A 144,179-nucleotide genomic window follows, 5' to 3' on the forward strand; every position below is an offset into this window, starting at 1 on the left:
GTTGCGGCAAAATAAATCTTGGCTCCCCTGGAAACGCATGGGCAAGGTAGGGCAGAGCTGCTACTGCTGCTGTTGCCGCCACCCTGGGCTTCCTGCTGACTCCGGGCTCCTCCCCGGGGACAAGAGATTTGCATTGACGTCCCAGGCTGTCCAGAGCTGAGCCCATTATGGGAAGGACCTGCCTTCTGGAAGCTGCTGCTCCCCGGTGCTTGGAAAGGTGAGGACGGGAACCGACCCCAGGACGCTGCTCAGAAACTGCGTATTTGGTGGGATTTCCGGAAAGCCACGGGGCCACAAGAGGCTTGAAGGTCCCAGGTTAGAAGGGTTTGTCATCCTGGGGAGTGAGGAGAGTAAGAGCAAAACTAGGGCAGCAGGCTGCTCGTCTCTGGTTGGGGGAGGAGGACTTGGAAAAATCAGGGTCCCAGCTCCCCGTCTGGTCCTTGTTGCAGTCTCCGTGTCTGTGGGGAGGGGGTTTCCGAGCCCTGCACCTTGCGCAGTGGCCCCCGCCCATGACTGCGCATCTGGGAGCGCAATGCGCCCTGGGTCTCTGGCCTAGGACAGCACCGCCCTTCTTATTACATAACGGAGGGCACGGCTGTGCCTTCTCGGCCCTTTCTTGCAACCCTATCTCCTGGCTCCCCAGGGCCCACAGAGCTGGGGAGGGTCTGGTGGGTGAGCGGTGAAAGACTTCACTCCCTTGGAGGGCTAGCTCTTGTCCAGTCAGCGATAGGGGCTGGGTTTGAAGACAGAAATGGACTGCTGACCCCCATCTTGGGGTATGAAACGCAGAATGTTCTGAATGCCCTATGTCACCTATGGCCCCCAAGACCTCTCAGGAGGATGGGATGATGCACTTCTTTCTCTCTTATGCTTTCTGCTTTTTGAGAGGAAGTTTCTGAAGGGAAAGATGTGACAATTGTGAGAGTCAGGGTTGGGGGGGGTGGCCAGTTGGGAGGTGGTTGACAGTTCCCTCCCCTTGTCTCTGGCTTCCCTTTCCCTGGGTGGGTTGATAATATTTTTGGACTCCTTTTTATCATAAGGCTGCCATTTTGGAGGCATTTCTGCTCGTCTCCGACATGGTGGCGTTGGTTTTTCTGGTCCTGCTGTGCCAGTTCCGCAGAGTGGGCGGGGGGCGGGGGCTATGACGGAGGCGGCGGCGGCGAGGGGGGTGCAGGGGGGGCAGAAGCGCAGCAGAGGCGGGCACAGCGGTGGCTGCCGCAGTGACGGTGGCCCCAGGGGCAGGACCGCCCAGTCCCACCCTCGGACACAGCCCTGGCTTTGCCAGAGCGTGGGCATTGCTCACCGAAGGCCTGGGTCTCCCATGCCTTCTTCGGCCTGAGGCTTAGAGCAGTCCGGGGAAAAGCCGAGTTTGGGGCGGGAGGGTGGAGGCAGAGATACGGCAGCTCATCGCAGACATGTCGGACCTGTGGTTTGTGTTCCCCAAATAGGTTCTGTCTCTGGCAGTCTCCCCATGGAGACAGGGGGTGGGGTCCATGGCAGCTTTGAGGATTTGTTTGGATGGCCCTGCCTTTTTCCCGTTTTTTCCTTCGCACGCCCCCTGCCAGTGCCATGGTTCCAGCTGTAGTCCTCCAGTGAGGCTCCCTGCTGCCCGTCCCTCTCCTCTCCAGGCCCTTCTGCGTGCAGTGGCCATCTTGTCTTTCTTGCTCAGAAATTTAAAATGGTTTCTCATCGTTTCCAGAAGGAGATTCCTTCCCTTCAGCAGTATGCTGGAGGCTGTCTGTAACTAGTCTTGTCTTAGCTTTCCTAAACTCAGTCTCACCTCTCTGAGTTTCCCTAGGTGGACCACGTATTCCAGAAAAACCAGGCGACTTACTTCTTCTTGCTTTTTCTATCTCTCTGTTCTCACTAGTGATCTTCTCCACGCCTCCTCTCCACTGCACCCACCTGCGGCAGTCCCGCCAGCTTCCGTGGACCTCTCCTGATTACCTTCACAAGAAGCAGTCCTCCTCCCATCCGGCCAGACTCCCATACGCTTCATGCCTCTTTTGTGCTACTGTAGATGTGCTGTGGTTCTTCGTGTATAACTCTTATGTCACCTATTAGATTGTGAGCCCCAGGAAGCTAGGGAAAAGAAGGGAAACATGTACCCGTGTGGTGCTTTCTGTTTGCCAGGTACCACATCCATCTGGTTCACGGCGGTTATTTCATTTATTTCTCACCTCAACCCTGCGAGGAGAGTCCCATGGCCGGTAAGTGTTCTGATCGTGATTAGAACCCTGGTCTGTCAAAGCCTTTGCATTTTTCTTCTCTCAGTCTTCAGTGTCTGCAAAATGCCGCATACGAGGTAGATCCCCAAAATGTGTCTATTTGAGGAGTTTTGTGAGTCCCTGATGTTCTGTGAGAGTTTGGGTGGCTCATCTTCCTGCGCCCAAGGTCTGGGTCACTTGGCTCTTCCATGCCACCCTCCTGCTGCCTCATTAACTTTCTCCTCTTTCTTTGAGGCTAGGTTCACCCAAGACAATGGGGATTTTTTGTAGCTGAAATTGATGGACTAACAAACCTCAGATTTCCTGGTCTCCTTCCTCTCGAAAGAGGAGGCAGAGGTGGGATAGGTTGTAGCCTCTTCAGAGCAGGATAAGCTCCGGAATCCAGAGATCAGTGGAGACCGTAGAAGCAGAGACATGGCACTTGGGCAGACCTAGGTTTGCATCTTGACTCTGCCTCATCTTAGCTGGGTGGTTTTAGACACGTTACTTGATTTTTCTAAGTCTCAGTGTCCTCGGTCAGTGAGATAGGGCCTCTATACCTACTACACAGAAATGCCTAATATATTACCAAGCAAATAGGTTCCCAAGAGAAAGTGATGCAGCTCCATTCCCCCTGCCCAGTTGTCTAGTGGGGACTTAAGAAAGGAACATAGCAGGTGGCTTGAGAAGAACTGGGGGAGAAGGAAGCTTATGTGCGTTCATAAGCAGGGGCAGGGGAGGAGGTAACCAGGCAGTATGCACCTGAAGCCTGTGAGGTAGTGCCTTTCCCCCACCTGGAGTAAATACCCTCTTGTGCATTAGGAACTCTTGCATCAGGAAAACACCATGGAAACGCCATGAGCATTGGTGGTGGCGGAGTGAGGGTTAAACAGTGAGCCTCTCTGGGATCCTTTTGATGCCAGGTTGGTTTCCCTTCTTTCCGAACGCAGCAGTGACTGCCTGCTTCCTGATGCTGTTGCATCCCATGGGAGGGGAGTTGGGCACCCTGAAGCCCCCGGTCACCAGTTCCGGGGCTGCAGAGCAGAGAGTGACGACAGCCCGTGAGTCGTCAGCCGACGGCAGCGGGGACCCTGGTGACGGCTGCTTTGTTGTTTTTTTCCTCTTCGGATGATGACTCAGTGTGTCGGGAGCCTGGAGATGGAGCACTCAGCCGAGTGGCCAGGACGTTCTGTCAACATGAAAGCAGCAAAAACAGTTTGTCGGGGCTCAGCGCTGGTCCTGGGCTGGGGTCATTTTCAGGAAGGGCTTGGCACAGGAAAGACCGCCGCCAGGCACGGGATTGGGAGCGACGTCGAATAACTCAATAGGACCCTGTAGACCCTTGAATTTTAGAATCTGAAAAGAAAATCAGCTGTTCGTGTTTTATTAGGTGAGCTTGGCAAACAGGATCACTCCTTGAACTCCTCTCACCGGTCCCCAGCAAGAGACATCTTCCCAGGTTCAGAAAACCCTTTGGGATTTCTCAGTTGTGGCTTATGGCCTTGGATGGAGGGCAGGTCCCTTCTAGGGGGCAGGGGTGGGCCTGGCAGTCCTAGTGCCCGTTATGGGGATATGGAGTCGTAGGTTTCCCCTGCTGGCATCACGTGAAGATGGTGGGTCCACATCACAGGCCTTGAGCTGAAGACCAGCTCTTGGGCAGCCCACTTCAGCCTCTCCTTTCCTTATTATCTCAAACCAAAGCCTTATCTTCTCCCCTTCATCTTCCTCATTTCCTTCTTAGGTGCAATAGTGGGCCTGAAGTCCTTGACCTTTGCATCTGTGTGTGTGTCATCATGGCGGCTCAGGGTTCTAGGCTTTTCTTGAATCTGCAGCATTGCGCTTTGTGCGCGTGACACCCCCCTGCTCCGCCCCGCCCGCCCGGCCCCGCCCCACCATGCCTTCTTCGGAGCAAGAGAGAACATGGGCCTCCATTGCCACTGAATCTCAGCCAAACCGTTATCCCCAGCATCTGGCCTCCCTTCTCTCCTCCCCCGCTTTCGGCCAGCGTCTGGGGTGGAGGAGCAAACAACTTGTGGGAGGGGATGGAGGGACAGCCTGGCCTGGAGCTCTCTGCCTCCTCTCCTCGTGTGCCATTTTTCAGCCTCACGCTTTCCTGCGGATGGATGATACCAGCACTGACATTTGTCACCGAGCACCTCCTCTCCCCAAGGACTTCCCTGCGCAACTCTTTTGGGATCTGGGAAGAGTGGCTCTGGGGCCTTGGGAGCCAGAGGGGACAGGGAGACCTGGCCCAGGTCACAGCAGACTGTGAGACGGGCGAGGGGTGGGCGCTGGCCGACCCCACCCAAGCGCAAAGGCAGCCCCGGCCCCTTTGCGTCATGTCTTTTTCAGCCTGAGTAGAGAGCAACTTGACCTAAAAAAATTGTATATATGTGGGTGTTGGATCCTTTGTGTCTCTTTGTCCAGAAGCTGTGCATGTGATGAGAGCCCAGGTTCTATACTTCAGAGCACTGTTGTCCTTCAGGTTTGTTTTCAGAAAGATGTGATGGATGGGCCGTCCTTGATGAGACCGCGTGCCTGCTGGGACTGGCCTTTCTCCAGGATGTTGGGCCTGGCGTGGTGTTTCTTCTGTCAGTGGATGGTGAGCCGCAGCCGAGGGCCATGTCCGGGGGCCCGGAAGGGACCCTGATTGGGGCCTGCATGTGCATTGCTTGGTTGGCCTGGGGAACTGAGCCCACCTTTCGCTTCTTCCCCACAGAGAACTCAGAGGAGTTCAGCTCCATGAGTAGGTGACAAACTCCTGGAGACTCCGCTGACGATGGTGCTGGTGTGCAGGAGACAGTTGTCATCCTGTGGGATAAGTGTGTGCCCGTTTGCATTTATTTGGAACAAAAAAAGGAGCTGCCTGGCAGCCTGGCTCTCTGCAGTAAGTATTTTTTTGCATTCTTTTATCCCTTCAAACGTCGGAAGTGGATAGATGTTTATTGAACCTAGCCAGCTGCTGTGCCTTCTCCATTCTTTCCTGCACACTGCCGCCCTTGGTCCTCCAGAAGAGAGGACTGGATCGATTTCCTCATGCTGCTGGAGAGCTGCAGAGAGGCTAGAACTCAGTGTTCAGCCCCTGCGCATCCCCCTCACATTCAGGAGAAGTCTATTCTCCCTAAAACAGAGAGCCAAAAGGCCGGGTCCCTCAGAGCAGAGTGTTCATGGGCTGAATGGAAGGGCCCTGCCTGCGCTCATTGCCCCCAGCAGGGAGGTGAGGCTCTCAGTTGGCTGGCTGGAGGAGCTGGGGGAGGGGGGTGGGCCTTGCCAGCATCTAGCATGGTTCTCTGCCAAGTTCTAGCTTCAGATCTCTAGGCCGCGAGGAACCTAGACTATATATAGCATTGTGCTAAGCAATTCTTATCAAATGTGTCTGCCCTCCCCTGCGGGAGAGGAGCGCTTCTATCAGAGAACCAGAACCTGGAGAGTATGAGCCATCTCCATGGGGCCTTTTATACTGGGGAGGGTGTGTGTGTGTGTGTGTGTGTGTGCGCGCACGCGTGCACACACGCGTGCATATATGTATCTATGTAATGTGTCTGTGTCTGGTTCAGGGCTGCCAAGCTTTCTCTCCTTCCCCCTATTTCAGATGCTAGTAGATTCAGAATCTTGTGGAGGAGGGCGCTGATGTAGGCTGAGGGCCAGGAGGGGCTGGTGCTTCTCGAAGGATCCTGGATCCTGGGTTTGGAGGACAGACTGGGCACATGATGTGGCTGAAAGCACAGTGTGGCCTCCGGTGTGTCTTCCTGGTTTCCGGTTTGCCTTGCTTTGCCCGGGGATGTCTTTTGACCTCTCTCTTCCTTCTTTTGAACCTGCTGCCTTCCCTGCCTTCCTCCAGCCCTCCCTCGTCCTTTCTTTGATTTTCTTTGGGATATGTGAGGCAGACCCAGCTATGGGCATCCGGGAGCTTGTCTGCTCCCCACCCTCACCCTCGTTTGGGGCTTCCGGAAGTCTGGCTTGACCGGCACAAGGGGCCAGCTGTCCTCAGAGGAGCTGGTGGTGAATGAGCATGAGCATGTCATGCTGGGAGGTATAGGGCAGAGTGGGCTGGGTCTTTGCCTCCTCCCTTTCAGAGGTGCTGTTGAGCCCCCAGTTTGTGTGGTTCTGTGACCACAAGTGCTGATGGATGTGACGCCATCCCAGTCTTGTCGGTGAACCATCAGCAGGCTGCTTATTGGAAACCAGGTGCAGCAAGGAAGATAGGATTCAATGCCCTCCTTCCCTGCCTCCCAAGTAAGTCAGGTGTGGGCCACCCGTTCCGGGCCCTCCCCTACCCCCTGCTCTTCCCACGAGGGCGTTTTCCTTATTCAGTGGAGAAGCCTCAAACTTCTCCATTCAGAATCTCCCAGACAATTGCTCCCTTCTTTCCATTCTCCTCCTCCTGGCTTTTCTGTGAATGGGGTTAGTAACCAGCGAAGGCTCGGGGGCAGGGCGGCCAGCCTAAGCGATCAGGCACTGGCCATGTGGGAGATGGCGGGGTGTGGTAGTTGGCAAAACAGTTGGGCCTCCCGCAGTAACTGACCAGCTGCTCTCCCTGACCCCCTACGAATAGCACGAGATTCTGAGTGCTGATCCCTCAGAGGGGCTGCGAGCCTGCCTGGGAACTGGGCCTTCTCTTCCTGTGTCGTCTGGACACCTTTAGCCTCACTTAGTCTAGGGCTGTGGTCTGGAGCTTATAGACTGTGGGCTGGGCAGTGGACTTTGGGGCTCTTTCCCCCTACTTTGGGTTTTTCTTTTTGTTTGTTTGCTTGTTTGTTTTGTTTTCTTGAGTGAATAACTTCTTTCCTCTAGGCCCTCATTGCCTTTACTGTAAAAAAAAATGCTGGCTCAGTAAACCGTTGCAAAGATCTCCAGGCAGTTTGACGTAGAAATGTGTTTTTCTCTACGTCACCTGTTGCTGGTCACAGTAATAGCGATTGTGATTAAAAGCGATGAGGGCCTGCAGAACTGGGGAGATCCGTCACATTACAGAGATGGTTCAGAAGGCAGACTGGAGGCACTTGCCACATTACCAGGAAATCTTTCTCCTATCAAGTAGATTCCTGCCACATTCTGGGCCAATAGGCCCGGTTGGAATGAGCTGACAGCAGATTGTCTGGGGTCTAAAGATAAAAGGGATGGTGCTGGGTAATTTTATGACGCTCTCGGCTAATGTCAGGGGGCACCTGCGGGATGCCAGCTCTCTGCCGTTGCCTCGTGGACGTGGCTGTTGTTTCCTCCCCACTCCCCCCGCCCACCCCTACCCAGGGAAGTCTGATGTACCCTGCCTCCCAGTGTTTCATCTTCTCTTCTTCCCATCTGAGATGAGTCTCTGAGTTGGCTGTGAGCAGCCTGAGATCCTCGCTGAGTGAGGAATCCAGGGCTGTTTGGAAGAGTCCGGTGTCTCTTCCTTCAAGGAATTTGACAAGTCTCAGCCCCTCCAGCAGTAACGAAGGGAGGGATGGCTAGGGGTGTTGGACCTGGAACATGAATAAAGCAGACAGATCAGCCTTGGTGCAGCTGGGGAGATGAAGAGGAGCTGGCCAAGTCCCTCAAGATGTGTCAGCTAGAGCCTGGCCAGCACTGGCTGTCAGGCTGGAGCCAGATGGAACTGCTGGCCATGCTCGGGAGCCTTCGCTGTCCTGTGTGCAGTGCATCCCCGGGCCTGGCTCCGGGTGACCGCTGCCTCCAGTCACAGCCCTGCCCTCAGCTAGGTTGATATCACCAGGGTGGGGAAGTTGGTTTTGCTCCTTGAGATGTAGTAGCCTCTGTGGCCTCTGGTGTTCCCAGAATTGGGGTTGGTGCTCGCCGGCTGATTTTCCTACTTTTGTCCCTCACCTAGTTCTTTCCTTCCTGTTCACCAGCCTGGCTTCTCCAGACATGACATGGAACGTTATGTGTCAGAAGCCAGGCTAGCAGAATAGTTGGCATCCCCTGAGAGGGGGGCCAGGCGTAGCTGGCACTTCTTTTCGACCTTTGAATCCCTGCAGTCTGGGAGCCAGGAGGCAGCGTGGGGCCTTTCCAGCTGGGGTCCGGCAGCGGTTAACAGAGCTGGTGGCACTGGAGCCGTGATGGTGTGGCTTGGCCAGGAGGCATGGGGGAGGGGCCCTGCCAGGGGACCCAATTGGTCAGCACCTTCCTATTCCATTGAATCCTGGTCTGGTCAGGGCTGTGAATTGTTTAATGCATATCTTAGCTCTATCCCCTGGCACGAGTGCCCCTGAGGCTGCAGCTGCAGCTTTAGAGAGGATCTGTACCTCATGCTGGTCACTTTTTTGGGCTTGTTGCCTCCCTCTGAAATATGCGAGAGAGAGTGCCTTTTCCACTAGCCGGCTGTCTGTGGGAGGCCCTCATCTTGCGTTGCTTTTCTGGGACTTGGAGTGTCTGTGAGGAAAGCAGAGACTGGGTTTGGTTCCTTGGTAGCTCCTTCCGCAGGAGCTGCTCGTGGGCTGATAAGGCCAGAGAACGCCTCCAGGCCCCGGGCCTTTGCGGAGCCTGATGCAATAGTGTGGAGCCTGGGCAGGGGAGGAGCAGGGGGACAAGGATGGAGAGAGCCATGCGGGCAGATGGTTGTACAGCGTCTGACCACAGGATCAAGGCCAGGAGGGGGTTGGAGGAGGTGTCCAGCATTCAGCCAGGGCTGCCTGCTGTGGCCTGAGTGAACACGTGTGTGCAGGGAGCCCAGAGACAGGCATCAGAGTTCTTGGTCTCAGCATGCAGACCAGGGAAAGGGAAACTGACCTTTGTCAGGGCCCCCTTTTGCTTATTTAATTTCATGCTCAGAACAACCATATGCAGTAGGTGTTACTTCCCTTTTATGGTTAAAGAACTGTGATTGTTCAGTGACTTAACCAAGGTCACACACTTGGTAGGTGGCACTACTGAGATTTAAACTCGGGCACCTCTGAGTCCAAAGCCTGTACTTTTTCTTCACCCTCTTAGGCTGAAGCCAGACATTTTTGGGAGCTAAGACCTTCAGAGGATAGGCAAATGATGTGACCCATAGTGAAAGGCCAGATACCCAGGGGACTCTGCTGTCACAGGGAGGGCTGCATTACATCCCTTTTGAGGGAGGCAGGGCAGGGGCAGATACCCTTTGGTATCCGTGGACAGGCAGGCAAATACATTCCTTCTACAAATATGTCTTCAGCCTCTGCTGTATATATGCCAGGCACCGTGCTAGGTGCTAGGGATGCAGAATTCAATGAAACCAAGTTTATGCTCTTGTGGAGTGTGTATTCTAGCGTGGGGAGAGATCATTAATAAAAATAAATAGAATTTAAAAATAAAGTAGACATATATGGAAAAGAAGGACACTCCTACATAAGAAGAGGCATCCAGATGTTGGTCAAGGAGGGAATTTGAGAGATGGAAGGACCTCGGCCACCTGGGGAAGCCATATTGATTGAGCCTCCAAAGAGAACTGATACACAGACGAACCCCTCTCTTTTCCTAACAGCTGGGAAGACCCATCCAAGGTCCACAGAGCTCACAGGAACTTGGAGTGAGTTAGGAATCAAGGTGGCAGTAGCCTGTAGTTTCGTCACCAGCAGACTAGGGTTTTTTCCATTAGCCGTGGCTTCTCCTCACCTTCTGTCTCCCACCCTCACCAGGCGCCAGCTGGCATCTCCACCTCAGCCTGGTCACCGTGGCCACCGCTGGTCCACGCACCACAGGGGGACACTCGGGTTCAGTCTTTGCCGAGTCACTGGTAAAACATATGTCTGCAGGAGGCAGACTTCAGCTGAGCCTCTCCTGCCAGAACACGCGGTTGTGATTTCGCAGTAGGGAAGGGACAGGCAGAGGCTAAGGGAGGGGAGTCCCCTTGTATCAGATGCTTGGACGAGCTCTGTGTCTTGAGAGGTCAGTGGCTGGGGACGGGGGAGGGGACATTTCCTGTGTGCAACCTCTGGGCTCAGGACTTGTTTACATGGTAGGAGTGCAGTGGCTGCTGGGCCCGGGTGAGTCGGGCCACGAGATTCTCCCCCTTTGGTGCCATGGTCCTTGCCGCCTGGCCCGCCCTGACCATGGAGACTGCCACCTGCTGCCAGGGGGCCGTGTGGGTCTCGGTGGCGTGTGGTTGTGGGGGCTCAGGGAGCCTGTAGACGAGTCACCAGGCCTGGGTTCTGGCTCCCTTGGTAAAAAACTCACCCACCCGCTTCACCTCTTTGGGCCTCGGTTTCATTATCTGTAAAATGAGAGGGTTGAATCAGAATCTTTTTGGAGGTTCCTGCCAGCTCCCATATGGGGGCTCCCTGGATGTTCATGGAGGTATTTCTTAGTTCGAAACTCAGGATCTGCATCATAAGAGAGGGCTGGGACCTTGAAGACCCGTCTGAGAGCAGCTGTAATCGTGTTTTCTGAAGGGACACTGTCGGCATGAATTAGGGCGGGTGGGTGGAGACAGTTTTCGGAAGACCCCCGAAAGCAAGTGCGAAGGGTGAAGATGGCACGAAGGTGGCTGATGAGGACCCTTCAGGTGACCAAGGACGTGGACTCTGGCTCCCACCAAGAGGCTTGTCTGGAGATGGGTCGTGTGGGAGCTGCTGGGGGCTTGCTGTGCTGCAGGGGGTGACTTGACATGTTGTGCCCCAGGAAAGATGTGCCATCCTTTCTGGCCCTAAATCCTAGAGAGAAAATAGGACTTCAGGGCCCTTGTGTCCTGTGCATTCCCTGCGACTTATCCTCAGGGTCTGTGCCCCTTTGCTGTCAGGAAGTTTCCCTTTATATTTAGCCTTCTTTTCTCATGTGGTTGTTTAAGCTCTTCTATTTAAAAATAAATAAAGATAAAAAGACAAGAGAAAAGAAAACAAAAACAAATATCTCAGAGCTACCAGTTCCATTTTGGCTTTTTAGTCTTGAGTCATTCTTTAAAAGACAGCAAAAATGAAACACATACAGCAAAGCCCAGGGTCCCAGGCCCTTCTGGGCGTTTGTGCAAAGCCAGGCTGTGGCCAGGAGTGGCCGGGTCCTGGCCTCACTTCTCCATGGCAGCCTCAGCCCCTGGCGTCCACCATGTTTCCTGGGCTGCGTGGGTAGGAGCCCAGAGGCGGAGGCACACATTGTGCAACCCGCTAGACAGAATGCAGAGCTTTAAAAATAGCTACATTTCTCCAAGATGCTGTCTGCTTGCCACTCTGCAGGACACTTACCTGGGATTGGTAACTCTGAGCCGAGCCTCCCCAGCTCCCAGGAGGGTGGTGTGAAGAGGGATTCAGGCTAGGATGCAGGCAGGAGAGGGATTGAGTAGTAACCATTGTCTCACATGTGCCGTGCAATGTTTCACAGTTCTTTTCACGTTTGCGAGCTCTTTTGGCCTCACACAGCCCTGTGAGGGCAAGTGGGTGGTATTAGCCCTGTAGTTGATGACACTGAACCAGAGAGAATGCTGCCAGGGTCTAACTGCTTGTATCCGCTTAATTTGGGACACCCACCCAGGCCCCCTGACTCTGGTTGTCATTTCCTCGGGTTCTAGTTGTGGGACCCATGGAGCGGGGCAGGGATCGGGGTGGATCTTGGGCAGTTGACTTGATCTCTCTAGGTCTTGGGTCACTTCTCTATATATTGAAGGGGCATGAAACCTCAGAATATCTGGGTTCTCCCGTTCTCCGTTCTTTCAACTTCTTGGAGCTCTTGTGAAGACTGGCTTGCACTCCTTGGCTGGGAAGCCAGCCATGCGTCATGTGTTTCTGGTGAGGTTTCTTACATTTGGAAGCTTCTGGAATATGCAGTGCTTCAGACAGTTCTGACATGTCTGTGTGGCACTTCCTGTGTGTGCCTGTGGTCATGCTTCAGCTAAGTAGCTCTCTTAGAAATGAGGCCTCACTGTGGGGTCTTTGAGATTTTCCCATCGGATTTATAAGGTACACACGGAGCTTTGCCCAGGATGCACACTGTGTGTACGTTACCTGTTTGTTAGCTACTTAGTGTACAGCACCTGCTGGAAGAATTGGCTGATGTACAATGGTAAAGTAAGATACTGGAAACGCTGGCTTCAGCTCTGATTGTTTGAATCACTATTGACTTGAAGAAGTAGCCCTTTCCCACGGAGGAGAAGGTGGTCAGAGAATTCTTGGTGTCAGTGTTTTCTGAATATTGAGCACAACCCTCACCCTTTAGAAGGGTGCTGAGGCAGAGTGGGAGCTTCACATCTTCTTGGCCACGTGGCCCTCTGTGTGATCTTCATTCAAATAGGCCAGAACCTCTTTGAAGGGCAAAGAAGTGTTAATTTACAACACATTTAGCCACGGTGGCTTAGGCTTTGTCCCGGGGTATTCCTTGAAGGAGGATTGGGATTGGACGTTTGTCCATTTGTATCCCCTGAATATAGCCTCGACTTGTAGAGAAACCCCGTGATGGGGATGCTACTGGGGGATTGTTTTGGTGGAAGCAGGCTTCAGTAACTATACGTATGAAGATTTGTCATATCAGACCCTGTTTGCCTGGAGGTTGGGAAGGAGGATGGCTGAACCTGTAGCAGGGAGGGTGGCTTAGGCTAGACTTTGGGAAGGACTGTGGCATCCCCTTTGCTGAGGGTTCCCAAGGAAAGATGAGGCTTCTTTATCTGAGAGGAGGAGACTGGAGGTCCTGGACAGGGGCCTTTGGGCCTGAGTCTGTGAACTCTGAGGCCACCCCAGAACAGCGTGAGTGTGGGTGTCAGGATCCGGCGCAGGCTTCATCTTTCCTTTCTGCCTCTGAGGCACGCCTGAGCCTGGGGCGGGGTTGGGGGGTTGTGGGGGGACGGACACATGAGCATTGTTTCTCCTTGCAGAGAGAACTCCTGCCACTGACTGTATAGGACTGATAATATTTGAAAATAAAAAAAGGAGAAAGGCACATTGCCCCTTATCCCTGGCAGGAAAGAGCCCTGAGCTGCTCTAATCCTGATTTGTATCACACCCCCGGCCCCCCCACCAATTCCTCCTAGCGCTAGGGATCTTTGATAGGCATCAGAGATATGAAGGAGCACGCGCACGCGCGTGTGTGTGAAAGAGAGAGAGGGGTGCGTGGGGCAGGGCCATTCCTAGTTGTTGGAGAAAGGCAGGAGATGGAAGAGGAATATCTCAGGGCAGGTCCACAGCTCTGGGACCACCAGCATTGCCTGCTGTTCTAAAGGCACGGGTGTGTGTTGAAGTGAGCATACTACTTAAAGGTGACCAAAGTCCAAAGTCAACCAGTTAATGTCTAAATGAGGGTTGTATTAAATACGAAGAATCACATATCCTTTTGTATTGTTACTGCCTGCAGATTTAGCATCGAAAGGCCTGACAGGTCAGGAGCTTTTCACTGGTTGCCCCTCTTTATAAGATCATGCTTATTTTATATCAGCTTTTTATCTCCCTTCTTTGCTGTTTCTCACCCTCACTCACTCCTTAGGTATACGGGAATATTTGTCAATGCGTTAGTGTTACCACTTCCTTGGGGTCCAGTTCTTCCGGTGTCTCTGACATCATAGAATGTATTACTTTTATTTCACATGTGAACACGGCACAGGCTCACTGCAGAGATGAACCGTTTCTGAAATGGGGCAGCTCCCCATCTGGTCCTGGAGAAGGTCATCCAAAGCCCTGAGGAGATGGGAATCCAGGGTCTCCTTGCCAGGACCAGCTCGGACCCATGTCGTGCTTCCTATCTGGGGTGGGAGTTGCTCAGGCATGAATCCCCCCACCCCAGCCCTTTTAGCTGTTTCTTCTTTTCAGCTTGAACCCTGAGTAGTGGCCTGGAAAGTCTTGAGACCACATGTCACCTTGCTAGGTGAGGAGGGGGCAGAGAGAGAAGAGAGCGACAGGGACAGAGAGGAAGGGAACGTGGGCTCCTGGCCACTGGCCTCTTTCCAAGACAGGTGAACTCTGCGTTCAGAAAGGAACTCATTTAATCTTTTGGCCCTAATAGCAGTTATTTGTGTTTTCTCTCCCTCTCTCTTTTCCCTCCTCCCTCTCCCTAACCTCCCCGCACCACCCCCCCGCCCCCGCCAACCCGCCTCCAAAAGAATTTAATCTGCTGGACAACAAACAATACTGTTATAAAACTTTGAAAACAAGAGGGCGCGGCCTCCCTGACAAGGAGAAGGGCATGCCGGGTAATGGGCGAGGGAGCCTGCCAGGCCCGAGATGGAGCCAGGCAAGAGCCCAGTTGGCTGGCACCTGGGTGCCTGCCCCTGCCCAGCCCACCAGCCGTGCCATCCCCAGTCCAGAGGGGAAGGAACCGAAACGAAAGTGGGGGCAGCGGAGCTCTTGAAAAGGGGAAGTTGTACGTGTTCCCCTCTCCGATCTGATGGGAATGCACTAGACTGTGAAACTACCCCCTCCTCCTCCCTCCTCCCCCTCTTCCCCCTCCCTCCTCCCCCTCTTCCCCCTCCCTCCTCCCCCTCTTCCCCCTCCCTCCTCCCCCTCCTCCTCCTCCCTCCTCCCCCTCCTCCCCCTCCCTCCTCCCCCTCCTCCTCCTCCCTCCTCCCCCCTCCTCCTCCCTCCTCCCCTTCCTCCCCCTCCTCCTCCTCCCCTTCCCCCTCCTCCTCCCCTTCCCCCTCCTCCTCCTTCCCTCCTCCCCCTCCTCCTCCTCCTCCTTCCCTCCTCCCCCTCCTCCTCCTCCCTCCCTCCCCTCCCTCCTCTTCCTGCCTCCTCCCACTACTCACTGTTCCAGGTCCTGAGACTGGCAGACAGAGGTCCTGATAACAGAATGAGGCTGGCATAGCCGTGAAGGTACAGCCACCAGCCCGACCAGCTGCAGGGGAAGCAGGAGAGAAAGGTGCTCCACGCTGGCTTTGGACTCCAGACCTACCCTCTGTCTGCCCAGCCTCCTGCCCCCAACCTAGGGAAGTGGAACCAGGTCACGGGCATGACCCAGTCCATGTGCTCCACCAGGTGTGTGCCCAGGTACTGGGTAGAACCGCCACTCGGAGGTTAATGGGTACGCCCCGGGCTTCCTGGTGCCTTCCGGGGCTGTGCTCCTGGGAGGATGTCTGACTTGGGGAGATGCTCTGCTCTCCTTCCGGGAGGAGTGGGAGCAGCACTGCAGAGGCTGGGCACACCTCTGGAAAGGTTCCTGGGGACAGAAACATGCTTCACCCAGCAGGCAGGCATGCGGTCCTCTGAATGGGGCTCCTGGAGGCATACTGTGCCTACTAGTTACTCCTGGTGGCTGCAGGAGGGGATGACCCAGCTCCTCCTTGGGAGGTGGGGAAGCTGGGCTCTGGGTGTCTCTCCCCTAACCTCCAGAGTTAGAGTTCACCTGAGCCTGAAGTTTCACTTCTGAGTCCATCTTCACTGGGTCAAGTAGATGATTTGGGAGTGACAAGGGAGCAGTGTTGGTGGTTTTTCTTCGGATCTGCGTTGGCTTGGACCTGTGAACTGTGGTGGGCATTGCGTGTGTGTAATAGACCAAAGGCACACTCATTTTTCCTCTTGTGGAAAGCACCAGCTTCCCTGAAAGCAGTTCAGGGCTGTGCCCATCCTCTGCCCAGCCTAAGTCACTCTCTGGGAAACAGGGAGGCGTCCTTGATCCCGTCTTCACGTCACCCCTCCTCCTCCCCTTCGCTGCCCACTGTCTCCTGCTACCCCCCAGGCCCCATGGCATCCCCAGGGCAGGATAGCCATGTGCATCCTCCCGGCCAGCCAGTCATCCCGATTAGGGCCTCCATGCCCTGTCCTGAGTCTGGGAGGTTGGGAGATTTCCAGACCCAAGTGGTGTTGAGGAAGGGTCAGAGGCCTAGGAACACAGGCCTCCCTACCTCTGCCCCACGAGAAACCGGAACTGCTGATGCTGGGCCCACACAAGCGGAGAACGTGGTGAATTTTTTTACCTCAGGGGTCATCTGGGGGGGTTTAGTGGGTCTGGAGTGTGTCATCCCATCTTGGGATCTAGGGCCTGTGAAGTGTGGTGGTTCCTGGATGCTGAGCCCTCATGGGCCAAGCTGCCAGGGAGAGAGAGGAAGAGAGAGAGAGCCAGTTCCACGTTCCCCTCCTCCACGGCCCCCTGTATATATACCTTTCATTTTATCACCCTTTCCTCTGATTCATTAACCACAGCTAGTTGGCAACAGGTCCCACCCTGACAGCTTAAGACAAAATGTCCAGGACACTGGGCCAGGGCTAGAGCCGAGAGTGACAGGAAGCTGGGCTGGGCCTCTCTGTTCAGACGTACAATGGTCTGGGACTAACTCAAGGGCAGACTGTTCCCCTTTTTCAAAAGGGCCTTTTCGAGGCCCCTCTCTCACCAACATGACTCTTCCTCACTCCCAGGAGCCCTGAAACCAGCATTCCCAGCAGCAGGAAGATGGATGATCTGGGCTCCACTTCCGGCGCTCCTCCCCCACTCTGGCTGGAACTTGCGTCAGTCATGTAAGTAGCTGTGACTCAGCACCCAGCTGGGTCGGGAGGGAGGGAGAAGCTGCTGCCTCGCAGGAACCTTCCCAAGCGTTCTGGATTTGAACACGCTGTGGTAGCGCAGAACAAGCCAGCAGCATTCGGTTCCTGGAGGCAAATATCTGTTTGTTCCGTGGGTTTGCTTACGGATTTCGTAAACAAGGATTTCTCTCCTTCCTGTTTTCCTCCCGTATTATTTTTTGGGCACTGTGCTGGGCATAGGATTTTTAGGACTTTAAATGACACAGCATCATTTATAGAATGCAGTAGAAGCTCTCTTTGCAATCTCCAGGCTATTCTTTAAGCAACAGCCCATGAATTGTATTTAACACTCAGATGTTTTTGTTTGGCCTGTGCAGAGTTTCTGTTTCTTTCTTTTTTTTTTTTTTTTCCAGCTGTATCTGATTCTGCATACCTTTAGACTAAACACGGCCCTTCCGGGTCCCCACACTTCTGCTGCACACTGTCTCTGCTTCTCTGTCTGAAAGCTTCCTGCCTGACCCCTCCGTACATTTGAATGTGCAGTGACCAGTCTGCACCAGCCCCTCTCTTTTCAGATGAACATTCCGAGGCCTATTCCAGGAAAGTGCAGGCCCCAGTTCTCAGAGCCTGGCCGAGCAGGAATTAAAACCACTGTGTTCTGATTCACTGTATGGTGACCTTTCCTCCACCCTCGGGTCCCTGCCCAGGCAGAGGAGTTTCGTAGGCATGAGGGGGTGGAAAAACCTCCAAATAGAATGTGGGCACAGACTGGACTGGTGCGGCATTGTGGCCCCCAAACCCTCTTCCTGCGCTGTGGCACCTCCCAGGGCTGACATAGCCGCTCCTCAGGGGCTGATTCTCCTTCCCGGCAGCCCTCTAAGCCCTTCTCCACTGGTCAGCTTGCGTGGGGCCGCTAGGCTGAGGTGGGAGGATCCAGCGTCCCGCCTTTGACGACAGAGCCCTTAGCAGGCTGGGGTTTTACCAGGCTGCCTTCTTCCAGATCAAGGAGGCCCTCGGGTTGGGCCTCTTCCTTGCCAGGCAGAGCAAGCTGCTTCCAGCCGCATGAAATCACCTGGCTACATGCAACTAGGGGACAAAATCAGCAGCTGGTTTCAGGTGAGTCGTTCATTGCTCGGCTGGCTTCAAGAGAGAAGCCTGGTTCTGTTGGAGGTCTGAGACCTCAGCAGACCCTTTTATCTGGTGGGATTGGAAGGGTGAAAGGTTTGGATACTAAGATGACTTTTACCCCCTCTGCTCTTAGAGTGTTCACAGCAGTGCATTGCTAATGATTTCTTGTCTCTTCTTCCAGAGAACTGAGAGTACTTTAGAACTCAAGAGTTGGAGCCCAAACTCAGGTTCATGTCCCTTAGTTCCCTCGGTGACAGTTGCTCCTCTGCTATGTGCATCCCCTCCTCTGCACTCAGAGCTGACGCTTCCTGGGTAGCAGGAGAGACCTGGATTAATCACCCTCATGACTAGATGACCTGAGTGTGTTCTGAAGGACAAGAGCTTGATGGTGTGAGAGGGGAGCTTAACCCGAAGCCAGGCTAGACTGGGGAGCTTTCCTGCGGATGGGGTGGCCCAGCTGAGACCTGAAGGAGGACTTCAGACCACCAGGCTTACTTGGCGGGGAGGGCAATGATTGAGGGTTGGTAGTTACGGGAGAGTAGATGCAGATTGTTCCAGAAAGAAGGAACAGCCTGTGCAGAGGCCTTCTGGTGGAGAAAGAGGCAGTCTGAATCACCGAAGGACTCCTGTGACGACACCTTAGGAAAGGGTTTGTGGAGAGTGGCAGTTGGAAGTTACAAAGGAAGAAGAGTTTGGCTGAAGTACAGAGCAGCAAAGCTGAGAATTAGCGAATGTAGGTCTCCAAACCCCACGTTTTATAGGGTTCATATTCTACGGGAATGACTATCATTAACGCTCAGTCGTGACCTTAAAGCCTTAGATTCACCCCCCGCCCCCCACCCCCGCACACTGACCACCCCTCCGCTGTTGACTGCAGGTGTCCTTACTTAGAGCCCTTGCAGGCAGTGCTGATCCCCAGCCCTGGCTCTCCCACCTGTGGCCGAGGCCACGCGGAGCCCCACCGGCTGCAGAGCCTAGTGCTGCCTGCTGTCAGGATCGCTCGGGCTTCCAGCACAGGTACTGCAGGGCAGTTCATCCCCAGCGTCTTCCCCTCCCACAGCCGTGCAGTGGAGACCACAGAGGCACCAGGGTGCTGCAGAACAAAGCAAGTATCGAAGCACCGGCTCCTTGCAGAAGCAGGCGTGCTCTCATCTCCACCCAAGTTTAACATGTACAGTCAGTAATACCCCCCCATCTATGCAGAAATATTGCCTAGGACTACCCTCACCCTCAATCTTGCTCATAATTAAGTTCAAGAACAGAATGAGACGATAGTCCAGCTACAGAACAGGAGGCAGTGGGCAGAAGAGTAGGAGCACAGACGTTGGAGTCAGACCTGGAATCGACACCATTCACTAGTCATGTGACTGTGGACAAGTTTTTGAACCACACTGAGGATCAGTTTCTTCTCCTGCAAAAATGGGAATAATACCTACTCCGCAAGACTGTTGTGAGAATTCAAGAGCACAACTTGGTGTTCAAATTTTATTTCCTTCTCTTCTCTAGAGCAGCACATGATGTTATGTCCAGGAGGCATAAAAAATAAAAGGGTTTATCTAGAGTCCTGAAGAATTGGTAGGGAACCGGAGAGATACAGATTCTTCTCTCTCTTGGTTATGGCATCAGAGGAAATACAGACATATTTTCTCAGCTTCAAACAACCAAAAAAGATGGTGCAATTAGGAGGTGGGAAATCTAATTTGAACACCATTTGCAAACCTAATTTTCAGGCAGAATTTGAAAACAACACAAAACAAAACTCCATTCTTTTATTAGAGGATTATCTACTTAGTACAATTATAAGACACTAATCTTTTTGTGTCACAGTAGAGAATAAATAAGATTGGCAGTTAACGGGGTCATATTTGAATGTCCTGACCACTCACCTATGGCTGGGAAGGAGGAGCCCATGATCTATGTGACTAGGACACATGGAAGAGTTGCCCTGGCTCAGGTGAAACCCATCTTTGTGTAGTGGCTAGAGCCTCACAGGCAGAAAGGGTGCTTGTTTCCTGATGACGTGAGATAATATTGGAAGATGCTTTGCACACTGTGAAATAGTTTACAAAGCAGGGCAGTACTAATGTAAATATTAACCCAGTTTAGTAACAGCTTTGGTTATTTTATTTCGTCATATATATAATAATATGTAGGGACTGGTTATGGAATTAAATAACTTAGAATTCATGAGATTTGTATTGCGATTGTCTATGTAAATTATCAGCCTTGACTTTCATGTTCTTTGAGCGTCACTTTGTAACTCTTCTGTGTGCCTTTCTAATGGATCCATATATCATGTCCCGTCACTAGTGGAACTGCAAGAAGACACCTCTGCTCGGGGCAGAGGCTGGGTCTTCCGATCGCATCTCCCTTGTTTCTTCAGTGAGATCCTCTTCTTCTGGAAGCTGGTTTCACATGGTGGCTTAGATTTTTCCATCTTTGTATCTAGCACCATTTGAAATCAGTGTTTTAGGAGTAAGAATTGCAGCACAGCAAAAGGCCAACCGCAGAGGAGCTGCTGCTCGTGGGATCAGCTTCCCTCCTCCTGCCACCTGAGCCGGTTCAAGAAAGGAAGAACTTGAGAAGCAAAGTACACTCTTGAGTGTGTTGGGTTGTGGAGGGGGACAGTGCAGGGATGGGGCTGTGTTCAATAGGAACTCAGAGGCTTGAGCAGAGCCAGACGTTGTGAGAGTCTTTCTGTTGACAGGGAGCGGCAGCCCCTAGCAGTAGCCTGTTGGTAGGGCCTTTGAGCACATGCTTGGGCAATGCTGGGTTGGGTACTTGAATGCAATAGGCAAGGGGAGGGCTGTGTCCCAGAAGCACTATCTCATCACATCAGCACTGTCCACCTGCTCCTAGATGCCGTGGAACATTCAGCTGTAGTTGCCGAGCAGCTGAACTCAGACTTGCCACCTGCACTGTCAAGGTGCCGGACCCCACCGAGCACCACTGGACCCATCTCTTACACAGGCTGACCGATTTCTCCTGGTGTTCAGAGTCTGTTTTTGTCTAGCACCATTTGAAATCGGTTATGATGTAGGGGGAAAAGCAGCAGCCTCGAGGCCTCATGCCAAGTCTGGTCAGCAACAGCCTGGGGCTTCCTGGAAGATGGATGCGCAGAGAGAGGGAGAGGAAGGTTATGCTTTTTCCGACTAGCTTCTTTAACTACATCTACAATACTTTATGCACGGGTAATAGATCAGTTAATGGATTTTTAGAAGCAAATCACTATTATTTACCTAATGTCCTCGGTTTGCTGAAATGTGGTAGTGATGTAAACTATAAATTGGTTGCTGTTAAATTATCTTTCTGTCATGCATCCTGACCTTAATAAATGCTTTACTGTATACAATTTATCATGTCTTCGTTTTTCATAGATTATTTTCCATTCCTAATTGTATGATGATGATAAGTGGGGTCCTGAAAAGTTAATTTGCTGTGCAGATCTTACCTATTTCGTAAAGAAGTTGAAGTCGGTTACAGCAAACATATTAAAAATGTAGCCTATGAAGACAGGAATGAAATTCTATGAGCCAAGAAATAAAATGAGAAAAAAGGATTACAGAAGAGAGACACGTTGCAGACCTGGGCTGAAGGATGCTGCTTATTGAATGGGAAACTGACCTCGGTTCCCAGCGGGCTGCAGCCCTGTAGTCTCTGCAGTCAGTGTTCCCTCAGAAACATTGGCATAACTGAGCCTGTACTCACATGGCCCTTGGAGGAGCACTGATGAATTCAGCTGCATTATAAGAGATGCAGGAGTATTGCTACTTTTGGTTCTTAGTTTCTATCAACTCTTGAAGACAGAGTGCACCAGTTCTGTAAAAGTATTCAGCGATGAGCCAGACTTGATTTCACAGGGGATTCTTCAGGTAGGAGGGCTGTGTCCCCTTGATTGACCATTTTGCACAGGAGATGCAAGGCCAGCCCTGACCTACCTGCAGGACTTTTGTTTCACGCCAGTGGTTCTCCATAAGTGGTGGCATCTCAAGCACCTGGGAAGCCTTTCTAAGTCCACCTCCTGCCAGTCTTCCCCCAGCTGGCTGCCCCGCCCAATCGGGTGGGGGTAGGACAGGTGAAGCATCTGCTGGGAAAACTTCCAGGTGAATGGGATGCATTCTTTCACTGCAGCTGCAGTGCTGTTTCAGGCTGTTGACTGGAGAATTCATGTTTTAATCCCCAGGATGTGGTGGTGGGAACAGTTAAGACCCTGAATTGTTTTATTCACTTCTTTGCTGAGGTAGCTACAATAGACCTATGGGCATAACAGCTTTGGGTCAGTTGTAACAAACTGAACAACTTTTTTTTTTTGCGGTACGTGGACCTCTCACTGCAGTGGCTTCTCCCGTTGCGGAGCACAGGCTCCGGACGCGCAGGCTCAGCGGCCGTGGCTCAGGGGCCCAGCCGCTCCACGGCATGTGGGATCTTCCCAGACCAGGGCACGAACCCGTGTCCCCTGTATCGGCAGGCGGACTCCCAACCACTGCGCCACCAGGGAAGCCCCTGAACAACTTTTGATTCACCTACTGTGTCCCTAGCTCCAGCCTAGGTATCACCAGTAAAGCAAGTAACTCATGGATTCTGCCAGCAGGTTGCTGTGATTCCAGTCCCCAAATAAGAAAGTGCCAAAAGATGGAGTTTAGCATCAAAGCACAAAAACAATGACTTGAGACATCTTTTACATAAAAGTACTTTCTGGTGCTCCCATGAATACTTAAATAGTGCTTATGGCTGGGTCATGAGATGCACAGTGCACACCCCAAGTAATTAACATGCCCCTCATTTAGGATTATTTTGCTTTATTCATCTGGAGGCTGACAGGTCTTTACCTAAAGTTGGCATTCCAGGGTGGTCTTTCTTTATAAATTGCTAAGCAGAATGGTTCTTTTGGAGACATCTTGAGTCTGGTTTTTGAGGCCATGCTTTCCACCCAGATACAGAAAATGCTTTGTCAGGCATGGAGCTCGCTTCCCTGAGTTTTGCTACACACTTACTCACAGTGGAGAGTGGAGAGCGAGTTGGACTGAAGGCACCTCCAGCCTCATGCAAGTTGTACTGGCAAAGAATTCCCACCTGTGGAACTAAGTGCTGGTGAATCTTAATAACTATGAGACGAGTCAAGTCTTTTACCAGCTTAGGGTAAACAATGTGTTAAATCTCCAACCTGGCAAGTCTTCATGTAAGATGTTGGCTCAGCCCTGCACTTTGAGAAGCTGGTATATAGTTTCATGAAATTGCCTAGCAGACTGGTGTGTCTACATTTTAGGGCAGTTTAAGAGTTTTCCTTGAACACAAGGAAAGCTATGTTTTGGGTTTATTCTAATGTGATTCTGCTCCACCCACCTTCTGAATGCATTCACCCAAGGAGCCATTAGAATAGTGATTTTCAGATCCCACCCCTACAGGTTCTGGTTATACTGCTGTAGAAATGGGGTCTGGACATGTGTTTTCTGAAAGTTTCCCAGGGGATTCTACTGCACAGTCAGGGTTGAGAGCTCCTCCTCTGGGTCTCGCTTCTACACAAAATGTGACCTGAGGACTCGTGGTGTCGGTGTATTTGTTTCTTGTGGCCACTTTCACAAGTTACAACAAACTTGGTGTCTTAGTCTCTTCGGGCTGCTATAACAAAACTCTACAGACAAGGCAGCTTATAAACAACAGGTTTACTTCTCATGGTTTGGAGGCTGGGAAGGCCAAGATCAAGGTGCTGGCAGATTCAGTGCCTGGTGAGAGCCAGCTTTCTGGTTTGTAGACAGTGCCATGTAACTTCCTGGGGCAGAGGGGTGAAGGGATTTGGGGTCTCTTTTTATCAGGACACTAATCCCATTCATGAAGGCTCCACAAAAATGACCTAAGCACTTCACAGTGGCCCCACCTCCTAATACGGTCACCTTCGGGTTAGGATTTTAAGGTAGGAATTTTGGTGGGACACAAACATTTACACAATAACTTGTCTAAAACAACACATCTGTATTCTTTTAGTTCTAGAGGTCAGAATCCGAAATTAAGTTATAGGCAGGGCCACACTCCCTCCAGATGCACTGTCAGAGAATCAGTTTCCTGGCCTTTTCTAGCTTCCAGAGCTGCATTCTTTGTCTTGTGGCCCCTTCTTCCATTCTCAAAGCCAGCACCATAGCATGCTGCATCAGTGGTCACATTGCCTTCTGCTGTAGTCAAGACTTCCTCTGCCTTCTTCTCTTGAGGATTAAATGTGATTACATTTAGGGCCCTACCTGGGGGCGATAATCTCCCCACCCAAAATCTCATCTGCAAAGACCCTTTGCATACAAAGCCACATTCACAGGTTCCAGGTACTGCTTTCCCCTGGTATCTGAAAGTAGAATGTTCCTATGCAACCTTTCATAAGCAGATTTGGCCTAAAGCATCGAAGCAAATGCCTAAGGACATACCTTGCAAAGGGATGCACAAAATAAATGGAGATAAAGCACAGATACTTTTAGACCTATGGCAGCTTGATGCTGAGATGCTGAGTGTAGTTCCCAGGAAGGAGCGTGGGGGTGCCACTCTCACCTCCTGTGTGGGCTGCCTGTAAAACAGCTCGCTGCAAAATAAATGCTGAATGATATTTTCGCTTTTCACTTTTTTTTTCATAAAAGCAAAAATCCTCTTTGGATTTCTTTTGATTAATGAAAACAGGTACCAATGTAGGTCTTTTGTAAAAGCACTAAGTGGCATAAAGTGGATTTTAAAAAGTAAGGTGATACTTGTATTATGACTCCAGTATCTCTGGAGGCCCTTATACAGCCTCCACAAACAGCAGTATGTGGAACACATACAAGTGCAGTACCTCGGGCCCCAGCCGAGGCCTACTGCTTCAAGAATCTGCATTTTAGCAAGATCATCGTGTGATTCACCTGCACACAAAAATTTGAGAAGCGTCGTTGTATGGGATCCTACCCAAGGATTCTCCAATAATTGAGTCCACGTCAAAGACAGATTGAAAGGAATATTTTCCCTTGGATCCTTTTCAGGTGGCAGTGAGTGATCAGAAGACCAATCATTTTCCTGAACACCATGAACAGTGCTCATCTAAATGATAGTCGTCTCCAGAATTCTCAGTGAAGCCACAAACCCTAAGCACCAGGATGCCAGATGTCCTGATTCTTTCTGCTAGGTCTGCACAAGGCCTGCCATTGTGTCATACGTACGTACCATAGTTGTTTCTAAAAGCTTCATAAAGGTGGTGAACGATAGAAACTTAGGTGACTGCCTGGCAATTACGAGTTTTACTATCCCAAACAAGTTTTCTTGGGCCGATAAGTCAGGAATCAGGGTGGGTAGTTTTCTCAGTGTGATGCATACTTAAGGCAATTTTGGTCTCTTTCTGCTGTTATTTAAGCTAGAGGGAAGGAAAAATAGTTATTGACCGCAGACCCCAATATTACGCTCCTCCATATGTAAGCCATAAGGGACAGAGGTTAGCGCTTCTTCAAAAGTTAATTTCCTAGAAGGCAAGCAGAAAAGCGCTAGTTAATTAAAATGAAATTAAAAACGGTTTCTGGGACTCAGCAATGACTAAAATCTCTGAATAATGACAAAGTTTGAAAAACTAAGAAAGGCATGGTCAAATGCCCTAACAGTCCACAGGAGGGCAGCAGTGCTAATACTATAAAGGCGCACCACTTCATTCTAGGGTAACCTTTTCTGGATGGATGAGCCTGGAAATGATGAAAGCAATGCAGCTTAGAAAAAAAAAATATATGTGTACACTCTCTCAATTTTGCATTGTTTCTGAAAGTCAATAGACTATGTTAAATCCTGCTCTTGAGTACAAATATATAAAATTTTTAATATGCTAAAATATTCATTCTTGGTTACAATATTGTCAGCAATTACTAAGTTTTAGAATACCAGAGTTGCCTATTTTCCTTAAACCTAGAACATTCTTAAACAATTTAAATTCAAATTCCTGCCTACCTCGGCTCTCTTCAGAATTCTTGTAGAGGACTTTTATTGTTAGTCACCTTAAAAGCTCTCCCTGTTTATTTTATGCCAATTTCAAAAAAAAAAATATATATATATATATACTATAGTCTCAAGTTAAAGACAAAATTTGATAAAATGCATTCTTTAGTTATAGTCAAACTAATTTTCATCCAGTGTTGATATTAGAAAGATTGCTTTTTGTTTTTGTTTTGTTTTGAAACCACAGATAGCCTCTTTTGGTTAGGCAGGCAATAAGACCTTAATTCAAGTTTTAGATATTTTCTGATTTCTTTATAGGCTGAATTACAAAACCATGATTTTATTCTGTAAGTATAAGCATTCACCTTATGTCTTTATAAGTTCATGTGTCGAAGTAGACTCTGAGACTGGAGGACCACTAATGCAGAGGTTCTCACACTTAGCTGCATATTAGAATTACTTGCCCAGGCCACGCCCTAGGTCAATGACATGACAAATTTTGGGGGCGTGGGACCCAGGCATCAGTAAAAGTCTCCAGGGGATTCCAGTGTGCAGCCATGGTTCAGAAACATGTTATGCTTTCATGGTGGGGACTTGGGTTTTTAATTAGCCACACCCACGCATTAAAGTGATGTGGAAGATATGTCTTCTCCCACACACATAGATACAGATACCTGAATGTGGTGAACTCAAGGCCAGGAAATAATGAAGGCCGAGAGCTGGGCAGAAATCAGGAAGTGCTGCACAGCATGGGCTCTGTGAGCTGGGCCTTGGGAGAGGCCCAGGATCGGTCGGACAGGACCACAGGCGCTTCAGCCAATAGTGAACCAGGAATACAGCAGAGAGCACAGGACGGATGGTCTGGCTTGACTGACAGCAGGTTACCTGAAGTGTTGCAGAAAGAGAAGGCTTGGGAAGAAAAGTTGGGAATTAACTGTAGAAAGCTTTCAAGTATCTTTCATGAAATGGACTTTATGCTGTGGGTAACGGAGGTAGGACTGAGCACCTTTGAGCAGGGGAGGCATGTGACCCCTGGGGAGGGGAGAAGCCTGGACATGTTTAAGTTAAGGCTCTGAGATGGGAGGGGCAGATGTTGGAGGGGAATGCTTACAGAAGGTGGGCCCTGAATAGAAGCGTACTCCGATTTGAGATAAAACACACTGGAAATAAATGCATTATCACAAATGAAACTTCTCCATAACGACATTTTATTTTTTTAATAGATCTGAAGGTCCAATTCTCAAAATGCAGTTTTAAGAAACCCTTAAATTCAAATACGCTTTTCCCTCTCTCATTTAAATAAACATTTCTAGAGAAAAATGGTGTCCCCATATATTTGACAAATTATTTGACAAACAGAACATAATCTAGATGTACACACATATTTCAATCTTACATATAAATATATTAAATTAGAAAAACTAATTTTGAAGTGGAAACTATACTATGAAAGTCAATTTATTTTGGTAAGCGTAATAATCTTTGGTTGAAAACACTTGAGGATTTTAAAAATATGTACTATAGTCACCCCCTTGCTTCTAAGCAAGTGCTAGATTCTCAAAAATTATGTGGAAAAGGGTACAGCAAAACTTCAACTCTATATTTATCTCAGAATTCCTGAATTTATTCTCCTCAAATTTATCTCCCTAAAGTGCCTCACCAGAGACTACAAAGGGAAGGACCACTTACATGGCCTTACAAACATGTCCTTAGGGAGTAAAACAATATTTACTCCGGTTCACTCTTGATTCTTTATTCATATATTTCTAAGGCAACGTTTCTTTGGCCCAATTTGTGCTACTACTATAAAAGTGTGAAACAAAACATGTAAAAATGTAATTGGAGTTAGAGAGACAGTCCCTCCTCTTTGGCCACTGGCTCATTTGAAGGAGGCGCTGCCTGGTGTGAGGACAGAGAAGAGGGCTGGGATCTGTCCCACCTGAGCATCAAGAGCTACCTTTGCTGTTTCCTCTTCCTGTCCCTTTGCATGACCTACAGCAAATCCACAAAGTTAAGTTTGCTTTTCTGAAATGTGGGGCTTCATTTTTACTCTGCCCTTTACAGATGAGGTGAGACTCAGATTCTGATGCAACTTGAGGTTATCTGATGAATTTATTCCCTACAAAACTGCCTACATTCAGATGACATGTTTAAAGTAAGACATCTCTTTATTCAGGTGGGGAGAGAAAAACAGAATTTAGAGTGGATTCTAATTCTCTTAAAGAGTGGAATTCTTTTTAAGAAAACTACAAGCCCACAGTGTTCACTTTGTCCTGAGCTGGCATTCCTGCTATGGGTGTTAGAGCCCTCTAACTTTGTACAGAAGCATGCAACTGATGCTGAATTCTTCTTGATTTCTTAGACTGGTTTATTGTTATTAAAAGGGGCGAAGAACAAATGCCAGAAATAAACTTTATAGCACCTCTAAATCACCAAGAGGTTACAGATTTTTTAAAATAGTATTTTAACCTATTAACTGTAAGAGTACTTTCTGGTAATATTCTTAGTTAAGGAAACCAAACTTTTATAATAAACAATATATAATTCATATTTTGGGATTGTTGAAGAATGAATCGTAAGAGTTGGCAATCATCTTTGAACAGAAAAGATTTCAAAATCACTTTCTTTACAAATGAAATGTAATGTCATTTTGAATTATATTTCTCTGAGTTTGGAGATTTTATAGAAAAAATATTTCCCCACCTTAATACTAGTGGGGATACTGTGTTGACTTGCCCTATAAATACAAGCATTATTTAAGGAAAAACAAGCAAGATATTCAAACATAAATTCATACACATTTCAAAGCAGCATTAAACGATGGTGACTATACTTCAGCCACATTAAAATGTTAGCACCATAGCTTAACAGTTCCATTCCTGACAATGTAAGAATCTAGCAAATAATTTTTATAGATTTTTTTCTTTCAGTATTGAAATATAACTGACATATAACACTGCATAAGTTTAAGGTGTACAGCATGATTTGATCATGTATATATTGCAAAATGATTACACGATAAATTCAGTTAACATCACTTCATGTACCTACAAAAAATTTTTTTCTTCCATGTGATTAGAAGTTTTAAGATCCACTTTCTTAGCAACTTGCCAATATACAATACAGTGTTACTAACTGTAGTCACTAATCTGTACATTACATCCCAGTATGTTTTTATCTTATAATTGGAGGTTTACATTTTCTGACTGCCTTTACTCAACTGCCACCCCCAGCCCACCACCTCTGATGAAGGCAAATCTGATTTCTTTTTCTGTAAGCTTGGTTTTTTGGATTCCACATATAAGTGAGATCATACAGTATTTGTCTTTCTTTATATGACTTATTCATCCAGCATAATGCCCTCAAGGTCCATCTGTATTGTCTCAAATGGCAGGATTTCCTTCATTTTCATGGCTGAATGATACATGGGTTTGTGGAAACCATTTAGTTCATCTACTCTGCTGGAGTGGTTGCCTTATCCTGGTAAGCGCTGTATGTAGCAATACCTTCTTTCCTACGAAGCAAGGTTAGAAAATAGGGTCAGAGATGAACATAATTAAGTACATAAATTAAATTCCAGAAGCCCATTTAGAACATAGACAATTAAAAAAAAACTATATACTAGTAAGAGTCACTGAACTAGGAATTAAATGATTCTTTTAAAATAATTCCAATGTTCAACCAGTCTCACTCTAGAAACCCTTCTTCTATTGCTGTATTGTAGTTTTGATTCTCTCCAAGACAAGAAATAGAGCAGTTGCATATACTTAGTAAATATTCCCTTATCTTAATTTAGGGCTAATGGGGAAGACTACAGAGAAACACACATTTTCCTAATATTGCGATTTAAAATCTAACTCTGAGATGAAACCTTTAAACAGCTAATAATTCCAGCAGCGTTCAAGATCAGTGAGGAATGCCTCATTTACCCCTCACAGTCAAGGAAAATCATGTGTTCTGGTTGGAGAGTCTCCTAAGTAACTAAAACTCACATAACACTTTTTTTTTTTTTGTAACAACAGACATCTTTCTAAACTCTGTTATTCAAGTCCAGTGTTTTCCAAAGAAATATAATGCGAGTCACCCAGGTAATTTTGAATTTTCTAGAAGCCACATCAAAGAAAGGATAAGAAGCTGGAAAATTAGTTTTAACATATTTTACTTAACCCAATATCCATGGATTGTATATTTCTTTGCACTAAGTCTTTGAATCTGGTGTGTAGTGTGCACTGAAGCTCATCTTATGTAGGATGAGCCACTTCTGCCGTCCTCGGCAGCCACTCAGGGCTACTGACTCTGGAGCTGGAAAACGCAGTTCCAGTCCCTGCTTAGGAAACTGACTACAATAAACAGACTACAACCAAATATGGACCAGTTGGTTATTTACAGTATGCCTGCCCCAGCAAACACTTCAGGGTGCCGACCCCATGTAAGAGCTAACCGTGTTAATTCTGGAGACTTTCATATTTCTCTTGGTGGGGGAGGCATCACGATGAACCAGCACTGTCACAGCACAATACTTGTTATAAAGCAGTTTCCTCAGGACTATTCTGGAGAGTGATTCAATACTTAGGCCTATCCTGAATCCTCTAAGACCACTATATTTTACTATTTTTTGAGGTCAATACTTTTTTTTTTTCTGTAGTAGTGAAATGCTTTTCTCTAAGTAGAATTCTAAATAGAAATCCAATATATGAGAAGGATAAATAAGCATTAATATAAAATTCTTCTTTTTTTTTTCAGCAACACCCCTCAGGTTTCGGGATCTTGGTTACCCGACAAGGGACTGAACCCATGCCCCCTGCAATGGAAGCGCGGAGTCCTAACTACTGGACCACCAGGAAAGTCCCTGCATTAATATAAACTTAAAGAAACATTAATTTGATATAACAACAAAGCTATTTGAAGATGATTAAAATGTGAAAGTGAATTATTGTACTAATTACAGTTATGTCATATTACCTTCAGCATTCATTAAGTTCACTTCAAGTGTTTACAGACAACTTTAAGCTCACGGCCCATCTGAAAACTACTTTCCTGGTTGGCTTTAGCCTCAAAGGAATCCTAAGAGAACCAAGCAGATACATAGGGCTGGGTAGGCCCACAGTGCCATTCTAGTTGGTATGTTTTGCCTTCCCCTTTGCCCCTGTGATCAAAGTCACCACTTTGCTTTTACTAAGAAATTGCCCTTCTTATTGGCCGTTGTAGAATCTGCTCCCAAACTCATGACTGTAACCTAGGGTAGCGCCTCACATTATAAGTGGTGGGAAACATAACTCCTCTTTTCCTGGCCATGCAGACACACATTCTGGCACAAAAGGAGGAACATTCAGAGACAGAAGGTAGAGGGGGTTAAATGGCTTAAGGCAATGCATTTCATAATTTTCCAAAATCTGAGGATCTTTTGCTGGTGGTGGTTTCTCTCTTTTTTTTTTTTTTGCGGTACGCAGGCCTCTCACTGTTGTGGCCTCTCTCGTTGCGGAGCACAGGCTCCGGACGCGCAGGCTCAGGGGCCATGGCTCACGGGCCTACCCACTCCGCGGCATGTGGGATCTTCCCGGACCGGGGCACGAACCCGTCTCCCCTGCATCGGCAGGCAGACTCTCAACCACTGCGCCACCAGGGAAGCCCGGTGGTTTCTCTTTTATATGTTAAAAATATCCTGGCCAAGGGAAACAGATAAATGCCTTTAAATAATTAATATTTACAAGTGGAAATTGAATATCTTTACAAAATTAAGTGAAATGTATTTTGGTTTCTGTCAAAAAACCAAAATGAACTTAAAATGAACACATTCTGTGATTATTTCCCATTGGGCTAAAAAATTCCCCCAGCTTTGGATTCATAGCTGCTAGAAGGTAGAGGAGCTAGACAGTCTGATGAAAGGACATGGGGGACGTTACTCTGTTGGCGCCTATATCAAAGCAAGAGCCTGTCAATGCACATTATTTTACATTAAAACAGGGAAGGTAGGAGAAAACATCAATAATCTAGCAAAGGGAACAGGAATTCAAATGTCCTCTTGGATGTCTACTGCCCACTTATCTTAGTTCAGTTTATCAATATCTAAATATTATTGAATATTTTTCAGAAGAAAGGACATCTCTGAAAAGAAATGCAACAGAAAGCAGATACCTTTTAATGATAAAAGCAAACCTTTCTCTCACCTTTTCTCAGAGAGAAATAAAATTTACTTGTCTGTGGCTTTCACCAGTTAGGTATGTGCTGAACAAAGGAAGGGAACAGGGATGAATAAAATAGTGACGTCAAACCAAAAGGAAGGAAGAGTGGCATAAAAATGGGATAAAATCAATGATGGAGAAGGGAAGTAAAGCTGACAATTAGGTTCATAAATTATGGCTCTCCTGATTCTCATTAGGAACTTGAAACAGGAATTTGGTGCAAGAAGCTACTTTAAGTCTTACAGATCATCCAGCAGATAAACAGATTCTAAATTTGTGTGCAATCTGTTTACCTCTGAAACCTCTTAGCCTGAAGTGAATAATGTAAACTCTCTTTCACAGAATAAGATTGTATGAGGAGAAATGGTCCTGTCTCTAGCACCTTAGATTTTGAGGCAATACACAGAGCATGTATTAATTCCATGTAATACTGTCTCAGAAATCGATTTTATGACATCATACATTTTCAGATGGATCTTTTGCATCGAGGACAGTTTCTTCCTGTGGCACAATTGTTTTCACCTAAGGGAAGATCTCTGTAAAACTTATTATATGACTTCCCATTTTTCTAGGATGGACCTAAGTTTTGTAAATATGCTCTCTCAGCTGTTACAACATCGTTGTTATTTACTAGTTTTTGTCTAAAATTTTTTAAAGCTTTTGTTCAATGCTCAAGAATTTGAGAACCAGGTAGAAAAATGTTCAAGTTAATTTGACCATTCAAGTTTTTACCCATGTCATTATACTCCCCACCACCTGAACTGGATTCACCATTTATATTATATCCAAAAAAGCTTCAGTAATATTAATTTAAGCAGACAGCTTAAAAATTACAGTTACTGGATCAGCCATTATTAATATAACATTAAAATACTTTAAAATTACAACAAATAATAAATATCCTTAATGGAAAAAAAGAAAAAGTACTCAGTCACCGTTACTAAAATACATAAATTATTGCAATAATTCTAATGAACTTAAAAAAACTCTCACTTATCCAGTGATGATTTAACCCGAGTAGAGAAAATCATGCATTTATGAAAAAAATATTCACAACAAATAATTGAAAACATTAATGTAAACAAAAGGTATCTTTTTTGGAACCACACAGTCAGGACATGCAAGACAGGACTCAAGCAATAGCAAAGGAGAGGGCAAGGGCTGTGGATTCCAAGGCTGGAAAGTTTGGTGGAAGAGTTAGTTAAGAAAGGAAACTGCAAGGGAAAAGGAAGGAGGGTGTAGATGGAGCCCATCAGACCAACTGGGATCCTTATTCTATTCTTAGTTGAGAGCTAAGAAACAGGAAACTATAACAGAGTACTTTAACCCTGTGGTCATATTTCATCAAAATTTAATGGTCTTAAAAATGACTACTTATACTATTTTCATGCTTTGGTATAAATATTGTAGCAGGGTAATTGTGTTCCCAAATTATCATAAATTCAAGTTTATATCAAATCCATTTTGTATCAAGTTTTAACAGCAAATTTGTGTTCTTTTGTTTTTGTTTTGACCGCGCCACGAAGCTTGCAGGTTCTTAGCTCCCCAACCAGGGGTTGAACTCCAGCCCACGGCAGTGCAAGTGCTGAGTCCTATCCACTGGACCGCCAGGGAACTCCCATTAACAGCAATTCTGGATTATTGTGCCTGGTATCCTGCTTCCAGAGTTAACCCTAGGAATAGAGAAGCAACTGCCTACACTTTACAGTCTTGTAAAGGAGTTTCTAAAGCAACAAAAGCAATTTGGGGGGGGGGGAATATGGACATTAAGCAATGTAAAGAATATAATAAAAATATTTACCTTTTTAAAAGAAAGGCAAACTAAAGCTAGGTATTACTTCACATTCTTTTAAAAAAGCATACACATAAATGAGGAGTCTTTAAAAAAATCCAATAATCTTAAACAGGTAAAACATTTCCCAATAAGCTTGATGGTGTTTCTTCAAGTTAAAGAGCACAGGCATATCAGTAATGGTCTACACCCTGGTTTCTCAAAGTGTAGTCCAGGCCCAGCAGCATCATCACTTGGGAACACATTAGAAATGGGATCTCAGATCTGTAATGCTACTGAAACTTTAATCTGGGGGATATGATGCTCAGATAATTGTTTGGCTTTCATTAACTGGTAGCTAGAGAGAGTTTTTGGTTGAGACTTGTTAGGGAACCTGATTTTGGTGTAGTGATGTTTTAAGCAAAGAAGGGGAGTGAGGAGCACAGAGCTATTTTGTTTTGCTTTCTTGAGAGGTTATTTCTAGATAAACCTTTTAGACTTGTCAAATATTTCACTGATAGTACTTCCTTCTCAGATTGCTGTGTACATGTAATTTTAAAAATATACTGCTGGGGCTTCCCTGGTGGCGCAGTGGTTGAGAGTCCGCCTGCCGATGCAGGGGACACGGGTTCGTGCCCCGGTCTGGGAGGATCCCACATGCCGCGGAGCGGTTGGGCCCGTGAGCCATGGCCGTTGAGCCTGCGCGTCCGGAGCCTGTGCTCCGCAATGGGAGAGGCCACAACAGTGAGAGGCCCACGTACAGCAAAAAAAAATAAAATAAAAATATACTGCTGATAGAGAAATCAAATATGCATACTATGTGTTCTACAAGTATAAGATTTAAGATTCAAATGAAGGCACTGTGGATCTTTTTAAAAGATAACCAAGAAATATAAAAAAAGTTTGAGCTCTTTATGAGTGACGAACGTACTTTTATTATGTCGTCCAAACCCAGTGATTAATATAAAAGGAATATATATCATAAAGCCATGAATACCAATTGTTGTTAATTATTAGTTTGATTTCAAAGCTATTTCCAAAGCAATAGGGGGAAAAAATCACTAAAAGTCAGAAATATCAAAGCACCTAATCTTGGTCTATGCTCCAGTTTTATTCTAAGTCTTTCATTAGGTTTTAAATTATTTCATTAAAATTTAAGATGATGTTTAAAAATTCTATTCTCCTTAGAAGATATGTATTTGTACCTTTTCTTTTTCAATTTTAAGTCCCCCCTCCTTATTTCATTTTTATAGATAAAAAGACAGAGTTCATGAAGTGCCTTATAAATCTTACCCTCTCAGCAACTTTTAGTTTAACCCCATCAGTTTTACTGCGACCTAGTAAATTAAGAGGACATAAGAGGGAAATCAAATAGTGTTGCCTTAAATTCCCCAGTTTAACTTGTATGAATAACAAATCTAAGAGAAAGCAAAGCGGGTATCTGAATGAGCCATCTATGTAGCTCTTTACTACTACCTCAGTTATACAGACAACTGAAAATTTTCACCATAAAAATTACAGTGACTACAGCTGTCAAAGTCTCCACAGTGAACCTTTTTATAATATTTAATCTTGGCCATTAGTCCAATCTAGGACGTTAGGTACACCTAGGATAGAGAAAGCCCCAAAATGGTCCATGATTTACTACAGCACTTAAACCTCAAATCCCACAGAAATTTTTCTTACATCATAATTAGCTGAAGCAACCTGCACAGATTACTCTTGTTGCAATGATATTGAAAGCAGCTGAAAACGTTTTTAGTAAAGAAATGTAATTTAGACAACACACTCATGCAGGTGCATTTTTTGAAAAAACAACATGCAATACAGACTACAAACAAAAACTGCACAAAACTATGTCAACTGTGAGAAGGACCAATAAATTAAAAAACATGCTTTAATTTACCCTTTCTTCTTTTTGCCAAAACAGAAGCAGATGCTGCAGACAACTACTCCAACGCCAAAAACTACAAGAAATCAGGAAACAAATGATAGGTAACTGTGAAAAACCATTGCCAAGATTCAAAATCTAGCAGAAGAAATAAACGATGGTCAGATTTCCATGGCCAGAAAATGTTATCTTATCTAAGCACATATACATTTACATTCCATCTGGACTCTTCAGTATCAATGCAATTCTTTGCATTAAACAGTACAGAGTAAGTCAGAGAAGAGTCCTTGATTAATTGAGAAAATTACCCAAAGCATATTTCGGATGCAAGCTCATATGAGTAATGATCTTGAAATAACTTGTATTATTTAGGGTTTGTTAGTAACTGGACATGTAGAATACAAAGGAATAGACAAACAATAATACAAGGTAGTATATTATATAAAAGGTCAGGTTTTTCCTGTTTTACTTAATTTCAAGCTATAAAGCCACAGAAATAGAAAAATCTTTTAAAAAACTATTGCACTTCTTCAGAGTAATGTGTTGATTTAATTGGTATCAAAGTTTGGGATACGTACGTGCACCAATGACAATTGCAACAATGATTCCTGCACCTGAGAAAAAATGAAAACAATTTGGGAGATAATTAAGTACCTAGGGGTCTCCAGGTAGCAGCTGCATTTTAATTTGTTCAGATCATCTATAACTACAAAGAAAAAATTATCAATCTAGTTTTAGCATGACTGCTAGTGCTTCCAGGTTATTTTGATCACAGAACCCTTCTAATCACATTCCAGGGTTAGGACACACCTTGTGAAACACCTAACAGGAACCTCACTTTTCATTGTTGTATGCTGTAGCTACCACACCAGGTTATTTAGTAAAGGTAACTAAGACAATTAGAATTTACTAGTTTAGAGGAAAATCATTTTAGAAATGTAGTAGCCCACTATAGTTCGTTTAGTTCAACATTCAGTCTTTTATTACTTATGATTTTGTTAGAAATTTAACATATATTTTTTTCCCTAAGTGGGTCTGTAGAATAAGTCATAGAGTGCTATTAATCTATCATATAGATGTTATTTGCAGAGTCTTCACAAACAATACATCATTGTATCATCACAGCTCCTATTCCCCTTTCCCCCCAGATTAAGACATAGTCCTACAAGGAGATTTGCTCTAAGAATATAAAGGGAACACCAGGGCACATGGATAAAAACTATGCACAGAAACGTAAGCATGCATTTTTGACTATCCAGAGAGCAATAAATAATACTACCAAATCTAAATTCTTAGAAATGTTTGTCAGTAGTACCTCTGCTTCTAAACTGCCATTACTTTTATTATCTATAACTCATAGCATAAAATGCATGTTTGGCTCTGCTTTTTTTATTTCATAAATATTATCAAGTGTTAGCTTCTTGAGATGGCACTGGATTCACTTGACACAGTGGCAATTTGACCAGTTTTCAGAGGGAAAACATAACAAGCCTAAAGTACACTTTATAAAAAGATTAACTTTACTAGTCTAAAGTAAAGTAATAGCTATTTTTCTTCATTTCCTTATCAGTAAATCTTTATATTTCATTTAACTGTCATAACTATACTTCATCAAGCTCTTTAACACATATGTGTGAACTATGTAAGCCAACATTAAGTGTGCTACCCCAGCTTGATATAGAAAAACTAACCCAACTAGCAGTACTTTAAGGCTTGTATATACAAGGTACCAGTAGAAAGAAAATTTATCTAAAAATTGCCATTACAAAGTAACACTATCACATGGAAAACAAGCTATGTTTTATATATATTAAACTACATATAACCGTATTATTTAAGAAAGTAAACTTATCATGCTAGGAAGCCTAAATTGGGGAACCTCTTAAAAACTGTATTACCCACATGTGCCTATACATAGTACCACTTATATCTGTCATGGTATCTTCACCTTTAAAATTACTTAAAATGTACAATTTTACAATTACACATTGAACAATTATCACCAATTTGTGACATGTTGTCTCTTTTCTAACTACAGATAATGGTAATATTTCCATGTTGAAAACTAGGGCCTCATGATGCAGGGTTATTAACAACCAAAATAATACCTAAACTCTCAGCATCTTTAGGTGGTGTTTCATCACTGGGACTGGGATATCCTAGAAAAAAGGAAAAAAATGGAAGTTAAAAAAAAGAAGGAGAAAAAACAATAAAGCTTAAAGTCCTCTAAATTCATAGGTTTTGCTTTGTACAAAAACCCTTATAATTTCATTTTCCTTATATAAACTATATTAATGTTTCCAATTAAAAGAAGTATCAAAATATTATAAATTTATATTCAGTATCAAAGCATTCTTCTTCCTGTCCAGTAACATTTCCTGGGACAATATTCTGTGGTACAGCAAACAAATTTATCATTAGTGTATTGTCAGAATTATCCTATGGATTCAATGTGATTATACTTAAAACTAAAATTAAGAAAACAATCCCATTTACAATCAAATCAAAAAGAACAAAATACCAAGAAATAAGTAGGTAAAAGACCTATATTCAGAAAACTATAAGACACTGATGAAAGAAATTGAAGACAACACAGATGGAAAGATATACTGTGCTTGGATTGGAAGAATTAATATTGTTAAAATGACCATACACCCCAAGGTAATCTACAGATCCAATGCAATCCCTATCAAAATACTAGAAAAAAATAATTCTAAAATTTGTATGGAAACAAAAAGACCCCGAATAGCCAAAACAATCTTAAGAAAGAATAACAAAGCTAGAGGTATCACACATCCTGACTTAAAACTACGCTACAAAGCTAAAATAATCAAAACAGTATGGTTCTAACACAAAAACAGACACATAGAACAATGGAACAGAAGAGAGAGCACAGAAGTAAACCCACACCTATATGGAAAATTATCTACAACAAAGGAGACAAGAAAACATAATGGGGAAGAGACAGCCTCTTCAATAAATGGTGTTGGGAAAATTGTACAGCAACATGAAAAAGAATCAAACTGAACTACTTGCTCACAAAATATACAAAAATAAACTCAAAATGGATTAAAGACTTAAATGTAAGACCTGAAACCATAAAACTTGTAGAAGAAAACATAGCAAATACCCTTTTTTTTACTTTAGCCTTAGCAATACTTTTTTGGATGTCTCCTCAGGCAAGGGAAACAAAAGTAAAAAAACCAAATGGGACTACATCAAGCTAAAAAATGTTTGCACAGCAAAGAAAACTATCAACAAAACAAAAAGACCACCTATGAATAGGAGAAGATATTTGCAAACAATATATCTGACAAGGGGTTAATATCCAAAATATACAAAGAACACATACAACTCAACATCAAAACAAAACAAAGAACCCAATTTAAAAATAGGTAGAAGACCTGAATAGACATTTTTCCAAAGAAGTCATACAGATTGCCAACAGGCACATGAAAGATGCTCAACATCACTACTCATCAGGCAGTACAAATCAAAAGCACAATGATATATCACCTCACACCTGTCAGAATGGCTATCATCAAAAAGACAACAAATAACAAATACCGGTAGGGATGTAGAGAAAAGGGAGCCCCTGTGTACTGTTAGTGGGAATGTAAATTGGTGCAGCCACTATTGAAAACAGTATGGAGATTCCTCAAAAAATTAAAAATGGAACTACCATACAAGCCAACACCGGGTATTTATCCTAAGAAAATGAAAACACTTATTCGAAAAGTATATGCACCCCTATGTTCACTGGCACATTATTTACAATAGCCAAGATACGGAAGCAAACTAAGTGCCCATCCATAGATGAATGTTACTTTGTTAAAGTTTCCTTGTATTACAAATTGGATCCTAAATTGGTTTTAAGCCCTCCTGTACACACGCACTACATCTTCTTTATCCATATATATACATATATAAACACACACACACACACACACATTCACACATACAATGGAATAAAAAGAATGAAATCTTGCCAATTGCGACAACATGGATAGACCTAGAGGGTATTACGCTAAGTGAAGCAAGTCAGACAAAGACAAATATTATATGATTTCACTCATATGTGGAATCTAACAAAACAAATAAACATAACTAAACAGAAACATAGTCATACATAGAACAAACAGGTGGCTGCCGGGAGGAGAGAAATAGATGAGAGAGATTAGGAGGTAAAAACTTTCAGTTACTAAATAAATGAGTCATGGGTATGAAATGTAAGGTATGGGGAATATAGTCAATAGTTATGTAATATCTTTGTATGGTGACAGATGGTAACTAGACTTACCATGGTGATCATTTTGAAATGTATGAAAATATTAACTATGTTGTATACCAGGAACTAACATAGTGCTGTAGATCAATTATACTTCAAAAACAGACAAACAAACAAACTCATAGAAAGAGATCAGATTTGTGGTTAATAGAGTCAGAGGGTGGGAGGAAAGGGGAATTGCATGAAGGCAGTCAAAAGGTGCAATCTTCCAGTTATAAGATAAATAAGTACCAGGGATGTAATGTACAACATGATAAATATAACTAACACTGCTGTATGTTATGTAAGAAAGTTGTTAAGAGAGTAAACTCTACGAGTTCTCATCACAAGGAAAAAATTTTTTTTCTATTTCCTCAATTTTGTATTATATAAGATGACGGATGTTCACTGAACTTACTGTGGTAATCATTTAATGATGTATGTAAGCCAAATCATTATGATGTACAACGTAAACTTTATACAGTGCCATATGTCAATTATATCTCAACAGAACAAAAAAACTAAAAGGTACAAGAGGGCTTAAAAACAATTTAGAATCCGATTTGTAATAGAAGGAAACTTTAACATAATAAAGACAATTTATAAAAAAGCCATAGCTAACATCATATTTAATGGTGAAAAACTGAAAGTTTTTCCCTTAAGATAAGAAACAACCCAGGATTCCTGCATTTGCCATTTCTATTCAACATAACACTGGAAGTTCTAGACAGAGCAATTAGGCAAGTACAAGAAATAAAAAGCGTCCAAATTGGGTAAGAAGAAATAAATGATCTCTGTTCCAGATGATATGATCTTATAAAAGGACAACTCTAAAGATTACACACACACACACACACACACACACCTGACAGAACAAATAATTCAACAAAGGTGGATGCAGGCTACAAAATCAACAAACAAAAATCAGTTGCATTTCTATACATGAGCAATGAACAATCCAAAAAGGAAATTAAGGAAACAATTCCATTTACAATAGTATCAAAAAGAATAAAATACTTGGGAATAAACTAACCAAGGAAGTGCAACATTCATCGAGTGAAAACTACAAAACACTGCTGAAAAAAAATTAAAGACATAAATAAATGGAAAGACATCCTGTGTTCATGGGTTGGAAGACTTAATATTATTAAGATGCTAATACTACAGAAAGCAATCTACATATTAAATGCAACCCCTATCACCATCTTGAAAATCCATTTCGCAGAAATAGAAAAATCAAACCTATAATTCATATGGAATCAAGTGACTAGTAATAGCCAAGAAAAACCTTGAAAAAGAAGAGCAAAGTTGAGAGGGCTCATACTTCCTGGTTCCAAAACATACTAAAAAGCTACAATAATCAAAACAGAGTGGTACTGGCATAGAAACAAACACACAGACTAATGGAATAGAGTAGAAAGCCCAGAAATAAACCCTTGCTTATATGGTTAAATGACTATCAACAGGGTGCTAAGAACATTCAATGGGGAAAAATGGGGAAAGGACAATCTCTTCAACAAATGGTTCTTGGAAAACTGATATCCACATGCAAAATAGTGAAGTTGGACACTTACATCATATACAAAAATTAATTCAAAAAGGATCATAGAACTAAACTTAAGAGCTAAAACTATAAGACGCTTAGAAGAAAACATATAGGACAATATTCATGATATTGGATCTGGCAATGATTTCTTGGATGTCACACCAAAAACACAGGTAACAAAAGAACAAATAGATAAATTGGACTTTACCAAAATTAAAAACCTTTGTGCTTCAAATGACACTACCAACAGAGTGAAAAGGCAATACACAGAATGGGAGAAAACATCTTCAAATAATGTATCTGATAAGAGATTAATATCCAAAATACATAACGAACTCCTGAAACTCAACAACAACAAAAAACCAATTCAAAAATAGGCAATGGACTTGAGTAGACATTTCTCCAAAGAAGATCTATAAGAGACCAATAAGCACATGAAAAGATGATCAATTACTAATCATTAGGGAAATTAAAAAATAGAAAAGCACAATGAGATACTACTTTACATGTATAAGGATGGCTATTATCAAAAAACAGAAAAATAAGTGTTGACAAAGGGGTGGAGAAATTAGAACCTATGGGTATCACTGGTGAGGATGTAAAATGGTGCAGCCACTGAGGAAGACACTAAGTTTGTTCCTCAAAAAGGGAAACACAGAATTACCATATAACCCAATGTGTTATTCAGAATAGCCAAAAGGTGGAAACAACCCAAGTGGCTATCAACAAATGAATGGATAAACAAAATATGGTATATACAAATAATGCAATATTATTCAGCCATAAAAGGGAATACAGTTCTGCTACATGTTACAAGAGGGACAAACCTTGAAAACATCATGCTAAGTGAAATAAGTCAGAAGTGATTCTACTTCTTGACCTAGAATAGTCAAATTCATAGAGATAGAAAGTAGAATATTGGTTACCCGGGCTGAGGGGAGGGAGAATGGAGGGTTATTATTAAATGGATATAATCTTTCATTTTGAGATGATGAAAAAGTTGTGATGATAGCTAGTAGTGATGTACTTAATGCCACTGAAATGTACACTTAAAATGCTTGAAATAATCAAAAAAAATTTTATCTAGAAAAATTAACATAGAAAATAGCCTGAACATTTCTGAAAAGGATGTCTTCTGCCAGATATTAAAACATATCATAGTACTGCCGTCAAAAAACCGACTTAGTGGGGGCACAGGAATGGACAGAGATCAAGGGAATAGAGAGAAGATTAGAGCACCTATGACTTTATTTAATGTATGATAAAAATTGGCACTTCAAAACAGCTGTAGAGAAGACAACTTATTCAAAAAATAGTTCTACTTAGCCATTAGATGGGGTAGGTGGAATGGAGATGAACCTAATCTCATTCCACATACCATAATGAATTTCAGATAAAACAACAATTTAATGCAAATAATGCAATCAGGATGTATGGTTAAGATGTTTATATAATTTCAGCATGGGGAAGTCCTGAAGCTTTTATAAGAAGGATACACAGTCATAGCCATTAGGGAAAAGATCAATACACCCAGCTACCTATCAATGTAAAATGCACATGTAAATGGCCACTGATAGGAGAATAGTTAAATATGGTATATATTAAAGTCATCATTAAAAAGGATGGGAGTAAATCTAAAAACAACCCCAATTCAAGATATTAAATGGAAAAAGTGAAAGTTTCAGAAAAATATGAGCAGCATAATGCCATTTTTGGTTAAGAAAAAATGCCCAAATATGTATAAGTACACATATAAAGATGTTGATGTACAGAAATAAAAAGATACCCTAAACTATTAAGTGATGATTCAGGAAATGGACTAGAGAAGGAGAAGTAATCTTTTACTCTGTATGATTTCATAATGTTTGAAATTATACAAATTAATATTCATATACTATTTATGTAATTAAAAGTTATAAAAAGCAATATATATACCCAATAATATAAAATTTTAAAAGAAAACTGACTAGTAAACATAAGGCAAGAAAAAAAAAAAAAACCTAGAAAAAAAAGTTCATCTTAAATAGGCTTTGGTGAGTTCTGACAAATCAACAAGAAATATTTTAGAGGGCTTCCCTGGTGGCGCAGTGGTTGAGGGTCCGCCTGCCGATGCAGGGGACGCGGGTTCGTGCCCCGGTCCGGGAAGATCCCACGTGCCGTGGAGCGGCTGGGCCCGTGAGCCATGGCCGCTGGGCCTGTGCGTCCGGAGCCTGTGCTCCGCAAGGGGAGAGGCCACAGCAGTGAGAGGCCCGCGTAACAAAAAAAAAAAAAAAAAAAAAAGAAATATTTTAGAAACCAAACAGAAAAATGAAAATAGGACATGAATAAATACCTGTAGATGAAAAAAGCTCAGCTTCACTGATAATTAAATAAATGCAAATTAATATGTGACATCATTTTTCACTCATCACCCTAAAAAGTTCTAAGCAATATATGTAGAATAAAGAACTCCTGAACCTGGACGACTTGATCCCAGAGTCGTAGTTGGATGAGTAGTAGGCTTGGAATCTGGAAAAATAAATTTGATTCAATTCTCCAGACTTATCAATACAAAATTATGGATTTACTTTTGATTTTTTAAAAAGATTATTTCTCAAAATGAAAAATACACATACTTCCTAAACTTTGCAATTCTACTTCTGTGAAGTTAACCTAAAATATATATTTACACAAGTACATACGAATGTATCCATAAGAATGTTCACTATGGGATGTTCACTATGGCTTTGTATTATATAATGGAAATCCTAGAAGTTAACTAATAATAAACCATAAAAATATGTGTTCAGAATAAAGACATGAATCTTTAAAAAAATACCATCCACATAGTACCCTAGTACATAATTTGTATCCTTTTCTTTTCCACTTAGTATTTTGCCCACATTTTTTCATATTTGCATAATCATATCCACCTTATCACCAGTATATGTCACTAATGATCCTTTTCATACTCTCTAACTGATGATAAAAAATGACTGACAGTCTCATGAGGAATTTTGATTTTTGATATTTAAAAAAAAATCCCTGTAGTTTACCTTCTTTATAAATTTGTCCTCACAATTCTCTCTTCTTCAAACACTAAACTGTATCAGTGTTTTATAAATCCTTTATAAAATGCTTATGGTCAACTCTTTCAAAAGAGCCTATCAACAAACACAGTATACCACAGTGCATAGTCCCGATAACCATGTGAGTAAACATGGATGGGTCAATATCATCCACCAAAAAAACACATTTTCCCCCCCAAAACTTCACAGCCCTCACCAAGGTACTCAAGGAGGTTACTGGATACCAGGTTTACAGGAATTATAAAAAAGGTGTTCTAATTACCATGTTAACATGAAAAATTCCCCTCAGCCCTTAAAATATTAGGACAATAGGAAGTAAACAAATTAAAAGCCAGTAGATGACATTTGTTTGAGTCATTAAACAATGGGACACTGGAACCTATAGAAATGATGTTACTTTAGTGAGCAGAGCCACACTGGGACCCTGAGTGCAGTCTGCCCAGGCTAATGCTCTTCCTCTCTTCCTCTTGTCTCTTGCTTCTGCTGCAACCAAAGAGAAGAAGCCAGAGATAGCAGCCCTGAAATCAGGAAGATAATTCCTTCCACCATAACAAAATAGTCTCTCAAGTCTTAGGCAGAGCAGCTAATCAGTAGTCCCTGCAGAACCAAACTGGTCACCGTCTGGGAAAAGAAACATAGTCCTAGACCCAGAAGATACCCTGTAAAGGTGTCAACAGATCACTTTTAAAATGAATAAATTATCAATGTCGATGACACAGAAAACATACATGTTAAAAAACAGACGCCATGGACCTTCCTCTGCATTAATATTACTTTGAGTTATGCTGTAATGCATACAAGCTACCTTTAAGAGCTTTCTAGATACCAGGCACTGTGCTAAGTGCTTTAAATGGATCCCATTTTAAATTTACTATCACTCAGTAAGGAAGGTTTTAAATCATCCACCAAAAAACCCATCTTTTAATCATTTTACATGTAAGTAAACATGTTTAAAGTTTACTTAACTTGCCACCTGCTTATATCTGCAGACTACTGCAAATAATTTTAAAGTCACTAAATGTAACAACTAAAATGGCTGTTAATATGTTCTTCTTCCTTTCATTCCTAAAATTGATGAATGAGTGTAAATCATAGGAATTTAAAAGATTTTGAAAAAAATCACAAGGAATGTAAAGGATTTTGAAATATATAAGCAGGAAGTTACTAGACCTGAGACACTGGGAACTGGAGGTTGGGAACTGGGAGGAGTTGACACTAGAAAACAAAAAAAAATGTAGATTGGATCAAACACTTGGGAGTTACTGATGGCATTTTCACCAGGAATTTAAAAGACTTCTGAAAAAATATATGTAGGTAGTTAATAAACCTGAGGCACTGGAAATTGGAGGCTGGGTACTAGGAATAGTTGACTCTGGAAGACAAAATAATGTAGACTGAATAAAAAACTCGGGCATTATTATTTTCTTTTCATTAATATGAATTATGCCTTTCACTCTTATTTAGGTAAAACTTCCTATGCTTCAATTTACTCTGAAAAATGATTGCTATTCATTTTTACATGTAAAAAATGCCAAACAAGAGAAAGTTATACACATGTGTGATGTACAGGAAATGCTAAGACCCTATAAAGACATCCAAAATTGCAACAGCAGATTTCTTTGTGAATTTGAAGTCATACAACTATCACAGAAATGAATACAAGACAGTTAAATATGAAAATTGTTTCTTTTCTATTATTCTGTATCATTCATATTTAATGTCAAAGAAAAAAAAAAAACAAAGGAAAACGACAATGTTTATACCTTTAATACATGTTGGTATCTCAGGCTCCCAAGTACTGTTCGCACTACAGACAATTTTGTTGCTGCCATTAAGCTTAAAACCCTCGTTGCATCTATATACAACCGTTGCTTTGTAGTAAAATTTTGGTCCACGTCCTGAGACTATCATTCCATTTTCAACATATGGATATACACATTTGACCACTGAAAAATGGAGAAATTCCAGAATTAATGGAAAGCTGCTTTCACATAGGACCAGAAAAACTAGTGCAAAGTAATAATTTCCAGTGGAAAGAAAGAGGAAAGGAATGAAAAGATGTTAATTGAAAAAAAAAAAAAAAAGACTTTGTGCATTTGAATTCCAGGGAACAGATCTGGAGAAGTCTAATAACCTTTTCCCACCTAAAACAGACTGTCATTATAGTTTATTTGCTTTCCTACATTTTCTTTCCATTATTGACAAGTTTTGAGAAAGGTCTGAGTACCAGACAAAAATTCAGGGTAAGTTCAAAAGAAACTTTCAATGCTCTTTAGCTCTAGGATTTTTTTAAGATCATGCTGACACTAATTGCAGTACCCTGCTCTTTTAGAAAGGTAGCAAAAACTTTTCTTAGAAGGTAATATTTGAGTTCAAATTTAAAAGCTGAAAAGAAGTTAGCCATGCCAAGATATGAAAAAGAAGCAACAACAGCACACAGGAACTGGGATGTTCAAGAAGTACAAAGGCCAGCGGAGTTAGGGTAGTGTTTTCCAAACATTCTGGACTGTAACCCAGAGATCAAGAAATACATTTTACATTGTAAACCAGTATATAAACAAACGGGCCTGAGATAATGTTAAAAGTTAATACTTAGCCCTCACAACAGTGTACTCTGGTATTTCCCATTCTACTCTACTTCTTAAAAAGTAAAATATCCTGACCTTCTAGGATTCACGATCCATTAATGGGTTTGGCAGAATTTGGGAAAAAACAAAATCAAGAAACACTGGGCTGGGCAGTGAGTTCAAGAGAACATCTTGTGAGATTAAATCTGAGTAATAGATGAGGGCCAGATAATACACTACCTTTTAAACCAGAAGAGTGTTCTTTCTCCTTTCTTTTGGGTCTGAATTTCCATCAGGTATTATTTCTCTTCAGCCAGGAGAATTTCCTTATCAATTCTTATAGTCCAGGTTGGCTAATGACAAATTCTCTTAGCTTTTGTTTATCTGAAACTGTTTTTATTTCACCTTCAGTTCTGAAAGATTTCTCTTTGACAGAGAATTCTAGGCTAACTGTTTTTTCTTTCAGCACATTAGCAGAAATTATTGTCTTGTAGTTTCAACAGTTCCTTAACAAAAGTCAGCTGTCATGTCATTCTTACTTTGGGGTGAGGAGAGGGAGAATGTAATATGTTTGTTTTTCGTTTTTCCCCCTCACTGGCTACTTTTTCTTTTGTTTTCGGTAGTTTTACCATGTTGTGTTTAGTTTAGTGGGGGTTTCTTGGTAAATTTTTGAAATTTATTCTGCTACGGTCAGTGAATTTCCCAGACCTGTGGGGTTGTTGTTTTGGATCAAATTTAGATAATTTTTGGCCAGTATTTATTGAAATGATTTTCTACATTTTTCTCTCTCCTCTCTTCTGAAACTCCAGTTACATGTATGTTTGACTCTTTGCTTTTTCTCCCAAAGGTCTTTCTCTCTGTTTCTTATTTTAACCTTTCTTTTCAAATCATGGTGGATTTCTATCGCTCTGTCACTGATATTTTTCACTGTTGGGCCAATATGCTCTTAATTGTACCTAATGATTTTCTTCTAAGTTAGGTTTACTAGATAACAAAGTACATACAGTAAATCTCACCCTTTTAAGTGTACAGCTGTATTAGTTTTGATCAATTCAAATAACCATGTAATTACCTGCACAATAACAAAAGTTCCATTATCTCCAAATACTTCCTCATGCCACTTTGTAATCAACCCTCCCCAGCTTTCAACCACCTTATCCAACCAGCCAACCACTAATCTGTTTTCTGTCCCTATAATGTTGCTTTTCCAGAATGTCATAATGGGATCACAGCCTCTGAGTATGGCTTATTTCACTTAGCATAATGCATTTGAGATTCATTCCTGCTGTTGCATGATTCAGGAGTTCATTTCTTTTTATTGCAGAGTATTACTCCATTGTATGGATGTGGTATAGGCTGTTCATCCATTACCAGATGAAGGACATGTGGGCTAATTCCAGTGTGGAACGATTATGACTAATGCTGCTGTGAATATTCTCATGCAGGTTTCTATATAAACATACCGTTTTACTTATGTTGCTGAGTTGTAGGGTAAATGTATATTTAACCTTATAAGGAATTGCCAAACTGCGTTCCATAATGTTCATACCACTTTGCATACTTACCAGCAATGTATTAGAGCTCCAATTGCTCCATATACTTGCCAGTTAATGGTATTGTTAGTTTTTAGTTGTTTTTTTTTTTTTAATTTCAGCCATTCTAATAGCTGTTTAGTGATACCTCACTATGGTATTAAATTCCATTCTGTAATTACTAATGATATCAAGCAACTTTTCATGTACTTTTTTGGCATACATATGTCTTCTTTGGTGAAAAAGATCTATTCAAATATGTTGCCCATCTAAAAAAAAATTGGGTTCTTTTCTTATTGTGTTTTGAGAGTTACTTATATATTATATTGTATACAAGTCCATTAGCAGATATGTATTTTGCAAATATTTTCTCCCAGTCTATGGCTCATTTTATTCATTCTTTGAACAGTGTAGTTGAAGCAGAAGTTTTGAGTTTTTAATAAGTCCAATTAATATTTTTTCTTTAAAGAAGAAGGATCATGCTTTTAGCATTGATTTAAGAAATCTTTGGCTAAGGCAGAAATATTTTCTACATTTTCTAGTAAAAGCCTTATGGTTTTAGGTTTTACATTTAAGTCTTTGGTTCATTGTAAGTAAATGTTTGTCTATAGTGCTAACATAGGTTGAGGTGCTTTCTTTTTTCTATGCATAACGTATATCGAATGGAGCCTGTAATTTTACCATTTTTCCAATGAATTGTTTGTATATCTGTGATGCAATCAAGTGGACATATTTGAAAGGGTCTATTTCTGGACACTTATTCTGTTCCACTGCTCTACATGGCTATCCTTTCACCAATACCACACTGTCTTGATTATATTCCTTAGAGCATGGTTTATAAGAAGTCTTGACATCAGGTAGAATGAGACACCTATAATTTGTTTTCAAATTTATATTGACTATTCTAGTTCTTTTATCTTTCTAAATAAATTGTAGAACCTGTTTGTCAAGTTCTGCTGGGATTTTATGGGATTGTGTTGATTTTAAGGATCAATTACTGACATCTTTATTATATTGTGTCTTCTAATCCATGACCACTGAATTTTCTCTATTTATTAAGGTCTTCTTTAATTTCTTTTATAAGTGTTTAGTTGTTTTTACCATTTAAATATTTCACATACATTGCTAGATTTATATGCAAGTATTTCATGTTTTGGAGCTGGTATAAACAGTACTTGAAAAATTTCAATTTCTAATGGTGTTTTACTAGTATATAGATATACCATTGATTTCTGTATGTTGATCGTGTATCTTGCAACCTTGCTAAAACTTCAGCCATTCAAGTTTTCTACAAAAGCAATCGTCATAAGTGAATGAAGTCTATTTTATTTCTTACTCTCCAATATGTATGCCTTATTGTACTGTCTAGCAACTCCAAAACAATGCCGAATAGCGTGGTTAACAGTAGACATCCTTGTCTTCTTCCACTTTAAGTAAAAATAAACTACTCTTTTACTATTAAGTATAATGTTAGCTGGGGAATTTTTATAGGTGCCTTTTGTCCGCTTCAGGTAGTTCCCTTATATCCTTACTTGCTGAGTTTTATAATGAAAAGATGATAAATTCTGTCATGTACTCTTTTTTCTTTTACATCTATTAAGGTGATCATGTGTGGTTTTATTTTGTTTTTGTTTTTTGGCACATGCTAGAAGATTTAATCTTTAAAATAAACATTAAGTTAGGCATTCTATTTGCAGGAGAAACTGACATTCAAAGAAGTTAAATAACTTACAGAGCTAATGAGAAGTGGAGACAGAATTGTCCAATATATTCAAGGGAAGGTTTGTCTAAGCAAATGGCTCTGGGCTTAAATAAGGGAGGATATGCAGCATACTCTAAGCTCTCATTAGTTCTCTTTTTTTTTTGAATTTTATTTATCCATTTCTTTATACAGCAGGTTCTTATTACTTATCTATTTTATGCATATTAGTGTACACATGTCAATCCCAATCTTCCAATTCATCACACCACACCGCCCGCCTCCCCCCCACTTTTTCCCCTTTGTGTCCATACTTTTGTTTTTTACATCTGTGTCTCTATTTCTGCCTTGCAAACTGGTTCATCTGTACCATTTTTCTAGATTCCACATATATGCATTAATATATGATATTTTTCTCTTTCTGGCTTACTTCACTCTGTATGACAGTCTCTAGGTCCATCCACATCTCTACAAATGACCCAACTTCACTCCTTTTTATGGCTGAGTAATATTCCACTGTATATATGTACCACATCTTCTTTATCCATTCATCTGTTGATGGGCATTTAGGTTGCTTCCATGACCTGGCTATTGTAAATAGTGCTGCAGTGAACATTGTGGTACATGATTCTTTTTGAATTATGGTTTTCTCAAGGTATATGCCCAGTAGTGGGATTGCTGGGTCATATGGTAATTCTATTTTTAGCTTTTTAAGGAACCTCCATACTGTTCTCCATAGTGGCTGTATCAATTTACATTCCCACCAACAGTGCAAGAGGTTTCCCTTTTCTCCACATCCTCTCCAGCACTTGTTGTTTGTAGATTTTCTGATGATGACCATTCTAACTGGTGTGAGGTGATACCTTACTGCAGTTTTGATTTGCATTTCTCTAATAATTAGTGATGTTGAGCACCTTTTCATGTGCCTTTTGTCTATCTGTATGTCTTCTTTGGAGAAATGTCTATTTAGGTCTCCTGCCCATTTTTTGATTGGGTTGTTTTTTTAATATTGAGCTGCCTGAGCTGTTTATATATTTTGGGGATTAATCCTTTGTCCATTGATTCATCTGCAACTATTTCCTCCATTCTGAGGGTTGTCTTTTTGTCTTTTTTATAGTTTCCTTTGTTGTGCAAAAGCTTTTAACTTTCATTAGGTCCCATTTGTTTATTTTTGGTTTTATTTCCATTTCTCTAGGAGGTGGTCAAAAAAGATCTTGCTATGATTTATGTCAAAGAGTGTTCTTCCTATGTTTTCCTCTAAGAGTTTTATAGGGCCTGGTCATACATTTAGGTCTTTAATCCATTTTATTTTGTGTACGTGTTAGGAAGTGTTCTAATTTCATTCTTTTACATATAGCTGTCCAGTTTTCCCAGCACCACGTATTGAAGAGACTGTCTTTTCTCCATTGTATATCCTTGCCTCCTTTGTCATAGATTAGTTGACCATAGGTGCATGGGTTTATCTCTGGGCTTTCTATCCCGTTCCATTGATCTATATTTCTGGGGGTTTTGCCAGTATCATATTGTCTTGATTACTGTAACTTTGTAGTATACTCTGAAGTCAGGGAGTCTGATTCCTCCAGGTCCATTTTTTTCCCTCAAGATTGTTTTGGCTATTTGGGGACTTCTGTGTTTCCATACAAATTTTAAGATTTTTTGTTCTAGTTCTGTAAAAAATGTCATTGGTAATTTGATAGGGATTGCATTGAATCTGTAGATGGCTTTCAGTAGTATAGTCATTTTCACAATTTGATTCTTCCAATCCAAGAACATGGTGTATCTCTCCATCTGTGTCATCTTTAATTTCTTTCATCAGTGTCTTTTAGTCTTCTGAGTACAGGTCTTTTACCTCCTTAGGTAGGTTTATTCCTAGTTATTTTATTCTTTTTGTTGCATTTGTGAATGGGATTGTTTCCTTAATTTCTCTTTCTGATCTTTCATTGTTAGTGTATAGGAACGCAAGAGTGTTTTTTTTTCTTCTTCAAAGTTTCTTGATATGGTAAATTGCACTGATTAATTTTCAAATTTGAATCATCCATGAATTCATGGAATAAATCCTACTTAATTATGATGTATTACTTCTTTATAGGCAAGGATTTGATTTATTAATATTTTAAGAAGTTTTAGTTCTATACCCATTTTGGATATTGTCTGTAATTTTCTTGCAATGTTTCTGTCTGGTTTTGGTATCAGAGCAGTGCTGTCCTCATGAAATGAGTTAAGAAGTATTCCTATCTCTTTAGTTTTCTTGAAAACTTTGTGTAGGGCTGCTACTATTTATTCCTTAAATGTTTGGTATAATTCCCCAGTGAGGACATGGGGCCTGCAGTACGCTTCATAAGAAGGTTTTTTATAATTTTTTATTGAAGTATAGGTGATTTACAATATTGCATTAGTTTCAGGTGTACAGCATAGTGATTTGTTGTTTGGTTATTCTTTAGATTATATTCCATAACAGGTTATTACAAGATATTGGATATAATTCCCTGTGCTACATAGCAAATACTTGTTGCTTTTTTATTATATGGTATAGTAGTTTGTATCTGTTAATCCCATGCCCCTCCCTTTTCCCTTTGGTAATCATAAGTTTGTTTTCTACATCTGTGAGTCTGTTTCTGTTTTGTATATAGAATCATTTGTATTATTGTTTTGATTCCACATACAGCTGATATCATGTAGTATTTGTCTTTCTGTCTTACTTACTTCACTAAGCATAATATTCTCTAAGTCCATCCATGTTGCTAAAATGTAACTATTTTATTCTTTTTTAATGCTAAGTAATATGCCAATACACACACATACAGACACACAGACACACACACACAAAACATCTTCTTAATCCAATCACCTGTTGATGGGCACATGGGTTACTTCTATGTCTTGGCTATTGTAAATAGTGCTGCTATGAACATTGGGAGTGCATGTACCTTTTTGAATTAGAGTTTTTGCTTTTTCCAGACATATACCCAGGAGTGGGATTACTGGATCATAGCTCTATTTTTAGTTTTTTAAGTAACCTCCAGACTGTCTTCTTTACTGGATGCATCACTTTACATTCCCACCAACAGTGCAAGAGGGTGCCCTTTTCTCCACACCCACTCCAACATTTATTATTTATAGACTTTTTGATGACAGCCATTCTGACCAGTGGTAACACCTTGTGGTTTTGATTTGCAATTCTCTAATAATTAGTGATGTTGAGCATCTTTTCATATACACGTAGGCAATCTGTATGTCTTCTTTAGAGAAACGTCTATTTAAGTCTTCTGTCCATTTTTTGTGTTGTTTGTTTTTTTAATATTGAGTTGTATGGGGTGTTTGGGTACTCTGGATAATAACCTCTTGTCATCCGCATCATTTGCAAATATTTTCTCTCATTCCATAGGTTGTCTTTTGGTTTTGTTGATGGTTTCCTTTGCTGTGCAGAAGCTTTTAAGTTTGATTACGTCCCATTTGTTTATTTTTGCTTTTGTTTCTTTTGCCTTGGGACACTGGCCTATGAAAATATTGCTACAACTTTTGTCAGAGTGTTTTGCCTATGTTTTATGGTGTAATTTCTTACATTTAGGCCTTTACACAATTTGAGTTTATTTTTGTAGATGGCGTGAGGGAATGTTATAATTTCATTGTATTACATGTAGCTCTCCAGCTTTCATAAGACCACTTGTTGAAGAGACTGTCTTTTCTCCATTGTATATTCTTGCCTCCTCTGTTGGAGATTAATTGACCATAAGTGCATGGGTTTATTTCTGGGTTCTCTACTCTGTTCCACTGAACTACAATGGACTAGGTTCTCCACTCCATTGATCTACATGTCTCTTTTTGGGCCAATACCATGCTGCTTTGATTACTGTACCTTTGTAGTATAGTCTAAAGTCAAGGGAGGGTTATATCTTGAGCTTTCTTCTGTTTTCTCAGTATTGCTTTGGCAATTCTGGGTCTTTTATGGTTCCATATAAATTTTAAGATTATTTGTTCTAGTTCTGTGAACAATGTGACAGGTATTTTTATAAGGATTGCATTAAAGCTGTAGATTGGTTTGGGTAGTATGGCCATTTTAGCAATATTAATTCCTCCAATCCAAGGGCACAGTATATTTTTCCATTTCTTTGAATCATGCTCAGATTCCTTTATCAATGTTTTATAGTTTTCAGTGTATAGGACTTTCACTTCACTGGTTAAGTCTATTCCTAGGTTTTGTTTGTTTGTCTGTTTTTAGATGCAATGTTAAATGGAATTGTTTCTTTAACTTACTCTCTTACTCTTCATTAGGGTGAAGAAACACAACAGATTTCTGTATATGCATCCTGTATCCTCTTACCTTGATGAATTCATATATTAGTTCCAATAGTTTTTGTGTAGAGTAGCATTCTCTATATAGAGTATTATGTCACCTGTAAATAGCGACAGTTTTACTTCTTCCTTTCTATTTTGGATAGCATTTATTTCTTTTTCTTTTCAGACTTCCAATACTATGTTGAATAGAAGTCCTGAGAGTGGGCATCCTTGTCTTGTTCCTGAATTTCAGGAAAGCTTTCAGCTTCTCACCTTTGAGTATTATGTTGGCCGTGGGTTTGTCATAAATCACCTTTATTATGTTGAGATATGTTCCTGTTACAACCACCTTCATGAGGGTTTTTATCATGAATGGATGTTGAATTTCGTCAAATGCTATTTATGCATTTGACAAAATTTCCTTCTGCAAAGGATGGTTCGACATACAGAAATCAATCAATGTGATATACCACAAGAACAAAAGGAAAGACAAAATCTACATGCAAGGTTTAAGTTGTCAAATTTACAGGCATAAAGTTGTTTGTTTTATTCCCTTACTATTCTTTAAATGTCTGCAGTATATGTAGTGACCTCCTCTTTTTCACTCTTGATACTGGTTATTTGTATCTTCTGTTTTCCTGTCAAACTACCTATAGGTTTATCCATTTTATCAATCTTCTCCAAGAAGCAGGTATTGATTTGATTCTCTCTATATTATTTCTCTTTTCAATATCATTGATTTTTTCTCTGGCTTTATTATCTCCTATTGGGGTTTAAGTTGCTCTGTTTTTTTAGTTCCTTATGGTAGAAGTTCAGATTATTGATTTGAGACTTTTCTTTTTCCAATATATGTATTTCATGGTTTAAATATCCTTCTAAGCAATGCTTTTGCTGTTTCCCACAAGTTCTGATATTTTGATATGCTGTGTTTCATTTTTAGTATGTTTGAAACACTTTCTAATTTCCCTTGTTAGTACTTTGTCTTTGATTCATTTATTAGTTGTAAGTGTCTGCATAATTTTCAAATATTTGGGGATATTCTAGATTTATGTTTTGATTTCTACATTCATCCCAGTTTGATCAGATAATGTACTCTGAATGATTTCAATTATTTGAAATTTGTTAAAAATTACCTTATTGCCTAGAATACGGTATTAGAGAATGTTCCATGTTCACTTGAGAAGAGTAAATATTTTGCTATTATTCAGTGGACCCTTTCTTTCAAGAGTAAAAATCCCTCCAGTGTCTCCCTGCTTTTGATCATGCTCTACTGCCTTAAACTTCGTCTTTAAGTAAGATTTGCCCAGAGTTTATAAATCATACCTGTGAGACAATTAATCTTTTACAATTTACACTATGATTTCCTGTAGCCAAAACTGTCAGACTTCTTGTAATACAAGATAACACTTTCTTATGTTTAAGAAAGTGTGTGCTGAATTTTTTGATGCTTTTCATGGAAAAAAGTCCTAACTCATGCATATACACAGTATTTCACAACGTATAAATTGGAATGCCAAGAACCTGTGGAGTGAGAGGGGGGAAGCTCTACAAGTAGAAGTATTTTTTACTTGATTTGACCGATATTAAATTAAATTAGAAACCAATTTAACAGGAGGATCAAGCACATATGGCTGTTTTTACTGTAAGTAAAACAATTTACAAAGCGTTTCTACAGTATTTACAAATTAAGAAGGAAATGAATGGAAATATTATTACCTTTACACTGAGGAGGGTCACTACTCCATTTGTCTTTTCCAATACAAACAAGCTTGCTCTCTCCAACAAGTGAATATGGATCTGTTCCATTTGAAGCATCACAACTATAAGTTACTACTTCACTGTATTCAAATATATCCTTGTGGCTATTTGTGTATTTTCCATTTAGAATTTTTTCAGGTGGTTTACACAAAATCTCTTAGAAAGGGAAAAAAAGAAGACATAAGAGGCAAAAGGAAAGGTAAAAGATTAAACAGCAATTAGTAAAGATCTATGAATTGCCTTCAATAAATTAATATATGATTTCTACAAGCTAGTTGTGAATCCAATATTCATTTAGAAGGTTTCTATGAGAAAATGTATTATCCTAAATTCAAACTATTACTTTAGAAGTGAATTATTTAAAATAAAACTAATTTTCTTAAATAACGACATTAAAAATCTATATGAAACACATTTATTTATCTGCAAGGCCATACTAAGTTTTGGTCTCATCATAAGAGATGTTGACAATTTCATGATATAATATAATTATGATTAAAAACAGAACTAAGGGGCTTCCCTGGTGGCGCAGTGGTTGAGAGTCCGTCTGCCGATGCAGCGGACATGGGTTCGTGGCCCAGTCCAGGAGGATCCCACATGCCACGGAGCGGCTTTGCCCGTGAGCCATGGCCGCTGGGCCTGCGCGTCCGGAGCCTGTGCTCCGCAGCGGGAGAGGCCACAACAGTGAGAGACCCACGTACAGATAAAAACAAAACAAAACAAAACAGAACTCAGTGCTGCTTGAGAAACACTTCATAATTTATAAATATATCTATTCACTAAATCAGTTCTTCACATTGATACCAAGTATTATCGTCATTTTTCACTTTCATCCTTACAAGTGTATGGTGAAATTTTCCAGAGGCTATAATTGTGTGATCTTGCAAGAGACTGAATACAGATGTCTTCCTTTAAGCCAGATATTGAAGAAATTTGCAAAAATGTAAAACAACGCCACTATTTGTTTTGGAAATTTTTGATTTTTCATAAAAGTATGGTGTATATACTAACAGGTATTGTGCTTACTCTTCTTAAACATGAATAATAATTATTTTAAAAACTTTTCAGTTTTAATTCCAATATAATAATAGCAAAAGACATAAACCACATAAAGAAAAGTTCATTGGTATCTATGTTAATTTAAAAGCATAAAGGGGTCCTGAGACCCAAAGTTTGAGAACTGCTCCTCTATATTCTAAAGAGAGAATATACTTACTTTCACATATTGGAGGATTATCACTCCAGCTCACAGTACTTTCAGAAATGTCACAGTATAGGATACTTGGTCCAATTAAGAAATAACTAAACGAGAAAAGAAAAGTTATGACATTCTTTTGTACTTACAAGATGGACATAATAATGAAAACGATTTTATATGGTTCTTTTCCTGCACTATAGTAATTTGAGGGAGAAGTTCCTTAAACAAAATATAATGTAAGTGCTAACTAAATATGCAACTTAATTAAATAGAGTTTCTGCATGTGAACACACATTGGCCCACAGCAAAATGTCTAAATTACTCTGTCATGTTGTCAGTGTAGCCCCTCTGCTCTCTCTGGCAAATGCATCACACGTTCACTTCTCTACCCTTTTGCTCACACCATTCTGCTCAGTAAGGACTGAGCAGACAGATCAGGCCCTAGAGCTTGCCTGCCTGGATTCAAGTTCCAGCTCTAAGACTGACTTATTTGAGCTTGGGCAAGTCCCTTAGGCAAGGTTCTCTTGCTCAGTTTCCTCATCTATGAAAAGGAGGGTAACACTACATACCTCATAGGACTGTTTTGAGGATTGGATGAGTTAGCACCTGGCATGTAGAGAGTACTAGGTAAGTTTTAGCTTTTTTAAACATTCTTTAAATAATATTCGTTAGATTCTTTATTAATATTCAGAATACAGGCATACCTCATCTTACTGCCCTTCACTTTATTAAGTTTTTAACAAATTGAAAGTGTATGGCAACCCTGCATTAAACAAGTCTATTTGGGCCATTTTCCCCATAATGTTTGCTCACTTCATGTCTCTGTGTCACATTTTGGTAAATCTCACATATTTCAAACTTTATTACTATTATTATACTTGTTAGAGTGATCTGTGATCAATGTCTTTAATGTTACTACTGTGACTCTGAGGCTCAGATTATGGTTAGCATTTTCTGGTAATATAGTATTTTTAAATTAAGGTATATACATTTGTTTAGACATAATTCTATTGCACACTTACCAGACTACACTATAGTATAAATGTATGTAAAAAACTCGTTTGATTTGCTTTATTGCAGTGGTCTGGAAATGAAACTGCAATATCTCCAAGGTATGACTGTATCTTTCTAGTAGTAGTTCAGGAATACTACTCAATGAAATATTCTCCAATTATTTAAATTCATAATACACTCTTCTTCGGGACTCTCATTGTAATGATCATGAATGATTCTATCTATTTGGTACTTTTCATTTACTATTTTGCTCTGATGCCTCTCTCTATATATTGTGTTTCTCAAGAGGGCTACAACTTCCTTGATTCTACATCTTAAACTTTTGGTGCCTAGTAGCCTTATCTATATGTTCCAGCGGAACATTCACTGGATATTCTGCTATTTTTACTTGATCAAGTTAAAAAAGACTCAGTGTAACTGCCTGTACCCACTTCCAGAGGACTTTTCCCTAAAGGCTAATTCATTGTATCTATAATATAATGCGTTAGGAGAGGATTCTGGGATGATGGCAAAATAAGTGGCAACAGAAATCTGTCTCCCCATCTTGATGATGACACTGACAGAATCTGCATGATATCACTATTTTGGAAGTCTAGAATCGGTTCATGGCTTGCAATTACTAGGAGAAGACTTAGGTAAATTAACTTGATTTCAGTCAATTTTAGCTCTTAGCAGAGTGGCAGCTACCTAACCCGCCCCCCACCACCCCGCCCTGCTGTCATCTGTAAACATGTTGCTAGAGCAGCTTATAAATAGCCTGTGGGAGCTAGGGTGGGCAAAGAAGAATCTGCCCTCCAAGTATCAGGGATTTGTGTTCTTATCACTGCTGCTTCTGATCACAGAGAAGCAGAAATCGAGGTGGGCAGCCTTTGTTGTTACACCTCCCCCAATTTTTTCAAGCTCCTTCAACACTGGACAAATGATATCCAAGGGATGTAAAATCCAGCATTTGCCCCGCCCCTTTACTTTTACTTTGTTTCCACTAACAGGAGCCAGACATTAAACACTAGGACATTCAAAAATAACTGCCATGTGGAAAAAAATTAGAAAATGATTCCGCCTGCCCAGAGAAAGGCTCAGAGAAAACCTGAGATGACCTTCAAGTTTATATGTCAGCCTGCTCCTCAGCACAGAGACACCATACAACAATGAGAAAACCAAACCAAAACAAAACAAAAAACCCCATAAAACAGTAAGCTCTAGGTAGCAGGCAGAATCTGATTTCCAGAGTTACCACATTATTAGATTCAAATATTGATTCAACAAAAAAGTTGTAAGGCATACAAAGAAACGGGAAAGGAAAAGTATGGCTCATACAGTGGAAAAATACATGAACAGAATTTTTTTCTGAAGGAGATCTCATGACAAATCTATCAAACAAAGACTTTAAATGTCTTGTGAAGGCACTGTCAATGGAAATTAATGGATGCCAGTTCTGCTACCCCATTTTTCTTCAGTGAAGCAGCAAAACAGCAGACACAGAGAAGCCAATGAAGAAGCCAAACAGCAGATCTCTGTGAAGACCCTGATGGGCAAGACTATCACTCCTGAGGTAAAGCTCAGTGTCACCACTGAGAATGTCAAAGCCAAAATCAAAGACACTGAGGACATCCTGCCCCACCAACAGGGTCTGACTTTTGCAGACAAACAGCTGAGGGTGGCCTTACTCTCTCAGACTATAATATCCAGAAATAATCCACCCTACACTTGGTGCTTCACGTGCAGGGTGGTATCATCAAGTCTTCCCTCTGCCAGCTTTCCCAGAAGTACAATTGTGACAAAATGATCTGCTGCAAGTGTTATGCTCACCTGAACACAAGTGCTGTCAACTGCCACAAGAAGAAGTGTGGCCAAACCAACAACCTGTGCCCCAAGAAGAAGGTCAGATACATCCTCTCCACTGGCTCTTTTTTTGCCCACAAGGTTGTCCCCTGCCTAAGCCCCGCCCTGGAGCCTCAGTAAAATTTGAAAGAAATACCTGGGATAAAGATGCACAAACAACTAAAGGAAACAATGTAGAAAGTCAAGAGACCAATATGTGATCAAAATGGAAATATCAATAGGAGCTAGAAAAGCTAAAAAGAATCCAAAAGTAAATTCTGGAGTTGAAAAGTACATTAATGGAAATGAAAAAGTCACTGGAAGAATTAAAGGCATATTTGAGAAGAAAAAAGAATTAGTGAAATTGAGATAGGGTAATGGAAATTATTGACTCTAAGAAACAGAAAGAACAAAGATTGAAGAAAAGTGAAGAAAGCCTAAGGGATCTGTGGGACACCAACAAGCAGACCAACATATATACTGTGGGACTCTCAGAAGGAGAAGATAGAGCAAAAGGAACAGAGAGAATACTTGAAGAAATAATGGCTGAAAACTTCCCAAATTTGATAAAAGAAACAAATATGCCAAAAGCTGAAAATTCTCCAAAAGCTTAAAATTCTAAGTGCAGGTCACTTTGTATTCATCTTACTAAGATACATGATAATCAGACTTTCAAAAGACAAAGAATGCTGAAAGCTGCATGAGAGAAGTGAATCATCACATACAAGGGATACTAATTAAGATTTGTCATTAGAAACTCAGAGACCAGAAGACCGTGGATTGATATAGTCAATGTGCTAAAAGAAAAAAAACCAAAAAACTGTCAACCAAAAATCCTCTATTCCAGCAAAACTGAGCATCAAAAGTGAGGGAGCAATTACGACATTCCCAGAATCCCAGAATTAAAAGCTTAGCAGGTCTGTGACCACTATACTCCTCAAGAAGAAATGCTCAAGGGAGTACTGAAAAAGAAATGAAGGGACTCAAAGCCCTATGCATAAATAAATATCTCAGTAAAAGTAAATACAAAGGCAATGATAAAACTAGCATGACTGAAACAGTGATTTGCAACTACAGTTTTTGTTTTCTATATGTGATTTAAAAGACTAAATTTTAAAATAAATAAATAATTAAAGTAGAAGCTAGTATGCAATATTTGCGTAGAGGGTAATATGATATCAACAACCAAAAGGGGCGAGGATAGAGCTATTAAGGACTGTTTTTGTAATTTATTGAATTTAAGCCGGTATAAATTTAAACTAGAGTGTTATAACTGTACAGTTTTGCTTCTCTGTTTTGTTTGGCCTACCTGTGAGGCTTGTGGGATGTTAGCTCCCCAGCCAGGCTTGAACCTGTGTCCCCTACAGTAGAAGTGCAGAGTCCTAACCACTGGACCACCAGGGAATTCCCATGTACAATGTTCAATGTATAATAATTCCCATGGTAACCACAAACAATATAACTATAGAATATATTCAAAAGGAAATGAGAAAGGAATTTAAACATTTCACTACAAAAATCAACTACACACAAAACAAAACAGTAATGCGGGAAATGAGGGACTAGGAAAAAGCTATAAAGCATATAGAAAACAAGTAGCACAATGGTAGAAATAAATCCCTCCTCGTCAATAATTATATTAAGTGTAGACGGAATAAACTCTCCAATCAAAAGACAGAGATTGGCAGAATGGATAAAAACACATGATCTAACTACATGTTGTCTACAAGAGACTCGCCTGACATTCAAAGACACAAATGGGGTGAAAATGAAAGGCTGGAAAAAGATATCTCACACAAATAGTAACCAAAAGACAGTAGACTAGCTATACTAAAATCTGACAAAATAGACTTTAAATGAAAAAGGTTACAAGAAACAAAGAAGTAAATTTCATATTAATAAGGACTCAGTACTGAAGATATAACAATATAAACATTTATGCACCTAATGACGGGCTATCAAAATATATGAAGCAAAAAATGACAGAATTGAAGGGAGAAATATGCATTTCTACACAATAGTTGGAGACTGCAATACCTCGCTCACAATAAGGGATAGAACAACTAGACAGAAGATAAATAAGGAAACAGAGGACTTCAACAGCACAGTAAAACAACATGATCCCACAGATATATACAAAGCACTCTACCCAACAACAACAGAATACACAGTCTTTTCAAGAGCATTTGGGCATTTTCCAGGATAGACCATATGTTAGGTGACAAATTAGAAAACAAGTTAATGTTATACAAAACATAATTAATTATTTAATAAATAATTAATAATATAATTGTTTTATGCCACAAATTAATATTAATAATAGATTTTAAAAGACAGATATCATAAAAGTATATTCTCTGACCACAATAGGATGAATTTAAAAAGCAACATCAAAAGGAAAACCGGAAAATTCATAAAATTGTGAAAATTAAACAATATGCTTTTGAACAACTAATGGCTCAAAGAAGAAATCAGGGCAATTAGAACATACTTTGACATGAATGGAAATGAAAACATAACATACTAACACTTATGGGATTCAGCAAGAGCAGTGCTAAGGGGGAAATTTATAGCTATAAATGTCTACATTAAGAAACGAAAGCTCTGAAAAAACAAACTAACCTTACAAGTTAAGGAACCAGAAAAAGATAAACCCAAAGTTAGCAGAAGGAAGCAAATAATAAAGATTAGAACAGAGATAAACAACAACAACAAAAAGAGCGAAACAAGAGAGAATATCAATGAAACTAAAAGTTGGTTCTTCAAAAAATGCAACAAAATTGACAAACCCTTAGATTGACTAAAACAAAGAGATTAGACTCAAATTACTAAAATCAGAAATGAAAGCAGGAACATCACTATAGATTTGACAGAAATAAAAATTATTATGGGAATACTATGAACAATTTTATGCCACAAATGGACAAACTAGATATAATGGACAAATTCCTAGGAACACAAAACCTACCAAGAGTTAATCACAAAAACAGATAATCTGAATAGATCTGTAACTAGTAAGGAGATTGAATCAGTAATCAAAATTCTCCCAATTAAGAAAAATCCTGGATCTGATGGTTTCATTGGTGATTTCTACCAAACATTTAAAGAAGTAATACCAATCCTTCTCAAACTTTTCCAAAAAACTGAAAAGGAGGGAAGTCTTCCAAGCCCATTCTATGAGACAAGCATTACGGTCATAGCAAAATTCAATAAAGGTACTACAAGAAAAGAAAGCTAGAGACCACTATCCCTTAAGAACACTGATGCAAACAACCTCAACACAATACTAGCAAACAATTTAGCAGCATTTTAAAAGGATTAAACATCAAGACCAAGTGGGAATTATTCCTGGAATGCAAGAGATGGCTCAACACATAAAAATCAATCAATGTAATATGCAACATCAAAAGAATGAAAGGAAAAAAAACCACATGGTCACCTCAATTGAGGCAGAAAAAGCATTTGATAAAATTCAATATTTTTCATAATAAAAATACTTAACAAACTAGAAACAGAAGGAAACTGCCTTAAGATAATAAACTCCATACATGAGAATCCAACAGCAAACATCATGCTCAGTGGTGAAAATCTGCAAGTTTTCCTCTAAGATCAGAACAGGCATGAACAACTGCTTTTACCATTTTTATTCAACGTGGTACTAGAAGTTCTAGTCAGAGCAATTAAGCAAGAAAAAGAAATATATTTCTACCTTGGAAAGAAAGAAGTAAAATTATCACGTTTGCAGAGGATATGATCTTCTACATAAAAAACCCTGAAGATTACACACACACACACACACACACACAAAATGTAAAAACTAATAAATAAACTCAGTAAACTACCAGGATACATAGACAATATTAAAAAACCAGTTGTGTTTCCATAGCATATTACATTTACCTTTTAAATTCACATTTTTTATAAATGTTCAGTATCCCTAACATATGCTATTTAAAGAGCCCTGTAAAACAAAGGCTATTATTAAATCCTCAGTAGCTCTCTTTGAGATGCTTCACTCCTTTGTAGTAGCTTTAAAAATAAGGCTTTCCAACTAAGAGACCTTGATCAACATTACTGTCTAAGTTACCAGGTCACTTTTGGTCTCGTGACATCTTACAGATTACTTTGATATAAGAATATCTTCGGTTGGCAACTCTACCTCCCAGTTCCATAAACCTATTTCACCTCTGAGAATTGACCATTTTAAATAGGGTGCATTGTGTTGTCAAGGAAAAGTCACCATGATTAACACATTTTTAATGCTTATGAGAGGTTTATTAATACATATACCAAGTATTATACAATTTTACTTTCCTTCAATTTAAATTTCTTTCTACTAGTTACACATCTTTTCAGTCTCCATAAAAAGCCCAAGAGTTATTTGGCTACAGTAAAACTTGTCACACAGAAAGCAAAATGGAATCAACTTTGTGGGAATGCTTAAGAAGACAGGCAAAATGAAAATGGATTTAGTAACATATAACATTATTTCCTCTAAGGGGCATTCTACTTACCCATCATTACAAACATAGTGAGCCTGTGAGCCAAACAGAATACTTTCATTTGGGTACTTTATTTGGCCATTTGCTGGATCCCCTAGGTTAGGACACTGTTTTCCTAAAAGGAAAATTTCAAATTCGTTGTTTTATACTGGCTTCAAAACAGATTTGAATCAAATTCAAAATTCTACATTGCTCACTTGAATTCATGCGATTATTATTATCTTTTATTATTTTCTTTCTTTAACTATTGTAACATCAAAGAAGGTTCACATTTACCCAGGCAACCAATTGTGAAAAAAAAGGTTCCCGGGAGATTTTTCAAAGCCTGATTGCACTGCTCTCTAAAACCTACATTCACATGAGAAAACCATTTCAGTCGTAAAACATGAACCCTAAAATGTGTGAAAAATCTCTAGAGCAATAAAAAAGTTTTTTGAATTAAAAAAAAAAAAGTTTTGTTTACTTACTTGTACAGGCCTCCTGGAGAAGTGACCACTTATTATCATCCTGACAAACAGCAGAGGTAGGAAGAGGAGGACGCTTGGGCTGGTAACCTGGGCGACACTCATAATGTATACTTTCCCCAGGGCTATAACTGGGTTTAGGGACATCCTGGGGCTGCATAGTTTCAAACCTTGGTGGCTCACCACAGGCATCTAGGTATAAGAGAATAAGAGGATAAAAATATTTTATCTCATTCACCAGCCAGCCACTGTGGCCTGGCATCAGGTAGGTAGTGCAGAATAAATGGAAAGGTTCTTAGCAAGATTTTAAATGACCGTCCCATGCTTTTACCCAACTGGTGGTAGTAGTGGAGTATGTGCCTTACTTACATTAAATAACAACCTATTAGCTTTTGCTTTGTTAGGGAATAAGATGAATTTTTATTCAACAGTAAATTAAAGAGATAGCATCAATGTTTTTAGTTTTGAAATATAAATACATTTTAGGTATGTATCCTTCCCTACTTTTTTCTAAATTCATTTCAAAACTCACCTCTCCTCTAAGAGGTCTCCTACAGTATACAGCACTCTGTTCAGATTATTCTTCCATAGTTTGAAAGACAAGCATATGATCACTTGTCATTTCAGGCTCAGTTTCCTCTCAGAAGGCAAGGTCCTGGAGGGCAGGGATCATATGCCTTCTTTTTCTACTACACTCTGTACTCAGTTGGTACTCAAGACATGCTATGGTAAGAGATGAATATAAAATATGCCTTGTGGGATTCATAAATCAAAATAATTATGGACCGAAGTATTTCAGAAAATAATACTTCGTTTCATTTGTTTCCTATTACTGAAATGAGCATTTTAAAAGTGATGAATAGACACCATGTAAATATCAAAATCTACTCTCTGAAAAGAATTACATGAAAAAACAACTTGCTCTCTTCAACATTACTTTAAATATAATATAACTTTCCTTCACAGATCAATGAATTGCTCATTTCTCAGAAGCTCCCTGAGGTAGCTGTTTGGGTTGTTTATCCAATATATCCCAACAGTAAAGCTATTATATTGTTATGCTTTTAGAATTTTTTAGTTCTGGGATTTTTTTGGGGGGTGTTGAGGGAAGGAGTTTTTTACTCCCTAGAATAATGTCATTTCTACAACAGTAAGCCCCCTTGCTTTTATTTATTTATTTTTTTTGTGGTACGCAAGCCGCTCACTGCTGTGGCCTCTCCCGCTGCAGAGCACAGGCTCCGGACATGCAGGCTCAGAGGCCATGGCTCACGGGCCCAGCTGCTCTGCGGCATGTGGGATCCTCCCGGACTGGGGCACGAATCTGTGTCCCCCACATTGGCAGGCGGACTCTCAACCAGTGCACCACCAGGGAAGCCCCCTCTTGCTTTTAACTATCTGGGTACTTGATAACCTAACAAATCTGTTAGAAAAATTATGTAAAATAATGTGATGGAGACATATTAAGTTCTAAAGGACTACAAGAATTCAGAGGCCACTCTTATAAAGTTAAGAACCTAAGGAGGAGATGGGTGCGAGCCACGGTCATCAGTGTGGACACCAGAGACGGGCATGAGATGCTAAGGCTGCTGCTGCCGCCACCATGAAGCCTGTGTGCAAGCACAGGTCACTATCCACACCTCCCCTCCTGGGAGCCTGTGCAGCCCCCCACTGCCAGGGTCCCGAGATCCAGGGACAACTTCCCGGGGAGAACACACGGCATGCCTCAGGCTGATGCCACGTCACGCTGGCCTCTGCAGCCGCAGGCTCACCTCACATTCCATATCCCTTCCTCTCCCTATACCAGCCTGAGTGAGCCAGAGCCCCCGAATCAGCTGCTACTTTAACCCAGTCCTGGCTGAGCAAAGAACAGACGCCCTCAGGCGACCTACACGCAGAGGCGGGGCCAAATCCAAAGCTGAAAACCAGGAACTGTGCGAAAAAAGAAGAGAAAGGGAAATTTCTCCCAGCAGCCTCAGGAGCAGTGGATTAAATCTCCACAATCGACTTGATGTACCCTGCATCTCTGAAATACCTGAATAGACAATGAATCATACCAAAATTGAGGTGGTGGACTTTGTGAGCAACTGTAGACTTGGGGTTTGCTTTCTGCATCTAATTGGTTTCTGGTTTTATGTTTATCTTAGTTTAGTATTTAGAGTTTATTATCATTGGTAGATTTGTTTATACATTTGGTTGCTATCTTCCCTATTTTTATAAAAATATATAGATATGTATTTTTTCTTCCTTTTCATCTTTTTCTGAGTGTGTATGTGTATGCTTTTTTGTGTGATTTTGTCTATGTAGCTTTGCTTTTACAAGTTGTCCTAGGGTTGTGTTTTTCGGTTTTTTTTTTTTTTTTTTTTTTAGCATAGTTTCTCGCACTTGTTATCATTGGTGGATTAGTTTTTTGGTTTGGTTGCTCTCTTCTTTCTTTCTTTCTTTTATTACTTGAAAAAGTTTGAAAACCTTTAATAATAATATTTTTAATTTTAATAACTTTATTTTATTTAATTAATTAATTAATTTTTTTCTCCCTTCTCTTCTGAGCCGTGTGGCTGACAGGGTCTTGGTGCACTGGCCGGATGTCAGGCCTGTTCCTCTGAGGTGAAAGAGCCGAGTTCAGGACACTGATCCACCAGAGACCTCACGGCGCAAAGTAATATCAAACAGTGAAAGCTCTCCCAGAGATGTCCAACTCAACCCTAACACCCAGCTCCACTCAATCACCAGCAAGCTACTGTGCTGGACACCATATACCAACTAGCAAGACAGCAACAACCCCACCCTTAGCACAGAGGCTGCCTAAAATCATAATAAGGTGACAGACACCCCAAAACACAACACTGGACGCGGTCCTACCCACCAGAAAGACAACATCCAGCCTCATCGACCAGAACACAGGCACTAGTCCCCTCCATGAGGAAGCCTACACAACCCACTGAACCAATGTCACCCACTGGGGTCAGACACCAAAAACAATGGGAACTACGAACCTGCAGCCTGTGAAAAGGCGACCCCAAACACAGTAAGTTAAGCAAAATGAGAAAACAGAGAAACACAGCAGATGAAGAGGCAAGGTAAAAACCCCCCAGACCAAACAAATGAAGGGGAAGTAGGCAGTCTACCTGGAAAAGAATTCAGAGTAATGATAGTAAAGATGATCCAAAATCTTGGAAATAGAATGGAGAACATCCAAGAAACGTTTAACAAGGACCTAGAAGAAATAAAGAGCAAACAGACAATGATGAACAACACAATAAATGAAATTTAAAATTCTCTAGAAGGAACCAATAGCTGAATAAGTGAGGCAGAAGAATGGATAATTGACCTGGAAGATAAAATAGTGCAAATTACTACTACAGAGGAGAATAAAGAAAAAAGAATGAAAAGAATTGAGGACAGTCTTAAAGACCTCTGGGACAACATTAAATGCACCAGCATTCGAATTATAGGGGTCCTAGAAGAAGAAGAGAGAAAGAAAGGGACTGAGAAAATATTTGAAGAGATTACAGTTGAAAACTTCCCTAAAATGGGAAAGGAAATGGTCAATCAAGTCCAGGAAATGCAGAGTCCCATACAGGATAAGTCCAAGGAGAAACATGCCAAGACACATATTAATCAAACTATCAAAAATTACATACAAAGAAAAAATATTAAAAGCAGCAAGAGAAAAACAACAAATAACATACAAGGGAATCCCCATAAGGTTAACAGCTGATCTTCCAGCAGAAACTCTGCAAGCCAGAAGGGAGTGGCAGGACATATTTAAAGTGATGAAAGGGAAGAAACTACAACCAAGATTACTCTATCCAGCAAGGATCTCATTCAGGTTCGATGTAGAAATGAAAACCTTTACAGACAAGCAAAGCTATGAGAATTCAGCACCACCAAACCGGCTTTGCAACGAATGCTAAAGGAACTTCTCTAAGCAGGAAACACAAGAGAAGGAAAAGAACTACAATAACAAATGAAAACAATTAAGAAAATGGTAATAGAAACATACATATGGATAATTACCTTAAATGTAAATGGATTAAATGCTCCAATCAAAACAAAGACTGCCTGAATGGATACAAAAACAAGACCCATATATATGCTGTCTACAAGACACCCACTTCAGACCTAGGGACACATACACACTGGAAGTGAGGGGATGGAAAAAGATATTTCATGCAAATGGATATCCAAAGAAAGCTGTAGTAGCAAGTCTCATGTCAGACAAAATAGACTTTAAAATACAGAATGTTACAAAAGACAAGGAAGGACACTACATAAAGATCAAGGGATCAATCCAAGAAGATATAAAAATTGTAAATATTTATGCACCCAACATACGAGCACCTCAGTATATAAGTCAAATGCTAATAGCCATAAATGGGGAAATCGACAGTAACACAATCATGGTAGGGGACTTTAACACCCCACTTTCACCAATGGACAGATCATCCAAAATGAAAATAAATAATGAAACACAAGCTTTAAATGATACATTAAACAAGATGGGCTTCATTGATATTTATTGGACATTCCATCCAAAAACAACAAAATACATGTTCTTCTCAAGTGTTCCTGGAACATTCTCCAGGATAGATCGTATCTTGGGTCACAAATCAAGCCTTGGTAAATTTAAGAAACTTGAAATCGTATCAAGTACCTTTTCTGACCACAACGCTATGAGACTAGATATTAATTACAGGAAAAAAATCTGTAAAAAATACAAACACATGGAGGCTAAACAATATACTACTAACTAACCACGAGATCACTGAAGAAATCAAAGAGGAAATCAAAAAATACTTAGAAAAAAATCACAATGAAAACACGATGACCCAAAACCTATGGAATGCAGCAAAAGCAGTGCTAAGAAGGAAGTTTATAGCAATACAATCTGACTTCAAGAAACAAGAAATATCTCAAATAAACAACCTAACCTTACATGTAAAGCAATTAGAGAAAGAGGAACAAAAAACCCCCAAAGTTAGCAGAAGGAAAGAAATCATAAAGATGAGATCAGAAATAAATGAAAAAGGAATGAAGGAAACAAGAGCAAAGATCAATAAAACTAAAAGCTGGTTCTTTGAGAAGATAAACAAAAGTGATAAACCATTAGACAGACTCACCAAAAAAAAAAGGGAGAAGGCTTAAATCAATATAATTAGAAATGAAACAGGAGAAGTAACAACAGACATGGCAGAAATACAAAGGATCATGAGAGATTACTACAAGCAACTATATGCCAATAAAATGGACAACCTGGAAGAAATGGACAAATTCTTAGATAATCACAACCTTCCGAGACTGAATCAGGAAGAAATAGAAAATATAAACAGACCAATCACAAGCACTGAAATTGAGAAGGTGAGTAAAAATCTTCCAACAAACAAAAGCCCAGGACCAGACGGCTTCACAGGCAAATTCTATCAAACATTTAGAGGAGAGCTAACACCTATCCTTCTCAAACTCTTCCAAAATAAAGCAGAGGGAGGAACACTCCCAAACTCATTCTATGAGGCCACCATCACCCTGATACCAAAACCAGACAAACATGTCACAAAGAAAGAAAACTACAGGCCAATATCACTGATGAACATAGATGCAAAAATCCTCAAAAAAATACCAGCAAACAGAATCCAACAGCACATTAAAAGGTTCCTACACCATGATCAACTGGGGTTTATCCCAGAAATGCAAGGATTCTTCAATATATGGAAATCAATCAATGTGCTAAACCATATTAACAAATTGAAGGAGAAAAACCATATGATCATCTCAGTAGATGCAGAAAAAGCTTTCAACAAAATTCAGCACCCATTTATGATAAAAACCCTCCAGAAAGTAGGCATAGAGGGAACTTACCTCAACATAATAAAGGTCATAGAGGACACACCCACAGCCAACATCGTTCTCAATGGTGAAAAACTGAAAGCATTTCCACTAAGATCAGGAACAAAACAAGGTTGCCCATTCTCACCACTATTATTCAACATAGTTTGGGAAGTCTTAGCCACAGCAATCATAGACGAAAAAGAAACAAAAGGAATTCAAATCAGAAAAGAAGAAGTAAAGCTGTCATTGTTCTCAGATAACACTATACATAGAGAATCCTAAAGATGCCACCACAAAATTACTAGGGCTAATCAATGAATTTGGTAAAGTACCAGGATACAAAATTAATGCACAGAAATCTCTGGCATTTCTATACATTAATGATGAAAAATCTGGAAGAGAAATTAAGGAAACACTCCCATTTACCATTGCAACAAAAAGAATAAAATACCTAGGAATAAACTGACCTAAGGAGACAAAAGACCTGTATGCAGAAAACTACAAGACACTGATGAAAGAAATTAAAGATGATACAAACAGATGGAGAGATATACCATACTCTTGGATTGGAAGAATCAACATTGTGAAAATGAATATAATACCCAAAGCAACGTGCAGATTCAAAGCAATCCATATCAAACTACCAATGGCAGTTTTCACAGTAGAACAAAAGATTACACAATTTTTATGGACACACAAACCCCAAATAGCCAAGGCAATCTTGAGAAAGAAAAGCAGAGCTGGAAGAATCCAGCTTCTGGACTTCAGACTATACTACAAAGCTACAGTAATCAAGACAGTATGGTACTGGCACAACAACAGAAATATAGATCAATGGAACAGAATAGAAAGCCCAGAGATAAACCCACGCACATATGGTCACCTTATCTTTGATAAAGGAGGCAAGACTATACAATGGAGAAAAGACACCCTCTTCAATAAGTGGTGCTGGGAAAACTGGAAAGCTACATGGAGAAGAATGAAATTAGATCACTCCCTAACACCATACACGAAAATAAACACAAAATGGATTAAAGTCCTAAATGTAAGGCCACACACTATAAAACTCTTGAAGGAAAACATAGTCAGAACACTCTATGACATAAATCACAGCAAGATCCTTTTTGACCCACCTCCTAGAGTAATGAAAATAAAAACAAAAATAGACAAATGGGACCTAATTAAACTTAAAAGCTTTTCCACAGCAAAGGAAACCATAAACAAGATGAAAAGACAACCGTAAGAATGGGAGAAATGTCTGCAAATGAAGCAACTGACAAAGGATTAATCTCCAAAATTTACAAGCACATGGAGCTCAATATCAAAAAAACAAACAACCCAATCCAAAACTGGGCAGAAGACCTAAATAGACATTTCTCCAAAGAACATACACAGATCGCCAACAAACACATGAAAGGATGCTCAACGTCATTAATCATTAGAGAAATGCAAACCAAAACTACAATGAGGTATCACCTCACACCAGTCAGAATGGCCATCATCAAAAAATCTACAAACAATAAATGCTGGAGAGGGTGTGGAGAAAAGGGAACCCTCTTTCACTGTTGGTGGGAATGTAAATTGATAGAGCCACTATGGAGAACAGTATGGAGGTTCCTTAAAAAACTAAAAATAGAACTACCATAAACCCAGCAATCCCACTACTGGGCATATAACCCTGAGAAAACCATAATTCAAAAAGAGTCATGTACCATATGTTCATTGCAGCTCTATTTACAATAGCCAGGACATGGAAGCAACCTAAGTGTCCATCGACATATGAATGGATAAAGATGTGGCACATATATACAATGGAATATTACTCAGCCATAAAAAGAAACAAAATTGAGTTACTTGTAGTGAGCTGGATGGACCTAGAGACTGTCATACAGAGTGAAGTAAGTCAGAAAGAGAAAAACAAATACCGTATGCTAACACAGATATTTGGAATGTAAAGAAAAAAATGGTTCTGAAGAACCTAGGGGCAGGACAGGAATAAAGACGCAGATGTAGAGAATGGGTTTCAGGACACAGAGAGGGGGAAGGGTAAGCTGGGACGAAGTGAGAGAGCTGCATGGACATATATACACTACCAAATGTAAAACAGATAGCTAGTGGGAAGCAGCCGCATAGCACAGGGAGATCAGCTTGGTGCTCTGTGACCATCTCCAGGGGTGGGATAGGGAGGGTGGGAGGGAGGAGATATGGGGATATATGTATATGTACAGCTGATTCACTTTGTTATAAAGCAGTAAGTAACACACCACTGTAAAGCAATTATACTCTAGTAAAGGTGTTAAGAAAATAAAAAATAAAAAGAACCTAAGGAGAAAGGAGAGAGACCTATTCTGGTCCCTGAGGAACTTTTTTCTTTCTTACTCCCTGGAACTTGGTCTTCAGATTGAGACTGGTCAAGAGTGAAGTCTAAACAAGTGAAATATTTTACATCTTATTCTAAATTCTAAACTCCTCTCTCAATACACTGTCCAACATTTCATTTACGTCATGTGCTGAAATTCTTTCAGCATTTAGCAAATGTTTTGAACATATCCACTATGCTGATCTTGTTACATGAATGCTTCTCAATCAACTGCCCAAAACAAGGCAAAGGCAAAAAACAAACAAAAAGCTATAGTTATTAAAAGCATTTTTTAAAAAGATTAGTAAAGAGTTGAATTTTATTAATAACATTAAATTTACTGAATACCCTGAGCCATACATTCTCATTTTACAATAGGAAATAATGGGCTAGAAATGCTATATAATTCCATTTTAGATAAAAACACATATCATTCTAGAATATCCTGGAAGCACCAAGAAAGAAATCAAGTAACAGCATGCATGTGATTAAATTATACAAGTGTTCTTTGTTTTATGTATTCAATTTCAGTAACTGTCTTTTTTTAAAATAAATTATTTACTTTATTTATTATTTTTATTTTTGGCTGTTTTGGGTCTTCATGGCTGCGCGCAGGCTTTCTCTAGTTGCGGCAAGTGGGGGCTACTCTTCCTTGCAGTGTGCGGGCTTCTCACTGCGGTGACTCCTCTTGTTACAGAGCGCACGCTCTAAGCACGCTGGCTTCAGTAGTTGTGGCACGTGGGCTCAGTAGCTGTGGGTCATGGGCTCTAGAGCTCAGGCTCACTAGTTGTGGTGCAGGGGCTTAGTTGCTCTGCAGCACGTGGGATCTTCCTGGACCAGGGCTCGAACATATGTCCCCTGCAGTAGCAGGTGGATTCTTAACCACTGAGCCACCAGGGAAGCCCCCAGTAACTATCTTGAAGGCATAAAAAGAAGAGAGAATTCCTAATATGACTCTCACATACAGTGCTGTGTATGGAAAAACAAATGTCAACTGGATGGTTCAATCTATTCAACTAACTTGAAGTATTTCTTCCCAATAACATGCATCGCAAAAGACATGCCTTCAACAATGTGCAGTTTAGAACATTTGCTTTGGCAATCAGTTGATTACAAGCTTTATATACTGTAATAACTGGGTCCAATATCATACTTGTTTTATAATCAAATATCTTCTTCTCTTGCTCAGAATACTGAATTCGTTTTTCCTATGAGGATTTTCTAACTAAACATTCCGAGCATCAGAAAAATAGTATATGGAGTGAGCTTTTTTTCTACAGAGTTTACAATATAATTATTATTAGGCTGCAATGCTATACTTTCATAACAGATTCCATTATATCATATGATAGGCTGCATTCAGAAAATTCCCCAATTTTCCAGATGAGTTTCAGGAAGGTGAAACAGTCCCTAATATGGATCAAGAAAACTGTTCACCTTCTGTACACTTACAAAATTATGCAAGGACTCTCTCTACCTGCTTGCAAAAATTAAAAATAACTCTCTGGCATAAGCACACACCCACACCCCTGCACAGGTGGTATCTTTAGAAAATCATCGTCTCTGACCCAAACCAGAACCTCAATGAATCCTGACGAATCTTCCCCTTTTCTCACTCTACACAACCTATTTTCAAATTTTCTTTGCTTCCTCAGAATGGACGCTCTAACATCTATACCTGTCAATTTTATTTCTCACGTTCCACTCATTTCTAGACCTATAAAAAATCACATAAACCATGTTCGAAATAATTAAGTAGCCACCTTCTAAGTAAATCCATCCTAGCACTCTCTCCCTCAGTAATTTTAATCACCCTGTCTATAACATCTGGAGCTATTATCATTCTCTCTTTGCTCCCTTGTGCCTATAAAGCTCTTTTCCTTGGTTTCCAGGTAGCAAACCAGCCTGGTTTTCAGCCTGTCCTCTGGCTGCTCCTCCTTCTCTGCCTGATGGCATAATGTGACGTTCCTCATGGGTTATTCTACGAGCTCTCCTTCTTTTCATTCTGCAAATCCCCCTGGGTCAGAATGTATACTCTCATGACATCATTACAACTGATGAGAGCTGCATCCCAAATCCCTCTCTCCATCCTAGATCTTAGCTGGGGTGCCAAGTCTATGTGTTCAACTGCCTCCCCACAGCTCCACTTGGAAAGTGTCACACTATCTCAAATAACATTATGAAGCCAGCAAACAAGATACATGGTTTCCACAACTGAAATGCCTGTTCCCTCTCTCTGTTTCCACCTTTACTTCTAATTCAAGCCACTATCATTTCTTATCTGGATTGCTACAAGAGTTTCTGAATAGGTCTCCTTACTGGTCTTGCCACCTTTCATTCAGTTCCTTTTCACACTGCTACCAGAGTAATACTGATATGATACTAGGACCAAGGCCCTTCCAAGTCAGGTACGTTTCAATGGCTCCCTGTTGCCCCCGTGATAATGTCTAAGGCTCCCTGACATGGCTAACAGAGCTTTAATATCCGCTCACTCTTGCACACTCTTCTAAGCCACATTCAATTCCACTAGTAGTGCCCATTAAATTACTCAACTTACTTTAGCACTCTAGACCTCCTTGCATCATATTACTTCAGCTTTGACCCAAGACCATGCCATTCCTCCCACCCACTCATCCTTCAGTTTCATCTCAGATTCCACTTCTTCCTGGAGGCTCCTAACACCTCTCACCCAGAAAGTTCAGTTAAGTGTCCTCATGAGCCCCAATTTACTTCTTTCATAGCAATTTTCATACTGTAATTGTTCATTGTATGTACTCCCTAGGAGACTGTAACCTTCTTGAGGACCATGTCTCATTCCTCACTGTATTTCTAGTTCCTAATGCCAGAGCTGAAGGAGCACTGTTATCAGTTCTCTGCACTCTTGGATCAAAATTCAAATTCTTTATACTGTTCAGCCAACCTGTTCCAGAGATATCTGAAAATCACCATTTTTTTTTGCTTTTGTATGCCTTTCCTCAAATTTTTTCCATTCCTTTAGTTACAGATGTTTCCCTTTCAGAGTTTTTTTATGTCAAAATATTTGTGCTTTATTTATTTGAACCCATTCTCCATTACTGCTATGACTAGAAATGGCATTTTAACATTCTCAAAGGAGAACTCCAAATCCTGTTGGTTACATTTTTTCCCTAAAGTATGGTATGAGAGATCCCAGAACTTGTTTCTAACAACAAAAGAGATGATATTAATTATCTTGGAAATAGCACATTTAAGCACTACCTGTACCAACCATATTTGAAGTCCTTTTAAACTAACTTACTCTTCATAAACATCCTATGAGTTAGGTACTATTTCACCCTCTTTAAGATGAGCAATCTGAGCCATGAAGTAACTTGCTTAAGAACACATTCCCAGAAGGTACCAGACCCAGGAGTGAAGCCAGGCAGCCTAGTTCTACTGCCAACACCATTTCCCATCACTGTCTCTAACCTGGAACCCTTGCATGGTTACACCAATACACTCTGTCTGCAATTTAGTCCTCAAGAAATGGTCTTATACTGAGCCTAGGGAAATTAAAGCAACCCCGGTTTAGATTTGCATTCTGCTAAGTCAAGTCAAGGTGCCCAAAAACAACAGGTGATTTTTATTATGATGTTTGTTCATTGCTACCTATCCTGTTCTTTTCACAATTATTCACTCTGTGATCTACACCGCTGCCTTCCTCTTGCCTCCTTTGCTCTACTGCTGCCACACAGGGTAACTAGGCAGTCCATGGCTGCCCTGAGCCGTGCCACATCTCTGAGCTCACAATGCTCCCTCTGCTCTGAACACCCTTCCTCCTGCTCAGGAGCAACTCCTGTTCAAGTCCTGTCTTCTTTGACTTAATCCACTCGACATCTCCTCTGGGAAGTACTTTCTGCTTTTCCTGGGGAGGCAGTGACCAGTCCCTTCTCTTGGACTCTCCTCTGCATGGATGTCTCAGCTCACCAGTGGACTCCATTCATCCATGTGGGCACAACACCTCACACAGTATGTCCCTCATAGCTGTTATTCAAAAAACTTTGGTTCTCAAAGAACCACTGCTATTAAACAGAAACCAATGGTAAAGAATATAGTATAATGAATCTAATATTGAAAATAATCATCTTAAAGCATTATGCACTGGAGAAATATTTGACCACCTAATTTCTTTTGTCTCATATCTCCCAGTATATGTAACCTAGCAACTGACCAGATAAGGACTGTTCTCCCTGCATTGTAATATGTAGAGTAAGAAACTAAGAAACTACTGTGTAAGCACTTATTGATCTTGGCTTCTTTCAGTAGGAAGAGAGAAAAGACCTAAAACAGGCAGAAGAGACCACCCATAAAAGGAAATTGTAGGTTTTGTTCCAAAAAGCAGACCCATTCTGGAGGAATGAGACTGGTCCCTTCTGTGAACCCCTACCATTTGGCAACTACCTCTGAGATGGCAAGTCTCCCAAGCACACACTGCCCACTTACAAAACCTTCTCCTCATGAACTGCTTCAGTGAAATATTTATTGTATCCACATACTTTCCCTGCCCAGTATAGTAAGTTCTCATTTGTACCTCATCTATGTTTCCCACCTATCCTGATTTTACCTTTCAGCCTTAAACTTCCCCTTGTTTTTCCTCCATTTCTAGTTTTGTTACCTTCCACAGTACATGCTATTCATTTTATTTATCTATTTTCCTCTATTTTATTTTTCAAATTTTATTTTCATTTATTTTTGGCCGCATTGGGTCTTTGTTGCTACGCGCGGGGTTTCTCTAGCTGCAGCGAGTAGAAGCTACTCTTCATAGTGGTGCGCAGGCTTCTCATTGTGGTGGCTTCTCTTGCTGAAGCTGTACACAGGCTCTAGGTGCACGGGCTTCAGTAGTTGTGGCACGCGGGCTCAGTAGTTGTGGCACGCGGGCTCAGTAGTTGTGGCACGCGGGCTCAGTAAATGTGGCACATGGGCTTAGTTGCTCCGTGGCATGTGGGATCTTCCCAGACCAGGGATTGAACCCGTGTCCCAGATTCTTAACCATTGCGCCACCAGAGAATTCCCTCTATTTTCCTCTATTTTACTTTTTTTTTTTTTGGTACGCGGGCCTCTCACTGCTGTGGCCTCTCCCATTGCAGAGCACAGGCTCTGGACGAGCAGGCTCAGCGGCCATGGCTCACGGGCCCAGCTGCTCTGCGGCATGCGGGATCTTCCCGGACCGGGGCACGAACCCGTGTCCCCTGCATCGGCAGGCGGACTCTCAACCACTGCGCCACCAGGGAAGCCCTCCTCTATTTTAAATAGTTCTCTTCATATCCTTCAACTTCTAACTTTAAGCCTATTCTAAACATTATTATTCTTTAAAAAAATTCCTTTTAATTTCTTGTTAGCACTGCTGTTCCATCCCCCACACCTCTCCGGCATAGAAATAAACTTTTAAAATGATCCATAATAAGCAAGACGAGTATGGTGAGACCTGAGGAGTCTACTATCAGGAGAAGGTAGATTGACCCCCAGCTGCTCCTGCCTTAGCTTTTTAGGCACCAAAGAAAGGCCATCCTAAGCATGGCTCTCTTGCTTCCTCCTGGAAGCAAGAGAAGTTTTTCCTGGGCTCTAAGCCCCAGCCAAATGTCACCTTTAATTTTCTGGTACTTGAGAGTTATACAAGAGTGTTGACACTTAGGCAAAAAATTGGGCACTTGGAACCACAAGTGTGACAAGACAGCCAAGATCTCTGCATTCTAGTGAGGAAAGAACAGAAAACAGTTTGGGAGAGTGACTACCAGTTAGGGGGGTAATTGAGCTGGAACATGTGTCTCTACTGGAAATAGTGGGTCAGAGAAGGTCCCTCTGAGAAGGTAATATCACAAGTGAATTTGAAGAATAAGAAGGAGCCAACTATGCTAGAGGCAGGAGAATGTCCCAAGGCCAAGGGAACAGCAAGTACAGAAGGCAAAGTGGCAGAGTTTGGCTTGTTTGATGAACAGAAAAGTCTTCCCTTCCACCAGTCATTTGTTAAATGCTGTCAGAGAATCATGCTCCTTTCCTCCTGGGTACTTCTCTTGGGTTATAACATATTCATTAGTATTATGTTTTGGCTACTGTTTACCACTCCCAATAAATTGTAGCAAATATTTGATTTCCTAATGTGTGCCTGGCACTGGATGTATAGCAGTAAGCAAAACACAGTCCCTGCATATACTCATGTGTGTAGGCAGACAGACAAATAGTGAAATAAGGATCATGAAAATAGGAATGGTGTGTTATTGCTCACCAGTGCATCCTCAGGACCAGTACAGGACCTGGCATATAGAAGGCAAGTATTTGTTGAACGAATGCTGCTAATGAAACCGTATACGTAATAGGATCCTAAAAATAACTTGGGCATGAAAACATATGTACATATAAAGATAAAAGGAAATCTACCAAAGTATTAAAAATGGTTGTCCTAAGTTTTATACAATAAGCATGCCTTTTTTATAGAATATATGTACTTCAAAGTGCTTTCTGTGAAACATGAAATAAACTTAGTGGTTGGGCCTTCAGGTTTAGTTTATGAACTACAGGAGAAAAGCAGATTACCACCATTTCTGGTTCACTTCTTAGAATACTCATTTTTCCGTAGGTTTGGCTACCAGTGTTTTTTAGGTTGCTTCGGATATCCCCTCAAACATGACCCAACCTTCAGAAAGAAAGAAAGCAATGCCAAAAAGCCATTCGGTAATAGAACTGAATACTGTCTTTTGGATGAGAACAGGAAGATAACTCTACTGCAAAGAAAAAAAAAAGAAGAACCTGCAAATCAATATCAATACGATCTCGAGTACCAAGTATCCTGATAACTTTATTTACAAAAAGCACCTTGCCCGCTTCCAAACCCTCTAAATCCCAGGCTCCCAGAGCCTGCTCTCACCGGAGTGCTACAGGCACAACATCTGCTCCGCAGGCCCACTTAAAGCAAGTAGTAAGCTTCCCTGTCCCACACTCGGTTCGGCTGCACTGGCCATTTCCTCAAAGCACACACTTGCGTACACCTGGCCTGGGCTCCCCTAACCACGCCCAGCAGGGCACAAGGCGTCATCCCGTCCAGGGAACACAGGGCAAACTCTCCCCACGAGCACAGCACCAGCCTAGCAGCATCCCCAGGCACCTGGGCAACTCAAGAGCAAGCCTTCACCACCAGCCCCGGGTTGGCGCTCCCTTATCGACTTGATCAGTCCTGGAAACACCGTGCAAGCTTTTGCTAGAGACCCAGCTTGGCCCTGGGTAAACCCCAGCCACGCCACCAAGCAAGCCTTCTCTTCGGCCACTACGTGGTCCCCACCCCCCGGGGTCCCCACACGGTACGAGCCGGGGACAGTCTGGCCACACCTTCTACCCTAACTCCTTACGACCCCGGGTGGACTCAGCCCCGCGCCTCCGCCCCGAGCCACCGCCCCGAGCCACCAAGCAAAGCTCCCCCGACCCTCGGCTCCAGTGGGCCTGACCCCCGACCCGGCCTGCCCCACCCCCCACACCCGCTCCAGTTCGCCGCCTGTGCGGACACCCTCTCCAGGCTCCTACCGGAGGATATGGGAAGCAGGAGCAGTAGCGCCACCAAAAGAATTCCAACGAAGCACCTAGAAGAAAAGGGACTCTCGGAGCGGTAGGGGGGTGCCTTGCGAGAGGAGCAAGACGCCGTCATATTCGGGAGGTCAGGGAGAAACCTGAAACAGCTCAGGAGAGATCTTTCTGAGTCCAGTTACCAAGAGATAAGAATCCGTACGCTCACAAACCGTCAACTGCGGTGACGCAGCCGGGCGTGGCCTGGGCCGTGCCCAGGGCGGAAGTGACTCTATGGACTGGGCCTGCCGGGTCAATAGGCGGGCTGTAAGGCGGGGCTTCGGTGTTGGGGGTGGCCCTTAGGCCTGGAGAGGCGGGGCGTGGCGCTTGCCAGGGTCTAACAGTCCCTGCGCGCGGGCCGCTTTATGCCTCACTGCTGGAACCTGGCTATACCTGGCTCCTCCTTCTGCACACCTACACGGAAGCACAGCTGCGGTTTGCGAGAAATGGCTTGTTCACCGCCTGTTCGTAAAGACTGTTACCACCCTATGCAGGAAGGGTGGAAAGGAAGCAAGGGTTGGAGAGGTCAGCATTGTCAGTTTTCCGGAACGCTAGATTAAAGAGTAAAACTCATCGAGCTGAAGATAGAAACTAGAGCCCAGGCAGTGGGTCACTGTGGGGCAGACACCCCTCAGGACTCCAGTCTGGACCTGGGGCACTCCAGACTGTCCGGATACCTGGGCCCTTGCTCAATCTTTGGCATTAGTCAGGCATAATTCGGGACAATAGTTGAGATTTCCGTGGTTGAGCCTCTGCTACTGAAGCCTCTCATGGCCTGATAGATTTCAAAAACATGGAAGGTTTGGCTGTTGCTCTCCCAACTGCTAAAGTCAATTAGTCTCACCTGTATTCCCAGGAGAGCACCCCTGGGAAGGTAAATTATTAAACAACACCGGGCCATTAGCATATTGGGCCTCAACTCTACGGCCTTGCCTTCGAACGACTAAATGTTTTATTGAAGATGACATATACATGCATGAAAAGGGTAAGGACAAGGGTGCATTAAGTGCCATATTTCTGGAAGCAATGAATGTCGTCAGAGTTGGGATGGGTAGGAATTGATGAGTGACACCTTTTCTGGTGAACCAATCTCTCAATGCTGGAAATTAAGAATGAGTAAGATTTATTTGTAGAGTTGTGAGTAAACCTGTATGACTAGTAAAAGGAAAGGAAAGTAACATGACCGGATTTAAACAGCAAACAAAGGAGCTGACATTCTCTTCGTATTAGCTGGTAAAGAATAAAATGGTCAACCAGTGTGTAAACATATTGGGGACGGGGTGGGGTGGGGGGCAGCACCCTCAAAGTTTTAGTTTACATAACTTTTTCATGTGGTACAGTTTTAAATGGACATGAATTTTAAACCACTAGTTTCATTTAGAGTTTATACCAAAGATATCATCAGAGCTGTGAGCAAAGATGTTTAATTTTGAATAAAATATAAACTCTTAAATGTCTAGCAGAAGTATAAGAGTTTTTGATAGGCAGCTTTATGGAATGAATTTCTACACAGCAAGCAGTGTAAAAAAAATATGAGAAACTATGGTATATTCCTAAGTAGAAAACAGCAAACTCCAAATCGGTGTGTGCCTTTTGTCCTTACTTTTATTAAAACAAAATAGTATACTGACACACTTAAAAAGAGATTAGTTTGAAATAAGTAAAAATTAACTAACAGTTCATAGGCTTATCTATATTTCATTTTTGTGTGCTTTTTTTTTTTTTTTCTGTATTGACCTTTGTTACATTTGGAATCAGGGAATGAATCACTTTTTTTAAAAAGCCAGCCTGTATATCACCTGCTCTTTTGTTCATAGAATGGTGGGAATAGAACCTGTATCACATAGGGTTAAGGTATGAGAGGATGGTAAGAAACTGGAAGCTCTTCGTGTAAATCTCAAATGCATCTTCTGAAATTAGAGAATTTTATATATATTTAAACAACTTTATATCTGAGATGTACTAAAGGTTTTCTGGGTTCAACAAACTATGGAATTTCCGTTTCCTCCCACACCAACACAATGTTTGGATTCTTATATCTGGCATACAAGATACTAAGTGTGGAGGTGATGTATTAGATAAACACCATAGTGTCTTGGATTATAAACTCCAGACACTCCATGATGACAATTAAAGGAGGTACAATTAAGGAGACAGTGAATAGAAAACTCAATGAGGGGGACTTATCATTTCTGTTATTTCTTATAGTTGTAAAACAGTGATATAACAGAAATGTTCTGTGGTTCAATGTTGGCACTTAAAATGGATCTACCTATGTTCTCTGTAACTATTGGAACATAATGTTATATGTCAGTTATATCTGAATAAAGTTGAAAAAAGCTTTCCCATCTATTTCTAGTCTTGGAAGTAAGTTTTTATTTCTCATGAGAAAATTTAAAAGGGAAAAAAATATGACTACCGTTTGGTTTACTAGTTACAAATGCTAGATTAGATTCAAGAACTGGGGCTTTACTGGAATTTTATTTCAATCAGTGAAATTTCTATACCTGTGTTTCATCAAGCCATTCTTAATATAATTGAAGACTTTCACATAGATTTCTCTAACTTACTTTGATTCGACCCAACTGAGGCTCCATTTGAAAGGTTTTGAGCCTTATTCCCTATTTTTCTGGACTAGCTCCATGGGGCAGGGATAGTTTTCTGGCTGTATCTCCAGTACTGAGACAGTTCTAGACCTACACCAGGTGCATAACAAATACGCGTTAAATACTGAATGAAATAAATGGGCATTGCTGTCAAGTGCATTTAACATGTCTCTGCCAATCCTCCCCAGCATGGATTTACCAAATGCTGGAAAAGTTCTGAGGAATTTTGAGTTTAATAATGTTAGGTAGTGGGAACAAGCAGAATTTGTCTCTGAAAGGATTTGTCTACAACTGTCTGCACAGAAAACTTTCCTAAATCAGGCATGGCAAGCTGACCTATGAAGTGGATCTACTGTCTAACCCTTAGCCTTGAGGTCATTTTAGTGACTGAGTTCAAAGGGAGAGTATTGACTGTGAACTTCCTAAGGTGCTGCGAGGAATAGAACTCAAGAGTCGAGGCTTTGACTGAAGTAGGGGCTTAAACCCTAGTGGTTCCTCCAACTCCCCCTAAAGATTTTATAAAATTGCCAACGGGAAAATAAGGAGAGAATGGAGAATATGAGTGTAGACCAGGTTTTAAGCTATGTAGTAGCTCTCCTGTAAGCTTTAGGAATGGCGTTAAGGTGGAGGGAGGTGTCTGTGGATGTCATTAACCCGAGGGGGACTTCATTAAATAAAACAATGTTACATGATCCTTTGCCTCCTAAATTGGTATATTTACATTTTGCTTTTCAGAGGTGAAGGTAGCAGCATGAAGGGGCCTGTGAATGCTCTGAGAAGAGGCTTTCCCCTGTCATGCTGCTTTACAGGTTAGTTATTTGTGAAAACCTGAAAGAGAATGGCTAAACAGAGGATAGTTAAGCCACCTTTTTGATGCTGGTCCTGGGAGCTCTGCCACCTCCACTCGCACCTGGTAGGCACCTGCCAGCAAACTGACCTTCTTACTTGGCTGTTAACCTCAGGAGCATTACTGTGTTGCCACACCCAACACAGGGATTCTGAACCCAGTCAAGTACAGCAAGGAGGGGATTTCTCATAAGGATCACATATTCATTTTGTTTCCTCTTGGCTTTTCAAGGCTTTATAAAGTAAATTTATTACAAACCATATTCCATAAGTACATTTGCAAAGATACATTTTTTTTATTCCTTTCTTTATAATGGTGGAGAAAGTACATTTAAACATCACAGACTTCGGCATCCCTGGTGACGCAGTGGTTGAGAGTCCGCCTGCCGATTCAGGGGACACGGGTTCATGTCCCGGTCCGGGAAGATCCCACATGCCACGGAGTGGCTAGGTCTGTGAGCCATGTCCACTGAGCCTGCGCCTCCGGAGCCTGTGCTCCTCAACGGGAGAGTCCACAACAGTGAGAGGCCTGCGTACTGCAAAAAAAAAAAAAAAATCACAGACTTAAACTAATTTACATCTCACACTTAACTGTACAAAAAGTCAAACAAAACAAAATTAGAATGTTAGCACTAGGCATAGCTTTGGAGACCGGTTGTTCCAGTTCCTGCTTTTCACATGAAAAATGTAAGGCCAGGGGTGAAAAGAATTGCTCAATAATACAAGTTAGCTATATAATATTTTAGACATCATTAATATATACACTATCGATAACTGATGTGATAGGAAAAAATCTCACAGATTTCTTGTAATTAAAAAGTCACAGGCATCAGATATTTGTTAATCATATTGCTCAGTGACCTACCTACTCCATTACCGGAAAAAACAAAACACATTTTGTCTTGTGATGGAGAATTTTAATTCTAAGAAAGGCCTATTTCCAAGCATTTAATTTCTACTTCCTTTCTTTTTTTTTTAATTGGGGTATAGTTGCTTTACAATGTTGTGTTAGTTTCTGCTGTACAACGAAGTGAATCAGCTATATGTATATATATATTGCCTCCCTCTTGGGCCTCCCTCCAACCCCACCCTATCCCACTGATCTAGGTCACCCCAGAGGACCGAGCTTAGCTTCCTGCACTATACAGCACGTTCCCACTAGCTATCTGTTTTACACATGGTAGTGTATATGTGTCAATCCCAATCTCCCAATTCATCCCACTCTCCATTCCGTCAACTGTGTCCACACATCAGTAATCTACGAATGAGTTTCTATTCCTGTCCTGCACATCTGTAGATTGGTTTGGGTAGTATGGCCATTTTAGCAATATTAATTCTTCCAATCCAAGGGCACAGTATATTTTTCCATTTCTTTGAATCATGTTCAGATTCCTTTATCAATGTTTTATAGTTTACACTGTATAGGCCTTTCACTTCATTGGTTAAGTCTATTCCTAGGTGTTTTTTGTTTGTTTGTTTTAGACGCAATTTTAAATGGAATTGTTTTTTAACTTACTCTTTCTGACATTTCATTATTAGGGTAAAGAAACACAACAGATTTCTATATATTCATCGTGTATCCTCTTACCTTGCTGAATTCATATATTAGTTCCAATAGTTTTTGTGTAGAGTAGAATTCTCTACACAGAGTATTATGTCATCTGTAAATAGTGACAGTTTTACTTATTCCTTTCTATTTTGGATAGCTTTTATTTCTTTTTCTTTTCTGACTTCCAATACTATGTTGAATAGAAGTCGTGAGAGTGGGTATCCTTCTCGTGTTCCTGAATTTCAGGAAGGCTTTCAGCTTCTCACCTTTGAGTATTATGTTGGCCGTGGGTTTGTCATAAATCACCTTTATTATGTTGAGATATGTTCCTGCTATACCCACATTCATGAGGGTTTTTATCATGAATGGATGTTGAATTTTGTGAAATGCTATTTATGCATTTGACAAAATTTCCTTCTGCAAAGGATGGTTCGACATACAGAAATCAATCAATGTGATATACCACAAGAACAAAAGGAAAGACAAAATCTACATGCAAGGTTTAAGTTGTCAAATTTACAGGCATAAAGTTGTTTGTTTTATTCCCTTACTATTCTTTAAATGTCTGCAGTATATGTAGTGACCTCCTCTTTTTCAGTCTTGATACTGGTTATTTGTATCTTCTGTTTTCCTGTGAAACTACCTATAGGTTTATCCATTTTATCAATCTTCTCCAAGAAGCAGGTATTGATTTGATTCTCTCTATATTATTTCTCTTTTCAATATCATTGATTTTCTTCTCTGGTTTATTTTCTCCTATTGGGGTTTAAGTTGCTTTGTTTTTTTAGTTCCTTATGGTAGAAGTTCAGATTATTGATTTGAGACTTTTCTTTTTCCAATATACGTATTTCATGGTTTAAATATTCTTCTAAGCAATGCTTTTGCTGTATCCCACAAGTTGATATTTTAATATGCTGTGTTTCATTTTTAGTATATTCGAAGCACTTTCTAATTTCCCTTGTTAGTACTTTGTCTTTGATTCATTTATTACATGTAAGTGTCTGCATAATTTTCAAATATTTGGGGATATTCTAGATTTATGTTTTGATTTCTACATTCATCCCAGTTTGATCAGATAATGTACTCTGAATGATTTCAATTATTTGAAATTTGTTAAAAATTACCTTATTGCCTAGAATACGGTATTAGAGAATGTTCCATGTTCACTTGAGAAGAGTAAATATTTTGCTATTATTCAGTGGACCCTTTCTTTCAAGAGTAAAAATCCCTCCAGTGTCTCCCTGCTTTTGATCATGCTCTACTGCCTTAAACTTCGTCTTTAAGTAAGATTTGCCCAGAGTTTATAAATCATACCTGTGAGACAATTAATCTTTTACAATTTACACTATGATTTCCTGTAGCCAAAACTGTCAGACTTCTTGTAATACAAGATAACACTTTCTTATGTTTAAGAAAGTGTGTGCTGAATTTTTTGATGCTTTTCATGGAAAAAAGTCCTAACTCATGCATATACACAGTATTTCACAACGTATAAATTGGAATGCCAAGAACCTGTGGAGTGAGAGGGGGGAAGCTCTACAAGTAGAAGTATTTTTTACTTGATTTGACCGATATTAAATTAAATTAGAAACCAATTTAACAGGAGGATCAAGCACATATGGCTGTTTTTACTGTAAGTAAAACAATTTACAAAGCGTTTCTACAGTATTAACAAATTAAGAAGGAAATGAATGGAAATATTATTACCTTTACACTGAGGAGGGTCACTACTCCATTTGTCTTTTCCAATACAAACAAGCTTGCTCTCTCCAACAAGTGAATATGGATCTGTTCCATCTGAAGCATCACAACTATAAGTTACTACTTCACTGTATTCAAATATATCCTTGTGGCTATTTGTGTATTTTCCATTTAGAATTTTTTCAGGTGGTTTACACAAAATCTCTTAGAAAGGGAAAAAAAGAAGACATAAGAGGCAAAAGGAAAGGTAAAAGATCAAACAGCAATTAGGAAAGATCTACGAATTGCCTTCAATAAATTAATATATGATTTCTACAAGCTAGTTGTGAATCCAATATTCATTTAGAAGGTTTCTATGAGAAAATGTATTATCCTAAATTCAAACTATTACTTTAGAAGTGAATTATTTAAAATAAAACTAATTTTCTTAAATAACGACATTAAAAATCTATATGAAACACATTTATTTATCTGCAAGGCCATACTAAGTTTTGGTCTCATCATAAGAGATGTTGACAATTTCATGATATAATATAATTATGATTAAAAGCAGAACTCAGGGGCTTCCCTGGTGGTGCAGTGGTTGAGAGTCCGTCTGCCGATGCAGCGGACACGGGTTCGTGTCCCGGTCCAGGAGGATCCCACATGCCGCGGAGCGGCTGGGCCCGTGAGCCATGGCCGCTGGGCCTGCGTGTCCGGAGCCTGTGCTCCGCAGCGGGAGAGGCCACAACAGTGAGAGGCCCACGTACAGATAAAAACAAAACAAAACAAAACAGAACTCAGTGCTGCTTGAGAAACACTTCATAATTTATAAATATATCTATTCACTAAATCAGTTCTTCACACTGATACCGAGTATTATCGTCATTTTTCACTTTCATCCTTACAAGTGTATGGTGAAATTTTCCAGAGGCTATAATTGTGTGATCTTGCAAGAGACTGAATCCAGATGTCTTCCTTTAAGCCAGATATTGAAGAAATTTGCAAAAATGTAAAACAACGCCACTATTTGTTTTGGAAATTTTTGATTTTTCATAAAGATATGTTGTATATACTAACAGGTATTGTGCTTACTCTTCTTAAAAATGAATAATAATTATTTTAAAAACTTTTCAGTTTTAATTCCAATATAATAATAGCAAAAGACATAACCCGCATAAAGAAAAGTTCATTGGTATCTATGTTAATTTAAAAGCATAAAGGGGTCCTGAGGCCCAAAGTTTGAGAACTGCTCCTCTATATTCTAAAGGGAGAATATACTTACTTTCACATATTGGAGGATTATCACTCCAGCTCACAGTACTTTCAGAAATGTCACAGTATAGAATACTTGGTCCAGTTAAGAAATAACTAAACGAGAAAAGAAAAGTTACTATGTTCTTTAGTACTTACACGATGGACATAATAATGAAAACAATTTTACATGGTTGTTTTCCTGCACTATAGTAATTTGAGGGAGAAGTTCCTTAAACAAAATATAATGTAAGTGCTAACTAAATATGCAACTTAATTAAATAGAGTTTCTGCATGTGAACACACATTGGCCCACAGCAAAATGTCTAAATTACTCTGTCATGTTGTCAGTGTAGCCCCTCTGCTATCTCTGGCAAATGCATCACACGTTCACTTCTCTACCCTTTTGCTCACACCATTCTGCTCAGTAAGGACTGAGCAGACAGATCAGGCCCTAGAGCTTGCCTGCCTGGATTCAAGTTCCAGCTCTAAGACTGACTTATTTGAGCTTGGGCAAGTCCCTTAGGCAAGGTTCTCTTGCTCAGTTTCCTCATCTATGAAAAGGAGGGTAACACTACATACCTCATAGGACTGTTTTGAGGATTGGATGAGTTAGCAACTGGCACGTAGTGAGTATTAGGTAAGTTTTAGATTTTTTAAACATTCTTTAAATAATATTCATTAGATTCTTTATTAATGTTCAGAATACAGGCATACCTCATCTTACTGCTCTTTACTTTATTAACTTTTTAACAAATTGAAGGTGTATGGCAACCCTGCATCAAACAAGTCTATTTGTGCCATTTTCCCCAAAATGTTTGCTCACTTCATGTCTCTGTGTCACATTTTGGTAAATCTCACATATTTCAAACTTTATTACTATTATTATACTTGTTAGAGTGATCTGTGATCAATGCCTTTAATGTTACTACTGGGACTCTGAGGCTCAGATTATGGTTAGCATTTTTGGGTAATATAGTATTTTTAAATTAAGGTATATACATTTGTTTAGACATAATTCTATTGCACACTTACCAGACCACAGTATAGTATAAATGTATGTAAAAAACTCATTTGATTTGCTTTATTGCAGTGGTCTGGAAATGAAACTGCAATATCTCCAAGGTATGACTGTATCTTTCTAGTAGTAGTTCAGGAATACTAATCAATGAAATATTCTCCAATTATTTAAATTCATAATACACTCTTCTCCTTCTGGACTCTCATTGTAATGATCATGAATGATTCTATCTATTTGGTACTTTTCATTTACTATTTTGCTCTGATGCCTCTCTCTATATATTGTGTTTCTCAAGAGGGCTACAACTTCCTTGATTCTACATCTTAAACTTTTGGTGCCTAGTAGCCTCTTCTATATGTTCCAGCGGAACATTCACTGGATATTCTGCTATTTTTACTTGATCAAGTTAAAAAAGACTCAGTGTAACTGCCTGTACCCACTTCCAAAGGACTTTTCCCTAAAGGCTAATTCATTGATTCTATATTATAATGCGTTAGGAGAGGATTCTGGGATGATGGCAAAATAAGTGGCAACAGAAATCTGTCCCCCCAACTTGATGACGACACTGACAGAATCTGCCTGATATCACTATTTTGGAAGTCTAGAATCTGTTCGTGGCTTGCAATTACTAGGAGAAGACTTAGGTAAATTAACTTGATTTCAGTCAATTTTAGCTCTTAGCGGAGTGGCAGCTCCCTATCCCACCCCCCTGCCCTGCTGGCATCTGTAAATGTGTTGCTAGAGCAGCTTATAAGTAGCACTTGGGAGCTACAGTAGGCAAAAAGGAATCTGCCCTCAAAGTATCGGGGATTTGTGTTCTTACCACTGCTGCTTCTGATCACAGAGAAGCAGAAATAGAGGTGGGCGGCCTTTGTTGTCACACCTCCCCCAATTTTTTCAAGCTCCTTCAACACTGGACAAATGATATCCAAGGGATGTAAAATCCAGCATCCTTTGCCCCTCCCCTTCACTTTTACTTTGTTTCTACTAACAGGAGCCAGACATTATACACTAGGACATTCAAAAATAACTGCCATGTGGAAAAAAATTAGAAAATGATTCCTCCTGCCCAGAGAAAGGATCAGAGAAAACCTGAGATGACCTTCAAGTTTATATGTCAGCCTGCTCCTCAGCACAGAGACACCATACAACAATGAGAAAACCAAACCAAAACAAAACAAAAAACCCCATAAAACAGTAAGCTCTAGGTAGCAGGCAGAATCTGATTTCCAGAGTTACCACATTGTTAGATTCAAATATTGATTCAACAAAAAAGTTGTAAGGCATACAAAGAAACGGGAAAGGAAAAGTATGGCTCATACAGTGGAAAAATATATGAACAGGATTTTTTTCTGAAGGAGATCTCATGACAAATCTATCAAAGACTTTAAATGTCTTGTGAAGGCACTCTCAATGGAAATTAACAGATACCAGTTCTGCTACCCCATTTTTCTTCAGTGAAGCAGCAAAACAGCAGACACAGAGAAGCCAATGAAGAAGCCAAACAGCAGTTCTTTGTGAAGACACTGATGGGCAAGAGTATCACTCCTGAGGTCAAGCTCAGTGTCACCACTGAGAATGTCAAAGCCAAAATCAAAGACACTGAGGACATCCTGCCCCACCAACAGGGTCTGACTCTTGCAGACAAACAGCTGAGGGTGGCCTTACTCTCTCAGACTATAATATCCAGAAATAATCCACTTTACACTTGGTGCTTCACGTGCAGGGTGGTATCATCAAGTCTTCCCTCTGCCAGCTTTCCCAAAGTACAACTGTGACAAAATGATCTGCTGCAAGTGTTATGCTCACCTGAACACAAGTGCTGTCAACTGCCACAAGAAGAAGTATGGCCAAACCAACAACCTGTGCCCCAAGAAGAAGGTCAGATACATCCTCTCCACTGGCTCTTTTTTTGCCCACAGGGTTGTCCCCTGCCTAAGCCCTGCCCTGGAGCCTCAGTAAAATTTGAAAGAAATACCTGGGATAAAGATGCACAAACAACTAAAGGAAACAATGTAGAAAGTCAAGAGAACAATATGTGATCAAAATGGAAATATCAGTAGGAGCTAGAAAAGCTAAAAAGAATCCAAAAGTAAATTCTGGAGTTTAAAAATACATTAATGGAAATGAAAAAGTCACTGGAAGAATTAAAGGCATATTTGAGAAGAAAAAAGAATTAGTGAAATTGAGATAGAGTAATGGAAATTATTGACTCTAAGAAACAGAAAGAACAAAGATTGAAGACAAGTGAACAAATCCAAAGGGATCTGTGGGACACCAACAAGCAGACCAACATATACACTGTGGGACTCTCAGAAGGAGAAGATAGAGCAAAAGGAACAGAGAGAATACTTGAAGAAATAATGGCTGAAAACTTCCCAAATTTGATAAAAGAAACAAATATGCCAAAAGCTGAAAATTCTCCAAAAGCTTAAAATTCTAAGTGCAGGTCACTTTGTATTCATCTTACTAAGATACATGATAATCAGACTTTCAAAAGACAAAGAATGCTGAAAGCTGCATGAGAGAAGTGAATCATCACATACAAGGGATACTAATTAAGATTTGTCATTAGAAACTCAGAGACCAGAAGACCGTGGATTGATATAGTCAAAGTGCTAAAAGAAAAAAAAACAAGTCAGAAAGAGAAAGACAAATACTGTATGCTAACACATATATATGGAATTAAAAAAAAAATGTCATGAAGAACCTAGGGGTAAAACGGGAATAAAGACACAGACCTACTTGAGACTGGACTTGAGGATATGGGGAGGGGGAAGGGTAAGCTGTGACAAAGCGAAAGAGAGGCATGGACATATATACACTACCAAACTTAAGGTAGATAGATAGTGGGAAGCAGCCCCAGAGCACAGGGAGATCAGCTCAGTGCTTTGTGACCGCCTGGAGGGGTGGGATGGGGAGGGTGGGAGGGAGGGAGATGCATGAGGGAAGGGATGTGAGAACAGATGTATATGTATGACTGATTCACTTTGTTATAAAACAGAAACTAAACAAACAAACAAACAAACAAAAAAAACCTGTCAACCAAAAATCCTCTATCCCAGCAAAACTGAGCATCAAAAGTGAGGGAGCAATTACGACATTCCCAGAATCCCAGAATTAAAAGCTTAGCAGGTCTGTGACCACTATACTCCTCAAGAAGAAATGCTCAAGGGAGTACTAAAAAAGGAATGAAGGGACTCAAAGCCCTATGTATAAATAAATATCTCAGTAAAAGTAAATACAAAGGCAATGATAAAACTAGCATGACTGAAACAGTGGTTTGCAACTACAGTTTTTGTTTTCTATATGTGATTTAAAACACTAAATTTTAAAATAAATAAATAATTAAAATAGAAGCTAGTATGCAATTATTTGTGTAGAGGGTAGTATGATATCAACAACCAAAAGGGGCGAGGATAGAGCTATTAAGGACTGTTTTTGTAATTTATTAAATTTAAGCCGGTATAAATTTAAACTAGAGTGTTATAACTGTAACAATTTTGTTTGTTTGTTTTGTTTGGCCACCCTGTGAGGCTTGTGGGATGTTAGCTCCCCAACCAGGCTTGAACCTGTGCCCCCTACAGTAGAAGTGCAGAGTCCTAACCACTGGACCACCAGGGAATTCCCATGTCCTATGTTCAATGTATAATAATTCCCATGGTAACCACAAACAATATAACTATAGAATATATTCAAAAGGAAATGAGAAAGGAATTTAAACATTTCACTACAAAAATCAACTACACACAAAACAAAACAGTAATGCGGGAAATGAGGGACTAGGAAAAAGCTATAAAGCATATAGAAAACAAGTAGCACAATGGTAGAAATAAATCCCTCCTCATCAATAATTATATTAAGTGTAGACGGAATAAACTCTCCAATCAAAAGACAGAGATTGGCAGAATGGATAAAAACACATGATCTAACTACATGTTGTCTACAAGAGACTCACCTGACATTCAAAGACACAAATGGGGTGAAAATGAAAGGCTGGAAAAAGATATCTCACACAAATAGTAACCAAAAGACAGTAGAGTAGCTATACTAAAATCTGACAAAATGGACTTTAAATGAAAAAGGTTACAAGAAACAAAGAAGTAAATTTTATATTAATAGGGACTCAGTACTGAAGATATAACAATTATAAATATTTATGCACCTAATGACAGGCTATCAAAATATATGAAGCAAAAAATGACAGAATTGAAGGGAGAAATATGCATTTCTACATAATAGTTGGAGACTGCAATACCTCGCTCACAATAATGGATAGAACAACGAGACAGAAGATAAATAAGGAAACAGAGGACTTCAACAGCACAGTAAAACAACATGATCCCACAGATATATACAAAGCACTCTACCCAACAACAACAGAATACACAGTCTTTTCAAGAGCATTTGGGCATTTTCCAGGATAGACCATATGTTAGGTGACAAATTAGAAAACAAGTTAATGTTATACAAAACATAATTAATTATTTAATAAATAATTAATAATATAATTGTTTTATGCCATGAATTAATATTAATAATAGATTTTAAAAGACAGATATCATAAAAGTATATTCTCTGACCACAATAGGATGAATTTAAAAAGCAACATCAAAAGGAAAACTGGGGGCTTCCCTGGTGGCGCAGTGGTTGAGAGTCCGCCTGCCGATGCAGGGGACACGGGTTCGTGCCCCGGTCCGGGAAGATCCCACATGCTGCGGAGCGGCTGGGCCCGTGAGCCATGGCCGCTGAGCCTGCGCTCCGCAACGGGAGAGGCCACAGCAGTGAGAGGCCCGCATACCGCAAAAAAAAAAAAAAAAAAAAGGAAAACTGGAAAATTCATAAAATTGTGAAAATTAAACAATATGCTTTTGAACAACCAATGGCTCAAAGAAGAAATCAGGGCAATTAGAACATACTTTGACATGAATGGAAATGAAAACATAACATACTAACACTTATGGGATTCAGCAAGAGCGGTGCTAAGGGGGAAATTTATAGCTATAAATGTCTACATTAAGAAACGATAGCTCTGAAAAAACAAACTAACCTTACAAGTTAAGGAACCAGAAAAAGATAAACCCAAAGTTAGCAGAAGGAAGCAAATAATAAAGATTAGAACAGAGATAAACAACAACAACAAAAAGAGCGAAACAAGAGAGAATATCAATGAAACTAAAAGTTGGTTCTTCAAAAAATGCAACAAAATTGACAAACCCTTAGATTGACTAAAACAAAGAGATTAGACTCAAATTACTAAAATCAGAAATGAAAGCAGGAACATCACTATAGATTTGACAGAAATAAAAACTATTATGGGAATACTATGAACAATTTTATGCCACAAATGGACAAACTAGATATAATGGCCAAATTCCTAGGAACACAAAACCTACCAAGAGTTAATCACAAAAACAGATAATCTGAATAGATCTGTAACTAGTAAGGAGATTGAATCAGTAATCAAAATTCTCCCAATTAAGAAAAATCCTGGATCTGATGGTTTCATTGGTGATTTCTACCAAACATTTAAAGAAGTAATACCAATCCTTCTCAAACTTTTCCAAAAAACTGAAAAGGAGGGAAGTCTTCCAAGCCCATTCTATGAGACAAGCATTACGGTCATAGCAAAATTCAATAAAGGTACTACAAGAAAAGAAAGCTAGAGACCACTATCCCTTAAGAACACTGATGCAAACAACCTCAACACAATACCAGCAAACAATTTAGCAGCATTTTAAAAGGATTAAACATCAAGACCAAGTGGGAATTATTCCTGGAATGCAAGAGATGGCTCAACACATAAAAATCAATCAACGTAATATGCAACATCAAAAGAATGAAAGGAAAAAAAACCACATGGTCACCTCAATTGAGGCAGAAAAAGCATTTGATAAAATTCAATATTTTTCATAATAAAAATACTTAACAAACTAGAAACAGAAGGAAACTGCCTTAAGATAATAAACTCCATACATGAGAATCCAACAGCAAACATCATGCTCAGTGGTGAAAATCTGCAAGTTTTCCTCTAAGATCAGAACAGGCATGAACAACTGCTTTTACCATTTTTATTCAACGTGGTACTAGAAGTTCTAGTCAGAGCAATTAAGCAAGAAAAAGAAATATATTTCTACCTTGAAAGAAAGAAGTAAAATTATCATGGTTTGCAGAGGATATGATCTTCTACATAAAAAACCCTGAAGATTACACACACACACACACACACACACACAATGTAAAAACTAATAAATAAACTCAGTAAACTACCAGGATACATAGACAATATTATAAAACCAGTTGTGTTTCCATAGCATATTACATTTACCTTTTAAATTCACATTTTTTATAAATGTTCAGTATCCCTAACATATGCTATTTAAAGAGCCCTGTAAAACAAAGGCTATTATTAAATCCTCAGTACCTCTCTTGAGATGCTTCACTCCTTTGTAGTAGTTTTAAAAATAAGGTTTTCCAACTAAGAGATCTTGATCAACATTATTGTCTAAGTTACCAGGTCACTTTTGGTCTCGTGACATCTTACAGATCACTTTGATATAAGAATATCTTCAGTTGGCAACTCTACCTCCCAGTTCCATAAATCTATTTCACCTCTGAGAATTGACCATTTTAAATAGGGTGCATTGTGTTGTCAAGGATAAAGTCACCATGATTAAAACATTTTTAATGCTTATGAGAGGTTTATTAATACATATACTAAGTATTATACAATTTTACTTTCCTTCAATTTAAATTTCTTTCTACTAGTTACACATCTTTTCAGTCTCCATAAAAAGCCCAAGAGTTATTTGGCTACAGTAAAACTTGTCACACAGAAAGCAAAATGGAATCAACTTTGTGGGAATGCTTAAGAAGACAGGCAAAATGAAAATGGATTTAGTAACATATAACATTATTTCCTCTAAGGAGCATCCTACTTACCCATCATTACAAACATAGTGAGCCTGTGAGCCAAACAGAATACTTTCATTTGGGTACTTTATTTGGCCATTTGCTGGATCCCCTAGGTTAGGACACTGTTTTCCTAAAAGGAAAATTTCAAATTCGTTGTTTTATACTGGTTTCAAAACAGATTTGAATCAAATTCAAAATTCTACATTGCTCACTTGAATTCATGGGAATATTATTATCTTTTATTATTTTCTTTCTTTAACTATTATAACATCAAAGAAGATTCACATTTACCCAGGCAACCAATTGTGAAAAAAAAGGTTCCCGGGAGATATTTTCAAAGCCTGAATGCACTGCTCTCTAAAACCTACATTCACATGAGAAAACCATTTCAGTCGTAAAACATGAACCCTAAAATGTGTGAAAAATCTCTAGAGCAATAAAAAAGTTTTTTGAATTAAAAAAAAAAAGTTTTGTTTACTTACTTGTACAGGCCTCCTGGAGAAGTGACCACTTATTATCATCCTGACAAACAGCAGAGGTAGGAAGAGGAGGACGCTTGGGCTGGTAACCTGGGCGACACTCATAATGTATACTTTCCCCAGGGCTATAACTGGGTTTAGGGACATCCTGGGGCTGCATAGTTTCAAACCTTGGTGGCTCACCACAGGCATCTAGGTATAAGAGAATAAGAGCATAAAAATATTTTATCTCATTCACCAGCCAGCCACTGTGGCCTGGCATCAGGTAGGTAGTGCAGAATAAATGGAAAGGTTCTTAGCAAGATTTTAAATGACCGTCCCATGCTTTTACCCAACTGGTGGTAGTAGTGGAGTATGTGCCTTACTTACATTAAATAACAACCTATTAGCTTTTGCTTTGTTAGGGAATAAGATGAATTTTTATTCAACAGTAAATTAAAGAGATAGCATCAATGTTTTTAGTTTTGAAATATAAATACATTTTAGGTATGTATCCTTCCCCACTTTTTTCTAAATTCATTTCAAAACTCACCTCCCCTCTAAGAAATTTCCTACAGTATACAGCACTCTGTTCAGATTACTCTTCCATAGTTTGAAACACAAGCATATGATCACTTGTCATTTCAGGCTCAGTTTCCTCTCAGAAGGCAAGGTCCTAGAGGGCAGGGATCATATGCCTTCTTTTTCTACTACAATCTGTACTCACTTGGTACTCAAGACATGCTATGGAAAGAGATGAATATAAAATATGCCTTGTGGGATTCATAAATCAAAATAATTATGGACTGAAGTATTTCAAAAAATAATACTTCATTTCATTTGTTTCCTATTAGTGAACTAAGCATTTTAAAAGTGATGAATAGACACCATGTAAATATCAAAATGAACTATGTGAAAAATATTACATGAAAAAACAACTTGCTCTCTTCAACATTACTTTAAATAGAATTTAACTTTCCTTCACAGATGAATGGATTGCTCATTCCTCAGAAGCTCCCTGAGGTAGCTGTTTGGGTTGTTTATCCAATATATCCCAACAGTACAGCTATTATATTGTTATGCTTTTAGAATTTTTTACTTCTGGGGTTTTTTGGGGGGTGTTGAGGGAAGGAGTTTTTTACTCCCTAGAATAATGTCATTTCTACAACAGCAAGACCCCTTGCATTTATTTATTTATTTATTTTTGCGGTATGCGAGGCACTCACTGCTGTGGCCTCTCCCGTTGCAGAGCACACACTCCAGACACACAGGCTCAGCGGCCATGGCTCAGGGGCACAGCTGCTCTGCGGCATGTGGGATCCTCCCGGACCGGGGCACGAATCCGTGTCCCCCGCATTGGCAGGTGGACTCTCAACCACTGCGCCACCAGGGAAGCCCCCCCTTGCTTTTAACTATCTGGGCACTTGATAACCTAACAAATCTGTTAAAAAATTATGTAAAATAATGTGATGGAGACATATTAAGTTCTAAAGGACTACAGGAATTCAGAGGCCACTCTTATAAAGTTAAGAACCTAAGGAGGAGATGGGTGCGAGCCACGGTTATCAGTGTGGAAACCAGAGACGGGCATGAGACTCTAAGGCTGTTGCTGCCGCCACCAAGAAGTCTGCGTGCAAGCACAGGTCACTACCCACACCTCCCCTCCTGGGAGCCTGTGCAGCCAGCCACTGCCAGCGTCCCGAGATCAAGGGACAACTTCCCGGGGAGAACACACGGCATGCCTCAGGCTGATGCCACGTCATGCTGGCCTCTGTTGCCACAGGCTCACCTCACATTCCATACCCCTTTCTCCCCCTACAACAGCCTGAGTGAGCCAGAGCCCCCGAATAAGCTGCTACTTTAACCCGGTCCTGGCTGAGCAAAGAACAGATGCCTTCAGGCGACCTACACGCAGAGGCGGGGCCAAATCCAAAGCTGAACCCCAGGAGCTGTGCGAAAAAAGAAGAGAAAGGGAAATTTCTCCCAGCAGCCTCAGGAGAGGCAGATTAAATCTCCACAATCAACTTGATATACCCTGTATCTCTGAAATACCTGAATAGACAACGAATCATACCAAAATTAAGGCAGTGGACTTTGTGAGCAACTGTAGACTTGGGGTTTGCTTTCTGCATCTAATTGGTTTCTGGTCTTATGTTTATCTTAGTTTAGTATTTAGAGTTTATTATCATTGGTAGATTTCTTTATACATTTGGTTGCTCTCTTCCCTATTTTTATAAAAAAAATATATATATATTTTTTCTTCCTTTTTATCTTTTTATGAGTGTATATGTGAATGCTTCTTTGTGTGATTTCGTCTGTGTAGCTTTGCTTCTACAATTTGTCCTAGGGTTGTGTTTGTCCTTTTTTTTTTTTTTTTTTTTTTAGTATAGTTTCTAGCACTTGTTATCATTGGTGGATTAGTTGTTTGGTTTGGTTCCTCTCTTCTTTCTTTCTTTTTTCTTTCTTTTATTACTTTAAAAAAATGTTTAAAACACTTTTATTACTTTACTTTCTTTTATTACTTTTCTTTCTTTTATTACATTTTTATTACTTAAAAAATTATTAGTTTACTTTAAAGTGTTTTATTACTTTAAAACTTATAATAATTTTATTTTTTATTTTAATAACTTTACTTTATTTAATTAATTTATTTTTTTCTCCCTTCTCTTCTGAGCCGTGTGGCTGACAGGGTCTTGGTGCTCTGGCTGCGTGTCAGGCCTGTGCCTCTGAGGTGAGAGAGCCGAGTTCAGGACACTGATCCACCAGAGACCTCATGGCGCAATGTAATATCAAACAGTGAAAGCTCTCCCAGAGATGTCCAACTCAACCCTAAGACCCAGCTCCACTCAATCACCAGCAAGCTACTGTGCTGGACACCATATACCAACTAGCAAGACAGCAACACAACCCCACCCTTAGCACAGAGGCTGCCTAAAATCATAATAAGGTGACAGACACCCCAAAACACAACACTGGACGCGGTCCTACCCACCAGAAAGACAACATCCAGCCTCATCGACCAGAACACAGGCACTAGTCCCCTCCACGAGGAAGCCTACACAACCCACTGAACCAATGTCACCCACTGGGGTCAGACACCAAAAACAATGGGAACTACGAACCTGCAGCCTGTGAAAAGGCGACCCCAAACACAGTAAGTTAAGCAAAATGAGAAAACAGAGAAACACAGCAGATGAAGGAGCAAGGAAAAAACCCACCAGACCAAACAAATGAAGAGGAAATAGGCAGTCTACCTGGAAAAGAATTCAGAGTAATGTTAGTAAAGATGATCCAAATCTTGGAAATAGAATGGAGAACATCCAAGAAACGTTTAACAAGGACCTAAAAGAACTAAAGAGCAAACAGACAATGATGAACAACAAAATAAATGAAATTTAAAATTCTCTGGAAGGAATCAATAGCTGAATAACTGAGGCAGAAGAATGGATAATTCACCTGGAAGGTAAAATAGTGGAAATAACTAATATAGAGGAGAATAAAGAAAAAAGAATGAAAAGAATTGAGGACAGTCTTAAAGACCTCTGGGACAACATTAAATGCACCAACATTCAAATTATAGGGGTCCTAGAAGAAGAAGAGAGAAAGAAAGGGACTGAGAAAATATTTGAAGATATTATAGTTGAAAACTTCCCTAACATGGGAAAGGAAATGATCAACTCCAGGAAACACAGAGAGTCCCATACAGGATAAGTCCAAGGAGAAACATGCCAAGACACATATTAATCAAACTATCAAAAATTACATACAAAGAAAAAATATTACAAGCAGCAAGGGAAAAACAACAAATAACATACAAGGAAATCCCCATAAGGTTAACAGCTGATCTTCCAGCAGAAAATCTGCAAGCCAGAAGGGAGTGGCAGGACATATTTAAAGTGATGAAAGGGAAGAACATACAACCAAGATTATATTTATTGGACATTCCATCCAAAAACAAAAAAATATACGTTCTTCTCAAGTGTTCCTGGAACATTCTCCAGGATACATCGTATCTTGTGTCACAGATCAAGCCTTGGTAAATTTAAGAAACTTGAAATCATATCAAGTATCTTTTCTGACCACAACGCTATGAGACTTGATATCAATTACAGGAAAAAAATCTGTAAAAAATACAAACACATGGAGGCTAAACAATATACTACTAAGTAACCAAGAGATCACTGAAGAAATCAAAGAGGAACTCAAAAAATACGTAGAAAAAAATCACAATGAAAACACGAGGACCCAAAACCTGTGGGATGCGGCAAAAGCAGTGTTAAGAAGGAAGTTTATAGCAATACAATCCGACCTCAAGAAAAAAGAAATATCTCAAATAGACAACCTAACCTTACACGTAAAGCAATTAGAGAAAGAACAAAAAACCCCCAAAGTTAGCAGAAGGAAAGAAATCATAAAGATCAGATCATAAATAAATGAAAGAGAAATGAAGGAAACAAGAGCAAAGATCAATAAAACTAAAAGCTGTTTCTTTAAGAACATAAACAAAATTGATAAACCATTAGATAGACTCAGCAGAAAAAAAAGGGAGAAGGCTTAAATCAATATAATTAGAAATGAAACAGGAGAAGTAACAACTGACATGGCAGAAATACAAAGGATCATGAGAGATTACTACAAGCAACTATATGCCAATAAAATGGACAACCTGGAAGAAATGGACAAATTCTTAGATAATCACAACCTTCCAAGACTGAACCAGGAAGAAATAGAAAATATAAACAGACCAATCACAAGCACTGAAATTGAGAAGGTGAGTAAAAATCTTCCAACAAACAAAAGCCCAGGACCAGACGGCTTCACAGGCAAATTCACAGAAAACCAGAAGACACTGATGAATGTAATTAAAGATGATACAAACAGATGGAGAGATATACCATACTCTTGGATTCGAAGAATCAACATTGTGAAAATGACTATACTACCCAAAGCAGCCTACAGATTCAATGCAATCCATATCAAACTACCAACGGCATTTTTCACAGTAGAACAAAAGATTACACAATTTTTGTGGACACACAAACCCCAAATAGCCAAAGCAATCTTGAGAAAGAAAAGCAGAGCTGGAGGAATCCAGCTTCTGGACTTCAGACTATACTACAAAGCTACAGTAATCAAGACAGTATGGTACTGGCACAACAACAGAAATATAGATCAATGGAACAGAATAGAAAGCCCAGAGATAAACCCACGCACATATGGTCACCTTACCTTTGATAAAGGAGGCAAGACTATACAATGGAGAAAAGACACCCTCTTCAATAAGTGGTGCTGGGAAAACTGGACAGCTACATGGAGAAGAATGAAATTAGATCACTCCCTAACACCATACACAAAAATAAACACAAAATGGATTAAAGTCCTAAATGTAAGGCCACACACTATAAAACTCTTGAAGGAAAACATCAGAACACTCTATGACATAAGTCACAGCAAGATCCTTTTTGACCCACCTCCTAGAGTAATGAAAATAAAAACAAAAATAGACAAATGGGACCTAATTAAACTTAAAAGGTTTTCCACAGCAAAGGAAACCATAAACAACATGAAAAGACAACCGTAAGAATGGGAGAAAATATCTGCAAACGAAGCAACTGACAAAAGATTAATCTCCAAAATTTACAAGCACATGGAGCTCAATATCAAAAAAACAAACAACCCAATCCAAAACTGGGCAGAAGACCTAAATAGACATTTCTCCAAAGAAGATATACAGATCGCCAACAAACACATGAAAGGATGCTCAACGTCATTAATCATTAGAGAAATGCAAACCAAAACTACAATGAGGTATCACCTCACACCAGTCAGAATGGTCATCATCAAAAAATCTACAAACAGGGCTTCCCTGGTGGCGCAGTGGTTGAGAGTCTGCCTGCCGATGCAGGGGATGCGGGTTCGTGCCCCGGTCCGGGAGGATCCCGCATGCCGCGGAGCAGCTGGGCCCGTGGGCCATGGCCGCTGGGCCTGCGCATCCGGAGCCTGTGCTCCGCAGCGGGAGAGGCCACAACAGTGAGAGGCCCGTGTACCGCAAAAAAAAAAAAAAAAAAAAAAAAAAAAATCTACAAACAATAAATGCTGGAGAGGGTGTGGAGAAAAGGGAACCCTCTTTCACTGTTGGTGGGAATGTAAATTGATAGAGCCACTATGGAGAACAGTATGGAGGTTCCTTAAAAAACTAAAAATAGAACTACCATAAACCCAGCAATCCCACTACTGGGCATATAACCCTGAGAAAACCATAATTCAAAAAGAGTCATGTACCATATGTTCATTGCAGCTCTATTTACAATAGCCAGGACATGGAAGCAACCTAAGTGTCCATCGACATATGAATGGATAAAGATGTGGCACATATATACAATGGAATATTACTCAGCCATAAAAAGAAACAAAATTGAGTTACTTGTAGTGAGCTGGATGGACCTACAGACTGTCATACAGAGTGAAGTAAGTCAGAAAGAGAAAAACAAATACCGTATGCTAACACATATATTTGGAATGTAAAGAAAAAAAAATGGTTCTGAAGAACCTGGGGCAGGACAGGAATAAAGATGCAGATGTAGAGAATGGGTTTCAGGACACGGAGAGGGGGAAGGGTAAGCTGGGACGAAGTGAGAGAGCTGCATGGACATATATACACTACCAAATGTAAAACAGATAGCTAGTGGGAAGCAGCCGCATAGCACAGGGAGATCAGCTTGGTGCTCTGTGACCATCTCCAGGGGTGGGATAGGGAGGGTGGGAGGGAGGAGATATGGGGATATATGTATATGTACAGCTGATTCACTTTGTTATAAAGCAGTAAGTAACACACCACTGTAAAGCAATTATACTCTAGTAAAGGTGTTAAGAAAATAAAAAATAAAAAGAACCTAAGGAGAAAGGAGAGAGACCTATTCTGGTCCCTGAGGAACTTTTTTCTTTCTTACTCCCTGGAACTTGGTCTTCAGATTGAGACTGGTCAAGAGTGAAGTCTAAACAAGTGAAATATTTTACATCTTATTCTAAATTCTAAACTCCTCTCTCAATACACTGTCCAACATTTCATTTACGTCATGTGCTGAAATTCTTTCAGCATTTAGCAAATGTTTTGAACATATCCACTATGCTGATCTTGTTACATGAATGCTCCTGAATCAACTGCCCAAAACAAGGCTAAAGAAAAAAACAAACAAAAAGCCATAGTTATTAAAAGCATTTTTTAAAAGATTAGTAAAGAGTTGAATTTTATTAATAACATTAAATTTACTGAGGGGCTTCCCTGGTGGCGCAGTGGTTGAGAGTCCGCCTGCCGATGCAGGGGACACGGGTTCGTGCCCCGGTCCGGGAAGATCCCACATGCCGCGGAGCGGCTGGGCCCGTGAGCCACGGCTGCTGAGCCTGTGCGTCCGGAGCCTGTGCTCTGCAATGGGAGAGGCCACAACAGTGAGAGGCCCGCGTACCGCAAAAAAAAAAAAAAAAAAAAAAAAAAAAAAAAAATTTACTGAATACCCTGAGCCATACATTCTCATTTTACAATAGGAAATAATGGGCTAGAAATGCTATATAATTCCATTTTAGATAAAAACACATATCATTCTAGAATATCCTGGAAGCACCAAGAAAGAAATCAAGTAACAGCATGCATGTGATTAAATTATACAAGTGATCTTTGTTTTATGTATTCAATTTCAGTAACTGTCTTTTTTTAAAATAAATGTATTTACTTTATTTATTATTTTTATTTTTGGCTGTTTTGGATCTTCATGGCTGCGTGCAGGCTTTCTCTAGTTGCGGCGAGTGGGGGCTACTCTTCCTTGCAGTGCGCGGGCTTCTCACTGCGGTGACTCCTCTTGTTACAGAGCGCACGCTCTAAGCACGCTGGCTTCAGTAGTTGTGGCACGTGGGCTCAATAGCTGTGGGTCATGGGCTCTAGAGCTCAGGCTCACTAGTTGTGGTGCAGGGGCTTAGTTGCTCTGCGGCACGTGGGATCTTCCTGGACCAGGGCTCGAACATATGTCCCCTGCAGTAGCAGGTGGATTCTTAACCACTGCCCCACAAGGGAAGCCCCCAGTAACTATCTTGAAGGCATAAAAAGAAGAGAGAATTCCTAATATGACTCTCACATACAGTGCTGTGTATGGAAAAACAAATGTCAACTGGATGGTTCAATCTATTCAACTAACATGAAGTATTTCTTCCCAATAACATGCATTGCAAAAGACATGCCTTCAACAATGTGCAGTTTAGAACATTTGCTTTGGCAATCAGTTGATTACAAGCTTTATATACTGTAATAACTGGGTCCAATATCATACTTGTTTTATAATCAAATATCTTCTTCTCTTGCTCAGAATACTGAGTTCTTTTTTCCTATGAGGATTTTCTAACTAAACATTCCGAGCATCAGAAAAATAGTATCTGGACTGAGTTTTTTTTCTACAGAGTTTACAATATAATTATTATTAGGCTGCAATGCTATACTTTCATAACAGATTCCATTATATCATATGATAGGCTGCATTCAGAAAATTCCCCAGTTTTCCAGATGAGTTTCAGGAAGGTGAAATAGTCCCTAATATGGATCAAGAAAACTGTTCACCTTCTGTACACTTACAAAATTATGCAAGCACTCTCTACCTGCTTGCAAAAGTTAAAAATAACTCTCTGGCATAAGCACACACCCACACCCCTGCACAGGTGGCACCTTTAGAAAATCATCGTCTCTGACCCAAACCAGAACCTCAATGAAACCTGACGAATCTTCCCCTTTTCTCACTCTACACAACCTATTTTCAAATTTTCTTTGCTTCCTCAGAATGGACGCTCTAACATCTATACCTGTCAATTTTATTTCTCACGTTCCACTCATTTCTAGACCTATAAAAAATCACATAAACCATGTTCGAAATAATTAAGTAGCCACATTCTAAGTAAATTCATCCAAGCACTCTCTCCCTCAGTAATTTTAATCACCCTGTCTATAACATCTGGAGCTATTGTTCATTCTCTCTTTGCTTCCTTGTGCCTATAAAGCTCTTTTCCTTGGTTTCCAGGTAGCAAACCAGTCTGGTTTTCAGCCTGTCCTCTGGCTGCTCCTCCTTCTCTGCCTGATGGCATAATGTGACGTTCCTCATGGGTTATTCTACGAGCTCTCCTTCTTTTCATTTTGCAAATCCCCCTGGGTCAGAATGTATACTCTCATGACATCATTACAACTGATGAGAGCTGCATCCCAAATCCCTCTCTCCATCCTAGATCTTAGCTGGGGTGCCAAGTCTATGTGTTCAACTGCCTCCCTACAGCTCCACTTGGAAAGTGTCACACTATCTCAAATAACATTATGAAGCCAGCAAACAAGATACATGGTTTCCACAACTGAAATGCCTGTTCCCTCTCTCTGTTTCCACCTTTACTTCTAATTCAAGCCACTATCATTTCTTATCTGGATTGCTACAAGAGTTTCTGAATAGGTCTCCTTACTGGTCTTACCACCTTTCATTCAGTTCCTTTTCACACTGCTACCAGAGTAATACTGATATGATACTAGGACCAAGGCCCTTCCAAGTCAGATATGTTTCAATGGCTCCCTGTTGCCCTCATGATAATGTCTAAGGATCCCTGACATGGCTAACAGAGCTTTAATATCCGCTCACTCTTGCACACTCTTCTAAGCCACATTCAATTCCACTAGTAGTGCCCATTAAATTACTCAACTTACTTTAGCACTCTAGACCTCCTTGCATCATATTACTTCAGCTTTGACCCAAGACCATGCCATTCCTCCCACCCACTCATCCTTCAGTTTCATCTCAGATTCCACTTCTTCCCAGAGGCTCCTAACATCTCTCACCCAGAAAATTCAGTTAAGTGTCCTCATGAGCCCCAATTTACTTCTTTCATAGCAATTTTCATACTGTAATTGTTCATTGTTTGTACTCCCTAGGAGACTGTAACCTTCTTGAGGACCATGTCTCATTCTTCACTGTATTTCTAGTTCCTAATGCCAGAGCTGAAGGAGCACTGTTATCAGTTCTCTGCACTCTTGGATCAAAATTCAAATTCTTTATACTGTTCAGCCAACCTGTTCCAGAGATATCCGAAAATCATCATTTTTCTTTGCTTTTGCATGCCTTTCCTCAAATTTTTTCCATTCCTTTAGTTACAGATGTTTCCCTTTCAGAGTTTTTTTATGTCAAAATATTTGTGCTTTATTTATTTGAACCCATTCTCCATTACTGCTATGACTAGAAATGGCATTTTAACATTCTCAAAGGAGAACTCCAAGTCCTGTTGGTTACATTTTTTCCCTAAAGTATGGTATGAAAGATCCCAGAACTTGTTTCTAACAACAAAAGAGATGATATTAATTATCTTGGAAATAGCACATTTAAGCACTACCTGTACCAATCATATTTGAAGTCCTTTTAAACTAATTTACTCTTCATAAACATCCTATGAGTTAGGTACTATTTCACCCTCTTTAAGATGAGCAATCTGAGCCATGAAGTAACTTGCTTAAGAATACATTCCCAGAAGGTACCAGACCCAGGAGTGAAGCCAGGCAGCCTAGTTCTACTGCCAACACCATTTCCCATCACTGTCTCTAACCTGGAACCCTTGCATGGTTACACCAATACACTCTGTCTGCAATTTAGTCCTCAAGAAATGGTCTTATACTGAGCCTAGGGAAATTAAAGCAACCCCGGTTTAGATTTGCATTCTGCTAAGTCAAGTCAAGGTGCCCAAAAACAACAGGTGATTTTTATTATGATGTTTGTTGATTGCTACCTATCCTGTTCTTTTCACAATTATTCACTCTGTGATCTACACCGCTGCCTTCCTCTTGCCTCCTTTGCTCTACTGCTGCCACACAGGGTAACTAGGCAGTCCATGGCTGCCCTGAGCCGTGCCACATCTCTGAGCTCACAATGCTCCCTCTGCTCTGAACACCCTTCCTCCTGCTCAGGAGCAACTCCTGTTCAAGTCCTGTCTTCTTTGACTTAATCCACTCGACATCTCCTCTGGGAAGTACTTTCTGCTTTTCCTGGGGAGGCAGTGACCAGTCCCTTCTCTTGGACTCTCCTCTGCATGGATGTCTCAGCTCACCAGTGGACTCCATTCATCCATGTGGGCACAACACCTCACACAGTATGTCCCTCATAGCTGTTATTCAAAAAACTTTGGTTCTCAAAGAACCACTGCTGTTAAACAGAAACCAATGGTAAAGAATATAGTATAATGAATCTAATATTGAAAATAATCATCTTAAAGCATTATGCACTGGAGAAATATTTGACCACCTAATTTCTTTTGTCTCATATCTCCCAGTATATGTAACCTAGCAACTGACCAGATAAGGACTGTTCTCCCTGCACTGTAATATGTAGAGTAAGAAACTAAGAAACTACTGTGTAAGCCCTTATTGATCTTGGATTCTTTCAGTAGGAAGAGAGAAAAGACCTAAAACAGGCAGAAGAGACCACCCATAAAAGGAAATTGTAGGTTTTGTTCCAAAAAGCAGACCCATTCTGGAGGAATGAGACTGGTCCCTTCTGTGATTCCCTACCATTTGGCAACTACCTCTGAGATGGCAAGTCTCCCAAGCACACACTGCCCACTTACAAAACCTTCTCCTCATGAGCTGCTTCAGTGAAATATTTATTGTATCCACATACTTTCCCTGCCCAGTATAGTAAGTTCTCATTTGTACCTCATCTATGTTTCCCACCTATCCTGATTTTACCTTTCAGCCTTAAACTTCCCCTTGTTTTTCCTCCATTTCTAGTTTTGTTACCTTCCACAGTACATGCTATTCATTTTATTTATCTATTTTCCTCTATTTTATTTTTTAAATTTTATTTTCATTTATTTTTGGCTGCATTGGGTCTTTGTTGCTACCTGCGGGGTTTCTCTAGCTGCAGTGAGCAGAAGCTACTCTTCATAGTGGTGCACGGGCTTCTCATTGTGGTGGCTTCTCTTGCTGAAGCTGAACACAGGCTCTAGGTGCACGGGCTTCAGTAGTTGTGGCACGCGGGCTCAGTAGTTGTGGCTCGCAGGCTCTAGAGCGCACGCTCAGTAATTGTGGCACATGGGCTTAGTTGCTCCGTGGCATATGGGATCTTCCCAGACCAGGGATTGAACCCGTGTCCCAGATTCTTAACCATTGCGCCACCAGAGAATTCCCTCTATTTTCCTCTATTTTACTTTTTTTTTTTTTTTTTTTGGTATGCGGGCCTCTCACTGTTGTGGCCTCTCCCGTTGCAGAGCACAGGCTCTGGACGCGCAGACTCAGCAGCCATGGCTCACGGGCCTAGCTGCTCCACGGCATGCGGGATCTTCCCGGACCGGGGCACGAACCCGTGTCCCCTGCATCGGCAGGCGGACTCTCAACCACTGCGCCACCAGGGAAGCCCTCCTCTATTTTAAATAGTTCTCTTCATATCCTTCAACTTCTAACTTTAAGCCTATTCTAAACATTATTATTCTTTAAAAAAATTCCTTTTAATTTCTTGTTAGCACTGCTGTTCCATCCCCCACACCTCTCCGGCATAGAAATAAACTTTTAAAATGATCCGTAATAAGCAAGACGAGTATGGTGAGACCTGAGGAGTCTACTATCAGGAGAAGGTAGATTGACCCCCAGCTGCTCCTGCCTTAGCTTTTTAGGCACCAAAGAAAGGCCATCCTAAGCATGGCTCTCTTGCTTCCTCCTGGAAGCAAGAGAAGTTTTTCCTGGGCTCTAAGCCCCAGCCGAATGTCACCTTTAATTTTCTGGTACTTGAGAGTTATACAAGAGTGTTGACACTTAGGCAAAAAATTGGGCACTTGGAACCACAAGTGTGACAAGACAGCCAAGATCTCTGCATTCTAGTGAGGAAAGAACAGAAAACAGTTTGGGAGAGTGACTACCAGTTAGGGGGGTAATTGAGCTGGAACATGTGTCTCTACTGGAAATAGTGGGTCAGAGAAGGTCCCTCTGAGAAGGTAATATCACAAGTGAATTTGAAGAATAAGAAGGAGCCAACTATGCTAGAGGCAGGAGAATGTCCCAAGGCCAAGGGAACAGCAAGTACAGAAGGCAAAGTGGCAGAGTTTGGCTTGTTTGATGAACAGAAAAGTCTTCCCTTCCACCAGTCATTTATTAAATGCTGTCAGAGAATCATGCTCCTTTCCTCCTGGGTACTTCTCTTGGGTTATAACATATTCATTAGTATTATGTTTTGGCTACTGTTTACCACTCCCAATAAATTGTAGCAAATACTTGATTTCCTAATGTGTGCCTGGCACTGGATGTATAGCAGTAAGCAAAACACAGTCCCGGCATATACTCATGTGTGTAGGCAGACAGACAAATAGTGAAATAAGGATCATGAAAATAGGAATGGTGTGTTATTGCTCACCAGTGCATCCTCAGGACCAGTACAGGACCTGGCATATAGAAGGCAAGTATTTGTTGAACGAATGCTGCTAATGAAACCGTATACGTAATAGGATCCTAAAAATAACTTGGGCATGAAAACATATGTACATATAAAGACAAAAGGAAATCTACCAAAGTATTAAAAATGGTTGTCCTAAGTTTTATACAATAAGCATGCCTTTTTTTAGAATATATGTACTTCAAAGTGCTTTCTGTGAAACATGAAATAAACTTAGTGGTTGGGCCTTCAGGTTTAGTTTATGAACTATAGGAGAAAACCAGATTACCACCATTTCTGGTTCACTTCTTAGGATACTCATTTTTCCGTAGATGTGGCTACCAGTGTTTTTTAGGTTGCTTCGGATATCCCCTCAAACATGACCCAACCTTCAGAAAGAAGGAAAGCAATGCCAAAAAGCCATTCGGTAATAGAACTGAATACTGTCTTTTGGACGAGAACAGGAAGATAACTCTACTGCAAAGAAAAAAAAAAGAAGAACCTGCAAATCAATATCAATACGATCTCGAGTACCAAGTTTCCTGTTAACTTTATTTACAAAAAGCACCTTGCCCGCTTCCAAACCCTCTAAATCCCAGGCTCCCAGAGCCTGCTGTCACCGGAGTGCTACAGACACAACATCTGCTCCGCAGGCCCACTTAAAGCAAGTAGTAAGCTTCCCTGTCCCACACTCGGTTCGGCTGCACTGGCCATTTCCTCAAAGCACACACTTGCGTACACCTGGCCTGGGCTCCCCTAACCACGCCCAGCAGGGCACAAGGCGTCATCCCGTCCAGGGAACACAGGGCAAACTCTCCCCACGAGCACAGCACCAGCCTAGCAACATCCCCAGGCACCTGGGCAACTCAAGAGCAAGCCTTCACCACCAGCCCCGGGTTGGCGCTCCCTTATCGACTTGATCAGTCCTGGAAACACCGTGCAAGCTTTTGCTAGAGACCCAGCTTGGCCCTGGGTAAACCCCAGCCACGCCACCAAGCAAGCCTTCTCTTCGGCCACTACGTGGTCCCCACCCCCCGGGGTCCCCACACGGTACGAGCCGGGGACAGTCTGGCCACACCTTCTACCCTAACTCCTTACGATCCCAGGTGGACTCAGCCCCGCGCCTCCGCCCCGAGCCACCAAGCAAAGCTCCCCCGACCCTCGGCTCCAGTGGGCCTGACCCCGACCCGGCCTGCCCCACCCCCCACACCCGCTCCAGTTCGCCGCCTGTGCGGACACCCTCTCCAGGCTCCTACCGGAGGATATGGGAAGCAGGAGCAGTAGCGCCACAAAAAGAATCCCAACGAAGGACCTAGAAGAAAAGGGACTCTCGGAGCGGTAGGGGGGTGCCTTGCGAGAGGAGCAAGACGCCGTCATATTCGGGAGGTCAGGGAGAAACCTGAAACAGCTCAGCAGAGATCTTTCTGAGTCCAGTTACCAGAGATAAGAATCCGCACACTCACAGACTGTCAAGCTCACAAATTGTCAAGTGCCCTCACGCACTTCGGCGTGGCCTGGGCCGTGCCCAGGGCGGAAGTGACTCTATGGACGGGGCCTGCCGGGCCAATAGGCGGGCTGTAAGGCGGGGCTTCGGTGTTGGGGGTGGCCCTTAGGCCTGGAGAGGCGGGGCGTGGCGCTTGCCTGCGCGCGGGCTGCTTTATGCCTCACTGCTGGACCCTGGCTGTACCTGGGTCCTCCTTCTGCAGACCTACACGGAAGCACAGCTGCGGTTTGCGAGAAATGGCTTGTTCACCGCCTGTTCGTAAAGACTGTTACCACCCTATACAGGAAGGGTGGAAAGGAAGCAAGGATTGGCGAGGTCAGCATTGTCAGTTTTCCGGAACGCTAGATTAAAGAGTAAAACTCATCGAGCTGAAGATAGAAACCTAGAGCCCAGGCAGTGGGTCACTGTGGGGCAGACACCCCTCAGGACTCCAGTCTGGACCTGGGGCACTCCAGACTGTCCGGATACCTGGGCCCTTGCTCAATCTTTGGCATTAGTCAGGCATAATTCGGGACAATAGTTGAGATTTCCGTGGTTGAGCCTCTGCTACTGAAGCCTCTCATGGCCTGATAGATTTCAAAAACATGGAAGGTTTGGCTGTTGCTCTCCCAACTGCTAAAGTCAATTAGTCTCACCTGTATTCCCAGGAGAGCACCCCTGGGAAGGTAAATTATTAAACAACACCGGGCCATTAGCATATTGGGCCTCAACTCTACGGCCTTGCCTTCGAACGACTAAATGTTTTATTGAAGATGACATATACATGCATGAAAAGGGTAAGGACAAGGGTGCATTAAGTGCCATATTTCTGGAAGCAATGAATGTCGTCAGAGTTGGGATGGGTAGGAATTGATGAGTGACACCTTTTCTGGTGAACCAATCTCTCAATGCTGGAAATTAAGAATGAGTAAGATTTATTTGTAGAGTTGTGAGTAAACCTGTATGACTAGTAAAAGGAAAGGAAAGTAACATGACCGGATTTAAACAGCAAACAAAGGAGCTGACATTCTCTTCGTATTAGCTGGTAAAGAATAAAATGGTCAACCAGTGTGTAAACATATTGAGGACAGGGTGGGGTGGGGGGCAGCACCCTCAAAGTTTTAGTTTACATAACTTTCTCATGCGTTACAGTTTTAAATGGACACGAATTTTAAACCACTAGTTTCATTTAGAGTTTATACCAAAGATATCATCAGAGCTGTGAGCAAAGATGTATAATTTTGAACAAAATATAAACTCTTAAATGTCTAGCAGAAGTATAAGAGTTTTTGATAGGCAGCTTTATGGAATGAATTTCTACGCAGCAAGCAGTGTGAAAAAAAATATGAGAAACTATGGTATATTCCTAAGTAGAAAAAGCAAACTCCAAATCGGTGTGTGCCTTTTGTCATTACTTTTATTAAAACAAAATAGTATATTGATACACTTAAAAAGAGATTAGTTTGAAATAAGTAAAAATTAACTAACAGTTCATAGGCTTATCTATATTTCATTTTTGTGTGCTTTTTTTTTTTTCTGTATTGACCTTTGTTACATTTGGAATCAGGGAAAGAAATATTTTTTTAAAAAGCCAGCCTGTATATCACCTGCTCTTTTGTTCATAGAATGATGGGAATAGAACCTGTATCACATAGGGTTAAGGTATGAGACGATGGTACGAAAATGGAAGCTCTTCGTGTAAACCTCAAATGCATCTTCTGCAATTAGAGAATTTTATATATATTTAAACAACTTTATATCTGAGATGTACTAAAGGTTTTCTGGGTTCAGCAAACTATGGAATTTCCATTTCCTCCCACACCAACACAATGTTTGGATTCTTATATCTGGCATACAAGATACTAAGTGTGGAGGTGATGTATAAAATAAACACCTTAGTGTCTTGGATTATAAACTCCAGACACTCCATGATGACAATTAAAGGAGGTACAGTTAAGGAGACAGTGAATTGAAAACTCAATGAGGGGGACTTATCATTTCTGTTATTTCTTATAGTTGTAAAACAGTGATATAACAGAAATGTTCTGTGGTTCAATGTTGGCACTTAAAATGGATCTATTTATGTTCTCTGTAACTATTGGAACATAATGTTATATGTCAGTTATATCTGAATAAAGTTGAAAAAAACTTTCCCATCTATTTCTAGTCTTGGAAGTAAGTTTTTATTTCTCATGAGAAAATTTAAAAGGGGAAAAAAATATGACTACCATTTGGTTTACTAGTTACAAATGCTAGATTAGATTCAAGAACTGGGGCTTTACTGGAATTTTATTTCAATCAGTGAAATTTCTATACCTGTGTTTCATCAAGCCATTCTTAATATAATTGAAGACTTTCACATAGATTTCTCTAACTTACTTTGATTCGACCCAACTGAGGCTCCATTTGAAAGGTTTTGAGCCTTATTCCCTATTTTTCTGGACTAGCTCCATGGGGCAGGGATAGTTTTCTGGCTGTATCTCCAGTGCTGAGACAGATCTAGACCTACACCAGGTGCATAACAAATACGCGTTAAATACTGAATGAAATAAATGGGCATTGCTGTCAAGTGCATTTAACATGTCTCTGCCAATCCTCCCCAGCATGGATTTACCAAATGCTGGAAAAGTTCTGAGGAATTTTGAGTTTAATAATGTTAGGTAGTGGGAACAAGCAGAATTTGTCTCTGAAAGGATTTGTCTACAACTGTCTGCACAGAAAACTTTCCTAAATCAGGCATGGCAAGCTGACCTATGAAGTGGATCTACTGTCTAACCCTTAGCCTTGAGGTCATTTTAGTGACTGAGTTCAAAGGGAGAGTATTGACTGTGAACTTCCTAAGGTGCTGCGAGGAATAGAACTCAAGAGTCGAGGCTTTGACTGAAGTAGGGGCTTAAACCCTAGTGGTTCCTCCAACTCCCCCTAAAGATTTTATAAAATTGCCAACGGGAAAATAAGGAGAGAATGGAGAATATGAGTGTAGACCAGGTTTTAAGCTATGTAGTAGCTCTCCTGTAAGCTTTAGGAATGGCGTTAAGGTGGAGGGAGGTGTCTGTGGATGTCATTAACCCGAGGGGGACTTCATTAAATAAAACAATGTTACATGATCCTTTGCCTCCTAAATTGGTATATTTACATTTTGCTTTTCAGAGGTGAAGGTAGCAGCATGAAGGGGCCTGTGTGCTCTGAGAAGAGGCTTTCCCCTGTCATGCTGCTTTACAGGTTAGTTATTTGTGAAAACCTGAAAGAGAATGGCTAAACAGAGGACAGTTAAGCCACCTTTTTGATGCTGGTCCTGGGAGCTCTGCCACCTCCACTCGCACCTGGTAGGCACCTGCCAGCAAACTGACCTTCTTACTTGGCTGTTAACCTCAAGATCATTACTGTGTTGCCACACCCAACACAGGGATTCTGAACCCAGTCAAGTACAGCAAGGAGGGGATTTCTCATAAGGATCACATATTCATTTTGTTTCCTCTTGGCTTTTCAAGGCTTTAAAAAGTAAATATATTACAAACCATATTCCATAAGTACATTTGCAACCATAATTTTTTTTATTCCTTGCATTATAATGGTGGAGACAGTGCATTTAAACATCACAGACTTGGGCTTCCCTGGTGGCGCAGTGGTTGAGAGTCTGCCTGCCAATGCAGGGGACATGGGTTCATGACCCATTCCGGGAAGATCTCACATGCCGCGGAACGGCTAGATCCGTGACCCATGGCCGCTGAACCTGCGCCTCCGGAGCCCGTGCTCCGCAACGGGAGAGGCCACAACAGTGAGAGGTCCGCGTACTGCAAAACAAAAACAAAAACAAAAAAACCAAAAAATCCCACAGACTTAAACTAACTTACATCTCACACTTAACTGTACAAAAAGTCAAACAAAACAAAATTAGAATGTTAGCACTAGGAACAGCTTTGGAGACCGGTTGTTCCAGTCCCTGCTTTTCACATGAAAAATGTAAGGCCAGGGGTGAAAAGAATTGCTCAATAATACAAGTTAGCTATATAATATTTTAGACATCATTAATATATACACTATTTCCCATAGATAACTGATGTGATAGAAAAAATCTCACAGATTTCTTGAAATTAAAAAGTCACAGGCATCAGATATTTGTTAATCATATTGCTCAGTGACCTACCTACTCCATTTTTGAAAAAAACAAAACACATTTTTTCTTGTGATGGAGAATTTTAATTCTAAGAAAGGCCTATTTCCAAGCATTTAGTTTCTACTTCCTTTTTTTTTTATTTGTGGTATAGTTGCTTTACAATGTTGTGTTAGTTTCTGCTGTACAATGAAGTGAATCAGCTATATGTATATATATATCACCTCCCTCTTGGGCCTCCCTCCCACCCCACTCCATCCCACCCATGTAGGTCACCCCAGAGCACCGAGCTGAGCTCCCTGCACTATACAGCACGTTCCCACTAGCTATCTGTTTTACACATGGTAGTGTATATGTGTCAATCCCAATCTCCCAATTCATCCCACTCTCCCTTCTGCCAACTGTGTCCACACATCTGTTCTCTATGACTGAATTTCTATTCCTGCCCTGCAAATAGGTCCATCTGTACCATTTTTCTAGATTCCACATATATGTGTCAATATATGATATTTGTTTTTGTGTTTCTGACTTACTTCACTCTGTATGACAGACTCTAGGTCCATCCACGTCCCTACAAATGACCCAATTTTGTTCCTTTTTATCACTGAGTAATATTCTATTGTATATATTTACCACATCCTCTTTATCTATTCATTTGCCGATGGGCATTTATGTTGCTTCCATGTCCTGGATATTGTAAATAGTGCTGCAGTGAACATTGTGGTACATGATTCTTTTTGAATTATGGTTTTCTCAAGGTATATGCCCAGTAGTGGGATTGCTGGGTCATATGGTAGTTCTATTTTTAGTTTTTTAAGGAAACTCCATACTGTTCTCCATAGTGGCTGTATCAATTTACATTCCCACCAACAGTGCAAGAGGGTTCCCTTTTCTCCACACCCTCTCCAGCATTTATTGTTTGTAGATTTTCTGATGATGGCCACTCTGATGGGTGTGAGGTGATACCTCATTGTAGTTTTGATTTGCATTTCTCTAATAATTAGTGATGCTGAGCATCTTTTCATGTGCCTCTTGCCCATCTGTATCTCTTCTTTGGAGAAACGTCTATTTAGGTCTCCTGCCCAGTTTTTGGTTGTTTGTTTTTTTGATATTAAGTTGCATGAGCTGTTTGTATGTTTTGGAGATTAATGTTTTGGAGATTAATCCCTTGTAAGTTGCTTCATTTGCAAATATTTTCTCCCATTCTGAGGGTTGTCTTTTCGTCTTGTTTATGGTTTTCTTTGCTGTGCAAACGCTTTTAAGTTTAATTAGGTCCCATTTGTTTATTTTTATTTTTATTTTCATTACTCTAGGAGGTGGGTCAAAAAAAATCTTTCTGTGATTTATGTGAAAGGGTGTTCTGCCTATGTTTTCCTCTAAGAGTTTTATAGTGTCCGGTCTTACATTTAGATCTTTAATCTATTTTGAGTTTATTTTTGTGTATGGTGTCAGGGAGTGTTCTGATTTCATTCTTTTACATGTAGCTTTTCAGTTTTCCCAGCACCACTTATTGAAGAGACTGTCTTTTCCCCATTGTGTATTCTTGCCTCCTTTGTCATGGATTAGGTGACCATAAGTGCATCAGTTTGTCTCTGGGCTTTCTATCCTGTTCTATGAGCTATATTTCTATTTTTGTGCCAGTACCATACTGCCTTGATTATTGTAGCTTTGTAGTACAGTCTGAAGTCAGGGAACCTGCTTCCTCCAGCTCCGTTTTTCTTTCTCAAGATTGCTTTGGCTATTTGGGGTCTTTTCCTTTAAAAGTTTCTTCTCCAGAAACCCAAGAAATAATGCAGATAATAATAGAGGTTCAACTAAGCAAAGCCATTGAACATCTTTTCATATATTCGTGGGCTATTTGCTTTTCTTTTTTGGGTGACCTAGGTGTATGTCCTTTACCCATACTTTGGGAAGTTGGGGGAGGGTTGGGCTTTGAATTTTTTTTTTTTTTTTTTTTTGCAGTACATGGACCTCTCACTGTCGTGGCCTCTCCCGTTGCAGAGCACAGGCTCCGGACATGCAGGCTCAGCGGCCATGGCTCATGGGCCCAGCTGCTCCGCGGCATGTGGGATCCTCCTGGACCAGGACACGAACCCGTATCCCCTGCATCGGCAGGCAGACTCTCAACCACTGTGCCACCAGGGAAGCCTGGTCTTTGAATTTTTAACTCTCTAAAGAAGCCAGTTACCCTTCATTTGTGATAGAGGTTGCAATTTTTTTGTCACAGTTTGTCAGTTGACTTTGCTTATGCTATTTTTTGTTTTTCTGTATTGAGTAATTTAAAACTGAAATTCAGGTGATGTCCAGCTCACTCTTTATATTTATCAAAGTATATATGGCAGAATACACTCTAAAAGCAACTATTAAAACCCAGACACAGAAGTTAGCAGTAGTCATATGAGAATCTATTGTTAAATATTCAGAAATATCCTGATATTTTCTAGAGATCATTAGCAAGGCTCATAATATCATAACAAATTTTTTAAAGATTTATTTATTTATTTATTTTTATTTATTTTGGCTGCGTCAGGTCTTAGTTGCAGTACGCAGCATTTCTCTAGCTGTGGCGTGCAGGTTTTCTCTTCTCTAGTTGTGGTGCACAGGCTCCAGGGCCCATGGGCTCTAGTTGAGGCGCCTGAGCTCAGTAGTTGTGGTGCGTAGGCTTAGGTGCCTTGCAGCATGTGGAATCTTAGTTCCCTGACCAGGGATCGAACCCACATCTCCTGCATTGTAAGGTGGATTCTTTACCACTGGACCACCAGGGAAGTCCCCCAAATAAATTTTTGATCTATAAAGATGTGGACCAGTTGAGACTCCAGGGCCATTTATTAAGAAAGTATCAATACATGTTTATTAATTTGATAAATTCTTAAAAGTCATGCTTTCTTAGTTAATTTAGTTTATTCTGAATCCATAAAAAATAATCTAACTACTTTTGTAATAAAAATTATTCTTTTATTTAAATTTTAGTGTTTTTTATATAGAACACAGGACAAAGTTCTTTTGAACTAGAGCTTAGGAAATATTAATTTCCTTATTTTGTTCCAGATATTTTCCTTGACCCCTCTCTCTGTAATCATTTAATGCCTTTTTACTAAACAGAAATTAATTTTTTTCTAGAGAAAGTGAAAACTGTTATAGCATACATTTTACCACAGTCTATCTATAAGGATTGCGTTCTGCTCTATAAAAGCAAAGAAGTTATTTAAAGAAGAAAGATATCTGTGTGTATAAAGAAATATACTTGAAGAAAGATTAGCAGAAAATGAATTGAAATATTAACAGTGGTTATCACTAGGTAATATATTTTTATGTGACTGATCAGTTTTTCATATCTTCCTCCTGCATTTTCCAAATTCTCCTCAATGAGCCTATTTCATATTATAATATTTGATAATAAGAAAGAAAAATGACAAACATGTAAACAGAAATCCTGGGTGACATTTCTTTAAGTAATTGAGACTACTTATAAATCCTAAGTGTAGTTTTCCCCTGACTAGGTAATGTGTGCTTTCAGCACAAGAGAAGAGGGTGAAGGGGTGACTGTAATCCAAGCTAAGAAGAGGGCGCTTCAGTAGGTACTGGGAGAGCTTCAGCATCTTCAAGTGCACATGTTTGCATCTCTGTGAAGTCACTTCAAAGATTTTATGAGTCTCAGATCTTATTCTGTTGAAATGAATTGGCTCTTTTCCAATCAACATTTTAATTCAAGGTGTTCTCCAGCTTTATAGTACTTTGTCAAGGAAGGACACTGAAATAACAAAATATTTTTATTTAGATGACAGCATGGTCGACAACTGGACTACCCAGAATTTATATGCTGATAATCATGATGCAAGCATTACACATAAATTACAATTTCAAAGGAAGTGCTTATTGCCTGCTGTGGTGGTTGCTATTTTGGGCACAAGAAAGTATGGCATAAATTGAGACACTGAGTAGATAAGAGAGGGTAATGAGTAACTTGACCTTTTCACATTGCTTCTTTTGTTCTCAGAGTTGAGCAACTAAATAAAAAGAGCCCCATTCCAGAACACATATAGGTCCCTCTTAATACAAAAAATATTTCCTGAGTCTCTTTTTTCTGAATGATGATTTTGTTAGAGGAAATAAACAAGAGCTGGTAGTTTGGAGGAGGGTCAGTTTCAGATAGCACATCCTCCTCCCCTACTCACAGTCAGGATTGAAAAAAACTATTGTATAATACAAGATATCAGAATGTTCCCTTGGACATGCTGAAGCCTCTCCTGTTTCATAAGGCCAGGAACACTGTCCTTCCACCAGTGCACAAACCCCTGATGAGGCCTGTCAGTTTACCTGACACCCCCAGTTACTACTGATTCCTCATCATTGTTCTCCTTCTACCTCATAAGATTTCCCAACATCATGTGTTACCTGCATCATCTTTGAACATTGTCATGGCCTTCAAAACACAGCCGTGTCTTTGGAGTCTGCTTCTTTAATTTTATTGCTCTCTCTGCTCCTGCACCTGGCCTGGGTGCACAGGTGTTAAGCTTGGTACAGACCCTGATGCCTTGTCTACCATATGTTGCCACAAATGATTAACCTTGATCCTTTGGTAGTCAGTGATCAAAATTGCAAGCTTAGAGACTTCCCTGTTGGCACAGTGGTTAAGAATCTGCCTGCCAGATTCTTAGCAGGAGACACGGGTTCGATCCCTGGTCCGGGAAGATCCCATATGCCACAGAGCAACTAAGCCCATGCGCCACAACTACTGAGCCTGTGCTCTAGAGCCTGCAAGCCACAACTACTGAGTCCACGTGCCGCAACTACTGAAGCCTGCGTGCCTAGAGCCTGTGCTCCGCAGCAAGAGAAGCCACCACAATGAGAAGCCCACGCACCACAAAAAAGAGTAGCCCCGGCTCACTGCAACTAGAGGAAGCCCGCATGCAGCAACAAAGACCCAACGCAGCCAAAAATAAATAAGTAAATTTATTTTTTTAAAAATTGCAAGCTTAAAAGGAAACATTTGAGACAATTCATTAAGGACTTCCTACCTTTTTATTAAAAGGTGGTCAGTAGTCAACATGCACAATTTGAGATGCACCTTGATGTGAAAGAATGTTTCCAGGGCTTCCCTGGTGGCGCAGTGGTTGAGAGTCTGCCTGCCGATGCAGGAGACACGGGTTCGTGCCCCGGTCCGGGAAGATCCCACTTGCTGCGGAGCAGCTAGGCCCATGAGCCATGGCCGCTGAACCTGCACGTCCGGAGCCTGTGCTCTGCAACGGGAGAGGCCACAACAGTGAGAGGCCCGCGTACAGGAAAAAAAAAAAAAAAGAAAAGAATGTTTCCAAAAAGTTGAGGATGAATGAAATTTTGGTAAGCTCATTCTCAAATACTTACTGTATACTTCTCATTTGATTAAATCTATACTCAGAAATGTGGGGACAATTTAAAAAGTGCTCATTACCCATAAGTTAATTTAGTATGGGAAAGAAAACACATAAGCACAAAGTTTGGTACATTATATTTGACTACTGAGTGTTACAAGAATGAATGCATGAGCAAGTGAATGACTGTTATAGAGTTAATAGATAAAAAACAAGACATGAAATGTCAAATACTATGGGATGTGTTTAGATAAAGCTTGGGGGAAATGATGGGAGAAATGGTTGTCATTTGGTGAAAAAAAAATAGTATACCATCAATATAATCTCAAGGTATAACCTTGCAAATGTAAAATATTATGAAGGAAGCTTAAAAACACTAACCACTGGGTGGAGGCTCTTATAGGCAATTTTAATATTCTTTCTATTTTTCTGTGTTTTACATGTTTTCAATAGTGAGCACACATTACTTTTAAAGAAACTAGATTATTTTAAAATGGTATAGAAAGGAAGTGCTGTGAGTTCCAAAGAAAAACATCACTTTGGATTGGAATTGTTTGGGAGAGCTTCTTGGGTGAGTGAATTCTGAGCTGGGTTAATGCAACTTAGATGGGAAGAAAGGTGAAACGTGTTTTAGACAGGTAACCTGGCAGGAATGAGACCAAATAAAATGATATTTTAAGCACTCTTATGGACTGTTTTTTTAAATGAACTCTTGAAAAGACGACCATTGTGTCTGCTGTTTATATTTGGAGGCAACATGGCTGGCCATGGAACAGTTTTGCACGACTTTTCCATCCCAGTACCCCAATAGCAAAGAAAAGGTACTCATCAGCCATGAGCCTTGGAGACCTTAAAGCAGCCCTGAATGTACAATATTCTCTGTCTTACTCATCTTAAAATATCCTGCCTTATTTGTCTTCTGTTCTCTTACGTATGTATTTGTGTTAATATAATGCTATTTTCCATTTGAACTATTGGAATAACATTAGGAAAAATGTTCTCCTAGGAAGTCTTGCCATTTTTATCTCATGACTTCTATATCCTATTGGTATACCAGCCAAGCAGTCCCAGGGCATATGCAAATGCCCATTGGAGGAGCTTCAGGCTAGATGATCATTAAACCTTCAAAAAATAAATTACCAATTCTGAAGCTTTTAAAAGCAATAGACATTTCATTTGCTTCCATTAACAGTCATGAAAAACAAGCTGTTTGACAGAAGCAAAGTGAGTAAAAGCCAGATAATAAACATAGGGCTTTGCAAATTCATTTCTATTTAGGAGAAAATTGACCTTATCCTGTATATTTTTGTTTAGAAAAATTTGAATTGCATATAACTTAATTAACTATAAAATGCCTCTCCCACTTCCTTACCTTTTCCTGTGGTTCCTTCCACTGTTCTCTATTAAATTTATAACTTCTGACATGTATGTAGATATAAGATGCCAGATTTAGATTAATGCACATTGATAAGGGAAAGAGGTAGGTCAGAAACAAAAGAAATTTACTAAAAAATGTGATGATTTTGCTTCTGCTTCTACAGGAATGGCCTAATACCTTTCTAGTGCTTTTGGAGGTAGTGTTTCTGAAAATGCCCTAAGGATATTATGGATAGGAAATTTTAGGACTCCTGGCCATAGCCAGAGTAAGCAAGGACCAGGTGAATGACTCTGTATGAAAAACTGAAGTTTTGAATTTACAAGAAAACCTTGAGTTGAAATGATTGCAGTAAAGATTTGAAGGGATGAGTGTCTAATGGGAGAGAGGCCTGAGAAAAGGGTAGAAAGCAAAACTTAAAGGGGGACCAGCCTGTGAGAAAATCCTCACAGTCTGGTGTAGTTCAGGGGTCAGCAAATTCGTCCTTTAACGGGCCAGTAGTAAATATTTGGCTTTGTGTGCCATGCAGTCTCTGGGTCTCTGTGGCATGCACTCAAGTGTGCTGCTGTAATATGAAAGAGTCATAGACATTAAGTAAGGAATGGGTGTGCCTGTGTTCCAGTATAACTATTTACGAAACAGTTATGTTTGGTTCAGTGACTTCTACTATTCAGTCTAGGTTGTGTGCCACTTTTCACCCCAAACCTTATGCAAACAGCTAACACGTTTATTACACAACAGCTTGGGTAAGACTACTTTATTTATTTATTTTGACCAATGGCAACTGTATTAGGGTTCTCCAGAGAAAACTGAAACAACAGGGTATCTACATATATATAGAGAGATTTCTTTTAAGCAATTGGCTCATGAAGTTGTTGGGTAGACAAGTCTGAAATCTGCAGGGCAGAACAGAAGGCTGGGGATTCAGGGTAGAGATGATATTGCAGTCTGGAGTCTGAACTCCACCAGGCAAGACACGCAGGCTGGAAACTAGGCAAGCTTTCTATGTTGCAGTCTTGGGGCTCAATTCCTTCTTCTGGGAGAAGTCTTAGTCTTTGTTTTGAAAAAGATAGTGCCTGTGCACAGCCCTGACAGAGTCATCACCCCAAATCACTAGAAGAAACAATAATCCAGAAACAACAACAACAACAAAGGCATTTCCACCTCCTGAAGTACATTCCAACTTCTTTTGTACCAGTGATCCAACTAGTGAAGTACCATATTCAAATTCTGTTTCCACTTTCAACATTTGAGTTGTTGAAAAAATTTTTAATTCAGTATGTGTATTAGGTACTTGCTATTTTCTTGATTTGTTTGCTGATTTTGAGGATGAACACCATTGCCTTCTTGGGAATATAAATGGATAATCACTTTTTTAGATTTTTCATCTGTATTATTGCTAATTGGCAATGGGGAAAAACAGGAAAAGTATCTGAGTTATATGTTTCAGTATTGAAAGAAATTAGTTGCTTTAATTTTTGAAATTTAGAACATAATTTGTCTCAAGTTTTTGAAATATTTGCAAGGTATCTAAAAGGAAAAACATAACTAAATCCCAACTTTCAAGACTAAGTAAAAACTTATTAGGACATAATAATAAAACCATCCTATCCATCATGTCAGAAGAATCTAAATTGCCTATTAGACAAGGGCCCATGCCTTAAAACAACACATTTCACCATTCCCAAAGTAATTTTGATTACTGAATATTGTTCACCACAACATTGTGACATTTAGGCTTCACAATGTGAATGTCTTTGCACTGCAATCTTACACAAGACTTCTTTCTTCCCCTGTCGTGAAGACATAAGTTCTGTTTTCTGTACAATTATTACCCACAGTTAGGAGAGCAGCAGTAGTTGTCATGAAGGTATATGAGAACTGACAGTAAATAGAAGTATTTAATGACTTTTAAATGTCAGTAATAATAATCATGCATATATAACAATAGTTAAAATTTTCTGGCATTCATCATAAGTGAGGCACTGTGTTAAGTGAGGTAGAAACTCTTATTTTCCCTATTTTACAGGGAAGGAAAGTAGAGTTTAGACAGGATATGTATCTTGTTGAGGGTCTCATAGTAGTAAGTGAGTGTGAACACAAGTCTTACCGATTGCAAAGCCCAGGGTCTTACCGGGTATGCTCCTCTGCCTTTGCGGTTCATTTAATCAGCACTTCACTTTACATAAATGAAATGATGAATCATACAATACTAGTACCTTTAGATTTCAAGTCTAGCTTGGCATTAGGGATTTAAGAATGGAAGCACAAAGAGTTCACTCACTCCACCACTTCCCAGTACTTCCTCATTATTCCTCTTTACCCTCTCATGGAGGTTAGATGGTGGCACCACTTGAGATAAAGAGGAGACTGTGAGTCAGGAGCAAAGTGTCCACAGGATGAGGAAGGGCAACTTGAGATTCATGCATGAGGAAGCATAGAGGGCTGGACAGCCACATTGGATGGGCGTCCAAGGAGCAGTGACTAGGTGGTTAGGTGAGTAATGGCCTGAAAGTGGTCTTGGATGCTGAGTGGTACATGGGGCGTGAGAGGATACAACCTTAGTGAGTATGTGTTCAAAGAATGGCTGTGCAAGTGGTTGATGGTGGCTAATGTGAATAGAGGGTAATGCAGCGAGCCTTTCCAGAGAGCGGCCTTAATAGTTTTGAACTACGCATAATACTAATGAAAACTCAAGGCTTTATCTGACTGTGGACAAGAAGGTTTTTTGTATAGAAATGGGAGTGGATTAGAGGCAGAAACAAAGAGGCAGGGATAAATGGGCTCTGTGGAGCAGTCTAACAGTATTGTTTCTCAGTGATCGGTGCATGACTTATCTTGTTTAACATTTGTCACAAATTATTATGTCATAAATACACAGTAAAATATCAAATGTGCTGATAATAGTATTTTTTTCACTAGTGAAATGTCAAGCCAGTGAGGTTAAATCACAAAGAATTTGCAAGTCTGTGCAAACAAACAGGAAAGTTTTCACAAAACCTTAATATGGACAGATACCCTTACAGAAATACTGTAATTTTCTTATAGGCTAATAACTCAGAATAGAGTGAAAGAGGAGAGATTGAATACTGTTCTCCAGAAAGATACTGGTTCAATCTACCAGAAAGCTAATACAAATCCAATAAAATAGAGGGAAGAAAAAAAGGAATATTGAAAGAAAAAAAGGAATTATTTCAGCTTTGTACTATACAGTTCTGGATATGGAATTTCAATGACACAAAATCAGATTCAGAAATGGGCAAAGAAAATCATAGCCTTTATCCCCTGTAATTCATTGAGTGTCTGGTTTACTGTTGTCTCTTCCTCCACTAGAATACAAGTTCCTTCCAGGTAGAGAAGGGACTTCTGCATTCTGATTATTTAAGCTTAGAACTTCCTTTTCTAATTAGAGTTATACATTATTTCTAAGATGAAAATAAATGGCATTTTGTTATCCCAAGGTGTGAATCAGGCCAAAAATGAAAGTTTTTTAAATGTTTTGAAATTTTCATAAATTACACCTAATAGGTTTCATTGTGAGTTGCTTGTTATCCCAAGAAGTGAATCAAGTGAAAAATAAACGTTTTTTAAATGTTTTGAAATTTTGATAAATTACACACAATAGGTTTTATTATGAGTTGCTTACATGTTTGGGAGGTTTGTTCCCTGACCTTTAAGATTAAAGAGGACCATGACCTTTTCCCCTGCCACCATCTGGTTTGCCATTGGTCAGAGAGAGAATGCTCCTGCCATGGACATTACACATTTATGGAACATAGAAGAAAAACAGCAGGCAGGTTTTAAGAGATGGAATACATGAAGAAATGGTGTGTGATCTAAGATTGTTTAGATTAGACAAGATAATGATTTCTAAAGAAATACATTTTTATGAAATGGTTATTGAATCTTATTTATGCTTGAGCATAAATAAGATTTATATATATATATATATATATACACATACATACACACACACACATATATATTTTTTTCTTATTCTTTTCTGTTATGGTTTATTACAGGATATTGAATATAGTTCCCTGTTCTACACAGTAGGACCTTGTTGTTTATCCATTCTCTATATAATAGTTTGTGTCTGCTAGTCCCAAACTCCCAAGCCAACATTCCCCCACCCACACTCCCCCTTGGCAACCACAAGTCTGTTCTCTATGTCTGTGACTCTGTTTCTGGTTCATAGATAGGTTCATTTATGTCATATTTTAAGTGATATAAGTGATATCATATAGTACTTATCTTTTTCTTTCTGACTTACTTCACTTAGTATGATAAACTCTAGTTGCATCCATCCATGTTGCTGCAAATGGCATCATTCTTTTTTATGGCTGAGTAATATTCCATTGTATATGTATACCACATCTTCTTTATCCATTCATCTGTTGATGACATTTAGGTTATTTCCATGTCTTGGCTATTGTAAATAGTGCTGCTATGAACATAGGTTGTGCGTGTATCTTTTTGAATTATGGTTTTGTTTGGGTATATGTCCAGGAGTGGGATGGTTGGATCATATAGTAACTCTATTTTTAGTTTTTTGAGGAACCTCCATACTGTTCTCCATAGTGGCTGCACCAACATACATTCCCATTAACAGTGTAGGAGGGTTCCCTTTTCTCCACATCCTCTCCAGCATTTGTTATTTGTAGACTATTTAATGGTGGCCATTCTGACTGTTGTGAGTTGGTACCTCACTGGAGTTTTGATTTGCATTTCTCTAATGATTAGCAATGCTTGAGGATCTTTTCATGTGCCTATTGGCCATCTGTATGTCTTCTTTGGAGAAATGTCTATTTAGGTCTTCTGCCCATTTTTCGATTGAGTTCTTTGTTTTTTTTGATGTTGAGTTGTATGAGCTGTTTGTATATTTTGGAAATTAAGCCCTTGTTGGTCGCATCATTTGCAAATATTTTCTCCTAGTCCATAGGTTGTCTTTTTGCTTTGTTTATGGTTTCCTTTGCTGTACAATAGCTTATAAGTTTGATTAGGTCCCATTTGTTTATTTTGGCCTTTATTTCCATTGCCTTAGGAGCTGGCCTAAGAAAACATTAGTGTGATTTATGTCAAAGAATGTTTTGCCGGGCTTCCCTGGTGGCGCAGTGGTTGAGAGTCCGCCTGCCGCTGCAGGGGACACGGGTTCATGCCCCGGTCCGGGAAGATCCCACATGCCGTGGAGCAGCTGGGCCCGTGAGCCATGGCCGCTGAGCCTGCGCATCCGGAGCCTACGCTCCGCAACGGGAGAGGCCACAGCAGTGAGAGGCCCGCGTACCGAAAAAAAAAAAAAAAAAAAAAAAAAAAAAAGAATGTTTTGCCGACTTTCTCTTATAGGAGTTTTAGGGGTCATGGCTTATATTTTAACCTGCAGGGGTTTTTTTTGTTTGTTTGTTTTTGTTTTTTTTGGCTGCGTTGGGTCTACGTCGCTGCGTGTAGGCTCCCTCTAGTTGCAGCAAGCGGGGGCCAGTCCCCATCGTAGTGCACAGGCCTCTCATTGCAGTGGCCTCTCTTGTTGCAGAGCACGGGCTCCAGGAGCATGGGCCTTAGCAGTTGCAGCACACAGGCTCAGCAGTTGTGGCCTGAGGGCTCCAGAGCACAGGCCCAGTAGTTGTGGTGCCCGGGCCTAGTTGCTCCGCGGCATGTGGGATCTTCCTGGACCAGAGCTCGAACCCACATTCCCTGCATTGGCAGGTGGACTCTCAACCACTGCACCACCAGGGAAGTCCCTAACCTGGAGGTTTTAAACTCTATCTTAATATCTAGTCCCACTAGAGATTGCCAATGAGTTTTTAAAATGTAACTACATAACACACCATTGTAAAGCAATTATACTCCAATAAAGATGTTAAAAAAAATGTAACTACAAATTCTGCTACTAAAAACACCTCCCACAGGCTTATCTTTAAGAACTCCCCTCTGCTCCTGTTTTAATCTAGCATATTAGTCTTATTACCACAGGGTTACAGATAAGCTGTGAGAGAGCAGTTTGTAACCTTTGTCCAATAGCAGCCTTTCAACAAGTGGGTGAAAAAAAGCACTGGAGCTCCTCTGCTCAGCTCGCCATGACCCTGCATGTCTCTTGTGTGAGGCACAAGGCACAAGATACTCTATGCAGCAGACTCTACTGATTCTCTTAGAAACTCTACCACAAAACTATTCCCCTCACATAGGCAGATCACAGAAATGGTCTTAGAAAATTGGTCTTTGTGGCTTTCAATTTGTGCAAATGGGCACGATTACCATCCTGAAGGCTATTCCTAGGTTATAAACCAAAGAGCAAGTTGTCTTCTCCAGACATTAAAATAGGAAGAAGGATTCTTTTTTTATAATGGTTCAAAGATAGTACAGAAACTTTGATAAAGGACACTCACTCTATATGCATATAAGGATACCAGTTTTGCTACACTATGGCCTGAATTCATTATTCTTTTCTTTCTAATTAAAATTGCAGTCTAGGATATTTTGATCTCTCTTTTTACATTTCATTTATTATAAGTGGATACTTACTGTTAAGGATGCTAGGTTTCCTTGGCAAACTCTTCATAAAACTTACCAACTGTGAGATTATCACTTGTGTCTAAAAGGAAGCAAAAGCCACAAAAAACGTCAGCCTGGCACACAATATGATCAAACAGGAACTCTCAGTGAGTTATAATTCATCCTGATTTTTTTCAATACATAGTCTTAATTTTTTCTGATATAAAAAGCTTTTTATGATATAAAAAGCCATTGGTTTTACTCACACAATCTCATTTTCTGTACTCAGAGAAGTGTGTTTTATTCTTTTTATTGTAATATTTTTTGTCATAAAAATAATATAACTACAGCAGAAGATTTATAAAGCAGAGCAAAAGAAAAATATCATCCATAATCCTACTACCCTGAAATGTTGTGGTACATTCCTTTCCGGTAAATTTTCCCATGCATTTAAAGTTTACATAGTGATACAATAGGAATGAATATTATGTCAGAGGCAAAGTAATATAAACTTTTCTAGTGAATGTATCATAGTGTAGTTCAAGATTTCTATTGTAGAGTTAAGCTGTTTCAAGTTTTATTTGTAATGAAATCCTTGATAAAAATGCATGAAATATTTTTGTATTTTACATTATTTCATTAGATTGGATTTCTAGGAGGGCTAATTGGCATGAGTATTTGTGTTACTGTCTACATACATTGCATACCTGTTTTTCATAGGGTTTTTGCCAATTATAATTGTACCTTCAACATATGAGGGTATCAGTCTCATCACATTTTGCTTTTTATTGGGGGTCACATAAGAACCTTCTGTTGTTGACAATTTAATGGACAAAGAAATGGTAACTTGTTCTTTTATTTTGCAGTTCTTTCAGTTTTCGTGAGGTTGAACAATTTCCCGATATTTATGTGCCAGCAGAAACATATATTTGCACCCTGTCTCCCAACCCCACATTCTAAGATAGTTTCTGCACTTCCCTGTGCCCCTTTCAGTGTTGTGTTTTGTTGAGCTGTAGAGAAGAAACACTATTTACCTTAGAAATGTCATGGAGACTTTGATGAAATAGAAGATTCAGATGGTAAGGGCATAGTAGAAGACAGATAAGCCAACTTAAGCTGGAGCTTTTGAGAGAGAGTCTGAGAGGAAGAGAGAGAAGCTAGGTTTTAGGAAAGCAGTTGCTTTAAGGAATGGAACCCTGGGGGACATAAATGGGTAAAGTGGATTTTAGGACATTTTTATGAGCATCACATAGTGTAATCTTTCTTTGAGCCTCTTTGAGAGATTCCAATAAAGTTGTCTCTTAGTTTTTACATTATTTCTGGAGTTGAATTTATTTAGCTGTCAAGCAGTACTATGCTGTTAGTTTTGGAGACAGCACAGTTAAATGTTCGGTAGAATTTACATGTGAAGCCATCTGGTCCTGGCCTTTGCTTGTTGGGAGTTTTTTATTTAAATTGCTGATTCAATTTCATCACTGGTAATTGGTCTGTTCATATTTTCTATTTCTTCAAGGTTCAGTCTTGGGAGATTGTACATTTCTAGGAATTTGTCCGTTTCTTCTAGGTTGTCCACTTTATTGGCATGTAGTTGTTTGTAGTAGTCTCTTATTATCCTTTGTATTTCTGTGATGTCAGTTATAACTTCTCCTTTTTCATTTCTGATTTTATTGATTTGGGCTCTCTCCCTTTTTTTCTTGATGAGTCTGGGTAAAGGTTTATCAATTTTGTATATCTTTTCAGAGAACCAGCTCTTTGTTTCATTGATGTTTTCTGTTGTCTTTTTAGTTTTTATTTCATTTATTTCTCCTCTGATCTTTATGATTTCTTTCCTTCTCCTAACTTTGGGTTTTGTTCTGTTCTTTTTCTTGCTATTTAGGTGTAAGATTTGGTTGTTTATTTGAAATTTTTCATGCTTCCTGAAGTAAGCTCATATTGCTATACTTCCCTCCTACAACTACTTTTGCTGTGTCCCACAAATTTTAGATTGTTGTGTTTTTATTTTCATTTGTCCCCACATATTTTTTAAATTTCTTCTTTGATTTCTTCAGTGATCCATTGGTTGTTTAGTGGCATATTGTTTATCCTCCTTTTGTTTGTGTTTTTGCAGTTTGTCTGTTGTAGTTGATTTCTGGTCTCATAGCATTATTGTTGGAAATGATGCTTGATTTGATTTCACTTTTCTTAAATTTACCATGGTTTGTTTTGCAGTCTAGCATGTGATCTATCCTGGAGACTGTTCCATGTGCACTTGAAAAGAATGTGTATTATGCTTTTTGGATGGAATATGCTGTATATATTATTAAGTCCACCTGGTATAATGGGTCACTTAAGCCAGTGTTTCCTTATTGATTTTCTGTCTGGATGATCTGTCCATTGATGTAAGTGTGGTGTTAAAGTCCCCTATTATTATGGTGTTACTGTCTATTTCTCCTTTTATGTCTGTTAACATTTGCTTTATGTATTTAGGTGCTCCTAAATCTATGTTGGATGCATATATATTTACAGTTGTTATATCTTCTTAGATTGACCCCTTGATCTTTATGTAAAGTCCTGCTTTATCTCTTTGTTTTAAAGTCTATTTTGTCTGATATAAGCATTGCTACCCTGACTTTCTTTTGATTTCCATTTGGATGGAATACCTTTTTCCATATCCTAACTTTCAGCCTTTGTGAATCTTTAGATCTGAAGTGAGTCTTTTGTAGGCAACATATATACGGGTCTTGTTTTTGTATCTATTCAACCAGTCTATAACATTTGTCTGGAGCATTTAAGCCATTTACATTTAAAGTAGTTATAGATAGGTATGTACTTTTTGCCATTTTATTAATTGTTTTGAGGTTGTTATTGCAGTTATTTTTCATTCCTTTCTTTTTCTTTGCTCTCTTCTCTTGTGATTTGATGACTGTCTTTGGTGTTATGTTTGGATTCCTTTCTCTTTTTTGTGTGTGTATCTATTTTTGGTTTGTGGTTATAATACGATTTATATATAGCAATCTGTATATATTTACATGATTATTTAAAGTTGCTGATGCATTTTAACAACCCTGCATTTGTATTTTTCTCCTATTATCATTACTGGTTTTGACCTTGTATTTTACATCTACTTGTTTTGTGTAGCCCTTAACTGATTATTGTGGATACAGATAATTTTACTCCTTTTTGTCTTTTAACTTTCTTACTAGCTTTGTATGTGGTTAATTTACTTCCTTTACTGTATATTCGTCTTTACCAATGAGCTTTTTCCTTTCATAATTTTCATGTTTCTAGTTGTGGCCTCTTCTTTTTCACTTGGAGAAGTCTCTTTAATATTTTTGTAAAGCAGGTTTGGTGGTACTAAAGCTCTAACTTATCTGTAAAACTTTTGATCTCTCCATCAAATCTCAATGAAACCCTTCCCAGGTTGAGTATTCTTGGTTGTAGGTTTTCCCCTTTCATCACTGTAAATATATCATGATTCTCCCTTCTGGCCTGCAGAGTTTCTGCTGAAAAACCAGCTGATAGTCTTATGGGAGTTCCTTGCACTCAACTTGTTGCTTTTTCCTTGCTGCTTTTAATCTCTCTTTATCTCTAATTTTTGCCATTTTAATTACAGTGCTTCTTGGTGTGGTCTTCTTTGGGTCAATCCCGCTTTGGACTCTCTATGCTTCCTGGATTTGGATGTCTATTTCTGTTCCCAGGTTAGGGAAGTTTTCAGCTATTATGCCTTCAAATATGTTTACTGCCCCCTTCTCTCTCTCTTCTCTTTTTGGGACCTCTATAAGTGAATATTAGTATGTTTTATGTTGTCCCAGAGGTGTCCTAAACTGTCCTCATTTCTTTTTATTCTTTTTCCTTTTTTCTGTTCAGCATTAGTGATTTCCACTAGTCTGTCTTTCATTTCACTGGTCCGTTCCTCTGTATCATTTAATCTACTATTGATTCCTTCTAGTGTAATTTTCATTTCAGTTATTGTGTTTTTCATGTCTGGTTCTTCCTATTTTATACCTATTTGTTAAAAGCATCTAACTTCTTGTGCTATTTTCCATTCTTCTCTGGAGGTCTTTGATCACTGTTACAGTCATTACTTTGAACTCTTTCTTGGGTAGATTGCCTATCTCCACTTCATTTAGTTCTTTTCCTGGGGTTTTATCTGGTTTCTTTGTGTGGGAAACATGCCTCTCTAGCCTAATTTTTGCCTAATTTGCTGACTTTATTTCTATGTATCTGGTAGGTTGTTTAAGTTTCCTGATATTGGAGAAGTGGCCTTTTATTGGAGACATCCTATGTGTTCCTGTAGCACACTCCCCTCTGGTCACCAGAGCTTATATGCTCTAGGGCTGCCCCTTATGTGAGCTGCATGAGTCCTTCTTTTGTGGTGGACTGACTACTGTGGGTGGCCTGATAGTCATGGCTAGCCCCCAGTTCAGTTTGTTGCCAGGCCCTGCCTTGTGTGGAGGCTGTTAACCACTGGTTTATGGGGCTAGGTTATGACTTGGCTGGCTTTGCAGTGGGTCCCAGGTCTAGTGCTGGCTCACTGGTAGAACTGGCAGAGCTGGCTGGGTTCCAGGGTGGGTGGTTGCAGGGTTGGGGTTCCCAGATCTAGTGTTGGGCTTCTGGTGGGTGGGACTGATTCCTAACATGGCTGGCTGCAGGTCCTGTGGTGTCCCAAAGCTAGTGCTGGCCCACTGGTGAATGGGGCTGGATCCTGGGGTGTATGGCTAAAGTGACTAAGGTGTCTCATAACTGCTGATGCCATGATGGTGGGTGGGTCCAGGGCCCATGTGTTCCCAGGACTAGTGCTGGCTCACTGGTGAGTGGACCCATTTCCTGGGGACTCTGTCTAGAGCACCCTGGGAATCCCGAAGCTTGTTATAGCTCGCTGGTGCATAGGGCTGGAATCCAGGGCCATTGGCTGAGGGTCACACAGTGTCGCAGAGCTGGAGCTGGCCTGCTGCTGTGCTGAGCCAGAGCCTGGGAAGTTTTGGGACTGTTGCCAGCCTGCTGGTACATTGCCTGGGTCCTTACAAGGAAGGCTGTGGGCTGTGGTGGTCCTGGGACCAGTGGCTGGTGGGTGGGGGTGGAGCCCAGGAGATCCTGGAACTCATACCTGCCCACCAGTAGGTCCAGTAGGTGAAACCAGGCCCTGGGGTTAGTGTCAGCCTACTGGTGTGCAGAACTGGGATCTGTGGTCTCTGACTGTGGTCCCAGAGCTGGTGTCGAACTGCTGGTAGGTGGGGCCAGGTCCTTACACAGCTGCCTGTGGGGTCTGGATTGTCCTGAAGCTTGTGTTGACTAGCTGGTGAGTGGGGCCAGATCCACTGAGGTTGGCTGAGAGGCTCAAAGTGTTTCAGAGCTGATGCTGGCCTGCTGGTGGGTGGGGCTGGAGCCCAGTGGTTCCTGGGGCTGGTGCCAGCCTGTTGATGGGTAAGCTGTGTCCTGACATGGCAGGCTGTGGCCTTGCAGTTGTTATAGGGCTGGTGTCCCCCCACTGGTGGGTTAGGCTGGGTCCTAGGGTCTCTGGCCACAAGGACCCTGGGAGTCCCAAGTCTAGTGACTACACCATGTGTGGTGCTGGGTCCTGGGCCCTCTGCCATACAGGGCTGTGTCCAGGGTTATCTTTGGATTTAGGAGGTCTTAAGGCAGCCTGCTGGTGGGTAGAGCTGTGCTCAGTACTGGTGCATACAGGCTGGTGGGTAGATGCAGGCCTGGGTCCTGAGGCTAAAAAGCTAATGGGGGGAATTCCAAAATGGCACTTGCCAGCACCAATGTCCACATGATAGAAGGAGCTCCCCAAAATGGCTGCCACCAGTGTCTTTGTCCTCAGGGTGAGCTCCAGTTGCTTCCTACCTCTCTGGGAGACTCTCCAAGATCAGTACGTGGGTCACCCAGGCTCCTTTCAAATTACTGCTTCTGCTCTGGGTCCTGGAGCATGTGAGATTTTGTGTGCACCCTTTAAGAGTGGAGTCTCTATTTCCTAGAGTCCCACTGGCCTTCAAAGCCAAACATTCTGGGTTCTCACTCTCCTGGCACAGGACCCCCAGGCTGAGGAGCCCAATGTGGGGCTCAGACCCCTCACTCCTTGGAGAGAACCTGTGCAGTTTTAGTTACTCTTCCATTTGTGGGAGTCACCACCCAGGGGTATGGGTCTTCGATTTACCTTGACTCTGCCCCTCCTAGCCATCTTGTTGTGATTCCGTCTTTAAGTCTTTAGTTGTAGAAGCTCTTTTCTACTAGGTTCTAGTCATCCTCATCAATTAGTTTCTCTGTAAATAGTTATAATTTTGATGTCACGTGAGAAGAGGTAAGCTCAGGGTCTTCCTACTCTGCCATCTCCTATACTCAGTAACATCATCAGTTCTGAAGTAAATTACAGACATCAACATGTGCTTTTTGCTCTGCGCACCCATCTATCTAGTATAAGGACAACTCAGTAGAGATGGCATAACAGAATATTTCTTTGGCATTTGTTTTCTGTGCTTTGAAAATATTTCCTGTAAAATCTGGCCTTTACTTATTCTCTCTACTCCCACCTCTCCTCACCATCCCACACTCCTCACTCCAGAGGGAAGGGTCATCAGAATACCACCAACTGGGAGAGATTGTAGCACATCTAAAACATGTTATTCATCCTGCAGGTAATTTTGCCTCTGACATTCATAACGAAGCTATATCACAAGCAAAAACGATTGTCACTATAGAAACATGGAGGTTTCATCTAGATACACTGATCCTTCTGGATCATGGGGAAATGTGCACTGACCAGTAGGACCAAAAAGTTCACAGGGAGGGGCGGCGCTGCTCCAAACCCCATCCCTTGACTGTCGCTTGTGCATTGGGTGGTGCTGTCCCCAGTGAGGCTGAAGGTCATTTCTCTGTCTTGGAGGGGGAGGTCACATTTGTAAGATAAAGTTGCCCTCAGTATCCACATGGGATTGGTTCCAGAATCCCCATGGATTCTAAAGTCCATGGATGCTCAAGTCCCTTATATAAAATGGCTTAACGTAGTATTTGCATATAACCTAAGTACCCCCTCCTGTATACTTTAAGTCATCTCTAGATTACTTATAATAGCTAATACAATGTAAATACCATGTAAACAGTTGCTAGCATGAGGAAAATTTAAGTTTTACTTTTCAGTAAAAAAAGTTAGTTGAATCCTCAGTTGATTAAATCCACGGATGCAGGACCTGTAGATACAGTTGGTCCACTGTACTTCTTTTCCATAGGGAATGTCTCCAGATGAGGACCTCAGTACATCAAACAATGATTGACTCCTCGTATCTGGACTCTTAACTGTGTGTTTATGTTTCTCCAAAATTTACCTAACTTATTTTCAGCTTTTTGTGTTTCAGGAAGGTTAAGTTTATTGTATATATGAATTTTATACGTATCGACTGTTCTTAAAAGTTCCATCATAATCCCATAAGATGTCCAAATAGATTTCCAGCAAAGTACTTTAATGAAATCCAAAATAAAACATTTTCTAATCATCAGGAAGGGATTTAAAAAATCTTGCCTTGCTTTAGTAAACAGAGTAGGATACATCAGTAATGTCTTGGTATATAAAATATTTTTACCTATTTATTAATTTCTGAGTCTTTGGTATGTTTTGTTTAAACAGGTCGTTTGGAAATTTAAGGTACTTCACCTCAACATTTCAAATATTGACTCACCTCTCTGAACCATACTAATTTATCATATAAATCTGCTTTTGTTCTCTATAGCACACACCCACCCCCCCTTTTTTTTTGGCTGTGTTGGGTCTTCGTTGCTTCATGCAGGCTTTCTCTAGTTGTGGTGAGTGGGGGTTACTCTTCATTGTGGTTCACGGGCTTCTCATTGTGGTGGCTTCTCTTGTTGCAGAGGAAGGGCTCTAGGTGCGCGGGCTTCAGTAGTTGCGGCTTGTGGGCTCAGTAGTTGCGACTTGTGGGCTCTAGGGCACAGGCTCAGTAGTTGTGGCACACGGGCTTAGTTATTCCACAGCACGTGAAGCCTGTGCTTGAACCAGGGCTCGAACCCATGTCCCCTGCATTGGCAGGTGGATTGTTAACCACTGTGCCACCTTGGAAGTCCCATAGCACATCACTATTTAACATACTATTTTATATATTCTATTTTTAATTTGTTTACTGACTTATTTTCCTGTTTATTGTCTGCCTCCCCAAATAGAAAATGAACTTCATAAGAGCAGGAATAAGACTTTCTTATTCAACACCCCCCCACATGGGAAGTCCTGGCACATGGGAAGCCTTCCTCGTAAATACTATGGGCTAAATGAGAGGCTGAAAAAATAGTTCACCTATGTGAGGGATAGAAGGACATAAAAATTTAAGAGAGATTAGTCTTCAGTGGTGAAACTTAAAAAGTAAATGAATAAATAAATTTTGACATACCTTTATGTCATCTACTTTCTCCCCACATATTCTCCACAAAATTCAACACCAACATTAAACTAGTTACTTACAGATTAGTAACATGAACACATGATGTATAAGACCTGCCAGACCTTGTAAAAATTCTTACAACAAAGAAGTATTTTATCAGTAATTTAGTTAAATAAAGATCCAGACAACAGGTGATTCAATGAGGTGAAACACACTAGGAAAAAAATAAGGAGATATATCCAGGCTGCAGAATTATTTGTACTCATGTTCACACACAGTAATACTGCTCTTCAAGGGGGTTACATTCCAACTAAGACACAATGGCTAGCAGAGTTGTCTTTTAATCAGAACCTAAGGAGAAAAAGGGTAGCAAATAGGTGAGCAATTCCCATTTCTCCCTTCATCTCTTCACTGATAGATGCTCAGCTTTTTCACTTCAGCCTAAATGTTTCTTAGGTTCAGAACAAGCCAGAAGTCTCAGTTTATTAAGAACTTGCATTCAGTAGCTGGCAGAAATTCAGAAGCCAAATTATTCTAAAGTATTGCGGTGTCCTGTGACAAAGTAATCAGAACTTGTACACTTATTAGTCAAACAGACATAGCCCAGTGTCACTTCAGAAGTCCCTGAACACAGAGCTGGACTCTCCCCAGTGCCCTAGACCCATTCTGCATTTCTCACTGACAGTCCTCTGACATTCCTCTTATCCTAATTAGTAGGTCATGAGCAAGATCGGCTCCTGACTTGGGGAATCAAAACAGGGAACATCGGGAAAGAGAACCGACATTGCTCTTCTTGCCACCAGAGCTATAATGGCCAGAAGGGGCTCACAGAGATCTCTGCCACTGAAATGCCCAGATTATTGTTAGATCCTATGGTCCTTATGAAATCTGCTCATCATTACTGGGTGGCAGACTTTGTAAATATCAAAGTTTCCTTGGAAATTGTTTAGAGTAACTACTATATTACCCAGTCTTGTTACCTCTCACAGACATTGCATTCTACTGAGAGTCCTAGATCCACATGAACAGTTAATAATACTTCCTGAAACAATAACATTAGCCATTATGATCCCAAAGACCAAGATATTACAGATGCAAAGATATATGATTGAATTATTTCTTATCCATATAGTATTACAAATTCCACTCTTGATTGGTTTTTATTTTCCTGAAACAACCTTTGCCTGATCTATCACATTACAAACAATTGTTGTCTTATATGTCAAGCCTTTTACTAGCAGATTTTCCTAGAAAGTTACATTTTCCTGCCTCCAAACAACTATTTCCCCATTTACTTCAACTTCTAACCATGAATTCAAGATCACTGTCTATATTTATGTTTGTATTTGACACTGAATTACATATGCCATTTTCTTCATCTCCTTGATAGTGATGCTCCCGAGTTGTGACACTTATTTCAAAACTGCCCAGCAGTTAGTCCTCCGGGTACTTCTATTCCATAGGTCAGCTTCCCTTTGTGGATTAATCCCTGAACCCAAGAGAGTCTCTATCCATCACAGAGCCCCTGGTCTCTCTTGTAGGGTCCCTCAGTCCCTCATCACAAAAAAGGATGCTTTTATCGCAAGTTGGAAATTAAGTGGAAAGAGCACACGTCCATTAGGAAGTTGGTCTAGGAAGTTGGTCCAGGAAGTCAGCACAAGATTTCACTAGGAAAAAAACACAGGAGTTAGATGTTCATGTGAGGGACAAAGAGATTGATCCTCAGACCAGATAAGAATATAGGCACCTGCACATCTGGGAGCTGCCAGGCTCCAGTCTCCCTGGGGTGTACAGGGCAGGGAAACAAGCCCCTCTGAGATCATATCTGGGCTCACAGCTGTAGAACACTTCCTGCCCAGCTGAAAAGTCATCCTTGTGTCTTGGGGCGTGCTTACCATGCAGGATTTCTGGAGGTGGTTGACATACTGAGGAAAGAACAGCAAAGTACCTGTCAGTTACGAGGAAATATCTTCTGCTCTATCCTGTGCTTGCCAGGGAGCTTAAAAATCCTACTTAGAGAGTGTGGATTTTAAAAGATGTGCTAGTTCAGTACCCACATTTTACTGGTAAGCAAACTAAGGCCACAGGGCAGAGCTGTGAGTAGAATAAACGTTTCTTCAACACCTTGTCTGTGTTTTTTCTACTAAAACATTCCTAAGACTACAAGCAGAATGTTCCTTTGCTTTCCAGGACTGGCCATCCAGTACAGAGCTGTGAGTGCTGGTGGATAGTTCCACTCTTACACTTCCTAGAAAGCTATTCTTTCTGGCCTCAACAAGGGATACCTTTGCCCAAGTGTCATCCAACAGACCCCACACCTAGCTTACAGTACAGTTAGTCACCCATCCCCCTTCATCTTTTCTCCCAACTCCTCCTCCAGAACTATAAGCCTCTGCTTGGTCCCTATGTGCCGGCATGGATTCTTCCCATTCCACTGCTAAGCCAGCCATTTCATCATAAGAAGACAAGAGAAGCCGTCAAGAACAAAATCCCCATAAAAGTAAAAAGCTATAGACTTAGAGAATATATTGTGTAGAGCATATTGTGACTCAGATTTTGGCTGCCTCCATTCACAGCCCAACTGGTGTGTTCTCAGGGCATCAGAACACATTTGAGCCTCAATCTGAACGATATACAATGTATTAAAAATGAATAAGAAGTAGGTTCTATTCCAAGATGGAAACATACAAAGTCCTGAACTCACCTCTTCTCATGGACACACTTGAGTCTACAGCTACGTATGGAACAATTTCCTCTTAAAACGTTTGAAAGCCTGGCTGAGTGAGAACTACACATTGTCCAAACAAGATGTAAATGACATCGAGGTGGGTAGCAGAACCTGGGAAACTATCTCACCATAAACCCTATTCCACCATGATGTCCCACAACCACGAGGGAACTCTGAACCCAGAGATTCTCCCTGAAGATCAAGGGTTTCAGACCCCACACCAGACATTCTAACTTTGGGGACATACACTTGAGAGAGAAACCCCTAAACATCTGGCCTTGAAAACCAATGGGATCACTTCCCAAGACCCACAAGATGATAGCGATCTGAGAGACCACTCTTAAAGTGCTCCTGCTCAGACTTGCCCACCCCAGGGCCCAGCTCAGAGGCAGCCAATAGTGCTCAGACATAAAGTGAAAGAGGCTCATCTGCTTAGATTAAAGCCTTGGCCTGAGGGGGAAGCATCTTATTTAACACACATTTGGAGCCTGCTCAAACACTTGGGGACATAGACTGGTGCATGTCATCTTCACGCTCTTCTATTGTCATGCTTCAGAGCACTGTTGTCTCCTGGAGGGGAACTTTTGCATGTGTCTAGTGCCCCAACTTTTTGTGGCTTCTTCCTAGTGGACACCTCTTCATCCATGGCTCTGGATACCAGGGGATCTTGTATTCCTGTTCCCGTGATTCTTTAATAATTCGTGTCACCCAGAAAGGATCTCATACCACTCTCTGGTGCCCCAATTTTTTAGACTGCTGCCAGGGGGCACTTCTACATCACCTGGCTCTGGGGGGCAGTGGGTATCACAGGACTGTAACCAATGGAGAGAGAGTTTTTAAACAGCTACCATCCCCTGGGCACGGCAAGAGGAAACAGGCTCAGGAGCTTGGTTTTCCTGTGAAGGTTTTTTAACTGATCATGCTGACTGCAGCCCGAGGGGTGGGCTTCTGATTAGGCAGGATCTTGGGGCTTATTGTAATCCTTTCCAGAGGACTTAGAGGGTGGGCACTATCTTCATGGTCACCCTCTGCCACACTCCAGTGCACCAGTGTCTCCTGGAGGGTAGATTTATGTGTGACTGGTGCCATGGTTTTTGTCTAGAGCCCCAGCTTTTGTGGCTGCTTCCCAGGGGATGCCACTTGATGGCCTGGCTCTGATGGCTGGGGGTCTTGTATCCTGGGTCCCACAGCACTGTGGCAACTGGAGAGATGGTTCTGACAGGCTACCACTCCCAAGGCACTGCCCAGACAGTGGATTGGGGCACACTCCCCAGACTTTCCGTGAAGAAGCCCTCTGTGCCTGTCCTGGAGCTCTGGTCTGAGGAACAGTCTTCAGGTTCAGCGCACATTTAGTGGCCTATGGAGCTGCTCTCAGGGAATATAGGCTGTATACATCATCTTGGCCCTCCCCTTCTGCCTTGCTTCAGCTTGCTGGTATCACCCAGAACAGAGTTTATACATTCATCTGGAGCACCAATTTCTGTGACAGCTACTCAGGGGACACCTCCAGTTGGCCTGGCACTGGTGAACAGTGGAACTTATGCTTGTGGTACCATAGGACTGTATGTATTTCCATACTCTTAAAAGCTGATGCCTGACAGTCTGGCTTCCAGTTAGCCTGAATCTAGGTGCTGAGATCCTTCCCTTTGGGTCACTGACATGTCTTGGTACATCCTTAACTACTGAGAACTATTCAAAATATAATAGATATTCTAGCCAAGCACAGAGGTTTGAGAGACAATGAGGGGCTGAGGCAGAGTTGAACAAGGTTTATTTCCTACATGAAACTACTCCTTCAATACTGAGAGAGGTGGTTGTTTCATCTGCTGTAAAGAATCAAAACTGAGAGTCAAACAAAATGAAGAAACAGAGGAATATATTCAAATGAAAGAACGAGAGGAAACCTCAAGAAATAATGAAATTGAGGTAAGTTATTTACCTGATAAAGAATTCAAAGTAATGGTCATAAAGATGCTCACCAAACTGGGGAGAAGAATGGATGAACCTATTGAGAACACCAACAAAGAGATGGAAAATACAAGAAAGTACAAAATAGAAGCCACAGAGCTAAAGAACACAATAACTGATCTGAAAACTACAATGGAAGGACTCAACCACAGACTGGATGAAGCAAAGAAAGAATCAGTGTGTTGGAAGACAGGGCAGTGGAACTCACTCAAACAGTGCAACAAAAAGAAAAAAGCATTTTAAAATGCTTTTCTTTTAGTCTTACAAGAAATGTTAAAAGGAATTCTTCAAGCTGAAAGAAAGGGAGCTAATTAGTAATAAGAACATGCATGAAAGGATAAATCTCATTGGAAAGGTAAATAAATAGTAAAGGTAGTGAGTTAATCACTTATAAATCTTGTATGAAGTTTAAGAGATAAAATTAGTAAAAACAACTATGATTACAACAATTACTCAAAGAATACTCAAGATAAGAAGATGTAAAATGTGCCATCAAAAACATAAATTGTGGGAGGAGAGAGTAAAAATGCTGAGTTTAACAATGGGATCAAACTTAATTTGCTATCAGCTTAAAATAAACTGTTACAGATATAAGTTGTTATACATAAGCTTCATGATAACCACAAAACAAACACCTATAGTAAATACACAAAAGATAGAGAGGAAATTTAAGGATACCACTAAAGGAAGTCATGAAACTACAAAGAAAGATATACCTGGGATAAAAGAGAGAGTGGTAAACGATAGTTTAATATAAAAAAATTTTTAAGATAAGTTTTTTAGAGCAGTTTAGGCTCAGAGAAAAATTGAAGGGAATGTTCAGAGATTCCTCATATACGTGCTGCCCCTCTAAAAGCATAGTCTCCCTGATTATCAATATCCCTTACCAGGGTGTTACATTTGTTATAATTGATGAACCTACAATGACACATCATAATCACTCAAAGTTATAGTTTACATGAGGGTTCACTCTTGGTTTGCAAATTTTATGGGTTTTGACAAATATATAGTGACATGTACCCATCATTATGATATCATGCAGAGTACTTTCATTTACCTAAAATTTCTCAGTGCTCTGCATATTAATCCCACCTCCTACCCAACCCCTGGCAATCACTGATGTTTTTATCATCTCCATAGTTTTGCCTTTTCTAGAATTAATTTTTTTAACTATGAAAGATTTTACTATGAATTTAAATAACAAATAAAAAGAATCAAATGACTTCCTAAAATATAGCTAATTAAAATACTGTTCTTATAATATTTGATAGTAATCAGACATGTTGTTTACATAGTTGAAACTTAGTTTTGTGTGATTCGGTTCTGTACATAATAATTATTTTGTGTAAAAATATCTATGTATTACTATGGTTTACATATTTATGATTTTAAGTGGATGATCTCTGAGATTTTACCATAGATTATTATTGCTGCTGGACTATTTTTTTATATTGATTATTTAATAACAACAGGATAAATATACTACCTCTGGCACTACTCAAAAGAAAACAGAAAAATATATAAAAAAGAAGCCATAAGAGATGAAATAATCAGAATCAGGGTAATAAAATTATAATGAAAACTTTTCTATCATAACATAATAAATTTAAAATATTGGTATAACTTACTACATGTATGTTCACCTGAAATATGTAACCAAGGAGATG

General features: G+C 40.6%; 2 protein-coding genes across 2 annotated transcripts; both read right to left on the reverse strand.

Annotated features, from left to right (window-relative positions):
- Positions 1 to 29,038: 29,038 nt before the first annotated feature.
- Positions 29,039 to 80,986, reverse strand: LOC307049299 (membrane cofactor protein-like; the record flags this gene model as incomplete). The annotated part of the gene is made up of 13 exons (XM_079698761.1): positions 80,856 to 80,986; positions 65,144 to 65,332; positions 64,689 to 64,791; positions 57,358 to 57,443; positions 56,100 to 56,297; positions 46,074 to 46,256; positions 45,638 to 45,682; positions 45,481 to 45,525; positions 43,700 to 43,750; positions 37,538 to 37,588; positions 36,008 to 36,043; positions 35,445 to 35,505; positions 29,039 to 29,099 (listed from the first exon to the last, which is right to left on the reverse strand). The coding sequence occupies exons 1-13, from the start codon at positions 80,974 to 80,976 to the stop codon at positions 29,039 to 29,041; spliced, it is 1,230 nt and encodes a 409-aa protein (XP_079554887.1). The 5' UTR covers positions 80,977 to 80,986.
- A 3,632-nt stretch (positions 80,987 to 84,618) lies between these two features.
- Positions 84,619 to 112,021, reverse strand: LOC307048749 (membrane cofactor protein-like; the record flags this gene model as incomplete). Its single annotated transcript, XM_079697949.1, has 6 exons — positions 84,619 to 84,882; positions 87,603 to 87,800; positions 88,861 to 88,946; positions 96,793 to 96,895; positions 97,248 to 97,436; positions 111,901 to 112,021. The coding sequence occupies 6 exons, from the start codon at positions 112,019 to 112,021 to the stop codon at positions 84,794 to 84,796; spliced, it is 786 nt and encodes a 261-aa protein (XP_079554075.1). The 3' UTR covers positions 84,619 to 84,793.
- Between the last annotated feature and the right edge of the window lie 32,158 nt (positions 112,022 to 144,179).

The sequence above is a fragment of the Hyperoodon ampullatus genome, assembly GCF_949752795.1.
Source record: "Hyperoodon ampullatus genome assembly, chromosome: 2".
Classification (NCBI taxonomy): Eukaryota; Metazoa; Chordata; class Mammalia; order Artiodactyla; family Ziphiidae; genus Hyperoodon; species Hyperoodon ampullatus.